The sequence below is a fragment of the Lutra lutra genome, chromosome 5 (assembly GCF_902655055.1).
Source record: "Lutra lutra chromosome 5, mLutLut1.2, whole genome shotgun sequence".
NCBI lineage: Eukaryota > Metazoa > Chordata > Mammalia > Carnivora > Mustelidae > Lutra > Lutra lutra.
Window position 1 is genome coordinate 118,626,707 of NC_062282.1, and position 144,179 is coordinate 118,770,885.

General features: G+C 36.0%; 1 long non-coding RNA gene and 2 pseudogenes across 1 annotated transcript; 1 reads left to right on the plus strand and 2 right to left on the minus strand.

Moving 5' to 3' along the window:
- Nucleotides 1-10,928: 10,928 nt before the first annotated feature.
- Nucleotides 10,929-86,407, minus strand: LOC125100870 (uncharacterized). Its single transcript, XR_007127683.1, has 3 exons — nucleotides 86,295-86,407; nucleotides 74,670-74,800; nucleotides 10,929-14,218 (listed from the first exon to the last, which is right to left on the minus strand). It is a non-coding gene; the product is annotated as an uncharacterized LOC125100870 (long non-coding RNA).
- Nucleotides 86,408-110,089: 23,682 nt separating this feature from the next.
- On the plus strand, nucleotides 110,090-110,379 carry LOC125101193 (40S ribosomal protein S21-like; annotated as a pseudogene).
- A 24,154-nt stretch (nucleotides 110,380-134,533) lies between these two features.
- On the minus strand, nucleotides 134,534-137,169 carry LOC125101194 (ATP synthase subunit d, mitochondrial-like; annotated as a pseudogene).
- Between the last annotated feature and the right edge of the window lie 7,010 nt (nucleotides 137,170-144,179).

The following is a 144,179-nucleotide window of genomic DNA, read 5'->3' on the forward strand; positions in this document are numbered from 1 at the left end:
TGAAAAACAATGAAACTAGACTCCTATCTTATACCATTCATAAAGAACTCAAAATGGATTAAAGACTTAAATACAAGACCCAAACCATAATACTCCTAAAAGAAAACAGGAAAAAAATCTTCTCAATGTTGGTCTTGGCAATAATTTTTTTGGATAGGACACCTACAACACAAGCAACAGAATCAAAAATAAGTAAGTCAGACTATATCAAACTAAATAGCTTCTGCAATGCAAAAAAAAAAAAAAAAGAAATCAACAAAATGAACTGGCAACCTAGAGAATGGAAGAAGGTACATGCAAACCACACATCTGATAAGGGGCTTGTATCTAAAATAATTAAGGAACTCATACAACTGAATAGCAAAAACAAAACAAATGATCCAATTTAAAAATGAGCAGAGGATTGTAACATTTTTCCAAAGAAGATATGCAGATGCCAGCATGTACATGAAAAGATGCTCATCACTCACTAAGCATTAGGAAAATGCAAATTAAAACCACAATGAGATATCACCTCACACCTCTGAGAATGACTTTCATCAAAAAGATAAGAGATAATGAGTATTAGCAAGGATGTGGAGAAAAGGGAACCCTTGTACACTGTTGGGGGGAACCTAAGTTGATGCAGCCACTATGAAATACAGTGTGGAGATTCCTCAAAAAATTAAAAGTAGAACTACCATAAGATCCAGCAATTCCACTTCTGGGTATGTATTCAAAGGAAATGAAATCACTATCCCAAAGAATTATCTGTACCCTAACATTCATTGCAGCTTTACTTACAGTAGCTAAGACATGGAAACAATCTAAGTGTGTATTAAGAGATAGATAAAGAAAATGTGTAATATATATATATATATTGGTATATATATATGTCAGAAAGAAAATGTGTAATATATATGATGATATTTCATCCATATATATATGATGAAATATCATTCAGCCATTTAAAAAAAGAAGAAGAAAATCTTGCCATTTTTAACCATTGGATGGACCTTGAGGGCATTATTCCAAGTGAATTAAGTCAAAGACAAATACTGTATGATCTTATTTATTTATGGAATCCAAAAAAAAAGACCAAACTCTTGGAAACCAAGAACAGACTGGAGGTTGCCAGGGGTAGGGAATGAAGGGTGAGGGATTTGAGTGTAGATGATCAAAAGGTACAAACTTCAAGTTATAATGTAAATAAAATCTGCGGATATAATGTATAGCATGGTGACACAGTTAACAATAATGTATTATATGTCTGAAAGTTGCTAGAAGTTCTATCTAAAAATTTCTATTACTATATGAACTGAAGGATATTAACTGAACTTGTTGGTAATGGAAACCATTTCACAATATACACATAAATTAAATCGTTATGTTGTACACCTTAAACTTATACAATTTAGATGTCAATTATATCTCAACATCTTAAACTATATGTTCGGAAGTTGCTAAAGATTCTTATCACAGGAAAGAATTTCTGCTACTTTATGAAGTGATGGATGTTAACTAGTTGGAAATGGTAACCATTTCACAATATACACATAAATTAAATTAAATCAGTATTGTTGTACACCTTAAACTTATACAATGTTATATGTTGATTATATCTCAATAAAATTGGGGGAAACACCAAAATTTAAAAGACGACTAACTTATATTTTTAATTCTTACAAAGGTAATAAAGATCATTGTACAGAATACATACAAATTAAGAAAAAGAAAATTAAAAACACCCATAATCACGCATACCCTTTGTAAATATTTTGGTATAGAGCTTTCCTGCCTTTATATGAGATGTTCTATCTGAAATCAGGCTTGAACCAGGTTATTTATTACTGGAAATCTTCTGAGGGAGTTGGAAGTCAAGAACTATCAGGGAGACAGGGCTCAGGACTCAGAGAATAAAGCTAGTAAATAGTTCCTGCAGACTCCTGAGACATACCAATCTTCAACATCTGTCTACCAGAAGTTAGCTCTCACTTCAGCAAAGCCAGAATCCGATTCCTTCCTGTGTTTGCTCCACCCGTGTATCTGACTGAGGTCCCCCCTTCCTCTGGTACCTGAAGTCAGAAAGCTGCCTCATCTATCATAGTTCTTTTTGTTTCCAAGCTCTCATACCTGTGCTCTTGCTCCTTGGCCATTCCTCCTTAACTCCCCCAGGTGACTGGTTGCTGGCAATTACCTAGTTTTGGACTACTTCCTCATTTGGACATCTGGAATTGGAGGCTCCCCTTGTCTCCTGGCTTCCAGCTCACTGCTTGCTCTTATCCTCTTCCTTTTGGCACTTCCACAGATAGTCCTAATACCTGGCTTTCAGAACTATGACATTCCCATTCCAGCCTGCTGATCTCTCAGAACCAGAGTTTACCCAAAGTTTAACCCATCCTTGCACCTACCATGAATCCAGACTTTTATCCAGATCTGGATTTCATGGTCCCGATGCTCATTCAACATCCACAATCAACAGTTATCAATGTCCACAGACAGACACCAGTCTTTTCCATTTCTACCAATAGCCTGATTTGAAACAAAGGACTGAAGGCATTTCCAAACCCATATACCTTGTACAGTAATTTGTTCTTATTGAGAAGTGGCCTCTGTTGCCTCTCACCAAAGGGGAGGCCAGCCCACTGCAGCCCACTGCATCTTAGTATTTGAGTTGCCAAGGAAAACAAAATGCAGTCAGGCACCAGATGGAGCAACATTTTAGTCACATGAAGAAGAGACAGAGCAAGTTCACCTTCATCGCTCCCTCATGGCCGTGGTTACTCCTGAGCCACAGGGCCATTAGCCTGCACACACCTGTCTTGTGCCATAGAATGAAGGACCCTGTCCCCCTCAGGGAAAAAGTACAGCCATAAGACACACATGCTAAGCAGAACAAAGGAATACATACTGAGTCTGAAACAGGGAAAGATTTGCCCACGCAAGGTGACCAGTTCAGTACAGGCTGTGAGGACTCTATCTCTTGGTAAGTAAGAGTTCCAGCCCACAGCCCATGCCCCTGAAGATGAGTGGGAGTCAGAAGACTACACACACAAAAAAAGGACTGTGTTTCCTCCCAGTTCCACTTTCAGATTTACTCCACTTAGAAATTGCTGTTGAGGGGCGCCTGGGTGGCTCAGTGGGTTAAGCCGCTGCCTTCGGCTCAGGTCATGATCCCAGGTCCTGGGTTCGAGCCCCACATTGGGCTTTCTGCTCAGCAGGGAGCCTGCTTCCTCCTCTCTCTCTGCCTGCCTCTCTGCTTACTTGTGATTTCTCTCTGTCAGATAAATGGATGAAGTCTTTAAAAAAAAAAAAAAAGAAAAGAAATTGCTGTTGATGTAATGAACACTGAGTGTTATATGCAACTGATAAATCACTAAATTCTACCTCTGAAACTAACCCAAAAAAAGTATGATTTGCATTGTCTATAAATATGTTGCCATTCCTCTTCAAATAGTAATATAACTGTATCTCATTAAGTGTAATTTTTTATAAGATACAGATTTAAAGAATACTTTTTTTTCTGAATTCGCTTTCAGCACCAACTCTGTGTGACATAGATTCTCTTAAAGTTACCTAAGGCCATACCTTTCCCCCTTCCTGAAAATAAACCACAAACTTGGCTTGAGACCATAACTCAAGTGTTTTAGGCTATCATTTACAAGACAATAAACACCAAATAATATAATTCTTAGTGAACAAATTAGAATGATTAGAAATAAAATAATTATATTAGAATCAAATCAATCAATTAAATTAGAATTACTGATTTGGAAAAGTAGCTATAAAAAAATGTTCAAACCAGTGCCTTCCTTTAGAACCTGACTAAAATGTCTACAACTTTTCCAGAGAGAACTTAAAGAACCAGTCCCTAAGCCCACACCATGATTATGTTCAGTATGATTGCTATAGCAATGAAGAACTCTTCTATCGGGCATTTCTAGCTAGAAGCAGCTAGGTGGCCAATGTGCATATAAATTGCCCTCCTCCATCTGAGACATGTTTCCATCCTGACAGCAAGAAAGCTAAGACTATGGGTTTCAATCCAAGTGGAGGAGGAGATGAGTCTTGAATTCCCTCACTGTCCAAATGTTCAGATTCATGTGTCTTCGGGATGTGTACCAAAGTTTTTAAGAAACTTGGAAAAGATCATCAAACTAGAATGTACTTCATTTAAATTCACCTTTTGAAATCACTTCTTGTAACCTCACTAAGTAGGAACATCTTCAAACCTGCTGAATACGAGCACATTTAATTAGGTAAGTACCAGATTTGTTCAGGCTGTAACAGAATAAATGAATAGTATGATTTTACCAAGTTAGCACATTGCTTGTTAAAGCCTTCGTCCCTGAAACATCACCAGCAGTGTAACCATCTCCAGCCTCAAAGTGTTAGCAAGAAGCTAAAAACACAACTTTCTGAAACCAGTGAAGAATCAAGGATTTTTGAAAACTAGCAGATTAATTTGTCCTCAGGCACTACTGAATCAGGCTGCAGAAGGACCTCAAGGAATATGTTTATCACTGCAGCAGTGTTCTTTTTAAGACACACACCCCTGACCCAAGAGACAGGCAAAGCAGGACTCTAGAAAATCATATGGTCTTCCAGGCCAGGAAAGTGGCCCTTGTCCCATTAACTAACACCAAAAGCACCATATTCACCCACATAGTAGGAACTGATATACAAAAGAGGCTCTTTATGGGGTAAAGAGAGAGAGAGAGAGAGCTTTGCTTTTTTTTTTTTTTTTTCCACTTCAAATGTGTGGGATTTTATAGCACGGTGCTAGACCAGCTCAATACCTGATTGAAATAACCCAAGAGAAGGATCCAGAGGGAAGGCTGAATTCAGAATGCTCTGTGAGAGTACATCTGTTTTATATGAGACACACAATCTGTCTCATTCCAACCTGCATTTCTGGGTCACTTGAGACATTTAAACTGCACTTATAATTAACAGCTATTTTTAAACAGTGAAAAAATAGAGCACTGGTAAGGTACAAAAGCATTAAAATTGCCCCAGTTTCGCTTTTCAATAGGACACACCACTACAATATGCTTCAAGATCAAAGAGAGCTCAGAAAAAGAGAGAGCAAGAGAGAGAAAGAGAAAGACAGCCCGATCAGTGGGGATAAATTGTTCCCATTATGATGGTGTAAGAATAGGGTTCTTTCAATTGAAACAATTTAATAACCACATTCATTACATTGGTGTCCACTTGGTTTTATCTGAGCAGTTTTTGCATAACTGGGGAGCAAGTTCAATTGAGCTTATTCTCTAGAAATTAAGATGTGCAGGGTTTGACATTCAGAAATTAAGCACTAATAGTCGACCAAGCAGTTGTCTTGAGATTCCCTCTGGATGTGGTGAGATCTGCCTACCACTAATTATATCAAATGCAAATGCATTCTCTAAAAGACCTGCCCCAAATTTTCATTAGCTCATTTTAAAGCATTTAAGGTTATATTAGGGTGATGATGGGAGAGCAGAGCCTCTTCTTTGGAATATGTTTACGGAATCACTTTGCAAAGCATCACTTGCCTAGTGTAAGTATAGCACTGCCATCTGTAAACTTGTTTTTCCCTCAGCTATCAACAGAGGAGATCTTTCAGAGCACTTTCCTAATATTCTGTGAGATCAAGACAACCAAACAGAATCATGACAAATACTGGAAGTGCTGGTTTGATGAACAAGGGGATCACTGATTTAGGAGGAGGAAAAATGACTAATTTTCCAGGCTCCGCTTCAACTATGGACAGCGATCTACTAGGAAAAGTGTTGGACTTTATGCCAACTAGCTTTCCCGAGAATGGTTACATTTGCCAGTTCTCAACCCCACTGTGGGGCATAATGTGTCATTTGAAGTGTCATTTATCCTAAAGAGCTGTTTAGAAAGATAGAAAGACTGGAACTGCAGAGAGGCGTACAGAGGAAAACCCAAGGCTTACAGATTATGTATGAGATATACATAATCCATTCCTGTCTGCTACCCTCACTAGGAGCTAAATCGTGCACAGAAACATTTAAAAGACATCTCCCAGTGTACAGTAAATCCTTCTTTGTTTTCCTCCGGCTGCCAAACAAGGGAGAGAAGAGAACTGTTGAAACATACATTGGGTGGCAACTTCATAATAGCCGCACTTCGTCTTTCCTTCTCTTTTCCAGAAGACAGAGCGTAAAAACTAAGACGTTACCCTTACCTCTACAAAAGCTTTTAAATAATGGCTTTTCCAGGAGCAACTGCACTTCTCTCACTAGACCATTTCCCCAGATGGGATGTGCAATATAAAACCACCATACATTGGCTTATTGAGGAAAGGAGATAGACTTGTACAAATCACTGGAAAGATAAATAAGCTATAGAGATCAATAAATAAAAGCCAGGCGGAAAAAAAAATCAAACTCCGGCATTCCAGACCAATTAAGATGTTATTTACTGCCCATGTGATTGTAACTTCGATGCTCTCCTTCCTTGTTTTTACACCATAGGCATTTGTTTTGCTGAGAGAAAGATATATAACTGATGTGTAAATAGAAAATGATATAGATAGATTTTATGTCCCATAAAACTGTTAATCTGTGCTCCACATTAAATATAAAGTACATTTTTTATTTAGACGCTGCACTGGTATAATTAAAATAAAGTATGCTAGCTTTATTTTTTCAGTAAGTCATTTCCAACCATAGAGATCAAATAACAGTGCAACAGCAGCATGAAATGTGGTTATAATAGCCTGAGACCACATTTCCTGAAACTAAAACATGGGAGATAATAGTGTGAAGGTACAAATTAAATGCAAATAAAACAGATTCCCTATTGTTGCTAATCCCTGTATTGGGTTTCAATGGGGAAATTTCACTCTAATGTTTAACTTCTTTGTACAGTAATCATTGACATGTTATCAGTTACATTTTGAGATGTCACTGATGGGAACTATCAGTGAAGGATTTAAGAAGACTAGCTGCCCACTTTCAGAAAGAAAATGGAAGTGCCTGGAAAAAATTAAACAAAAATCTACTGCCCAGACTGCTTCTGGGACACTTATGGCAGTTGGCAAACACTCACTGACTTGTTTCCTAATTGATGTACGTTTTTGCAGCAACCTACTTTCATTTGCCAGCAGAAGCTCTTTTTGATTTCAGAGGTGTGTCAGCATATCTTAGCAAGATCCCATTTTTTTGAGGGTGACTGCTCTAAAAACATCTCATATTTTAACACAAGGGGATTTAACAGAGTCAGCCTGTGTCACAATTTCTGGTTCTCCTATGTTGTTATAGGCCCATATGGCACGGAGATCAAGAGTGGCTGATAGGATATAGATGTTTTCAAAGTCGAAAACTATGATTTCAAATGAACTTAGCAGAATCACCCTTCCTCTCAGCTCAGTTTCACATGGACCTTGCCACTAGTGTTTAAAATATTCGTTGAGCAATTGGCTTCTTGGGATTTTCAATCACACTGACATGAGTAGCTATTTGACAAGTTATGGTCTTATTCTAGAGCTTTTGGTGAGCCATCTCTTTCTAGTCTTTCACAAAATGGCCCATGTCTAGTAATTCTATAATTGACAGGTCTCAACTTTCAGGAAAGCTTTAGGTACGTTACATTGTACACTGTTATACTCTGCAACTCCTCACTGTCAAAAATTAATAGAGACTACCAAAAAGTCTCTGCAGTCCCTTCCTTACTTTGAAGACTTACATTTCTGAAAGAATAAAGAGCCACATTGACACAAATTAATCCAAACTTCATCCTTTCTCCTCCTCCTCCAAAATTAGGGCCACACAGCCCTGCAGGGGGGCAGACAAGATGGTGCACTGAGGTGCAAAGAAATCTTTAGAAGGTCTGCTTTTATTTGTTTATATACTAAAAAGAAATGAAGCTTTACTAATAATATATATACTATTAATATAGATAATGTGGGATGGTTTAGAAGGAAATGTACATATACTGGAGTACCTAATCAAAATTTTGAAACCATTTTCATGCATGATTTTAAAAGTTTGGAAACTCCTAGGAACTGCAATTAACTCTCCAAATATTGGCATGAGAAAGAACTCTCAGAGACTCCATGTGATAGGCAGATTAATGCCATCAACCCCCACCCCCTACCAAAGATGTCCAAGTCCCATTCTCCAGACCCTATAAATATTATATCTTGCATGCCAAAAGAGATTTTGAAGCTGTGTTTCAGAATAGGGCCTGTGAGGTGGAGAGATTATCCTGGATTACCTGGGTGGGACCAATCTATTCGCATGATTCCTCAAAGCTACAGAATATTTTCCAGCTGCAGTCCATGAAAGAGAAAGGTGGCAATGGAAAAGAGGCAGGTTGATGCCATGTGAGAAGGATTTGACTCACCACTCCTAGTTTTGAAGATGGAGGAGTGGCCACGAGCCAAGGAAAGCAGGCGGTCTCTGGAAGCTAGAAAAGGTAAGGGAAAGGATGCTCCCCTAGAACCTCCAGAAGGAATGCAGCTTTGTCAACAAGTGATTTTAGCCCCGTGAGATCTCTGAACTACAGAACTGTATGCCAATAAACTTGCATTATTTCAAGCCACTAAAGTTGTGGTAATTTGTTATGGCTGCAAAAGGAAACTTCTGTACTCCATCTGCCCTAACTAATTTTGAATGCTGGAGTATCAGGACAGCTCTAAGTACTACATAGAACGGATTCAAGCTGCCATCATTTAAACATTTTGGGTCAACACCTCCTGAATTTGCATCACTAGAGGAATAAATAACAGTGAACTAAGTATGACAAAAGAAGTTGATGAAATATTACTTGCAAAAATGGGAATTAAGAGAAGAACAAGCTCTTTGGTCAAGAAGAGGTAAGAGTTTTCAGATATGATCTTTCCCATTATCTGAACATTATCTACAGGGCCATCAAATATCAAAAAAGAGTAGAAAAGCTGACCTTGGAATAAGTCACATTTTCCCCAAATCTAAGGCAGTTAGAGAATTTTAAAACTCATTCTTCAATATTTGAACTTCAAAAGGTAAAATTTCCAGGAATGACAGTATCGTGCTGGAAACATTAATGTGCCAGCATGAAATAATATCATTCTGTAGGAGGTAATAAAGGTATGAATTATGTCAAATTGTATTTGGCTCATGGATGTTACTGTGCTTCTCATGGGCAGATACGGCGAACAGGCACAGGAACACCTGCCTGTCTCCCTCAGAGAATTGAAGTCATGTGCACAAACATCAGTCTATGAAATTAGGGGACCATTTGTTGCAAAATGGAAATGTGTCCTGTTACAGATACACCTCTTAGGGATATGGAGTATCTCTTGTTACAGCAGAACATAATTTTTCTCCTGGCCTTGCTCACGGTAGAAAGAACCATTAAGCCATTAACATTACAAGTGGTAGCTTCTACTCCCGTTCGGTAATATAATACGCTAAATGAACTTTTTGCTGCTATATAGTGCTCTATTATGGACTCTTCGTCATTAATCGGTTTGGGGGTCACTGGCCATCTCAGCTAATGTGAGGAATCTACTATTCTTTAAGTAAAATGTCCAATGGCATCTCCTATAGAAATGGGCCGGGCTCAAATGATACGCATCAGTATGCATGTGCCAATGCACAAGTGTATGGCTTTCCCTGCGTTTGTAATTTAGGGTAAGAAAACAGAGTCCATTTTTTAAGGTTTAAAGGAAGTATTGACAGGGGCCATTTTGTACCCACGTTGTTGAGAGGTCTGAAGAAACATGGCACGAGGAAACTACAAAATCCGTAGGCCTCACGGTGATTTAACCCTTTTGGAGCTAAGGCATTAAGGGGGGAAAGCTGCCTTTCTCTTCTTTGCCCCCGGCTGCAGATGCATATGGATAATACTACAAACAGAACCATCGCTTCTGCTACAACCTGGGTAATAATGTGCTCAGTTAATCTACACAACATAGAGTCATCCTCTCAAAAAGTAATTCACTTCTTTAAAAACTGGAAGGAAAATAAATATGGTGCAGTAAAATTGTTGAGTAGAGGAATCTATCTGGACATTTCACAAAACATTTCATTATGCTGACAATTCCCAGAAGTACTCTCAAGAGTGCTTTAAGCTGAGGATTACTGCACTGGAGCTGATGGACTTTTTTTGTAGCCCCTTTAAAAGGCAGTGAACCGTTTTTCTATTTTATTTAAATAATGCCCCTTAAAATGGATTTTTAGAGGTATAATAACTCCTTAAGAGTCAGTTATGCTAAACAGTTTCTCTTGATAGAAATGTTGTAAAACTCGTTAACTGCACAATTTCAGACGCCAGCTTGGTGAACACTAACTGACATGTGAATGACCAGAGTTTGTAAAATAAATTGCAATAGTTGTTGTATCACACAGCCAGCATTGCCCAAGCTGGAGGCCGCAAGGGGCTCCAACCTGACAGAAAATTACTTCAAGATGAATGAAAAGTGCTTGTTTCTCTTTATTAGTTTTTAGAGAACAATGAAAATGTTGAATTGTTTACAGAGGGCTGATTAAATGTGGTCAGTGAGGCCATGTCCCTACTGCTAACTGTTGGCCTCCTTCTCCCGCTGGCCCCCGAACTACGCTCTCACACACCACCCACTCCAAGCACCCAACCCCCACCCTTAGCTCCCTGCCACATGCATCTTCTTAGAGGCTATTATGGCTGCACATCTGTGTGTGAAATGTGCTCATTCTGACATTCCACTGCTGCTCAGAGCTGCAGAGGCTTTTGTTAGGTAAAACAGTCTTGTCAAGTCTAACAAGCAGGTCATGCAATTTGCTGGACACTGCAGCCAAGAATAGCCCAGGATGAATTGCTCTGGCCTCAAACAAGGCTCAGTTCCATACTGGAATACATATGTATTCCTTTCATTGGGCAGTACTACAAAAAGTCATGACATTATGTTTTTTTAAAGCTTGGATTTAAAAAAAGAAAAAAAATATATATATATATATATATGTTGCTAGGTTAGACTACCTATTACCACAAAATAGCCTATTTGTTATATTTACTCAAGTTAACTACTGTCTTATGGCTAAAGGAAAAAGGCATGAAGTGCTTTAATTGGTCATTTGTGGTTTAAATCCCATTTATGTTTTACCAGAAAGCACAGTGAGAGGAAAGGCACTAGCTACCATTTTAGCTGACTATCTGGTGTACTTAAAGGGGTGGTCAAAACCAGGGCATTTAGGAGGATGTTGCGGAGAAAGATTCTCACTTTATATTTCCACAAGGTAAATAGTGCTTGATGGACAGAAATATAAGAACTCATTAATAAGCATATGCCAAGCAGGAAGAAAAAAGTCCTCTTACCAGCCCAAGCTAAATGAATCAGATCCAGAAGATGTTTTGGTAAGCTAAAAAATTAAGGAAAAGCAAATCACTGTCGCTCAGCTCAACAAACAGCTGTCCATGGCCCACCTCCTTCCTCACTCCCAACCTCACCCTTACACACGCACACATATGCACACACACACACGTTAGGGAAATAAGCAGTAAGAGGGAACAGTTCAAACGCTATTTGTGGCATTCTGACACAATACATAACACACACCCCTAATGTGGAAGCAGGATTCTCTTTCCCTCTGTGCAGAATATGCATTCTGAGCCTATTATGTGTATAAACAATGGCATATGTAATTACCTTTCTAGGGTGGCAATTATTCCTCAGAATCAACAACTAGAGTTAAAGCATGTTCCCCCAAAAGACATTTGGGGATCAATTCTGGGTCAATTACGTCAGGCTTTGATTTATCACATGGTGTCAGGCCATGTTAAAAAAAGAAAGTTTAAAAAAAAAAAAGCATTATGAGATAAAGGCTAAAGGTTTGACTCAAATTGGTTTGTCTCCAACTTTGCTTTCTCCCAATTGCTCTGCCCTCCCCCATTCTCAAAACAACTGTGATTTGCTGGGTTTTATCTGTTAGACAGTTTGTTGTTTGGGAATACTAAATGAAATGAATCTGGACTACATCCAGATTTGATCTGCCCCCACACCACCAGGCACTGGGAATTTCTCCTGGGATGCAGTGGAGGGGAGAGGTTAATAGTTCAGGCTTTAGAATCTAAGAGATCTGGATTTAGATCCCCATGACTTAAGCAAGATACATACATATCTCTGCAGTAGATAATACCTACTTCAAATGGTTGCTGTAAGGTTTAAATGAGATAATTAAGTGAGAGGATATGTGTAAAACACTTAGCTCAGTGCCTGGCATGTCGTGAATACCCAGTGAATGGAGTGATTACTCTTCTAGTGGTAGACAAGCCAGAGGAGAAGCAGAACAGCCCCTCCAAAGGCCTACCCCGATCGAGTTGGCCAAGGGCCAGGGAAAGCAGAGTGGATGTTAGTACAAATCACAGGGCCAAACTTATGAATCTAAGACACCCATTAAGAACCCCAGTGGACTAAACAAATATGAAGAAACTGGTTAACTTGGACTTATTCTAACTAGATTGACTGGAAACCAATGAAAGTGCTACTCTATTAGCAAGACCCCTCTGTCTTTTACAGAGCCTTAAGAAGCCCAGAAAAAAGCTACCTTACACATTTTTTTGATCGCCAAATGTTCACTCAACACATACCTACTATGCACCAGCCACTGTGCTAGTTTCCAGGAACATAGAGATGTTCCCTACAAAAAATTCCACAGAATAGGAAATAAAGGTCTACAGTTTAGTACAATATAGTTTCATAACTCAGATTAACAAATATCCAGTATCACCATCAGGATTTTGGGGGCAGGGAGATTCATCCTATTAAGGATGGATCATATCATTAAACTCACTGGTCAAATTAGAACAATTTCTTACTGGGGAGCAAAATACTTAATTTTTGGAAATTAAGTAAAAAGGGAATGTATGAGAATTCTCATCAAATTCTTTAGGGAGAAATATAATCTCCTATTCAAAAACAGTTTAAATCCATTTTATATGCAGCAATTGTTTATTCAATAAGAGGGAAAGAGCACTTCACAATTCATTTCTCAAATGATGCACAGTGCTATTAGCAGTATTATTGGCAGCTTAATTAAGAAGTCTGTTGATGATGTTTAAAAAAAAAAAGCTGGCACATTTTCCATTCAGATGGACACTACTCAAGACAAAGACGTGTCTATTGTTGCTTCATACATAATAAAATGTGTTACAAACACCATATAAAATGTCTAGTATCTACAGTCCTATTAGTGTTTTAACACTAAAAATCATGACTTATTCCCAGATCAGAAATAAGTTTTTGAAAAAACTGTACAGTAATTTTGGAACATAGAGGACAACACATGAATACTGAAATAGCCAAATTTTCTGACAGAGTCATTGCCTGGGTCTGTTTTGCTCCTATTCCTGCCCTGTCTTGGGTCCGTGAACAATATTCCCAAGTTTGATCCGAATGTTCCCCTTCCACATGCTAATAACTCACACAGGATGTCAGGCTCCTAGGGCACAGAAGGTAGAGGCCTACAGAGGCAACAAATGTAATTCACCTATCCACTCTTCAAGAAATGTACAAACACAATGTATCTTTTCAACAGACAATCTATACCTAGGAGGAAAAAAATTAATCCAATTAATTCCAACTCTAATGTGTTAATATCTCTAAAGTCTGCCAAATATTTATAGAATCAATAAAAAAACCCTACCTATCGAAAGTCCAAAAAAATGGAATTAAGATGTCCTTCACTTGCCCACATTAGATTGTTTTGTTTCATTTTTTATTAAAGGGATTTAAAATACTTGCAGAATATACTTTTCCATTCATTTGTTTTCTATCTTAGAAACACATTTAATTAAGAGCAGAAGAAAAAAAAAAGTGCCCTGAAAGTAATTGTAAATCCATTGAAAGCAGGAAACACATCTTACTTGTCTCCCTCATTTTCCCTCCCCTATTTTGTGCAGTGATTCACCCATAGTAAGTACTCAATTAAGTTAAAAAGGCAATGCGTGTTTCAATTCACATTAATTTGGAGGGGATGCATTGATTTAAGGAACAGCTGAGACAAAAAGGATAGGTTCAATCTTCCCTGATTTCTGGCTAGTGAGGCACACTGTCTTGAAAACTTTGCTGAAGCTTGTGTAACACTGGCATCATTAACTGCTGGCCACTGTGGCATTCTTAATGTCTTGATTTGTTTGCATTTTTGCTGATGGTAACAAGATGATTCTCCAACGGTTGTCTTTCCAACAAGAAAATGTGAAAGGAGCTGTGAAGCAGGTATTCAGTGAAGCAGGTATTCAGGCTACCCCTGTCCTACAGACAGTACATCTGCGAACAAAATGGAAACAAATTATTAATCCAAGCCTTTCTAAGAACAACTTTTCAGAAGTTCAACAGTTGGTCTTCCGCTGATCACTGAAATTTTATTTAGCTCATCCTTTCAAAAAATACAACCAGGATCTTTTATGGTAATAGTTCTGCTTCGAGTTTTCTTTCCTTACCTTCAATAATGACTTTGGAATCCATTGCTACCCCAGGTGCAGATCCAAGCCCAGTAAAATGAGAAACACCATGTAGCTGTACATTTTGAAAACGAAGTTTCCCTATCCAGGGAAGGAATCTGTATTTTCTTTCCTCACCTCCATAAACAGGTATAAAAGCCCTCCTGAAGTTCCAGGCCCTATCCCTTCATGAAGAGTCAAGTCCATGCCTCTATCCCATCATGGAGCAGCCAAGTGGCTGGCTGGGATCCAACAGCGGCAGACAGCACCCTTTAGTGAAGCAATCTGGCCAGGCAGGAGCACTCTTCAGTCAGCAAAGGCTCTGAACTAACCAGGTGAATAAAAGAGGTACGCACAAACACTTCAAACGTCACCTCCAGCAACCAAGGCCCCCCGTGAGAGCAACACAGACAGATACGTACAGGTAGGCCCACCTGAGGTTTTCAGTCATACTCATGCACATGTACGCTAATTATACTATCTTTGAACAGGAAAGAAAAGCATCTTTGCAAGGAACATTATTCATTCACATGATCAAGGGCTCTTTCCCTCTGAAATGTCTCACTGCAACCCATGGCATTTGATACTGAAAGCCAACAAACACACAAGTAAGCTTGGCCTTAACACACTTATTTACCAATTTACTTTATTTATTTGGGTTTTTAAAAAACAGGCCAAAAGTGATACGTGTTTGAAATGTCCTTCAGCTCTATCAGATTTCTCAGTCACTTGGCCTATCTATTGCTGTAGGAATGGGGACTGGTTATTTAAGGAGAGGGAACTTCGCTCTCAGTGAGTGGGCAAGTTTCCTAGGCTTTCCCTTTTGCCACCCCACTGGCCTCTTGCATGTCCGAGGGGATCAGGGATCCTCACCCTCCTGAGGCCCAGCTCAGAAAGAAAGAACAAAGCAGCTTCAACTCATCTTGAATCTTGAATCTCTTCCACTCCACCCATGTCTGTGAGCCCAGGTCTGGTGTGAGTGTCGGAAAATGCTCATAGCAAGGGACCCTGGAAGTATACTGAACTGGGGTAGGATTTTCCTTCCCATGGTGCAGTGAGCAGCTGAGGTGGTGAGGGAGCCATGCAGCTGGATTCTGGTTGGCATTCCCTCCTTGTGCAAGATGGGGAGGCTGCGGATGGGGCAGCCTCTGCTTGGTTTGGTTGTGAGATAAGAAGAAGCACAGTCATCCCCTTGAGTTATTTGAGCAAAACACTGCTGTAAATAACTTTTGTTTTTATCTTCTGTCAAATACAATTGGTTTCGGTTTAAAAAAAAAAAAAACCCTTCAGCTCATGAACAAAAATGTTGTCCTATGCAAGCATTTAAAATCAACCTAGAATCATTTTAGGTTCTTCCTTCTCTATCCATTATATCAAACTTGTCACTGAAACCTCTTCCTGATTTGAAATGTTTTTTGCAGCCCCTTTTTCTTCTGAATTTCTATTAAATCCTCCCCACCTCTTTGACAAGCACCATTCTCCTCAACCTGGAATATGACAGGCTCCTAGCTATGCCTACGTCTCCTGTGCTGTAGTCCCCACTCCTTCCGAGTGATGCAACCCCACAAGGCCTCCACTTCAGCCATCCATTCCGAGATCCAACTGAGGGCCCCTGAAGGATCTACTTAAGAGGCTCAGCACACCTGTGGCCTTCAGTGCATCTTCATCATGAGGCAAAAGAGAAGCAACGAGAAGCAACCTCAGCACACCAGATAGCAGGAATGGTATTCCTTTCTCCACTACAAACTGAGTTTACTCTGGACAGCTTCATCATCATTCCTCCATTTCCCTACTAACTCCACACAGGTTGGCCCAAACTCCAGCAACTGGATTTTGCCCTGACAAGCTTTCTTTTTTCCTTCAAGACCTTGCGCCTTGCCCTGAACTTCGATCTACTTGACTAGGGCCCTGACACTACCCTTTCCCAGATTCTATTCCAGAACTCCAGCTGTCAGCTGGAATCTAGCTATGATTAGATTGCCCAACTTCCATCATGACACCACCATTCTCGACTCAATCTCACCTGCTATCTACATTTTGGGTAACCAAATCTCCGGATAAATTGGATCTCCTCAGATCCAACACTTCCTCTTGTTCACTGAGGACTAGACTGTTGCCTAACTCTAGTGCAGCCAGGCTCCCAGTCCCTGATACACCTAGTCTTGACATCTCTTGTTCCCTGGCAAACTGTGTTGCTGAGATCCTGCCTAGGAGCCCCATATTCCCAACCTAGACAAATTCTACTTAAGAGGCTAGTTTTTATAATATCTACAATGTCTTTATAATACAATGTATTTACTCATTCATTCAATTAATCAGTAACTTATTAATTTATCCTCTCTTCATTCCATAAAAACTTAAAGAGGTTAACATTAACTTAGTTAAAAAAAAAAAAAAAAAAACTTACCTGACTGCCTACAACTTAACCCCTGCCTGATTTTTGAAGTACCCCATTTTCCTCTTCCGGTTCATTCCCTAGTCTCTAAAATGAAATCTCTGCTTCAGGCACATAGGTTCACTGACCTCTAAGCTCATTACGAATCTTTATTCACCTCCTCTTTTCTGCCTTCTTAATTAGTTCCTTTAATCCTTTGGCACCTCACTTGTGACATGATCTAGAAAGACTTCCCCAAGAAACAAATCCGCATTCACTTATCCTTTACCTGGATTCTTCTGGAGTAATCAAGAACACATAGTTCAAGTATTTCATTTGCTTTCACTAAATGTTTCCTATACATTAGTTCCCCAGACAATAAGTTATTTGAGAACTGGGATAAAGGCCATGTCCTATATTTGTTATAGTGCCTTCTAAAACAAAGTTCCACTTCTGCTTCTCCCCACCCTTACTCCACTCCACAAACCTATGCCAATGAAGAAAGAGCAAAGAAGACTGAATCAAGTTACTGGAATCAACGAAACCTCTTAATAGGGGCCGGAGCTTTGGGTGTATGGAGAAAAAATGTTAATTTTGACTTCTGTAGGCTGTGACTTCTTTGGAGTTCCTCTCTTGGGATTCTCACTCTCTCTAGATTGCTCCTCTCTACTTCCATGTAGCCAGTGAGGCAAAACAGGTCTATAACTGCCTTGCACTTGGGAGATGCTTCCCAATAACCTTTCCCCAAGATAAGGCTTAGGGCGAACTAATTAGACCAGCTCTAACTTCACCTTTTATCTTTCTTTTATTCTTTTTCTCCTGCCTCAATCAGCCACCGGTAAAGTAGGACCTAGAAAGCTGGACCCAGGAAAAAGGATGAAGTACATCGATCTGAGTTCAAAACACAATATTTCCAAAGCAGCTCCATGTGGACAGCTGAGTTCATCAGAGACTGCATTAGGTTTGGGATTGGAGCTTGGGGTTGGGCATCACCTGGGTAACAAAAGTATGTGTGTGTATATATATATATATATATATATATATATATATATACTTGACCTCTTCTACCTCAGCTGCAGCAACTTCTTCCTAGAAACATCACCAAAGGCAAGGGAAGCTAGGGCAAAAATGAACTATTGGGACTTCATTAAGATCAAAAGCTTTTGCACAGCAAAGGAAACAGTCAACAAAACCAAAAGATAACCAACAGAATGGGAGAAGATATTTGCAAACGACATATCAGATAAAGGGCTAGTATCCAAAATCTATAAAGAGCTTAGCAAACTCAACACCCAAAGAACAAATAATCCAATCAAGAAATGGGCAGAGGACAGGAACAGACATTTCTGCAAAGAAGACATCCAGATGGCCAACCGACACATGAAAAAATGCTCCACATCACTCGGCAGGGAAATACAAATCAAAACCACAATAAGATACCAGCTCACACCAGTCAGAATGGCTAAAATTAACAAGTCAGGAAATGACAGATGTTGGCAAGGACGCAGAGAAAGGGGAACCCTCCTACACTCTTGGTGGGAATGCAAGCTGGTGCAGCCACTCTAGAAAACAGTAAGGAGGTTCCTCAAAATGTTGAAAATAGAGCTAGCCTATGACCCAGCAATCATGCTACTGGGTATTTACCCTAAGGATACAAATGTAGTGATCCCAAGGGGTACGTGCACCTGAATGTTTATAGCAGTAATGTCCCCAATAGCCAAACTATGGAAAGAACCTAGATGTCCATCAACAGATGAATGGATGAAGAAGATGAGGTACACACACACACACATATATATACAATGGAATACTATGCAGCCATCAAAAAGGAAATCTTGCCATTTGCAATGACATGGATGGAACTAGAGGGTATTACACTAAGCAAAATTAGTCAATCAGAGGAAGACAATTATCATATGATCTCTCTGATATAAGGAATTTGAGAGGCAGGGTGGGGGGTCGTGGGGATCAGGGAGGGAAAAAATGAAACAAGATGGGACCGGGAAGGGAGACAAACCATAAGAGACTCTTAATCTCAGGAAACAAACTGAGGGTTGCTGCGGGGTGGGGGGAGGGATATGGTGGCAGGGTGATGGACATTGGGGAGAGTCTGTGCTATGGTGAGCACTGTGAATTGTGTAAGACTAATGATTCACAGACCTGTACCCCTGACGCAAATAACACATTATATGTTAATAAAATTTTAAAAAGAGTATATGTATATGTACTTTAGGTCTTTCCTGTGCTTATCTCCTCCTGCAGCCCCAGAAGATACCAAAGGATCTTCTGAGAGTGGGTCCATCTCAACATAACCGCTAAGTATATTCTCAATAAATATTCACCATAAGTGTTAATTAATTTTTCTATAGTAAATATCTAAACTTAATCAGTATAGATCAAGAAGGAGCACCTGACTGGCTCACTCAGTAGAGCATGTGTGATCTCAGGGTCATGAGCGTGAGTCCACCTGGAGCCTACCTGAAAAGAATAAATTTTTAAAAAATTAAAAATTTAAAAAAAAAAGAATTGACCAAGAATTCTAGGAAACTCTGAAGTTCAGGGTCAGGATTGTTTATGATTTATGTATTGAATACATGCTCCACTAACTTTAGAGTAATTTTATTTCTATAAATACATCTCTCTATGAAAGCAACTCTTACAACATAGATCTCTTGAGTTTGAGATCTTTTTGAGTGAGGATGTAAGCTAGACAAATCCCAAGGGTTTTGCAAGGCTTTCTTGCAACGATTAAAGCCAGCAGACCTCTTGTATTATGAAATTTTGAATTAGCATTTGTAGATGACCAGAGTCCACTGAAGAATTATGTAATATTCATGATATCTCACACATTATATTTAAATAATGTAATCATACACATACTATATTCATGTGTGTGTATACATATATAACCTTGATATACTACTTGGAAAGAAATGTATAATGGATTGAGGCATATCCCAAAGTCATGACATCATTCATCACTTGTCTAAATCTGTGGTCAAACCCATTTTGAAACCATGTTCTTAATTAGCATGTGATGCAGAGATTGCCAGCCATCCCTTAATGCCCCATTCTCCCCTTTTTCCTTTATTAATAGAACCCCTGAATTTTGAGAAGTACATGGCCACAAAAATATACTTTCAGAACTTCCTGGAAGATAGGTATAGCTGGTAGGATATGAGTAGAAGTTTGAAGTGCAACATCTAGGAAATGCCTTTACAAAGAATGGTTATGAGGGCAACTGGGTGGCTCAGCCTTTCGCTTAGGTCATGATCCCAGGGTCTTGGGGTCAAGCCCTTGTCAGGCTCCCCACTCAGTGGGGAGTCTGCCTTTTCCTCTGCCTCTCCCACCCACTCCAGCTTGTGCATGCATGCTCTCTCTCACTCTCAAATAAGTAAATGAAATCTTTAAAAAAAGATTATATATCTTTGGACATATCTATGATAGCAGAATAGTAAGACCAAAGTTTATTTTTCCCTTACTTAACAGTATAAGCGTCAGTAGTCCAGGGTTGATAATGGCATCTCCAGGATGTTAAGGAGCTCCTTCTAGCTTGTTTGAGCCACAATATTTTGTAATGTCTTAATGAAAACATAAGCTAGGCTGCTGTAGCAAATACAGCACTGTAATTCTAGCTCTGCCCTTATTTCCTATCAAAACTTGGACAAATTATTTAAACTCTATAAATTTCTTTCTGTCTATACCTACTTCATAAGTTATTAGCAACATGAGATAGTCTTTTTTTTTTTTTTTTTTTTTGCTTCCCATTATATTCCCAGCTTCTAGCTCAGTGTTTGCACATGGTAAGAATTCAATAAATATTATTATTGCTGTTCCTGTTGATATGCCAAATGTAGACACAAAATGCCATAACTTAACAACTAACCATTAGGTACTTTCAATAAAGATCTGAATAATGCAACTAATCAACATGGTGTCTATTAGAGTGATCACATTTTCTGACCCAAATCTTAGAAATCATGGTCTGGCAAAAGGTTTTTCTTACTTGTAGATTTATTTATATGAAAATTCTTACACATTAAACCACTGGTTGTCAACTTAATAAACTGATTTTACTTTTTTTTTTTTTTTTCTAAAAATTTTTAGTTATTTGACAGAGGAAGAGAGAGAGAGATCACAAGTAGGCAGAGAGGCAGACGGTGGCGGGGGGGGGAAGCAGGCTCCCTGCTGAGCAGAGAGGCCCATGCGGGGCTCGATCCCAAGACCCTGAAATCATGACCTGAGCCGAAAGCAGAGGCTTAACCCACTGAGCCACCCAGGTGCCCCTGATTTTACTTTTAAAAATTATCTCCTTAGGAAGGAATGTCCAGTGGAAAAAAGACAGCCTCTTCAACAAATGGTGCTGGGAAGATTGGACAGCCACATGCAGAAAAATGAAATTGGACTATTTCCTTACACCACACACGAAAATAGACTCAAAATGGATGAAGGACCTCAATGTGAGAAAGGAATCCATCAAAATCCTTGAGGAGAACACAGGCAGCAACCTCTTTGACCTCAACCACAGCAACTTCTTCCTAGGAACATCACCAAAGGCAACAGAAGCAAGGGCAAAAAGGAATTATTGGGATTTCATCAAGATCAAAAGCTTTTGCACAGCAAAGGAAACAGTTAACAAAACCAAAAGATAAGTGACAGAATGGGAGAAGATATTTGCAAACAACACATCAGATAAAGGGCTAGTATCCAAAATCTATAAAGAGCTTATCAAACTCAACATCCAAAGAACAAATAATCCAATCAAGAAATGGGCAGAGGACAGGAACAGACATTTCTGCAAAGAAGACATCCAGATGGCCAACAGACACATGAAAAAATGCTCCACATCACTCGGCATCAGGGAAATACAAATCAAAACCACAATGAGATACCAGCTCACACCAGTCAGAATGGCTAAAATTAACAAGTCAAGAAACGACAGATGCTGGCGAGGATGCGGAGAAAGGGGAACCCTCCTACACTCTTGGTGGGAATGCAAGCTGGTGCAACCACTCTGGAAAACAGTATGAAGTTTCCTCAAAAAGCTCAAAATAGAGATACCCTATGACCCAGAGATTGCACTACTGGGTATATATCCTAAAGATACAAACGTGGTGCCCCAAAGGGGCACGTGCACCGAATGTTTATAACAGTAATGTCCATAATAGCCAAACTATGGAAAGAACCTAGATGTCCATCAACAGATGAATGGATAAAGAAGATGTGGTATATATATACAATGGAATACTATGCAGCCATCAAAAGAAATGAAATCTTGCCATTTGTGATGACGTGGATGGAACTAGAGGGTATTATGCTTAGCGAAATAAGTCAATTGGAGAAAGACAACTATCATATGATCTCCCTGACATGAGGAAGTGGAGATGCAATGTGGGGGGTTTGGAGGGTAGGAAAAAAAAAATGAAAGAAGATGGGATTGGGAGGGAGACAAACCATAAAAGACCCAATCTCAAAAAACAGACTGAGGGTTGCTGGGGGGAGGGGGGATGGGAGAGGGTGGTGGAAATATGGACATTGGGGAGAGTATGTGCTATGATGAGTGCTGTGAAATGTATAAACCTGGCGATTCACAGACCTGTACTCCTGGGGATAAAAATACATTATATGTTTTTTTAAAAATTTAAAAATTAAAATCAGATAATGCAAAAAAAAAAAAAAAATTAGTTACCTGCTTAAATTGGGCATCCCCGGAAAGTCAAAGGCACTGTCCTTTCTAATTTTTATTACAAGGTTCCACTGCGCATGCATATGATGGGAGGCGGGGACAAAACTCTGATTTTTATAACAGGCTTAGTGTTGTGAATTTGAATGGCAATATTTCAGAATCTCAAGGAAAATCATTTTTATGTTTTCCCAAAGGAAGACGGGCACTCCTTGCTTCTGCAAAAATAGCATGGATGAGAGAGTTTTCAGTAAAATACATTTTTTCTATTGAAGAGCACTTAATAAACACACACACCTGGCTGCTTTCACTTCACCACAAGTGCCACCCATTTGCCAGTCATCAAAGTAATTTGGTCTGATCTGTTAAGGTGATGGATTCTGACAAACTGTGTAAGCCTGTCATTAAAGGGAGGATAGATTACAGTCTCTCTGCAGGACATTATAGTGCTTACATTTCTCATCCATACAGCCTATGAAACATACAGCGGAAAGCAAGATGAAAATAAAACTGAACATGGACTTAACTGCTACTCTCTCCAATGAGTGATAAGAGCTGGTGATCAATCCACATTTTCTACCATATATATTTTTTTAATTTTAAATATATATATATGTGAGTGTGTGTGTGTGTATACACATATATATGTGTGTATATATATATATATATGAAAAGAGAGAGAGGGAGAGAGTTCTATTTCTTTCTGACTGATACAAAGACATCTCATAAAGGACACAAAGATTATGCACAAAATTGACTATTCAGTGATTTAAGTCTAACTTAAGACCTTGGGCTTCCACTTTTAAAATATTATTCTTTCCTCTTTGACCCTATCTATATATCGCCATTTTGCTTCTCTATAATTTTTTACTTCTGTATTTAAAATCCTCATCTAGAATGGAGATTATATCAAGAGTGAAATTTGTTAGGTGAATTGAAGAAGACAAGCCTGAATTAATAAAAAGTGTAAAGTATGGACTGTTGTCCAAAAGATCATGATAATAGCAACAGCTAATGTTTTGAGAGTTGACTATATGAAAATCGGTAGGCTGAACACTTTACATGCATTATCTCATTGAGTCCTCATAAAAGTCCTGGAGCAGGTATTATCATTCCATTTTTACAAATTAGAAAATAAAACCTGAGAGATATTAAGTAATTTGCCTAAGTACATGTAGCTAATGAGTTACAGAAATACATTCAAACCTGAGTTTGTCACGACTCCAAAGCTCATGTTCTTTACCACTACATCAAAATTCTGGGTGTTTCCTTCAATCAATAATAATAATAATAGAGCAATATTTCAGATTAGGTTAACAAAACTCTAAAGTGTGGAAGAATGCTGCTTTAGTGAAAAAATGAGAAGTGTTTGAAATTAGCTCACCAATTATTTTAGGTAGATAGTTATTACCTGCCATTTATGAAATACATACTTCACACGAGACACTTTCTGTACATTCAATCTAACCCTCACAGCAGCCCCATAAATTAGGTAAACTATCTCCATTTTACACGTGAGGGAAAAGATACTCAGAAAAGCCAAGTAATTTGTCCAAGGTCACATAGATAGAAAGTGGCACCGTCCTTGCACTATGCCTTTTCTCACACGACCTCATTACCACACTTGCAAGGCCTTTCTCTAGCATGCTTGAAAATCTCGCTTTATAAAACAATAGTGCCATCCCCCTTTAATTGTATTTAATACTATTTATTAGCTCAACAAAGCTTTAATTCAGAGACAATGCAAAAGTAAACTTTAACCCAGCCCTGCTCTCATTATCATAAATTCCAAATTTTGTGAGGTCCACGTTAATGGGTTTTACGGTATATAGAAAAGAGTTTAATAGTCACTTAGCTCTCTTCTATCTCCATTAACAGAGGTAAAAAGCCACACAAAGGTGAAGGAAGGAAGAACAGTGACCTTACAAGTAAAACAGATAAGAAGTGTCTGTAATTTGTACTTCAGCAAAAAGTCATAGTACATATGCCAGCACAACAATACAGTACATACATATGCCGATATGTAACAACAAATTCAACTCTTCAATTTTAAGTGCCGTATTCATCAATTAAAGAAAATTAATCCTAATCAGATGTTCATATTAAGGAATATAGCCATAGCAAATCGGCAATAATAATTAAAAGTCCATTTCAAATCTCTTTGGTGAGCAGGGAAATGATCTAACATAGCCAGGCTGCCCTAGTCCTTTCTACAGTGTTGTATAAATGTGCACAATGAGTGAAAATTCCTGGATGTTTAATACGGTCATCTTTGCTACTCACACTGCACTTGTTTCTAATGAAGACCTGCTGCCGTGTGCACCATGAATAGGGAAAATGTACAAGTTGTGACAGTCAAGCACATGTCTGCTCTGAGAGCCAAGTCCTTAATACATGGAATTTTCCCACCTAGATCATTACAGTGTTGCAAAGATTCCAGACAAGTCCTACCTGCTTTGGAGGGAGCTACTTGAAGCCGGCAGTAACGCATAGCTCTCTCTGGTTGCATCATGTTTTGTTTTGTTTTTTCTTTTCTTTTCTTTAGGTCAGCTTGTAAATGAACTGTTACAAGCCTCTCCCAAGGCAAATGAAATAACCTTGGGATGGAAGCAAAATAATCCAGGTGAAAGCCAGACCACTTATTCTTCCGGGCCTGATGCACTGTGAGGTGGGTGGTGGAATCTGATTTAAGATCATTTGTAGTTTAGTTAGATTCAATAGGTCACATGCTTCCTGGTGACAGTCAAGGCTAAAGGGGGTCAGTGTGCTGAGAGCTATCTTGAAGGGTAGGTTTGCATTCTTGGACACCTAGAGTGAACTAATCTCCCATTGCTACACTACATGAAGTATATGAAAGTATAAACTTCCTACCACATGAATGGAAATTAATCCAAATATCTGAGACTGCCATAACTCTGATAATCCTCCATCTTGTATTGCTTGGTTGGTGTGCAAAACAAGCTCACCAAAGTATAACCTTGGGATTCAGTCTTTCACTTTCACTTTCAATTCTCTTGGCCAGAGCATTATAACTATGACTGTTTCTTTTACAGTCTATTTCAATTTCAAGTCACTGGAAGGCATTACTGGAGAGAATATGGAGTCTCATTCTCTGAAACTTTTCAAAGTCAGAGCAAGAAAACAACATCCTTCCTGGGAGTGTGGGATAAACTCTGAGCTCTCTTAGAATCCTTCCCATCCTGAGTCTCTGATCACTACTAATCAATTAAATCTTATGAGATAGCCAGCAATTCCAGTTCTAGGACTCTTTTCTACAGAAATACTACCACAAGTTCACAAAAATAAAAAGAGTACCATGTTCACTGCAAGACTGTGTATAATCTCAAAAGTGTGAAAGGACCTAAATGGCCAGCAGCTGAGGAATGGTTTATTATAGACCACTTAAACTACAGAACACTGTGCAGCCATTAAAAATAATACAGGTTTCCACTTACTGATATAAAAATGTGTTAGTGGGAAAAGGAAGGTGTAGAACAAAATGTATAGTCTGTTACTATTTTTGGAAAAAATACAACGGTGTATGTATACAAATAAATGTATATAGAGGGAGACTATATAAAACAAAATGATCTGTTTTAGAGAGATATAGGCATAAATGTATAGCTATGCATATTTCTGTTACATGATACTCAAGTAAAAGTATTTCTATCATATACTTAATGCATACATTTGCATATGCATAGAAAAATTGGGAAGAATTCATCAGCTTGGGCTGCTATAACAAATATTATAGACTGGGTGACTGGAACAACAGACATGTATTTCTCACAGTTGTGGAAGCTGGGAAGTCCAAGATCAAGGTACTGACAGATTTAGTTCTTAGTAAAGGCTGCTTCCTAGCTTACAGACAGCAACTTTTTTCTTGTCCTCAAAGGTACGGAAACAGAGAGAGAGACCAAGCCTCTGTCAAATGAGATTGGGAAAGACGACAAACTTTCTATTTGTACACACTATTTTTTATTTATTTAGGTTTCTAAGCAAGTCCCCCAATTCAAAACTCTCTTCTTCTCCTGGGTTGTAAACAAATTAAGATGTAGTACAAAAATAGATGAGAAACTAGAATATACCCACTATTACTGACTGAGACCAGAATAGAGGGGGTTAAAGCCAAACAAGCCCAGCTGTCTTCACTACAGAATTAGTCCGTCTCCACAGGCCTGGGCTGGGGTGGAATGTAAGCTCCTGGTAGGGAGGCCCTTCTCCGAACAGAAGGAGGGTGGCAGTCGGCAAGTTGGACCACTTCCTCACTCCAAATTTACCAATTAGGTAAGTCTCTCTCTCTCTCTCTCTCTCTCTCTCTCTCGGGCAGAGTGAAGAGTACAGTCTTTGAGAAAGTAGTATCTATGGTGGCTAAATCTAGACTACAACAGGTTAAAGAGTGAATGGTAAGGAAGCAAAGGGAAGAAAGAAATCAGGAAGAAAGAAAGAAAATAGAGTAGGGAATACAGGGAAGGATTTTTCTTACTTCTTTTTGAGGAAGAGGCCAACAAAATGTCAAATATATAAAGTAGAAGAGGCAAAATCATTTATAGCAAGAGTCTAAGCACAGTGACAGAATCATGGACACAAGTGAATTCTTACTGAGACATGAATAAAAGGAAAGGAACAGGAAAAGCCACAGTGATTTGAGGCAGAGATGAAGGAAGGGAAGTTGAGTGCACAGCATGGTACTGGTTTTGTAAAAGGATAAAAAGAATCTAGGGCTAACGCCAAGCAACAAAAATTAAACTTGCAAGGTGCCACAGGGCCTGGTTGTGTTAAAGTCCTGACAAAACTTAGCAGAACCAAGAGCCACTTGTAAATGTTTTATCATACTGTGAAACCTCTGAGAAATTGATTTTATTATTTATAAGACATTGCTATCTAAGCAATATATAAATATAGATAGATAGATACTCTCTATATCATTCAACAGTGTGCATCATAATATGAGTTGATTCACATGTTCCCTTGTCCCTGGGAACACTAAGGAATAAAGTTTTTCATAAAGAACAGTGGGTTTAAGCTTGACTGGCCCTGTGAAATTTTCCATCGCAATTCTGGCTACCATTACAACCTATTTCCCAAATCACAGTGCAGCATAAAGTAAAGTCAAACAGAAAGAAGACAAAATCAGTGGAAGGATTCATAGTCTAAAAGTCTGGCTCCATGCTTTTGACTGACAGAAACTAAAATCCCTGCACTGGAAATGTTTCTATACTCCCACTGATCCATTTGCATGCCATGGTGTCAATGGCCATAGAAATTCTGGTAAACGGATTTTGCTGGTAAACAGGCTTCTGGTAAACTGATTTCTGTGAGCTAATAAAAGAAGGAAAAGCTGTGTACCTTTCAATAGGCCCCAAAGTATTTTTTTTTTTTTAATCAGGGTTTAAAGCTATGTTCCAAGTCTCCATTCCTCTATGTGATTTGGCTTTACAACCAGCTTCCCCCTTGTCACAGTTTTTGAGGTCATTCAGGTTCTGCCAAGTGTGTGCTACAGCCCTCTCCTTGGGCATCTCTACTGCTATTAAAGTCATACTGCACTGGGTTAAGTGTGGAAGCTGTCACCAGAAAGGATCCATAATGGTGATTATCATGCAAATCAGCCTCCTCAAGTCTGGCTCCTCCACAGAGGGCTTCCAGTTCTGCTTCTGCAGTGTCGCTTCACTGTCCCCGGGATAACATGAACCATTTTCCTTACTGACACTAGATGCAACTGAGATTGGTTCTCCTGACAGAGATTAGTGGGCAGCAATGAATCTTTCACTTGGGGTAGAAATACGATTTTATTTAAGAAAATAACCATACATAATTGGGCTTCTGTCACCTTAAATTTTAATGGTGAAAGTAATATGGAGGCTTCTGGGACTTTAAATTATGGCTTGCAGAAGCTTCACACTGAATCTTTCAATTATTCTCTCTAAGTACTTTCTCAAAGCATGTGCTACCATGACATTGATATCACAATTCAAATCTAAATTCAAAACTGACGGCAAGGCTATAAGCTATGTGCTGGCATGCCGGCTGCCTTGTTTTATCTTTGAACATCTGACAAGGCGAATCAAGAGGCACTATCCCAGAGCCCAGCCAGCTGTTGGCCAAATATTCAAATACCCTGACATGCGAAAGAAGATGTCCCCATATCAAAATTAGTGAAGACCCCCTATTTTCCCATTAGTTTCTGGCTCACCTACATCCTTTCACACAGGCCCAACTCATTCACTCAGCAAAGTGTTCACTACTGCTCACTTGCTCACCTCTCGGGTTCCACTACTCCAGCAACTGGATCCAGTGAGTGCTGCAGAATGGCAGCCAGTTCAGACAAAACTACGGGGAAGAGTTTTCAAGTCTGTGCTTCCTGGAAGTGGACCTGAAAGGGGCTAAGCTGATGTTTGTGGTGGCAGGCAGATTAAAAAAAACAAAACGGTGCATGTATTTTTACTTAAAATGCATTCCATTAGGCTGGAGCAAAAATGGAACTGGGAAGACAGTAAGGTAAAAGTGAAAAAAGGATTCCTTCTTTTATCCTGATGTCTTAACTTCCTTGTTATATGCATATTTTGATCATTTTAATATTTTATCTTCATAGGAAAAGAACTGGAAATGAATATTTAATTATTTGTAAGTTTAGCTTTAGACTGCTTCAATTAGTTTGAAATGAGTCCCCTATCCAGGCAAATGCAATGCCAAATTTACAACTGTAAATAACTAAATCCAGCTGCACTAATGAATCCACAATGAAAGATGACCCCTATTTCATATTTTAAAGGTCCTGAAGCAATCTTCCTCAGCTGGAAGACTTAGAACAGAGGCTGTGGACAGCACATGGGGGTTTAGAAGCAGAAAGGGAGAAAGGTACCACAAGACAACAGCCTCTACCCAAATGGCTAGTCAAATTTCCTGAAGCTGGACACCAAACCCCAGAATTCCAGCTGGGTAAGGGGATCCTGATTCCTTCCAGAAAAGTTGGGTCTTTATTTGTTCATTTCCTGGATGTGTTTACACTTGGACAGAAGGGGCACAGCAGGGATGCTTTCAGGGCACGTTTGCAGGGAAGCCAATCTCACAGGAATCGTGACTGCCAGATGTCAAACCAGTGTGTGCCGCCGAGCATGCTCTAAGCAGGATGCACAGGCACTGAATCAAGGTCTGAGGAAACTGCTGCCCCCATCTAGGGCCTTTCCTGAGAGGCAGGGAAAGCCTGTATGTCATTTAAAAAATACTAACAATCATTTTAAAAGATGATATGACTGTAAAAATTACCTGAGTACAAGATAGGCTAATGACATTCCAGTTCTGCTAATCACAGATATTCATTCCATCACCCCAAATCATCATAATGGGAACCATGGGTGGCAAAGGTGAGGAGGCCCAAGTGTCAAGTGGTCATAACAAGGATGTTGACTCTCATCTCTTGAAAACAAGCTCGGGTGCCTGGGTGGCTCAGTGGGTTAAGCATCTGCCTTCAGCTCAGATCATCATCCCAGGGTCCTGGGATCAAGCCCCACAGCAGGCTCCCTGCTCACTGGGAAGCCTGCTTCTCCCTCTCTCTTTGCACCTCCCCCTACTTGCACTCTCTCTCTCTCCCAAATAAATAAATAAAATAAGGAAAGAAAAGAAAGGAAAATAAAAGAAAAGAGAAGAAAAGAAAAGAAAAGAAAAGAAAAAAAAGGAAGGAAACAAGCTCAAACATTGCTTTGCCCTACCATCAGGACTATGGTGCCCAAGTGAGAACTCTTCTCAGACAATGACCATAGACAGAGAAACAAAGTATTCTTAAATCTACATTGATTTTAAATTCCAAAACATTGCAATTACAAATTCTCTCTGACTTGAATGTTCAAGGCTCATGGAATGTTTTGAACATAAAAATCTTCTACATAAATCATTTACCCAAACATTTACTGTGCTCCTATTATATGCCAATACTACACTTTGATGAACCAGTTTTGATTAAAGAATAATCCTCATTACACTGGATTTCTCTGAAGACTTTAGTATCATGGCTCACCCCTTCATCTTAAAGTTCCTTCACTTCTATAAGAGTTCTCTCCCTCTTAAAGAGGCAGATCTCTCAGACCATTATCCCTTTTTACTAATTCCTCTTCCTCAGCCTTGTCCTCATGTCACTTTAAATCAAACAAGGGGTAAAAAAGGTAGTATATGAAAATCACCTGGGAAAAATACAGTAGAACACATCAATGAAACTAGAAGCTGGTTCTTTGAAAGAATTAATAATATTGATAAACCATTGGTCAAACTTATCCAAAAGAATGAGAAAGGACCCAAATTAATAAAATTATGAATGAAAGGGGAGAGGTCATGACTAACACCAAGGAAATAGAAACAATCATCAGAAATAATTAACAACTATATGCCAATAAGTTAAGCAACCTAGAAGAAATGGATGCATTCCTGGAAACCTAAAAACTACCAAGACTGAAACAGCAAGAAACTGACAACCTGAATAGACCAATAACCAGTAACGAGATTGAAGCAGTGACCAAAAACCACCCAAAAAACAAGAGTCCAGGACCTGACGGATTCCTTGGGGGAATTCTACCAAACATTCAAAGAAGAAATAATACCTATTCTCCTGAAGCAGTTTCAAAAAAAAAAAAAAGAAAGAAAGAAAGAAAGAAAAGAAACAGAAGGAAAACTTCCAGACTCTATGAGGCCAGCATTACCTTGATCCCAAATCTAGGCAAAAACCCCTTCAAAAAGGAGAATTTCAGACCAATATCCCTGATGAATATGGATGCCAAGATTCTCAACAAGATTCTAGCTAATAGGATTCAACAGTACATTAAAACATTAAAAAGATTATCCATCATGACCAGGTGGGATTTATCCCTGAGATGTAAAGTGGTTCAACACTCGCAAATCAGTCAATGTGATAGAACACATTGATAAGAGGAGAAAGAAGAACCACATGGTCCTCTCAACTGATGCAGAAAAAAGCATTTGACAAAATACAACATCTTGTCCTGATTAAAACTCTTCAGAGTATAGGGATAAAGGGAACATTCCTCAATTTCATAAAATCCATCTATGAAAAACCCACAGTGAATATCATTCTCAATGGGAAAAAACTGAGAGCCTTTCCCCTAAGGTCAGGAACATGACAAAAATGCCCACTCTCACCAATATTGTTCAACATAGTACTAGAAATCCTAGAAACAGCCATCAGACACAAAAAGAAATAAAATGTGTTCAAATTGGCAAAGAAGAATTCAAACCCTCTCTCTTCGCAGATGACATACTTTATGTAGAAAACCCAAAAGACTCCACCCCCAAATTACTAGAACTCATACAGCAATTCAGCAATATGGCAGGATGCAAAATCAATGCAAAGAAATCAGTTGCTTTCTTCTACACAAACAATGTAACTATAGAAAGAGAAATTAGAGAATCAATTCCATTTACAGTAGCACCAAACACCATAAGATACCTTGGAATAAACCTAACCTTTCAAGGAGGTAAAAGATCTATACTCTAGGAACTACAGAACTCATGAAATAAATTGAAGAAGACACAAAAAGATGGAAAAACATTCCATGCTCATGGATTGGAAGAATAAACATTGTTAAAATGTCTATGCTGCCCAGACATAGACATAGACACTTTCATTGCCATCTTGATCAAAATACCAATGGCATTTTTCAAATTGCAAGGAACAAACAATCCTAAAATTTGTATGGAACCAGAAAAGACCCTGAATTGCCATGAAAATTTGAAGAAAAAAAAAAAAAAAGCTGGGGCATCATGTTGCCTGACTTCAAGCTATATTATAAAGCTGTGATCACCAAGACAGCATGGTACTGGCACAAAAACAGACACATAGAACAATGGAACAGGATAGAGAGCCCATATATGGACCCTCAATTCAAATAATGTTCAACAAGGCAGGACAAAATATCCAGTGGAGAAAAGACAGTCTCTTCAATAAATGCTGCTGGGAAAATTGGACAGCTATATATAGAAGAATGAAACTCAATCATTCTCTTACACCATACGCAAAGATAAATTCAAAGTGGATGAAAGACTAGACAGTAATCCATCAAAATCCTAGAGGAGAACGCAGGCAGTAACCTCTTCGACAATGGCCACAGCAACTTCTTTCAAGACATGTCTCCAAAGGCAAGAGAAACAAAAGCGAAAACGAACTTTTGGGACTTCATCAAGATGAAAAGCTTCTGCACAATAAAGGAAATAGCAAAACAAAGAGGCAACCCACAGAATGGGAGAAGATATTCGCAAATGACACTACAGAGCATGGACTGATATCCAAGATCTATAAAGAACTTCTCAAACTCAACACCCAAAAAGCAGATAACCAACTCAAAAAATGGGCAGAAGACATGAACAGACATTTCTCCAATGAAGACATACAAATGGCTAGCAGACACATGAAAAAATATTCATCATCATTAGCCATCAGGGAGATTCAAATTGAAACCACACTGAGATACAGTTAGAATGGTAAAAATTGACAAGACAAGAAACAACAAATGTTGGAGAGGAACCCTCTTACACCATAGGAGGGAATGCAAGTTGGTACAGCCACTTTGGAAAACAGTGTGGAGGATCCTCAAAAAATTAAAAATAGCACTACCATATGACCCAGCAATTGCACTACTGGGTATTTACCCCAAAGATACAGATGTAGTGAAAAGAAGGGCCATATGCACCCCAATGTTCATAGCAGCAATATCCACAATAGCCAAAATGTGGAAAGAGCCAAGATACCCTTCAAGAGAAGAATAGATAAAGAAGATGTGGTCCATATACAATGGAATATTATTCGGCCATCAGAAAGGATGAATACCCAACTTTTGCATCAACGTGGATGGGACTGGAAGAGATTATCCCAAGTGAAATAAGTCAAGCAGAGAAATTATTATATGGTTTCACTTAATTGTGGAACATAGAGAATAGCATGGAGGACATTAGGAGAAGGAAGGGAAAAATGAAGGGGTGGGGGATCAGAGGGGGAGACAAACCATGAGAGATTATGAACCCCAGAAACAAACCAAGGGTTTAGAGGGGAGGGGGGTGGGGGGATGGGTCAGCCTGGTGATGGGTATTAAGGAGGGCATGGATTGTACGGAGCACTGGGTGTTATGCACAAACAACGAATCATGGAACACTACATCAGAAAATAATGGCATACTGTATGGTGACTAACTAAAATAATTGAAAAAAAAAATCACCTGGAAGACATTTTTCATTTTTTCAAATTTTATGATGCTTTCTACCCCCATTTGAGAATCTTCACCTATATGAACATATTTGCTATTTCTAGCTGGAATAAATCACATGTCTTAAGAATTTGGGGATGAAAAGAAAAGCTGAAGATCTCTGTACTAAACACTTCCTAAATACATCCTCTTGATCTTACCTACTTCTGTGACTTTAACTACTTATCAACTATATGCTGATGATTTCAAAAATAACATTTTAAGTTCAGACCCACATATACAAATACTTAATGGATTTGTTTTCAAATGATCTACTAACTCAAATTCAGCACAACATCATATTATCTTTTTTTCTCCTCCCATTCTTAATAGTACCCATTCAGTGGATACTTCACACTCCCTATTCCCACCCCACATACATCAAATCTGTCACCACGTCCTTTCTCTTCCAGAACACATCTTAAGTCTGTCTACCACATGCCATATCCTACCCAGCCTTCTGCAGTAGCCTTCTCACTCCTCCCAACTGCAGCTTCTCTACTTCAAACTATTTTCCACATGCTCCTGATTCATACTTACTAAAGTAGATAATCTGAATGCAGCACTCATGATATACAAGATGATTTTTGATAGCACACAATGTTTTAAATAATTATAAATTTTAAGTTTTAGAAAGGTAGAAGTAACATATCAAACTGGGATCTAAATATTAGGTTTGCTTTTAAGATAAATTTTGGTATAAAAATCAGACAATTTAAATAAAAATCTAGTTCAGGGAGCATGCAAATATTTTTAAAGAGATAAAAGTGGTACATTCATCAATGAAGTTTGGGAGATCTGATCCTACAAAATAGATCTAAACTTCTCAACATGATGTTGCAAACGCCATACATTCTCAGCTTCAGCCACTGCCTCTTCCCATATTCCCTGCACTATTCAGACTCTCTGTATATCAGCTTTGTTGCACAGCAAAACACTCCAAACCTAGTGGCTAAAATAACATTTTTAGTTCATAATTATGCATATAAGCTGGGTCATTCCGTCTGGGCTGACAACAGATTCCCTGTGGATTCTCCCATGTGTCTATTGTCAAATGATGGATCAGCTACATGGCCCAAGATGATCTCACTCACATCTCTAGTGGTTAGGAGATGTCAGCCAGAGCCTCCGTTTCCTGCAGGTGGCCACTTTATCCTACAGCAAGATAACCTGGGCTCAATCACAATACAGTCTCAGGCTTCCAAGCACAGAATCCCTAGTGCATAAGCACTTTTCAAGTCTCTATTGGCTGCACATTTGCTAATGTCCCTCAGCCAAAGTAAGTCACATGGTCAACCAAATGCAGTGATGGGAAAACAGACTCCAGTTCTTCATGGAAGAATCTTCAATACCACATTGCCAGGAGCTGGATGCAGAAAAGGTAAGAAGTCATGACCATTGTTACTATCTACCCCTCTTTCGATATCCCAGACATGCCAGGCATATTCACACATATGCTCATGCTGTTCCCATTACCTGAAATGAACTATCAACCTCCTTTTGTCTTTCTGGCAAATTTTTATTTCTTGTCCTTCAAGGTTCTCCCCAAATACAGCATTTACTAACATCTTTCCTCAAATTATTCTCTCCTATGCTCCCATGATCCCTAGCATATGCCTCTTTATAGCACCCAGTGAATTGTATTATAATGTTAAAATGTCTCCCTATATAGACAGTCTTTGTACCACTAGCACAGTGACTGGCAAAGAACATGCATTCAGTAAGTGCTCATTAAATTGAATTTTTTTTAAAGATTTTATTTATTTATTTGACAGACAGAGATCACAAGTAGACAGAGAGGCAGGCAGAGAGAGAGGAGAGATAAGGAAGCAGGCTCCCTCCTGAGCAGAGAGCCCGATATGGGGTTCAATCCCAGGACCCTGGGATCATGACCTGAGCCGAAGGCAGAGGCTTTAACCCACTGAGCCACCCAGGCGCCCCATTAAATTGCAACATCATGTTGAGAAGATACGAGGCGGGGGAGGGGGGAACAAAACTGGAGCAAGCATGCGTCTCTAATTTCCTTGTGCTTGGTCTCCTGTAGAATAACTCCAACTCTTGGTCCAATTCATAAAACTGTATCAGAATGTTAATTATGGTGAGTATGCTGCAGAATGTAGAAAGAGGAATCAAATGATAGCCAAAATTCATATGTATATTTGCTGTTTTCTTGTAAGTGCCCAAATTCTATTGCAGGTATGTGGCAAGATAGTTTAACATAACATGAATAGAAACAACCTGACATATTGCCTTGCCTGCTGTTCTGACTGTACTGTGGTTGTGTATAGAAAAGAAGGTATGATAAATGATTGTCAGCACAGCTCTCAGAAGCACAAGTTTTTGCATTTTATTTCATTAGACTTCAACATTTGATAAAAACAAGCACCAAATTATATTTGGATAAACCTTCCATAAATAATGTTTTCACAGTAGTCACAAAGTCTAGAATGCAGATGCTAATTACAGAGCCAAATCAAAACTACCATAGTTGCAATTAAAACTAAAATATTTTCACTTATGATTCTCATATTCATAGTAACAGATATTGGTTAATATTTCCATTAAATCTGAATACTCTATGCTTGGATATAATTATTTCAACTAATCTGTTTCCACTTTTACATTTTAATATCTTAGTGTACTCTGTAAGATTTGAATATGGAATTTGATTATTTTAATGTACCCAGGTAGACCTTTTGCCTTTTGATTAAAAATGTTTGAACACCTAAGAAAATGGCATAGAGAAATAAGGAAATTCTTGTAATTATAAAGGTCCTTACATACAGGTACTTTAGAACACTAAGTTTTGGGGTGCCTGGGTGGCTCGGTTGTTAAGTGTCTGCCTTCAGCTCAGGTCATGATCCCAGAGTCCTGGGATCAAGCCCCGCATTGGGCTCCATGCTCTGTGGGAAGCGTGCTTCTCCCTCTCCCACTCCCTGTGCTTGTGTTCCCTCTCTCGCTCGCTCTCTGTCAAATAAATAAAATCTTAAAAAAAAAAAAAAACAACACTAAGTTTTAAGACCTATGCTGATAGTGAAGTATAAGAATGCACATTTAGAATGCAAATGAATAATTCAATTAATTGTTATGTGATCAGATCTCATTGGTTCTAAGATATGTCCAATTAAAAAAAAAATGTCCCTTGGTAATTTTGATGTAGGAGTAGAAAGTGTATTACGTCCATTAAATAGGAAACCAAGGATTACTTGAATAGTATTACAGGTCTGTAGAATGACTGATGGTCTTTGCAAAGGCTCAGACTGGTTTCATCTTTCTTGAGATTTTATCACTGATTTGTTCTTAGTCATGTGCAGTTACTAAGGCTAGAAAAGGTAACAAGTGTTTGACATATGATAGTTGGGCCACTTTCGTCAGACTGCATTCATTTTAATCTATACTCATACTTGGTACTCTTAGGTTCATATGTTCTTGGGCTTTGGTTTTTCTTGTTTCCAGCAATGGGTCAAACAAATATTACAATAACACTACCCTCTAAAGCTCTACAAAGATAATGTATCTGTTTCCTTGCAAGGGATGCTTTTACATCTCAGATAAGTGACTGTAGAGCAAGCACCTAATGTAAAGACTTACTCTTTTTTTGCTGCCTTATTTGCACAGCTTACAACATATCCCTTACCTTTTAGCATATATTATCCAACTCAATTCAATCCATCCTTTACATTCTGCAGCAACCCACAGAAGTTCTCTGTTAGTTGAGAGGAAATTTCAAGGGAGGAGGGGTGTGGAAAAACACATTTAATTTATGCTACTGAAAAGGGACTGTTCTAAATGGTTTCTGCGTACTTTTGCATCTTCTTACACACTACAAATCAGCTCAGATATCTTAATCAGTGGCTAGAAACATATCCTTATCAGTAACATATTCATGAAAGATGGTATGTGTATGAGCTGCAAAATGTTTGGCAGAGAACGAGGAATAAAAACGAAAAAGAATATGGTAAAGAGTTGATGGAATAGCTTTGTGTTTCAAACCTATTCGTTTTGGAAATTTTCTATCATCTGTTTGTTCTATTTAGAAGGATAATAGACAAACCAAAAGAAAGTCAGCTTTCTATGGCTTTGATCTCACCTATACATCAATACACTTACTGTACGTGATCCGGATGGAAGCCTATCTATACACAGTGGTGAACAGAAGAACATATATACATTTTCGTGTCTCTTTCTAAATTTTCCTATTCATGATATTACCTAATGCAAAGTTCAGCACTGTTCTGTTTTGACAATCTAAGCACTGTCTAAACATTATTTCACAAAATCAAGAGTAGTTCTTGACAATTAATTTCTGTAGTCAATGGTCTTCACAAACTGGGCAACTCCCCTTGGAACTCAGGAGCCACAACAGCAGACTGTGTGCGTGAAAGAGCAAGACAATTCATTAGCCGATTCTGCAGCAGCTCAAAGTGGCGGGGGATGTCAGCCCCTGCTCTGGCGCTTCAATACTAATGAGAGTCATTGCATATTCATAACCCCAAATACAGTCAGCTTCTTGTAAAAACTTTTGTCACCCAGGCTTCATGGCAAGAGCAAAGCACTGCACAATTCGTGTCGTGGCACTTCCGCCAAGTGAGTGCAAGAGCAAGATGGATTGTTTTGCAACGTAGCCTGACGGGGAACTAAAAGATGCTGCCCCAAGGGTCCTAAAATTCTGCTTAGTTTGATTGCAAAGCCCCAAATAATCAAAGCAACAAAAAGGAAGCAGTGGTAGTGAATGTATATGTCTATATATACAAATACCCACATATAAACCATACACAAAGAATATATAAAAGAATACTTCAAACAAGGAATTTGGCTTATTGAGTGTTCAGAGTAATCATCTGTTAGGAATGTAAAACCGCTCCCATCAATGCTTACCATGTTGAAAGAAGAATGGTATGTCCCAGTAAACTTGTTCTTGAGTTGCAGAAACACCATGGCATACCTTAATAGAAACAGATTTCTAAAACTGTCTGAAGTTTCCCGTCATTATCAATACCAAAGCTTAGTGAACTGAACCTGTCAGCTCTGCCAAATGTAGAGCAACCTGGAATCCAGTTCCTCAGGCAGCTTTTTAAGTTGTTGTCAGTGTGCCTCCCTGCTTTATCACCATCATCGTTATGATTAGTTTCCAGGCGTGAGCCATTCAGTGTGCTTGCCAGGAAATCCTGAGGGGCCAGCACACCACCATTTGACCCCAGAACACCGGTGTGTTCAGGGTAGCTACCAGCAACCTCTGGAGTCAGAGAAAGGAAAGGTATGTTGCAGCACCTCTTTGTAAAAGCCTTGAGCATTTTTTTTTCCCCACTCGTAATGATGATGTCTTCAGCCGAATGCCAGCACACTTCCACATTTTTCTGACAGACATACAATCTATAAACTACACATAAAAATTAAATAAAACAGGACAGTGAAAGAAAAGTTTCTAAATTTGATCACACTTGAGTTGTTAAAAGTTATTTCCAGATGCGTACTGTGTATAAATATCTGCATAGCTAAAGACAAATCAGGAATATTGGGAAAATGGTGGGGGATAGATGATGAGGTGTTGTGGGGGAAGGGGCTCTCCAAACTGTTTTACATCTCAGGCACAGACACACAAGCTTCGAAAATAGAAGGATTTGTGTTTATGATTGATTGAGGTAACTGATTATCCACAGATATTTTAAGTGTTGAGACATTAAATTGTCAGCTCTATCAGTTTGATTGCAGTAAAACATGAAAACATTGACTTTTGTCTAGTTAGAGAAATTTATTTTTCCCAGAATGACAATCCTTTAAGTAGAAGCCAGGCAGCTTGCCAGCTTTCCATGTCATACACTGAAGTTTGCAAATGCAACCCATATTTTCAAGTGTTTTTCAAGGTTCGATGAATGGCGCACAGGTCTTTTGCAAATAGTCTTGTAATAAACAGATTCCTGCAGTATGCTTCATTCTTTAAGGCTGAGAAAAGTATTTATTCATTTTGAAGTTAAAAAAAATGCAGCTTTGCATTCATGTTACCAGTGCTCTTCATTTATTCAAAGTATCTCTCAAAAATAAAATAAACCTCTTTGGACCACCATGCTGTGAACAAGTTTGATTAATATGTTTTATAAGTCTGAAATAAATGCTCATAACTGTCAGTTAGCTGACAGCTTTCAAAAGTCTTTGTTCCCAGAATGAGTAATTTGTCTCTTTAAGATACCATATTTCAGCCAAAAAGGAAGATATAATGATCAAGTAAATTCTACTAAAATTTGGTTGTTGTTAATCAGCTTTATATTCTGGGTCTTTGCATGGGTACTATATGTGTGCATACTATTTTACAAAATAAAAATACATCTGATTTGTTATTATAACTTGTTAGAATACCTGTGCTTTTCACTGGGAAGAACTGTGTCCATTGTTTAAAATCCAGTCCATTACAAGAATAAAAAACATCAGATACAGTCGTTTTTTTTTTAATTTTTCATTTAAGTTCAATTTAGTTAACATATAGTGTATCATTAGTTTCAAGGATAGAATCTATTGATTCATCAGTTGCATATAACACCCAGTGCTCATTATATCAAATACCCTCCTTAATACCCATCACCCAATTACCCCATCCCCCCATCCACCTCCCCCCTCCAGCAATCCTCAGTTTGTTTCCTATAGTTAAGAGTCTCTTACGGTTTGCCTCCCTGTTTTTATCTTATTTTTCCTTTCCTTCCCCTATGTTCACCTGTTATATTTCTTAAATTCCGCAAATGAGTGGAATCATATGGTATTTGTCTTTCTCTGGCTTATTTCACTTAGCATAATACCCTCTAGTTCCAACCACGTCATTGCACATGGCAAGATTTCGTTCTTTTTGATGACTGGGTAATATTCCACTATATATGCATACCACATCTTCTTTATCCATTTGCCTGTTGATGGGTATCTGGGCTTTTTACACATTTTGGTTATTGTGGACATTGCTGCTATAAACATTGGAGTGCATGTGTGCCTTCAAATCACGATTTTTGTGTCCTTCGGATAAATACCTACTAGTGCAGTTGCTGAATTGTAGGGTAGTTCTATTTTTAACTTTTTGAGTACCCTCCATACTGTTTTCCAGAGTGGCTGTACCAACCAATTTGAATTCCCACCAACAGTGCAAATGGATTTCCCTTTCTCTGCATCCTTGCCAACACCTGTTTTTTCGAGTTGTTCATGTTAGCCATTCTGACAGGTGTGAAGTGGTATTTCATTGTGGTTTGACTTGTATTTCCCTGATGCCAAGTGATATTGAGCATTTTTTCATGTGTCTGTTAGCCATGTGTAGGTCTTCTTTGGAGAAATGTCTGTTCAAGCCTTCTGCTCATTTCTTGACAGTCAATCCTTTTAATAAAATATGTGACTGAGAAATCATCACTAGACCTGATGATTTAAATGAAAACACCAATCAAAAGACAGATGTGGTCATTAATTCTATGGAAATACCAACATTTCTATATTTGTTGCATATTGTCAAAGGATTACAATGATTATTAAAATACAGAATGTCGTAAAGCCCAGCAGACCATAGGCCCCTCCACGTCTGAATTCTGTAGATAGCAACAGATAAGACCTGGGAGAGAGGGTACCTGTGCAGCTATCCAAGGCTACCCCAATTAGATTAACACTTCTTCCTGACTTTTAGCCAACCACCTCCTGTTCTTGAGCACTAGATTTGGCTGTTCTTATTATAATGTCTTAGAGAGTTATAACTATTTAAGTTGTCATTAAATTATCTCTTCTCTTCCTTTACTCCAACCATGGCTGATGTTTCACTCCTTTTCTGTGACAACTTTAGGAAGCACCCTGTTTATACACTATGTACATAGTTCCTTTTGTCAACATGCTTTCCTTCTTTAGTTGTACCTACTTTCATACCATGCCCACAAAGATTAAAATTACAGACCATATTCCATTGAATGTCTTTTTTTAATTTTTCCTGATCTCTAAGAAAGGATCATTTTTATAACAATTGTGCTTTTTACTCCCATTATATTATCTTTCTTCATAAAAAGTCATTTTTCATTTTATCATTTTCCAAATTGCCCAAAAGCCACAGGTTCTGTACATAAAATCATTTGTATAAGCATTAATGCTCTTCATTTTGATATATCCATTATTAAACTTTTAATGAAGTTTATTTTCATTCTTTATGTGCTCTCTATGCCATAGCTCTCCCTTATAATTTCTAATATACTATGGAAGTTTTGAAACAATGATCTTTCTGGCTTATATACAAATTTCCTCACCTTTGTTATGTCTTATAATTATTTTTAGTATTTATTGGTTGCCAGGAACATTTATTCTGATGAAGAGGATGTTCAGGCTATAAGCAAATATTGGCTTCCTGTGACTAAGCTTGGGATAGGTAACTGGTTTCACATTTATCTTTTCTTTTTGATTCATGGCACTCAATAAAGAGACCTCTTTTTTGAAATGCCTGATGTTCACACTTGATTCAGGTAAATTATGTTGATTGGGCTGGGGGAAATTCAGATGAGCTTCATCCTGGCTTTTTGCCTGGCTTAATCCTCTTCTTTATGACTTAGTTTAGATTTTATCTCTTCCAGGCAGCATTCTTTAACTCTCAAAGTAGGATTAGATGTCTTCCCTGTGTGCCTACTCATGTTTTAGCATTTAATACACAGTACTTAAATTATCTATATATTTATTTATCTCTCCAACTAGATGGTACTCTCCTTGAAGATGGTGTTTCAGACTCATTATTGTATCCTCAATGGTGGCCTCATGCCTGGCACATAGAAGTAGTAAAAAATTTGTTTAGCATAAATTAATAAATAATTGGATCAGGCTTTTTAAAATCAGAAAGAGAACTGTAGTTGTTAAAAAAAAAAAAGAGGAGAAGAATTTAGATTGTAGAGCTTTTCTTATCTCCTACCACATACTCATATACACTGACATGCCGTATCATTGATATTTTGCATAATTTCAACTGCTCTCCCACTCTTAGGCTTACATTTTCAGGGCTCTCAGAAGTTTTGGTGAGAAAAGAGAAAATGCATTTTTCCCCAAAGACCTGTTCATGTAAGGCAGAGTTTAGTATAGTCTCTTACAAAAATCAAGTTTGTTTCCAGACCATGGAGCACTAAGACAATGAAGGTAAGATGACAGCTCAAAATGGACAATTTCTTCATCAACTTTTTAGGATCAAATATCCTCATCCTTGCGCCCTATCCTCTCCAAAGAGCTGAGGTATTTCTGGCCTCTGGTTTTGAAGTTTAAGAAGAGAAATTTAGAATGCTGTTACGCTTTCTTCTAAGACCTTGTCCAGAACAACCAATGTGGCCTCCAACAAAGTAAAAAAGGAGAGACCGTTAAGGCAATTGGTACACCATGGCAGATTTCAAGAATGCCTACGATCCCAGCAATATGAATAGCTGAGAGAGAAACCGGGGACGTGGAAACTGGTTATACCAATTAAATTTTCAGCGTTTTCTTGGCCAATATCTGAACCATCAGCAATAAAATGATTTCCAGTAAGATCACTGCTGCTGAACTTTATATTTTTTTTTTAAGATTTTTATTTATTTGACAGAAGTAGGCAGAAAGGCAGGCAGAGAGAGAGAGAGAGAGAGGAAGAAGCAGGCTCCCCACTGAGCAGAGAGCCCGATGCGGGGCTCGATCCCAGGACCCTGGGATCATGACCTGAGCCGAAGGCAGAGGCTTCAACCCACTGAGCCACCCAGGTGCCCCTGAACTTTATATTTTAACCAACCTGGTTCTTGTAGAGTATAGAAAGCAAAATTCTTAAATTCACAAAGCGTTTTCCTTTATATTAAGAATAGCATCACATTTAGAGATAAATCTGTGTTCCAGTAATGACTAAGCAACTTGCTATGTGATCTTGGAGTAGTAATTTAAAAATTTTCTGAGCCTCAGCTTCCTCTTTGTTGTGAGGATTAAATAACAATGCAGTATGCCTTTAATTTTACCCACTATGCTGTTAGTGCTCAATAAATAGTACTGATAATTTTTGTAAGGTTCTTTATAACAGGGGTTAGCAAACTAAAGGCTGCAGGACAAATCTGCTCACCATCTATTTTTTTTTAAGATTGTATTGATTTATTCAACAGAGAGAGAGAGAGAGATCACAAGTAGGCAGAGAAGCAGGCAGAGAGAGAGGGGGAAGCAGGCTCCGTGCTGTGCAGAGAGCCCGATGTGGGGCTCAATCCCAGGACCCTGAGACCACGACCTGAGCTGAAGGTAGAGGCTTAACCCACTGAGCCACCCAGGCTCCCCTCACCATCTATTTTTTTAAATTTTTTTTTTAAGATTTTATTTATTTGACAGAGAGAGAGAGAGAGATCACAAGTAGGCGGAGAGGCAGGCAGAGAGAGAGAGAGAGAGGAGGAAGCAGGCTCCCCACTGAGCAGAGAGCCCGATACGGGGCTTGATCCCAGGACCCTGGGATCATGACCTGAGCTGAAGGCAGAGGCTTTAACCCAATGAGCAACCCAGGTGCCCCACCATCTATTTTTATAAATAAAGTTTTATTGGAACACAGCCACAATCCTATGCTTATATGTTGCCTATGACTACTTCTGTGCTATAATGACAGAGTTAAATACCAGAAAGATTAATGACAGAGTTAAAACAGAGACCATATATCCCATAAAACCTAAAACATTTACTATCTGGCCCTTTACAGAAAAAGTTTGCTGACCCCCACCTACTACAGAGATTTCACTACAACCTCTAAGATAAAACACCACCTCCTTTTAGAACATTAATAAACCAAATAAGCCTCCTTGGTTCTCTGTTCATAGAGTTCCAAAATCACCCGACAAGACAGACCAAAATTGTTTTCATAAGGTGAAAAAAAATTTAAGAGTATTTTAATGGTTTTCAGTATACCTAAAACTGTTATTAAATGCAGTATATTCAGTTTCACAAAGAAAATGACTAATCTCATGGCCCTTTCTCTTCATCTATCCTCAATAGTGATGGGACATGACTAAAAGTAATGATAGGGATGGTTAAGCAAAATAATATGCACTTGGGTGGCTCAGTTGGTTAAACATCCAACTCTTGATTTTGATTCAGGTCATGATCTCAGGGTCATGAGATTAAGCCCCATGTCAGGCTCCGTGCTGGCAGTGGAGCCTGCTTAAGGGGCTCTCTCTCTCTCTCCTACTACCCCTTCCTCCAGCTCTCACAAAACTCAACTCTAATAACAACCTGATGGCATAAATATACTACTTGCATAGCTCTATTCTAGGCTTAATCAAATAGACAGGAAAGCAGATACATTTGTCCAGTTTCTCCAAAAAACAGAACCACTAAATGAGAAATTTAAAAAAAAAAAAAAAAAAAACTTAAAATAGTGAATTGGTTCATGTGATTATAGAAGCTGAAAGGTCCCAAGATCTGGACCCAGGAGAGCCAATAGTATAGTTACAATCCAAGTCCAAAGTCCTAAGAACCAGAAAGGCCAATGGTTATAAGTTCTAGTCTGAAAGCCAGCAGGTTTGAGACCCAAAAGATCTATGTGCCAGCTTAAGTATTCAAGCAGAAGAACTCCTTCTTATACACTTTTTTGTTCTACTCATACCTTCAGCTGATTAGATGAGGCCCACCTAAATTGGGGAGAGCAATCTTTTTCTTATTCAAGTCTAATTACCATACAGTATTATACTAATTTCAGGTGTACAATATAGTGATTCAACAATTCTATACATTACTCAGTGCTCATCAAGATAAGTGTACTCTTAATCCCCTTTCTCTATTTCACCCATACCTCCACCCACCTACCCTCTGACAACCATATTTGTTCCCTGTATTTAGGAGTTTGTTTTCTCTTTTTTTTTTTCTTTGTTTATTCCTGGTTTTTGTTTCTTAAATTCCACATGAAGGAATTCATGTGGTTTTTGTCTCTCTCTGACTTATTTTACTTAGCATTATATCTTCTAGATCCATTCATGTTACTACAAATGGCAAAATTTAACTTTATGGCTAATATTCCATCATTATATATACATATATATGTATATACATATGTACACACATCTTTATACATTCATACACTATTTCTATACACTAGAAAACTAGGATTCAACATAAGAATTAGTACCTCCTGAAACTATAATATGTAAACAAGTATATTCATAACAGGTAGTAAAATTTACCCAGGGCTTCTTGAAAATAATGAATTATCATAAAGCTAGATCACCCTCATTTCGTGTAAGCATAATAAAGTAGGCCATGCCAAAAGCTTTTATTAAATCTGAATTTATAGTCTATATTTACCAAAATATTCTCTTCCTTTCAACTAACCCTCCATATATTTGGTATTATTGTTAAGACCTGGATACAGCCACAATGTAGATCACTTTACTTTTCTCCTTTGTTACTATAATAACTCGGTAGGAAATGTGTTTTAACCTTGTAAAATAGTTAATGAATGGTTTGGTGTTACTATCTTTTCTTAATGGTCACCTCCTAATGTGTTTATTTTTTTTTAAGATTTTATTTATTTGACAGACAGAGATCACAAGTAGGCAGAGAGGCAGGCAGAGAAAGAGAGAGAGGAAGGGAAGCAGGTTCCCTGCCGACCAGAGAGCCCAATGTGGGGCTCAATCCCAGGACCCCAGGATCATGACTGAGCTGAAGGCAGAGGCTTTAACCCACTGAGCCACCCAGGCGCCCCTCCTAATGTGTTTATTAAGCCTAACATTTCTTCACCTTTACTTGAGAGATAATAGCAAGGTACTATGATTATTGAAACCAATCAATTGCTCTATATTGGTTATTGTAAATAATGCTGCAATGAACATAGAGGTGCATGTATCTTTTCAAATTAGTGTTTTTATATTCTTTGTGTAAACACCCATTAGTGAGATTACTGGATCATATGGTAATCTTATTTTCAATTTTTTGAGGAACCTCTGTACTGTTTTCCACAATATTTGTTCCAGTTTGCATTCCCACCAACAGTACATGAGGGTTCCTTTTTTTCCACAACCTCACCAACACTTGTTCTTTCTTGTGTTTCTGATTTTAGCCTTTTGTTTTAAGATCAGTTGTATTATTTATTTATTTATTTATTTATTGGCGGGGGGAGAATGCAAGTAAGGGGAGCAACAGAAGGACAGGGCTAGATCCCAGGACTCTGGGATCATGACCTGAGCCAAAGATAGATGTTTAACCAACTGAGCCACCCAGTCGCCCCTAATTTTAGCCTTTCTGACAGGTGTGAGGTGATATCTCATTTTTGACTTGCGTTAGTCAATGATGATTAGTGATGTTGAATGTCTTTTCACACATCTGCTGGCCATCTGTATGTCTTCTTTGGAGAAACATTTGTTCATGCGTTCTGTCCATTTTTTTTTAACCATTTATTTATTTGAGAGAGACAGTGCACATGAGTAGGGAGAGAAGCTAAAGGAGAGAGAGAGGGTCTCAGACTCCCCACTGAGAGTGCAAAGCCCAGCTCAAGGCTCAATCCCACGCCCCTGAGATCATGACCTGAGCCAAATCAAGAGTCAGTTGCTTAACTGACTGAGACACCCAGGCACCTTCTGACCATTTTTAGTTGGATTATCTCGTTTCTTTGGGTGTTGAATTGTATAACTTCTTTAAATATTTTGGATACTAACCCTTTATTGAATATGACATTTACAAATATCTTCTCCCATTCAGTACATCCTCTTTTGTTGATTGTTTCCTTTGTTCTGAAGCTTATTATTTTGATGTAGTCTGAACAGTTTATTTTTGCTTTTTATTCTTTTGCCTGAGGAGACATAACTAGAAAAATGTTGCTACAGCCAATGTCAGAGAAATTACTGCCTGTGCTCTCTTCTACGAATTTACAGTTTCAGGTCTTATATTTAAGTATTTAATTAATTTTGAGGGTTGTGTGTGTGTGTGTGTGTGGTGTAAGTAAGTGGTCAACTTTCACTCTTTTGTGTATAGCTGTCCAGTTTTTTCAATACCATTTGTTGAAGAGACTATTTGATTTCCACTGCATATTCTTACTTACTTTGTCATAGATTGATTATATAATCTTGGGTTTGTTTCTGGACTCTCTATTCTGTTCCATTGATCTAGGTGTCTATTTTCATGCCAGTACCATACTGGGTTGTTTTTTTTAATATTTTATATTTATTTTATATTTATTTGAGAGAGAAAGAGAGAGCACGCGTGCGCACAAAGGCAGTGGGGAGAAGCAGACTCCCCACTGAGTACAGACCCTGACACAGTGCTTGAACCCAGGACCCTAAGATCATGACCTGAGCCAAAGGCAGATGCTTAATGGATGGAGCCACCAGGTGCACCACCATATTGTTTCAGTTACTATAGCTGTCTAGTGTATCTTGAAATCTGGAACTGTGGTCCCTCTGACTTTGTTCCTCTTTCTCAAGATTACCTTGGCTATTCAGGGTCTTTTGTGGTTCCATTCAAATTTTAGGATAATTTGTTCTAGTTCTGTGAAAAATGTTGATTTTTGATAGGGATTGCATTAGCTCTATAGATTGCTTTTGGTAGCATGGACATTGTCACAATATTGGTTCTTCCAATCCCTGAGAATGGAGTATCTTTCCATTTATTTGTGCCATCTTCAATTTCTTTCATCAATATTTTAGTTTTCAGAGTACAGATGTTTCACCTCCTTGGTTAAATTTATTCCTAGATATTTTATTATTTTTGCTACAAATGTAACTGGGATTGTTTTCTTAATTTCTCTTTCTGTTAATTCATTATGAGTTTATAGAAATGCAAAAGATTTACAGCTACTAATTTGTATTCTACTGCTCGACTGAATTCATTTAACATTTCTAGGAGATTTTTGGTGGTGTCTTTAAGGTTTTCTATCATAGTATAATGTCATCTACAAATAGTGACAGTTTTACTTCTTCCTTACCAATCTTCATGCCTTTTATTACTTTTTTCTTATCTGATTGCTATGGCTAGGACTTCTAGGACTATGTTGAATAAAAGTGGTGTGAGTAGACATCTTTGTCTTGTTACTCACCTTAGAAGAAAAGCTCTTTGTTTTTCACCACTGAGTATAATATTAGTTGTTGAGTTTTTCAAATATGGCCTTTATTATGTTGATATACATTCCTTCCAAACTTACTTTGTTGAGAGTTTTTATCATTAACTGATGTCGTACTTTATGAAGTGCTTTTTCTGCTTCTACTGATATGATCATATGGTTTCTATCCTTTTTCTTATTGATGTAATAATATCACACTCACTTGTGAATATTGAATATGCCTTTATTTCTGGAAAAAATCCCACGTGATTGTGGTGAATACTTTTTTAATGGATTGTTGCATTTGGTTTGCTCATATTTTGATTTTTGCATCTATGTTCATCAGTATTAGCCTGAGTTTTGTTTTGTATTTTTGTAGTGTCTTTATTTGGTTTAGGGTAACACGGTCCTCACAGAAGAAATTTGGAAGCTTTGCTTCATCTTTAACTGTTGGTAATAGTTTGAGAAGGACAAACTATCAAACTATCTCCTTTAAATGTTTGAATAAATTCACCTATGTAGCATTCTAATCCTGGAATTTGTTTGCTGGGAGTTTTTTGATTACTGATTCAATTCCATTGCTAATAATCAGTGATTATTAGCAATGGAATGATAAAAATTATCATTTTTCCTGATTCAGTTTTGGAAGGTAATGTTTCTAGGAATTCATCCATTTCTTCTACGTTGTCCAATTTGTTGGCATATAATTTTTCTTAACATTCTCTTGTAATCCTTTTTATTTTTCTGTGGGGTCAGTTGTTATTCATCTTCCTTCATTTCTGAGTCCTCTCTTCTTTTTTTTGTTGAGTCTGGCTAACAGTTTATTGATTTTATTATTCTTCAGTTGAGTCCTCTCGTCTTTTTTTGATGAGCCTGGCTTGAGTACTCTTTTTTTTTTTTTTGATGAGTCTGGCTAACAGTTTATCAATATTGTTATTCTTTAAAACACACACACACACACACACACACACACTAATCTTCTTTACCCCGTCTAACAATTGAAATGTTAATCTCATCCAAAGAAACCTTCACAGACACATCCAGAATAATGTTTGACCACATATCTGGGCACCTTGTGACCCAGTCAAGTTGACACATAATATTAACCAACAGAGCAGGCAGGCAGCTGACCACAAACAGTTCTATCAAGTAGAAAAGTATAGGAAGGACTCTCATATATACAAATATATTCTGTAAAAACTTTTTTATTGGGACGCCTGGGTGGCTCAGTTGGTTAAGCAGCTGCCTTCGGCTCAGGTCATGATCCCAGAGTCCTGGGATCGAGTCCCACATCGGGCTCCTTGCTCGGCAGGGAGCCTGCTTCTCCCTCTGCCTCTGCCTGCCACTCTGTATGCCTGTGCTCGCTCTCTCTTCCTCTCTCTCTCTGATAAATAAATAAAATCTTTAAAAAAAAAAACAAAAAAAAAACTTTTTTATTGCTGCTACAAAGATGAATTTAAAAAATTAGGATTTTAAGAACTACTTATACAAAATATTTAAGTGAACAATTCTATACACTAGAAAACTAGGATTCAACATAAGAATTAGTACCTCCTGAAACTATAATATGTAAACAAGTATATTCATAACAGGTAGTAAAATTTACCCAGGGCTTCTTGAAAATAATGAATTATCATAAAGCTAGATCACCCTCATTTCGTGTAAGCATAATAAAGTAGGCCATGCCAAAAGCTTTTATTAAATCTGAATTTATAGTCTATATTTACCAAAATATTCTCTTCCTTTCAACTAACCCTCCATATATTTGGTATTATTGTTAAGACCTGGATACAGCCACAATGTAGATCACTTTACTTTTCTCCTTTGTTACTATAATAACTCGGTAGGAAATGTGTTTTAACCTTGTAAAATAGTTAATGAATGGTTTGGTGTTACTATCTTTTCTTAATGGTCACCTCCTAATGTGTTTATTTTTTTTTAAGATTTTATTTATTTGACAGACAGAGATCACAAGTAGGCAGAGAGGCAGGCAGAGAAAGAGATAGAGGAAGGGAAGCAGGTTCCCTGCCGACCAGAGAGCCCAATGTGGGGCTCAATCCCAGGACCCCAGGATCATGACTGAGCTGAAGGCAGAGGCTTTAACCCACTGAGCCACCCAGGCGCCCCTCCTAATGTGTTTATTAAGCCTAACATTTCTTCACCTTTACTTGAGAGATAATAGCAAGGTACTATGATTATTGAAACCAATCAATTACAATTTATTATAAATCTAAACACATTACAACAATTTTATTATAAATCTTACACTTCATAAAAAGCAAGAGCAAGTGTTTCTAGAGAATTAGAGTATTTTCTGCTCTATTGCTTTGAATACAGCAAAGTAAACACAACCTAAGAAATTCTACTTCCGGAGGCCTGCTGGCATTACTGGTTATTGTTGTGCATAAACAAAGAAATAAAGAAACAACAAAATAAAGAAACAAAGAAATACCTATTGGAGTGTACTAAGACCAAATATGAAATTGCTGGAGTGGGAGGTACCTAATGGAAACAACTTTTTCAAGACCCTTCTCTGTTCATCAACAAAAATAAAAGACAAAATATCATGTCTATTTTTTGGGGAGATTAGTGGTCCAACCTGGAATTTCAGCAGATAATTTTGATAGACCATTAAAAGTGTTGTGAGTAGACTAGTAATCTCAAAAAACTTGCTTTGTATCATATCAAGATCTGTGAAGCTGGGGCACCTGGGTGGCTCAGTCAGTTGAGTATCTGACTCTTGGTTTCAGGTCAGGTCATGATCTCAGGGTCATGAGATCAAGGCACATATCAGGCTCCATGCTCATTGGGGAGTCTGCTTGAGTTTCTCTCTCTCTCTCCCTGTGTCCCTCCCCTGCCTCTCTCTAAAATAAATGAATAAATCTTTTTTTAAATTTTTAAAAAGATCTGTGAAGCAAATTCTAAATACAAATGTTCATTTTACATAACTCTTTTCTGGAATTTTAAGTTAGGAATGGATGACTTTTTGTGAAGAACATATATATCCTAAACTTTTTAATGTCTGAATTTAGCAAAACCCAAAACACGTTTGGTCAAAGTTTATCTTAATCCATTTCTCAAAATTTATATGCTGTAGGTATACTTCAAAAGCAATTTATTTTATGTGTTTCTCATTCATACTTTGCTCATTAAAAGTTTATAAGAGATGGTTTTTCTCTAAGCTGCCTTATGAGGTTTGGTTTTATAAATTTGAAACATTCTTATTTTGAAGAGAGAAAGTTGCTCAGAAAACCTGTACTTCAAAATTACTAATTTGGCTCAAAGCCTTCAGCTAGCAAAATATTTCCAAACTCTCAACCAACTTTCTTTAATATTTTTTATAACTCCACAGGTCCAGATACATCTACAATGTAACTGAACAAGATATAGCACCACCATCTAGGCAGCATTCCCAAAATTGTGTTCTCAAGAGATGTAGCATCTCAAGAGGTGTAAAGAGGTGTTCATGGATAGAAAGTGATTAGGAACGGTAGTCAAATAACTGTGGGAAATGCTGAATCAAACAAAATCAAACGGGTTTCACTATAAGATTTCCTAGAACCTAGAGAGAAATCTAGGAAGCAATGTTTCCCAAACTTACTTAACAATGGAACTCTTTTAACAAACCTCTTAACATACTGTCAGATATTATGTTTTGTAAAACAATTTGTAAAGCTGATCTTTGTGGTTTCTAACACTAAGGAAGTGACTGCATTTATGATCTTCTATCTGTCTGTATCTGTCACTAGTGACTATAATAATCTACCAAATATTTTCAGAAGATGATAGTCCAGTTATTTAAAACAAAATACTCCTAGCTAGCCAAAAACACAAGAAAATATGTTTGCCATCGCTTATCAGGGAAATAAATGTACATCAAAACCACAATGAGATATCACCTCCTACTTCTCAGAATGGCTAAACCCAACAACGTAAGAAACAACAGGTGTGAGCAAGGATGTGGACAAAGAGGTATTATGCCGAGCATACACTGTTGGTAGGAATGCAAACTGGGGTAGCCATTGTGGGAAACAGTATGGAAGCTCCCCAAAAAGTTAAAAACATAACTACCTTATGATCCAGCAATGGCACTACTGGGTATTTACCCAAAGATGCAAGAACACTAACTCAAAGGGACACATGCACCCTTATATTTATAGAAGCATTATTTACAATATGAAAGAAGCCCAACTATCTACCAATTGATGAACGGATAAAGAAGATACAGTGTGTGTACACACATATACACAATGGAATATTTCTCAGCCATACAGAAGAATGCAATCTTGACATGTGCAATGACATGGATAGAGCTAGAGAGTATAATGCTAAGCAAAAAAGTTCAGTCAGAGAAAGATAAATATCATATGATTTCACTCATATGTGGAATTTAAGAAACAAAACAAATAAGCAAAGGGAAAAAATAAGAGAGAAAAATGAAGAAAGAGACTCTTAATTATAAAGAGCCGATGGTTCTTTGATAACCGATGGTTATCAGAGGGGAGTTGGGTGGGAGGATGGGTAGTTGATGTACCTGTCCTGATAAGCACAGGATGATGTCTGAAAGTATTGAATCACTATGTTATATACACCTGAAACTAATATAAAACTGTTTATTAAGTACCTGTAATTAAAATAGTAACTTAAAATAAAATAATTAAAATAAAAACTTAAAATATAAAAAAATACAAACAAGAAAAAGAATACTCCTAGTTAAGACAAAATCACCAATTATTCCATTTTAACAAAACAGGAACAAATCTGAGTTAACATAATGTTGACAACCTGGCAACCATATTAAGAAGACTATAAATTTAATTTACAAAAGTTTTTTAGAAGGTTTTTGAAGAAAGCTGACAGCACAGAATTCTTGGTGAATTAAAAGTATAAAACATAATCATTTCTTGATTCTGATTACAACAAATTTTACTTCTAAATTGGCTTCTCCCTACCATTGAACACATTTCAGAATCATACTTCCCTTTTACCTACCAAACACATGGGGTGTGCTCAGCCAATACAAAGTAATTTAAATATTAACTTAATCAATATATAATTTTAACATGATTGAGCACACTTGAGGGCAGTGAGTCCTCTACTTATGGCTGAAGTTTCTGAAGGGACTTTACTGACATGTATTTACACAATTGAAAGGTAATTTTACTGACTGCATGGAGCACTGGGTATTATACATAAACAATAAATCTTGGAACACTACATCAAAAACTAATGATGTACTGTACAGTAACTAACATAACATAATTATATATATACATATATGTATATGTATATATATATTAAAAAATAAAGATTGGTTCTGAATTTCAAAAAAATCATATAATGCATTCCAAAGATTCCTGGAAATTAATTTAAAATTACCTAGTGTTTTATATAATCCATACCATGTCTTATGTTCAATTATAAAGATAACTAAAAACTGTTCTTATTAAAAAATATACTGTTTTAAAGCAATTAATTATACTATAGTATGGAATACATTAAAACTTTATAAAATTCATAGATATTTTTATAAAAAGTATAAAAAATGATAACATAGTTACTTTTGAAGAAAATTATCAAAACTCCTAGAACAATGTGACAAGGACTTTCACTTCCACCCATGAAGGATTAACTGCTATGGAAATTACCCTTTAATCATAAATATTAGAAAACTGAATAAAATATATAAAACAAGTTTTCAGAAAGTGGGTAACACACAGCATAGAGCCACAGTCACCGAAAGAAGGAAAACAAACTTGTTGAGCCCTCGAGTTGCCCTTACTGCCTGGAAGCATGTTCCAGGTATAAGAGCAGAGACAGGGAATACAAACAGGGCCTTCAGCAGTTAGTTTAAGAGATAGACAGAAAGGCATCTGGGTAATCGACACAGCTAGAATCTGTGGGGCAGGAGGCAGCTAAAAGGAAAGAGAGCTCTGGGAGAAGATATTTGCAAACGACATATCACATAAAGGGCTAATATCCAAAATCTATAAAGAACTTATCAAACTCAAACCCCAAAGAACAAATAACCCAATCAAGAAATGGGCAGAGGACATAAACAGACATTTCTGCAAAGAAGACATCCAGATGGCCAACAGACATGAAAAAGTGCTCCACATCATTAGGCATCAGGGAAATACAAATCAAAACCACAATGAGATACCACCTCACACCAGTCAGAATGGCTAAAATTAACAAGTCAGGTAACGACAGATGCTGGTGAGAATACGGAGAAAGGGGAACCCTCCTACACTGTTGGTGGGAATGCAAGCTGGTGCAGCCACTCTGGAAAACAGCATGGAGGTTCCTCAAAAAGTTGAAAATAGAACTACCCTATGACCCAGCAATTGCACTCCTGGGTATTTACCATAAAGTTACAAATGTAGTGATCCAAAGGGGCACGTGCACCCAAATGTTTATAGCAGCAATGTCCATAATAGCCAAACTACAGAAAGAACCTAGGCGTCTATCAACAGATGAATGGATAAAGAAGATGTGATATACACATACGTACATACACACACACACACACACACACACACACACACATACACACAATGGAATACTATGCAACCATCAAAAGAAATGAAATCTTGCCATTTGCAACAACATGGATGGAACTAGAGGGTATTATGCCAAGCAAAATAAGTCAATCAGAGAAAGACAATTATAATATGATCTCCCTGATATGAGGAATTTGAGAGGCAACGTGGGGGGGTTTGGGGAGTAGGGAAAGAAAAAATGAAACAAGATGGGATCAGGAGGGAGACAAACCATAAGAGACTCTTAATCTCACAAACAAACTAAGGGTTGCCAGGGAGATGGGGGGGGTATGGAGAGGGTGGTTGGGTTATGGACTTTGGGGAGGGTATGTACTATGTTGAGTGCTGTGAAGTGTGCAAGCCTGAAGATTCAAACCTATACCCCTGGAGCAAATAATACATTATATATTATTTTTAAAAAAATATTTTTTAAAAGAAAGAAAGAAGGAGAGCTCTGAAGATACACAGAGGATCTCCTCGAATCTTTGGCTGAATACTGATCTGCATACGGATAAAGTCAAATTCCCCAAGGCAAAGGGAAGAAACACCAAAAATAACACATCAAATAATTCCCACAGTCACATTAAGCTAAGAATAGTTCATAAAGGCCAGAGTCGAGAGACAACTTAACACATGAAGTTATCAGTAGCTTTTGCACTGAGAGTAACTTAGCAAATTTAAGTTAGTGAGACTAACAGCTAGACTAAAGGCTTCTCTGGAAACTGTAATAAAGTTCAAAAGCGAACCACAGAAGTATGAAACTGATCTTGAGTAATTTAACTGCATGCCAGCACAAAATCCAACATTCTTTAAAGAATATAACAAAATCCAGCACCCAGGAACATAAGATACATTATGTCTAGCATCTGATCAATAAGATTAAAGAAGTAGGAAAATATGGCCCATAACCAGATAAAAAGCAATCCATAGAAACCTAGAGGAAAAAAAAAATCAACAGAATAACAGTGATGGAGAAAGGTAGATTAAAACAACTATCATATATTCGTTATGTTCAAGAATGTAGTGGAAAACATGAACATATAGAAGAAAGATATAAGATTTTTTTAAAAAACTCAAATGCTAGAAATGAAAGTTATAAAGTCTGAAATGAAAAGTATGCTGGGTGGGATAGATCAGTGACAGATCACTGAATAAATATCACCAAAAAAACAAAAACAAAAACAAAACAACAAAAAAAACTCCAGGAAAATTGAAGACAGCAAAACTATCCTAAGTGAAGCACAAACAGAAAAAGACCTCAAGAAAATGAATGGAGATTCAGTTACCTATAGGAAAATATGCAGACTAATATACGTGTAATTTAATCCCAGAGGAAAAATGAAAGAGAAAAATATTTTTTAAATAATCATCACAAATTTTCTAAATTTGGTGAAAAATATAAATCCACAGATAAAACTCAAGAAATCCTGAGCAGAATAAACCTAAAAAACAAACAAATAAACAAACAAACAAAAAAAACCCCACAAGTGATCATTATAAACCACAACATAAACAAGATGTCAGAAACAAGAAATAAAGAGGAAATAAAGAGGAAGTCTGAAAAGCAGCCAGAGAAAGAGAGAGAAAAGACATTTTGTGCAGAAGAATAAAGATAAGAATGATGAAGAACTTCTCATCGAAAACAAGACAAACCACAAGACAATGGATTGCCAACTTCAAAATACTGAAAATAAAAACAAACCCAAAAATAAATTCTGTACCCAGAAGAAATATCTTCAAAAAAATAAGAACAAAATAAAGATCCTTGATAGACAGGTAAATAATCAATGCTAGAAAACTGGCAGTATAAGAAATGCTAAAGTAAGCCCTTCATCCTAAAGAAATGATACCAGAGGAAAATGTAATTTTACAAAAAGGAATGGGAAGTATCAGAAACGTAAATACGTAAGTAAAAATAGTTGACACTTTTTCATATTTTTTAATCTCCTTCGAAATGATTAAGTCAAAGCAATTACATGTATTATAGGATATATAAAATACTAGTAAGTTAAATATATGACAATAGCATTGTTGTGAAGTTCTAACCATAAATGTGAAATGGTATAATATTATTTACAGGTGAACTCTGATAACTTAAAGAAATATATTTTAAACTCACAGTAATCACTAGAACTATAAACCAAAAAGGTAGGTAACTAATAAATCAACAAAAGAGAGGATGAGACAAATAGAAAAAAATAGATGATATATTTACAACTATATCAATAATTAAATTAGAGGTTGCCAGACTGGGTTTGAATTAAGGAAGGAAAAATATTAAAAATCTACTTGAAATATAAAGACACATGAGTTCAAAAGTAAAAAGTGGAATAGATATACCATATAAACACTATTCAAAAGAAAGCTGACAAATCTGTATTGATATCAGATACGGCAGACTTCAGATCAAGGCTTATAACCAAGGATAAAAATAAACATTTCATGATGATAAAGGATTACTGCAAGAACACAGAACAATATTAAAGGTGTATGCACCTAATAACTGAGCATTTAAAAACATGAAGCAAAATTAATAAACTTGAAAAAATTAGACAACTTTGCAATTATAGCTAGAGATTTCAATGCCCCTCTCAGAGTAACTGGATAGAATACACAGAAAATCACTAAGGCTATCAAAACTATCAGCGAACTTGACTAACATAGAACCAACAATACTACAACTAACAATAGCAAAATACATTCTTTTGAAGTACATATGAAATACTCACCAAAACGTCCCATAAACTGGACCATAAAAAAGGTTTCAATGAATTTAAAAGAATTAATATGCAAAGTTAAGTTCTCTACCTGCAACAGAATTAAAACTATAAATCAAATACAATAAAATATTTGGAACACCTTCCACTTTAAGAGAAAGAAAAGTAAAGAGCAAATTAAATAAAAAACAAATTAAATAAAAAAAAGCAGAAGGAAGAAAACAATAAAGAGTAGAAAGCTGTAAAATAGAAGAAGTTCTAACAATAAAGAAAACCCAATAAAATAAAAAGCTGGGTCTTCAAAAGATTGATAAACATGATAAACTAGCTAGACTAGTCAAGGAAAAAAGAGAAGATACAAATTACCAAAAACAGAAATAGAAAAGGGTAAATCACCATAGATATTACAGACATTAAAACAATACTAAGAAAAAAATCATAGATTACTCTATGCCAGTAAGTTTGAGAACTCAAATGAAATGGACAGATTCCATGGGAGATACAAAATATCAAAACTTAGTACTCCTACATCTTTTAAAAACTTGCCACAAAGTGGGGTGCCTGGGTGGCTCAGTTGGTTGAGTGACAGCCTTGGGCTCAGGTCATGATCCTGGACTTCCAGGATCGAGTCCTGCATTGGGCTCCCAGCTCCCTGGGGAGTTTGCTTCTCACTCTGACCTTCTCCTTTCTCATGCTCTCTCTCACTCATTCTCTCTCAAATAAATAAATACAATCTTAAAAAAAAAAAATTATTTTTCTAAAAAAAAAAACTTGCCACAAAGAATATCCTGGGTCCATATGGCCTCAATGAGGAGTTCTATCAAACATTTAAGGTAGAAATGTTATTAACTCTCCACAAACTCTTACAGAAAATGAAAGCAAAGGAAATACTTCCCAACTCATTCTAAGAATCCAAGCAACGATATTGCAAGAAAACCAAAAACCAGTATTCATCATGAATAAGAAACGCAAAACTCCCTGACAGAATTTTAGCAAAGTGAATCCCACAATATAAAAAAGGATAATACATAATGATCAAATGGAATTTATCCCACAAAAGGTTGGTTTAAATTCAAAATCAGTCAATGTAATTCATCAATCATATTAACTGAAAAAAAAACACACAGAGATGAAATAAGAGAATCTCAAAAAATATGGAAAAAGCATCTGTTTCAGAAATGTAAAATTTAACTTTTGAAAAATCAACGTAACTCACTAAACTGACAATATACATGTGGTCATCTCAAAAGATGAAAAAGAAAATTGACAAAATACAACACCCATTTACAATAAATTCTCAGGAAACCAGAAATAAAAAGGAACTTCCTCAACCTGATAACACAACCAAAAAACAAACAAAAAACAAACAAACAAACCAAAAAAAAAAAACCAGAAAAAAAGAAAACCTACTACTAAAGTCATACATATGAAAAAAAGACTGGGATTCAAAGTCAATATGCAAAATCAACTTTATTTCTACATACCTCAAACAACTGGAAACTGAAATTCAAAAAGCAGTACCATTTAACAATAGCAGCAAAACAGGTGCTTGGGTGGCTCAGTCGGTTAAGGTTAAGCGTTGGCCTTGGGCTCAGGTCATAAGCCCACAGTCCTGAGTTGGGGGGAGGGTAGTCCCTGCTCAGAGGGGAGTCTGCTTCTCCACCTCTCTCTGCCCCTCCCCCCCAATATGGGCGTATGCACTCCCTCTTTCTCGCTGACTCTCTCTCTCTCTCTCTCTCTCAAATAAATAAAATCTCTTAAAAAATAGCAACCAAAAAACTGGAAGTAATTGGGAATAAGTATTAAAAAATGGGTGCAAGATCTGTACAATGAAAACTATAAAACACTGCTGATCAAGATTAAAGATCTGCACATCTGAAGAGATATACCATGTTCATGGAGACGATCCAATTCTCCCCAAACTAATCTATAGATTTGATACAATTCTACTCAAACCCTAGGTAAGACTTTTTATAATTGGCATGCTTATTTTAAAATTTTATATGAAAGAGACACCTGGCTGACTCAGTCAGTAGAACGTGAGACTCGATCTTGGGGTTGTGGGTTGGGGGGATGGAGATTACTTTGGTTTTTTTCTTTGTTGTTGTTGTTGGAAATTACTTTTTAAAAATTTTTTTGATTGCAATTTATATGAAAATACAAAAAGAATCTTGAAAAAAGGGGAAAAGAAGGCCCACAAAGTCAGAGGACTTAGACTATCTTATTTCAAGACTTACATTTGAGCTATCATAACAAAGATGGTCTGATACTAAAAGAAAGACATATAGATCAATAGTACGGAATATAAATTAATATATATCTGTGATTCGCCAATTTTCAACAAATTAACACAATGAGGAAAGAGTGGTCTCTTTAACGAAGTGCTGGAACAACTACATATTCAGGTGTAAAAAAATGAAACTCTACCCTTACACCTCACACTTTATATAAAAATTAACCCAAAATGGATTGCAGACATAAATATAAGAGCAAAAATTATAAAATTTCTTGTAGAAAATATATGAGAAAATCTTTGTGACCCTCAATCAAATTCTTGTGATAGGACACAAAAGACATGAACTATAAAAAAAGAAAATCAGCAAACTGGCTTTTAACAGAAGTAAAAATTAAAGAAGTAAATTTTACGTTTCAAAAGACTGTTAAGAAAATGGGAGAAAATATTTGCAAAAGATTAATCTGATAAAGGATTTTAATCCATAATAGTTAAGAGTCTTATAATTCAAAAATAAGGTTAAGAACTCAATTCTCTAAAATAGACCAAAGATTTTAACAGACACTTCTCAAAAAAATACTACAAATGGAATATAAGCACATGAAAAGAAGCTCAACAACCTTAATCATTAGGAAAATGCAAATTAAAACCACAATGAGACATAACTAGATACCACATACCCACTACATGTGGCTAAAATTAAAACACTGATAACATTAAATAATAAAAAGACTGTAGAGCAGGTGAACTTTCATACATCACTAGTGGGAATGTAAAATGATACAATCACTTTGGAAAACAGTTTGGATTACATCTTTAAAATTGGTGAACTTTATATAATTTATACCTCAATAAAGCTCATTTTTAAAAATCAACTTGACATTTTTCAATAAGTAAAATAAAATTCTGATAATACCTTGTAGTGGGGTTTAACAGTTTTTAAATACTAGCTAATTTTTTCCTCCACTCAAGCAGTGGCTAGGCTCACCTTGCCTCAGGAAAAGCAGTGGCAGCGGAAAGGAGAAATAAGGAGTCTTTTTCCTAACCTATGAATTTCAAAATCCTGGGCCTTGAGAAAAATAGGAAGGACTCAGAACATATGCTTCCCAAACAAAAAAGGGAATGTGGGGATTGGAATGAGCAAACCCTGTTAAGGAGCCACTATATAGCTCCAACTGATTTTTAGCATATAGAAATGTGGATCCAGTGTTGCCAGATAATTCTTTCTACCCCACACCCAAAAATCTGGAAATTCAGATTTTTATGTGAATTTTCCCAATTTTTTAAATACTTCCCAAGTAATATGCACTCCTCTGGGTCAAAGTCAGCCTATGTTTTTGCAGTATTTGGCACAGAAAAAAAAATTCAGAGCACTCTAAAAACAAAACAAAGAAAAACAAGACTTCCTCACTCTCTAAACTTGATGAAGATTCCCTGAAGGGGGAAAAGAGGAGTCAAAGGAATGATGGCTTTAGACAACTGTTCTTATAAGAGAACAGAGGCAATCTGTGGCCTGCTTCCTAGGTACAGATTCAGGAAGGTAGGAAGATCCCACAGAACTGAAAGGGATATTGTAACAGGCAAACAAGGTATTATCCTCAGAATTTCACGGGCCCCACTCCAGCCCAGCAAAGCTTAGACAAGGGGCAGTCTCACAGAATTCTCCATATCTTAGTGGAGTTTGGGGACCACAGAAAGATTACAATGTTATCAATAGCATGGGAATTCTAAGAAGAGTTGCTTTACCAGCTAATACCTTGTGGATGAGAATGAGGAAAGAGCAGCAACCTATGATGATGACCCATAACTTCAGAAATAAAATGAAAGGGTGAGCATTTCTACAATTGCCACCACTGTGAAAAGATGAAGATGTCTAGTTTGGCCCACCACTCCCATTCAAAAATTAACAGAGGTAAGAAAAATGGAAAAAGTAAGAGACCTTGAGTTAAGATTAAAATTTCAGTCACCTAGGAAGAACAGAAGTTCAAAATAGAAACTTGAGTTTCAAAAAAATAACAGAAAGTATATCCCTTGAACATCTGACATTGTAGACAGATGTACTTCTACCATCTGTTGTAAGCAGGGAGGTTATCAAGGGACAGGGGAAACGTTTTATTTTCTTTCTTTGGATAAATTGTGCCAAATACTGTATTTGGTAATATGCCCTAAAGACAGACTATCAGAGTATAAAACTTCAAATTACTTGAAAGACTAGAGAACTAAACTGTTCAGATGACCTCTGTTAACAATTTCACTAGATTGACTGAATTATCAAACACATTTATTGACTTTCCCAAATTCATTTTGCAAGTAATAAATTATCTTAGGGCAAGTGTAAATGATTGGTAACACTAAACAAAATGAGCAAAACTTACTCACTCTGGACCTATTTAAATAAATACAATAATAGTACCACCAGAATCCATTTTTAACATTAGGGAATGTGTGTATCTGAGACATTAACAAGGTGGAAGCAGAGAGGTTGTCACAGTGTGTGAGTGTTTGGGTTTTTTAAAATTGCATTTCTGGGGCACCTGTGTGGCTCAGTGGGTTAAGCCTCTGCCTTGGCTCAGGTCATGGTCTCAGGGTCCTGGGATCAAGCCCTGTATTGGGCTCTCTGCTCAGCAAGGAGCCTGCTTCCCCCTCTTTCTCTGCTTGCCTCTCTGCCTATTTGTGATCTCTCTCTGTCAAATATATAAAATCTTTTTTAAAAATTGCATTTCTAATTTTTCTAAAATGACCACACACATAGTCCCTTAATTTCCAGAAAATAATTAGAAAGTATGCATTTTAAAATAAAAGACACGGCTTTTAATTATCCCTTCAATATATTCTTAGAAATTTAAGCACACATTGTCTGATTAAACATGATTAATACTGAGATCTACCCTGTTGCAATTAATCCTAGCAATTCAGACAAGTGATGACTTGCCATCACTCTTAAAATAAAATCCACAAACTTTTCTTTGGCCTATCAGCCTTTTCATTATTTGTCTCTGCCTAACTCTTAACCCCATTTCCTACCCCTCCCCATTCATCCACTGCACTCCTTGCTGACCTTTGAAGACCTCAAACCTACGACTATGCACTTGTCTTATCCTGCTGCCAGGTGCATATTGCTGTAAAACTCATATAGCTTGTTCCCTCACATCATTCAGACTTCTGTTTAAATATCACCTCCAGAGAGAAAACTTCTTTAACAATGCTTTCTGAAGTAGTAGAGTCCATTACTCTCTATCCCCTTTACTTGCTTTTTTGTTCTCCCCACAGCAAATCAAATATATACTTACCTGTTTTAATGTAAGCTTGATAAGAACTGAGACTTCATCTCATTAACTGTTACACATCTAGAGCCTAGAATGTGCCTGGCATAAACAATGACTGGCATAACAATGAATTATCATGGAAGTGAATCTGTTTAGTTAACTAAGTGGGAATATTTGAATATTCAAGAAAGGTTTCAAATAATGACAATGGAATGAGGAACACAAAGAACAGTAATAGTTCTGGTAGCCATATGAACCTGGAATACCTGTGGCTAGAAAAGGTTAAAGGCTGGAGGAACTGGATTAGCACCAGAATTAGAGATTTTTAGTAGCTTGAGGATGATTGGCAGGATGGATGCAAAAGGAAGCCAGGCTGCAGCTGGTTGAGGCCTAAACAGAAAGGAAAAAAACCTTTTTTTTTAATCCCATCTATTCTCCCTCATCTTCCTTTCTCTAAAGTTTACTCTCAGTGTCTACTCTCTTTTCCCTCCTCCTCTTTTGCTTCCTCTGTCATAGTGTTTTTCACTTGTAGATTACACTCTGAGTTTTTCTTCCTATGAATCAGCCTCAGCAGAATAAATGCTCTCTAATGAGAAACTATTAAGAATATATTTGATATTCCTTTAAATGTCAAGAAGAACACCAACATCATTATCAGCAGTATCACACCCATCATGAAGGCAATAGACTGAAACAGAATCATAAAGCCATTCGCTTTCACAAACTCTTACATCAAGAACAGAATGCTTTATGACTTCATCTGTTTAATTTTCTTCTCTACCTTCTCCAGAATATATCTTTAAAATACAATCAACATGCATTGCTTATCTTTATTGAGGTATAATTGATATATTAAAATTGCACATATTTAATGTATGCATTGTGATGGGTTTGGACATATACATGCACCCTTACCATCACCACTGTCAAGTTACTATAAACATATGTATTATCTCCAAAACTTTCCTAGAAATACTATTTCTCTTGTGTCTTTGTTTTTCTTCTGTCTTAAGAACACTTAACATGAGATCTATCCTCTTAACATATTTTAAAGTTCAACTATCATATTGTTAACTATAGGCACCGTGTTTTACAAAAAACAATCAACATCTTTGACTTTTTTTTTTTTAAGATTTTATTTATTTATTTGACAGACAGAGATCACAAGCAGGCAGAGAAGCAGGCAGAGAGAGAGAGGGAAGCAGGCTCCGCGCTGAGCAGAGAGCCCGATGTGGGGCTCGATCCCAGGACCCTGGGATCATGACCTGAGCCGAAGGCAGAGGCTTTAACCCACTGAGCCACCCAGGCACCCCAACATCTTTGACTTTTATCCTTACACTCCATTAAAAAACTCATGACATATTCACTAAAGTATATTTGCTAAAATCCTAAGCCTGACATTACCTTTTTTTAAGTTGATCTTGGTGCCTATTAATGTTGAAGAGGAAGAAGAAGAAGGAGGAAGGGGGGGGAGAGGAAGGAAGAGGAGGAGAAAAGAAAGAAAAGAGAAGAGAAGAGAAAACTGACAAAAGAGTACCATCAGGCTTATAAATAACTGTATATTCCCACACCTCACTAAATGACACTGGCATTCAACTGAACTTTTTGAGGAGTAAACTATAATAATACAGCTTATTCTTCATATTCTTCATATAATAAACTATAATAAAATAAATAATTTTATTTATATTATAAATTTATAATATAAATAATTTTATTTTAAAATTTTATTAATTTTTAATTTTATTAAATTTTATTAATTGAATAATTTTATTCATTAAAATTGTATTAAAATAAATAAAACTATAATAAAAATACATAAAGGAGAAGGAGGGGGAGGAGGAGGACAGGGAGGAGGGAGTGGGGAGGAAGATGAGGGGGAGAAGGAAGAAGAGAAAAGAAAGAAGAAAAGAGAAGAGAAAACTGACAAAACAGTATCATCAAGCTTATAAATGATTGTATATTCCCACACCTCACCAAATGACACTGGCATTCAACTGGACTTTTTAAAGAATAAACTCTAATACATTGGCAACAGGCAACATAATAGCATCTATTAATTTCAAATACCTCCCAAAATTTCTTATCCCAGAAGGTCAACTTACTCATTTGGAAACCTCTCATAAGAGGTTACAGCTAGAACATGATCCCTATAATTCAAACTGAGTCTTGAGAAAGTAAACTGTAAATCAAAATTTTAGGAGAAATTCATAATGAAGATCATGTTTTGCCCATTAATCCTCCAAAGCAAAGAAAAACCCAAGCAGGGAGAATGGGTTTATTTTTTTTAATATCAGATATATTCACAAATGACAAAGCATTAAGATTTATAAACTACATGATGTCCTACTTACAGCTAATCAATATATTCAATAACAAACAAGATATCAAGTCATAAATGATTTATTTCACTATTTTGGTAACTATGCTTAAATTAACTTCAATTAAAACCATAAGTTCAAGGCTTAAGAGGAAAAAAAAAAAGTTAATTCTACAAATTAAAAATCAAATACCTAGAGCATTATTCTCCTCTACATCTTTCCCTATGTCATCTAAATCCCCAAACCCACATTCCCTTTCTCTCTCATTGCACATTCAAGTCTAAAATATTAGCAAATCTGACAGAGTAAGTATAAAGTATGTGTAGCTAGCAGTGTGACTTTATTACTTGCTTTTGTGAGTTCCAATACTGAATGCTATTACAAAGGGGTGATCATTTCTGTATATGTCTCTCCCCAGTCCTTACAAAAGCTGTGCCTTCACTGACATGTGTTCAATAGAGAAAATGAAAAGTGCAGAATATAACAACTGTATTTGTCTGTATTACCACAACATATTTACCAACTGTGACAGGAAAGGTCCAAATTTACTTTATTTAGCAGCCTAATCTAGCTTAAAACAAAATACATGTCCTAAAAGCATTTCTATTCTGAAATAACTCATAACTATAAAAGGTTAAGTATTTACAGAACAGAAATCTAGAACAATAGTAAGAACAGCAAAATATTCTTTCTTTCATTTTCACTAAGCTGGTGTTAATGAAATGCAACAATGCTATCAGTGTAGTACAATGAACACAAAAAGGTGCCCAATGTACAAAGAAAACATGAAAATTCCTACTGACAACAGTGAAAACAAAAACTGTATTTTCTCTTTCCTTCCACATGCCCTTTTTGTTAGCTTGAGAGCTTATGACTTTATCTGTATACTATCCAAAAAAATAATAATATTGGTTGCAGGATGCCTAGATAGAGGCTTAAAAAATAACTAAGTAAAATTATATTTCTCTGTGTCCCATAGAAGATCCATCATACAGGACCCAGTTCTCACTTCCCTATGTTCAACAAGCTGTGGTAAATGCAGCTAAACAAGAGAAAAATACCTAAGTAACTCTCAGAAGTAGCATACACAGACACTATATCTTTGTTGAAATCTCAAATCTTACATTATCTAAGATTTAAATCACCTTTAAGGCAGAATTTAGTAAAATTTTAAACTCATATTGTGCTTATCTTTTTTTGTAAGTGGCTATATAGTCTTAGTAACATGCTTGTGTCTGATATTACCCATATAAATAAAAGCACAGAGTCATTTTAGGGATTAATAGAAAAACAGACATCTGCATGGAACATTTCCCTCATTAGATATTATCATGTTAGCATATTTTTCCTATTTCTGATTTTACTACAAAACAAAATGAGCTGATTTTTATCCTTAAGTTTCTCTCTATATATCTCCAATAATGCAAATACTTTAATTGCACATAGAAAAATCTCATTTCCTCTAAAAATTGCTATAGAAATTAGCCCCAAAGAGACTTCATAACACATAAAAATCAAAATATGACTAAGTCAAATTGGCATACCAGCTACCACTTACACCAAATGTTACTTTAAATATTACTTTTAAATTAAATGCTATCTTCAGTAAATTTCTGGTGAGATCACATGGGTCATTAAAATGTTATCTGGCCTCTTCCTAAATTAGTGCCAAACTGAATCAATTAGGCAATAATCAATTAACCAAAAACCATACATTAATCAACTGACATAACATCTAGCCAAACTGTATATTCAAAAAGCAATTCACTCTTTTGTCAGAAAGTCATATTTGGGGGTAGTGGGAGTAAAATTGACACTTCTCTAGAAAGCAACTTGGGTTAATATATATCAAATACTAGTGTTAATTTTCTTTGACCAATAATCCTACTCCTAAGAATTGTCCTAAAGAAAAAATAAGAAATGCATATAAAGTTCATATAGATATAGATATATATAGAGAGAGATTGATGTACATCTTAAATTTACTTACTGGGGCAGGAAAAAATGCAAACGTCAAAAAGAACTTAGTTTAAAAAATGAATACTGTGCAGCCATTTAAATCATAATTATGAATAAAATGTAATGACCTAATAAAATTCTCAGCACATACACAGAAAGTGCACCAAAATATTTACAGTGATTTCCTCTAGCTGGTATAATTATGGGCTATTTTATTTATTTTTTTTACATTTTTAGAAGCTAATATTGCTATTCAGGAATATTTGGGAGTGCCGAGCTGGCTCAGTCAGTACAGCATGCAACTCTTGATTTTGGGGTCATGACTTCAAGTCCCACATTGGGCACACAGCTTACTGAAGAAAAAAAAAGAATATCTGAATATTCTATATTGAGCTATTATAAACAAATTGCTTTTGTTAAAAGGGATTTCATTGATAGTCATAAAATATTTCACATAAATGGTGAAGAAAGGACTCCTTGTCCTAACTAAATGACTGTCATCATCAGTTGGCTTCACTAGAAGCACCAAGGACAGAGATAACCCTTCCCCTGTTAATACCTATTAACTATCAAAATAATAGAGCATTCATGTTAACAATTTGTTTTTCCATCTAGGGGTAAATTTATTTAACAAATTTCTTTTAGTAGAGGCAATTAGTACAATAAAACACTGCATTTCTCAGTAGAGGCAATAAGTACAACAAAACTGAGAAAGAGATAGGAACCAGTATTTATTGAGTATGTAAAAAACAAGACACTAAACCCCTTATAGACTCCATTTAATCCACACAACCTTACAAAGTACGTATTATTATCCCTGTTTTTTAGAGGAGGTAACTGAACCTCAGAAGTTAGGCTATTTATCTAAGTTTACGAAGGTACTAAATGCTGATACTGGAATTTGAACCCAGCTTTTCCATATGCCAGAACCCCTAATGATATCAGTGAAAGAAAAGAAGTAACTGTAATGGTGGGATTGTTCATCCTGCATAAGTCTTGAAAATATTTTAGCTATAAAACACTAAATAATTTTGAAAGAGGTAACTGCTAGTTTACTGAAAATTACTAGTTTTTACCACATTCTACATAGTCAAGAGAAAGGCAAATAAACATTTTAACTAACATTCAACAAGATAATGCCTAATATTAACTGTTTCTGAAAATAAGAGGTGTTTAATAAATATTTGGCGGTACTGAACCAAATGGAGAATAGGTGACTCTCCTCTCTCTCTCTCTCTATATATATATATACATATGTAAATATTTTCCTGTCACTTTGCAAAAGATACATGAATATGCTTTCACTCAAGATATAAAAAATTAAATTTACTAAATTATAATATAATATATAATTAATATGTTAGACAACTATGATCATTAGATAGAAAAGATGTGTGTATGCCAGAGGTGGGAATAGTTACATATATATGGAGAAAGAAATACCACATACAGGGTGGTGCATTTAGTCAATGCCATATTGATTAAGGATCTATAAGTAGATAAAATAATTAAGAAAATTTCCATTTAACTCTTAAAATCCAACAATTAAAAATTTTTTTTAAATATTTTATTTATTTATTAGTCAGACAGAGCTCACAAGTAGGCAGAGAGGCAGGCAGAGAGAGAGGGGGAAGCAGGCTCCCTGCTGAGCAGAGAGCCCAATGTGGGGCTCGATCCCAGGACCCTGAGATCATGACCTGAGCCGAAAGCAGAGGCTTTAACCCACTGAGCCACCCAGGTGCCCCAAAATCCAACAATTAAAAATTTTAATCTGTAAACTACTTTCCTTTACATAAAGCATTCCAGCGATTTCTATAATTTTCCTATTTGCATAAAACTATTTGAAATAATAGCTCCTAATAATTTAAATAATCTGTTAAAAAGCTGCTAACAAAGTCAGAGTTAAATTGTTATTTTTTTGATTCACAAACATATGCTCTGAATAATTTTTGCCTATTTTTACCAATATATGAAATCTACACCATCTATACCATTTAAATCATTAAACCAAGTTAAGGTTCATGTCTCCTGTAAATTTCCAAAGTCAAAATTTTTGTCACTGATGAATGCACCGAAGGTCAACTTCACATATGCTGAAATAGACAAAGCAATTTAAACTGCTATAGACAATCAAGGAGCAGAGTGGGACTAAAGCACACCAAGTAAGTATACTTTATACATATATATTCAGCAGCACTACAGTAGACCCTTAAATAAGATTAAATGTGTGCATGCTCACATACCCCAAAAATTACCCCTCTGAAGATACAAAGAATTAAGAGTATCTAGTGAAATAACAGATTCTGGATGTGTTGATAATTCTCAAAAGTGTGTTCAAATTTAAACTCTGGCACAGAATGGATAATCAAGAAATTAATTACCAGCACACCCAAGATTATTTGTACAGTTTAAAGTTTAAATAAGACCATCTCATAAAAATTTTATCAGTATGCCTTATGTCTTCTTCATAAATAATAATAAATTATATAATTTAAGTGAATAAACAGAAAAATATGGACCAATATTGTAGTATTATTCAATATCACCTAAGATTATTAACCAAGATAGAATTATAATTAAGATGGAAATAATTAATAAAATCTGTTGAATTAAACTTATAAAATTAGTCTCATCTATTGTTTTAATAACTATATTTTCCAGACAATTTTTATATAAAATTGTCAATCTTGTCACATTTAAAACTTGTGTAAGATTTGTAAATATAGGTCAATTTTTAACCGGTTCAGAAAGTAAAAAAGCTTAAAAAAAAAAAAAAAAGAACCACATAGTAATTTCTGAAAATGCTTAAATAACTCGTCACAGTTACTCAGATGTTAAGGTAGCTCATCTTATTCATTGTTACATTCCCAGACCAAGCACAGTGCCTGTGACACTACAAGTAGTCAATTACAACTGAGGTTTCATCCTTCACAGACTGTACCAATTTATTTTTTATTAAGATTTCCCACCCCAGGGGCACCTGGGTGGCTCGGTCATTAGGCATCTGCCTTCGATTCGGGTCATGATCCCAGGGTCCTAGGATTGAGACCTGCATGGGGCTCCCAGCTCAGTGGGTCACCTGCTTCTCCCTCTCCCACTCCCCCTGCTTGTGTTTCCTCTGCCACCGTTTCTCTGTCAAATTAACAAATAAAATCTTTTTTTTTTTAATTTCCCACCCTGAACATTGAGTGCATGGATGCCTATGCCCATTTTTCTGGTAAGAGGACTATCTTTAATCACAGACTCAAGTGACTATATGGCACCAAAAAAAGTTAAAAGCTACAGACTGAAACAAAATATGGAATTGCTAAATGTAAGCTGTGTCACTCAAACACACAGCAGAGAGCTGAGGTACCTCTAAGAACGGTTCAGAAGAAAGACATCAACTCTGGAAGAAAAGGGGTTTTTTGGCTGCATTTTTTTCACCTTTTGGTTTACTGCTCTTGTTGTCTGGCCTGTTAACCAAAAGCAGATTACTACAGTTCTCCATTTAATTCACTGCCACAAATGCACCTACTGATAGTTAAACTATAGCACACTTTAGATATGGTTATCATTAAGTTAAATGCACCTACCACAAATGAACAAATATGAGTGTACATACTAAATAATTCTCTTTGGAATCCAAACATTAGCTTATTAAATACTCTGCTTTATTAATTCCTGTAGTCCTTGCTTACTCTCAGAAAAATAGTGGTTAAATCTCACATGATAAAGTAAGCTGGATTTCACATTAATTTTCCTTTATACACCACTTAAAATCTTCTTTTGGGGAGCTTAGGTGGCTCAGTCGGTTAAGCATCAACTCTTGGTTTTGGCTCAAGTCACAATCTCATGGGTGGTGAGATCAAGCCCTGTGTTGGGCTCTATACTCAGCAAGGAATCTGCTTGAAGATTCTCTCCCTCTGCCCCTGCCCCACACTGCACTCTCTCTCTCTAAAATAAATGAATCTTTTTAAAAAAAATCTTCTAATATTGAGTATACCTATTTTGTAGGTTAACACCATACAGCCTGGCTCCACCAAGCTCATTGTACATGCTCATCATCATGCCAAATGTAACTAAGATGTTCCAATTCCATAACAGCACATTAAGAAACAGCCAAGTTTCAGATTTTACACTGCCTGATTACTAAGATCATATTAGCTCACCACTAGTGGTTTAGTCACCATATCAACTATTCATATTAAATCTTTGGATGCAATGAAAGTTAACAATGCTATTTTTATGTTGTGCAAAAAAAAATCATTCAGTCTGTTTTCCCTTTTTGATTACAGTTCATTTAAGGAAAAAATGTTGCTGTATGGCTTGACAATGTTTTATGTGTCTTTGGCTGATAGAACACACAAAACGTTTGAATAGGCCCATTTATTTGAGCAGACATATTAAATAATACTTTAAATGTGAACATGCATGTCATAAATTTTGTAGTCTCTTTAAAGTAGGATAAATCTGGTATTTAAAATAGTCTTTGTTCAAAGTCATTTTTTTTCTAACAGTCATAAAGGGACTCTGATTTGTGCTGCATGAACAATGCCAGCATCATCATTTTAATGTTATCCATATGGGCTTCTAATAATAGATAAGAGTCTACATTTGTATTATATGTCTTAGAGACATTTAAAATCTAGATAAGGAAAGGCTGATTTCATTGGCCCCATAGTTAAAGGAAAGCAGACCCTAATTAAAAGAATTCTGTTCTGAATTAACTAGTTTGACATGTGCTAATTGACAGTTCCTGTGAAATGGTTCTAATTAAAGTCAATATGTCTTTTTCAATTAAAAGGAAATTAAGAATATACTAATATACATTAACAACTTAATCTGCCTTCAATATCCCATACATCAGCTGCTTTTTCCCCCCTAACATTATTGAAGAACCATCTGACATGAATCATCTACTGTTTGCTTATGGTGTCTCATTATTACTTCACACGAGCACAGCAGTAGTATATGTCCCCTTGAGAAAGAGAGTAACCTGCATATGCTTTAATTTTTAGGGCTCCCAACTTTTAATTCATTAAAAAAAAAACCCACCTTTTTGAATTTAGAAAATGGACATTCTTATTAAGAATTTTTGCTAACTGAAAACAAAGACAAGTGTTCTCAATTAGTTGGTCTTTTTACTATAGGCCTTAGAGGTAATTGCATTTTGCTAGAAAGAAGGTTGGACTATGTTTTCATCATTTGGCTTGATTCAAAGCAAAGCTTGATTTGAGCAACATACAGAAAATATCCTTCAAATTTGTTCTATTTCCCAAGTGAAATTTTGGGGAAATTTCAGGTGGGAATATTTTGCATTGTATATGTAACAAGAAAATAGAAAGCAAGATTGTTTAAATGCCAGCACTAACAGAAGGCCCATCATATTCACTGAAAATATAACATTAGCAAAGCTGTTTATAGAAACATAATTAAAATATTCAAATATGCATTACAAAGCTACGATGTTAACAATTTTAATGCTAGCAAAAGTAATATTAAACTCAAGTACCAATACTAATATACACAACACTGAAATCACATGGAAAACTATGGAAAAGATTAAAACTATTTTGTTTTGTAGATGACTAAAACTTAGACATTTTAATTATAATTAAAAATATATTTTTTTAAAGATTTTATTTATTTGACAGGCAGAGATCTCAAGTAGACAGAGAGAAAGAGGAGGAAGCAGGCTCCCCGCTGAGCAGAGAGCCCGATGCGGGGCTCAATCCAAGGACCCCAAGATCATGACCTGAGCCGAAGGCAGAGGCTTTAACCCACTGAGCCACCCAGGCGCCCCTAATTAAAAATATTTTAAAGAAGTTTTAATACTATCAAGATACTATATGCAGTCCTTTCATAAGATACAGCTGATACTCTAATAATAGTTCCATCAACTCCCTTTCTACAGTTTAAATTCAACCACAAAATGTGGCTACTTAGAGAAATAGGAAATTATTTTACTTAAGTTCACTAACATTAATTTATGCATGTTAAAATACAAAACAAAAAAAGGTAAACAAGTCATTTTCACTTTTCCATTTTTATTCACTATTTTAAAAGCATTAAATTTTTTATCACTTGTAGCATTCTGAATATATGCATGATAGAGAAACAGTCAGCCAGCCAGACAATGTAAGATCTCTCATGGGAAGCATTTTTTCCAAAGGTACTCTATTATTCTTTTCCAAGTAGTTACCAAAACTTTAATGGGGACTCTAAAAATCAGGTGAAGTCTATTAAATTTCCAGAATGAGTAAATACATATTAATCCATGTTCAAAAAAGCACCTCCATAAGATTATAAATATGTTCAAACTCAATAATCAAAATGCAGTGGTCTTTCTCACCATTTGGAGACCCTAGTTTGATTTTCAATCCCAGGATCTTGCTCCTTGAGCTGGCATTGACAAAATGCTGCAGTAACATGTATTCAGCTTTCTGAAATGGGAGGGAAGCCAGTGTGGCAACTTTTCTGCCCAATTAAAGAGCACTGTCTATAGCAGGCCTATATAACATATAGCCTATAGACTGCACACAGCCATAAAGCAATTGCTCATAACCCACCTACAGATTTGAGAAGAGGATCAAGTAAAAAGACAGACAATATGGCACCCATGTCAGGAACAAGAGATACAGCTGTTCCAAAGATTCCACCTCTTAATTTACATGTTATAATACTCGGTATCCAAACTCATGATAAAAATCAATGTGATTGGTCAATCCTAACAAAGGCATTCACTGTACTAGACTTGTATAAAAACTGTGCTAGACTTGTATAAAAACTTCCTAATAGGCAAAAACTATATAGAACTAAAACTAAGAAAAACCTGGAGCATTCATCTGACAGTTTATCCTCTTTGAGCAGTCAATAAATATTTACTGATGAGCTTCATGGCTTATACTTTCTATAAGAACTTCTTTTCATCTCTTTTTCTTGCTCTTGTCATTTACTTACCAATGGGTGACCATAAAACTTTTTGTCCAAACAGGAACACTTTTAAAAATGAACACAGCAGGGAGTGGTATCATGGACGATGACTGAGTACGAAGCTCTAGAATCAGTCCCTCCACCAAAACAACTACAAGCTGGTAAAAACAAAAACAAAAATTTGTTAGAAACAACTATTTCAGAACTCTGGAGTCTAGTTGAACACTTGTAGCATCCAGGGGAGTACTTGATGAAGAAAAGACTAAGTTTTAGTAAATTTCAGCATTACACATAGCAGCTACAATACATAAGCCCTGCCAAAAGTAACCATGGGGACAACAGCCTAAATTCCTGATGCAGCTTTCTGGCATCAGGGCAGACACTAAAGACCTTCTTCTCTAAAAACTAAAAGTCTGTGTTTTGATCTACATGGCAGTTCACTGTAGGGCCAACACAGAGCCCTGGCCATTGAGTCAACCCATCAGATTGCTTTGTTTGCATCACTGAAGGAAGTCACAGAGACATAATAACCTTTCAAATTTTTTTCCCCTCACTGTATCAAGGTATTTAAGGAAATATCTGTCAGGTCAGTGGCTGACCACGAGGTAACAGAATACAGATTTCAGTGACCACACATGACAAGAAATACAGTCTGCAAAAACAATGTGGAAAATCAATAAACAAATGAACGAACGACTGCAGCCTTCATCAAGTAACAATAGCAATCCTTGGCATATAAGGAAGAATTTTATTTCAAGAATTACACTACAATATTCAAAATGTCCAAATATCAACAAGAAAATTATAAAGCACACAAATGGAAAAATACTACTCATTCATAGAAAAAAAAGAAATTAACAGAAATCATCCTAAAAAAGCCCAACACTGAACTTAGTATGCAAATACTTGAATTTACTACTTTAAATATGCTTAATGAGCTGAAGAAAGCCATGGACAATGAACCAAAGTAAATTAGGAAAAGTATGTATGAACAAATAAGGAATATTAACAAAGAGAAATTATTAAAAAGATCAAAGTAGAAATTATGGAGCTAAAAAGTACAAAAGTTAAAACAAAAATTTCATGAGAGGCACTCAACAGCAAATATAAGCAAGCAAAAAAAAAAGAATCATCACATCTTAAAACAGAGCAATTACAATTGCCTAGTCTGGGGAGAAAAATAAAAACAAAGCAAAATGAACAGGGCCTAAGAGACCTATGGGACACCATCAACATATCAATATATACATTATGGGAGTCCCAGGAGAAGAGAAAGGAAAAGGAGCAGAAAAAAAATTTTTGAAGAAATATTGTCCAAAAGCTTCCTAAGTTTGATAAAAGATATGACTATACACATCCAAGAATCTCAACAAACTCTAAGGAGACAAAGAAATCCACACCACATTATTATCAACTTGTGGAAGGACAAAGAATCTCGAAAGCAACAAGAGATAAGCAATTCATCATATACAAGGCATTCTCAAGAAAAATTAATGGGCTTTTTCTTATCAGAAAAGATGAAGGCCAAATGACAAGAGGATATATATTTAAAGAATTGAAAGGGGGAAAAAAATGTCAACCAGGAATTCTGTATTCAGCAAAACAATGCTTCAAAAATGAAAAAGAGATTACAACATTCCCAGATAAACAAAAGCTAAAGGAATTCACTAGTAGTAGATGTTCTCTGTAAGTAATGCTAATGGAAGTACTTTAGGCTGAAATTAAAGGATAACAGACAGCAAGTTAAAGCCATACAAAGAAATAAAGATCACTGATAAAGGTAACTATCTGGATAATATAAAACCTAATATTATTGCTTTTTTTATATACAACTCTTTTTATTTCCTATATCATTTAAAAGACATGCACTAAATAATAATTATAAATCTATGTTAATGGGTACACAATGCATAAAGATGTAATTTGTGACAATAACAACATAAAGGAGAGGATAAAGCTAGAAAGGAATAGAGTTAATACATGCAACTGAAGCTAGCTGGTATCAATTCAAATAAAACTTTTATAAATTTATGATGTTAACTGTAATTCCCATAGTAGCCACTAAAAAAATAACTAAAACCATACATAAAAAGAAATAAATATACTTGAACCAATTTAACACTGTGTGTCAACTATACTCAAAAAAATTTTTAATGAAGAGGGACTCAAAATGGTATACTAGAAAAAATCAATCAAACACAAAAGAAGGCAGCACTTGAGGAATTTGAGGAACAAAAAAAGACATGACACATAGAAAAATAGCACAATGGCAGAAATAAGTCCTTTATAACAAATAATGACTATAAAAGTTAAGAGTTAAACTCATCAATTAAAAGACAGCTATTCAGCATTATCAACAATAGCCAAACTATGTAAAGAGCCCAAATGTCCATCAACTGGTGAATGGATAAAAGTATGGTATATATATGATGGAATATTATTCAACCATCAAAAAGAGTGAGATCTTGCCATTCACAACATGGATAGAACTAGAATGTGTTATGCTAAATGAAATAAGTCAGAGAAAGACAAATACCATATGATTTCACTCATATGTGGAATTTAAGAAACAAAACAGATGAACATATGGTGGGGGGAAGAGAGGAGACAAACTATAAGAGAGTCTTAGAAATAGAAAACAAACAGGTAAGAGAGGGAGGTGGGGGGAAGGGCTAGATGTGTGATGGGTATTAAGAAGGACACTTGAGGGGCGCCTGGGTGGCTCAGTGGGTTAAGCCGCTGCCTTCGGCTCGGGTCATGATCTCAGGGTCCTGGGATCGAGTCCCGCATCGGGCTCTCTGCTCGGCGGGGAGCCTGCTTCCCTCTCTCTCTCTCTGCCTGCCTCTCTGTCTACTTGTGATCTCTCTCTGTCAAATAAATAAATAAAATCTTTAAAAAAAAAAAAAAAAAAAGAAGGACACTTGATATGATGAGCACTTATACAACTGGGTGTTGTATATAAGTGATGAATAACTGAATTCTACTCCATAATAATAATAAATAATAAAAGAATTCTACTCCAACACTGCACTGTATATTAACTAGAAGTTAAATAAAAAATTGAAAAAATAATAGACAACTATTAGTAGAATGAATTTTTTTTAAATATGACACAACTATAAACCGTATATAAGAGACTCATTTCATACCCAAAAAACACAGGTTGAAACTGAAAGGAAGGAAAAAGGTATTACATGCCAATAGTAACAAAAAGGGAGCCCAGTTTACAATATTAACATGAGACAAATGGATTTTACATCAAAAACTGTTGGAAGAGACAGAGAAAGACATTTTATAGTGACAAAGGGTGAACTCATCACAAAGGTATGACAATTATAAATATCTGTGGTGAGGATATGGAGAAAAAGAAATCCTGATGCACTGTTCATGGGAATGCAACTGGTACGGCAACTATGGAAAACAGTATAGAGGTTTCTCAACAAAATAAAAATAAAATTACCATATGATCCAGTAATTCCACTACTTGGTATTTACCCAAAGAATACAAAACCATTAATTCAAAAAGATATATGCACCCCTATGTTTACTACAGTATTGTTTACAATAGACAAGATATGGAAGCAACCCAAGTGTGCATAGATAGTTGAATGGATAAAGAAGATGTGATGTATACATACAATGGAATATTATTCAGCCATGAAAAAGAATGAGATTTTTGCCATTTGCAAAAATGGATGGACTTAGGGGATACAATGCTAAGTGAAATAACTCAGACGGACAAAAACAAATACTATATAACTTCACCCATATGTGGAATTTCAATAACAAAACAAAGAAAAAAGAGATGAAAAAAGATTCTTAAATACAGAGCATAAACTGTGGTTGCCAGGGGGAAGGTGGTTGGGGGGACTAGTGAAAGGGATAAAGGGTATTAAGAGTACATTTATTAGGGCACTTGAGTGGCTCAGTAGGTTAAAGCCTCTGCCTTCAACTCGGGTCACGATCCCAGGGTACTGGGATCAAGCCCCACATTGGGCTCTCTGCTTAGCAGGGAGCCTGCTTCCCTTCCTCTCTCTCTGCCTGCCTCTCTGCCTACTTGTGATCTTTGTCTGTCAAATAAATAAATAAAATCCTTAAAAAAAAACCATATTTATCATGATGAACACTGAGTAATGTATAGAATTGTTGAATCATTGTACTATACACCTGAAACTAATATAATACTATGTTAATTATACTTTAATAAAAATTTTTTTAATTATAAACATATACACATGAATCAACAAAGTCTCAAAATATATGAGGCAAACACAGTGACATAATTGAAAGGAGAAATACAGTATATAGTAATAGGTGGAAACTTCAACAGCCTGCTTCAATAATGGATAGAATACATAGACAGAAAATTAGTAAGGAAAGAAAGGACTTGAATAATACTATAAACCCAACTAGACCTAAAAGACAGTACAAAACACTCTATCCACCAATGGCAGAGTATCTGTTCTTCTCATTCTCTAGAATAAACCATATGTCACATAATAAAACAATTTTAAAATTTTAAAAATAATCAAAATCATTCAAAGTATCTTCTCTGACCAAAATGGGATGAAGCTAGAAATCAATACCAGAAGGAAAACTGGAAAACTCAAACACCTGGACATTAAACAACATACTTTTAAGCAGCCAGTAGATCAAATAAGGAATCACTAGGAGACACAAAAAAATACTTTGAGATAAATGAAAATAAAAATGCAACATACTGGACCACTGGGTGGCTCAGTTGGTTAAGCCACTGCCTTCAGCTCAGGTCATGATCCCAGGATCCTGGGACTGAGCCCCACATCAGGCTTCTTGCTGAGAGGAGAGCCTGCTTCTCCCCCGCCTGCCATTCCCCCTGCCTGTGCTTGTTTTCTCCCTCTCTCTCCATCTCTCCCCCATCTCTCTCCCCCTCTCTCTGTGTCAATAAATAAATAAAAATATTTAAAAAAATAAAAATAAAAAATAAAAAAAACACAACATACCAAAACCTATAGGGGGGCAGCAAAAGAAATGTTCTGTGGGAAATTTATGGTGTAAACACCTCCATTTAAAAAAGACATCATGTCAACAATCCAATTTCACACCTTAAGGAACTAGAAAAAGAACAAACAAAACCCAAAGCTGAGAGAGGGAAATAAATAATAAAGATTATATTCAAGAGAAACAAAATAGAGAAGAGAAAAGCAATAGAAGGAATCAATAAAACCAAAGGTCAGTTTTCGAAAACAAAAATCAACAAAAATGAGAAACCTTTAGCTAAACTAAGAAAAAAAACTGCAAATAACTGAAATAAGAGATGAAAGCAGGGACATACATTTACTTTTTCAATATTGTTTTGGCTACTGGAAGTCTCCTGCAATTTCATATACATTTGAGGAACTGTAGTTCAACTTCATAGAAATTAAAAGGACTATAAGAAAATACTATGAACAATTTTATACCAAGAAATTAGACAATCTAGATGAAATGTATGACTTCCTAGGAAATTCCAAGACTAACTCAAAAAGTAAAAAATCTTAACAGACCAGTAACAATAGATTGAGTCAATTAATAAAAATAGCCTAACAAAAGACAAGTCAGGACCATATGGCTTTAGTAGTGAATTCTATCAATCCCTAAAAGAAGAATTAACAACATTCCTTCTTCTTCTTTTTCTTCTACTTCTTCTTCTTCTTCTTTTTTTTCCTGCAGGGAGACCAATGTGGGGCTCGATCCCAGGACCCAGAGATCATGACCTATGCCAAAGACAGACACCTAACTGACTGAGCCTCCCAGGTGCCCCAACAACAGTCTTTCTTCAACTCTTCCAAAAAAACAGAGAGGGACCTCTTTCTAACACATTTCATAAAGTCTGCATTAACCTGATACCAAAGTCAGACAAAGATACCATAAGAAAACTATAGACCAATATCTCTTAAGAATATATACAAAATTCCTCAACAAAATACTACCACAGAAGTTCCAAGAGCACATTTTTCTTTAAAAATTTTATTTATTTATTTGAAAGAGACAGAGACAGTGAGAGAGAGAATACAAGTGGGGGGAGTGGAAAAGGAAAAGCAGGCTTCCTGCTGAGCAGGGAGCTCAATGCAGGGCTCCATCCCAGGACCCTGGGATCATGACCTGAGCCAAAAGCAGACACTTAACAACTAAGCCACCCAGGTGTCCCCCAAGAGCACATTTTTAAAATTATACACCATCAGAGCACCTGGGTGGCTCAGTCAGTTAAGCATCCAACTCTTGATCTCACCTCAGGTCTTGATCACAGGGTCACGAGTTTAAGCCCCATGCTGGGCTCCATGCTGGGCATGCAGCCCACATAAATTTTAAAAATTTAAAAAATAAATATACACCATCACCAAGCAGGATATAAATCAGGAATGCAATGGCAGTTCAATATATGGAAATCAATGTAATGCATACCACACTAACAGAATTAAAAAACAACAACAACAACAAAAAAAAAACTATATGATCACCTTAATACAGGCCCAAAAAAGCATCTGACAAATTTCTAACGATTCTCATGATAAAAAATTCCCAAAAACTAGGATAAAGGGGGAATTTCCTCAACACAGTAAGGGGAATTTATTAAAAAAAAAAAAAAAACCATAGTTAATATCATACTTAACTAGTGAAAGAATGAAAGCTTTCCCCCGAAGATCAAGAACAGAACAAAAATGCATGCTTTCACCACTGCTATTCAACATTGTATTGGATATTCTAGCAAGAGCAATTAGTCAAGGAAAAAAAATAAGATGCATCCAATTTCTCCTTGTAAATGGTATGATTCTATATACACAAAATCCCACAGAATCTACACACACACATACACACACAAAAAAACCTACTAGAGCTAATAGATGAATTCAGTAAAGTTGCAGGGTACAAGATAACACAATTAGTTGTGTTTCTACATGGCAGCAATGAACAATCTGGAAATTAAGAAAACAATTTTATTTCCTATAGCATTCAAAAGAATAAAATACTGGGGAATAAATTTAACCAAGAAAGTGAAATACTTATACATCAAAAACTATAAAGCATTGCTGAAAGAAATTAAAGCTGCCCCAAATAAATGAAAATACATCCCATGTTCACAAACTAGAAAACTGAATATGGTTAAGATAACAATAATCCAGAAAGAGAACTAAATTCCTCAAATTTATATGGAGCTACAAGTAGTAGCCAAACAATATTCAGAAAGTAAAATGCAGCTGAAAAACTCACATTTCCCAATTTCAAAATGTACCACAAACCTACCCTAACAAAAAGAGTGCGGTATTGACCTAAGGACAGAAATAGAGACAAACAGAACAGAATTGAGAGCTAGAAATAAACTCAATCATCCATAACCCATTGATTTTTGACAAGACCATTCAATAGGGAAAGAACAATTTCCAACAAATGGTAAATAAATAACCACACACAAATAATGAAGTTGGACCCATACCTCACTTCTTATACAAATATTAACTCAAATAAATGGCCTAAATATAAGAGCTTAAACTGTAAAATTACAAGAAAAAAAAAAACCAGAGGTAATCTTCATAACCTCAAATTTGGCAACTGATTCACAGATTTCACACCAAAACACGAGCAGTAAAAATGAAAGACAAATTGGACTTCATAAAAATTATAATCTTTTTTGTTCATTAGAGAACATTATCAAGAATGTCAAGGGAAAACCTAAAGAATGGAGAAAAATTCTGCAAATCATATATCTGATAAAGGATTAATAATGAAAATATATAAAGAACCCTTATAATTCAACACATAGACAAACCCAAATAAAAAGTGGACAAGGGACCTCACAGTTTCTCCAAAGAAGATATAAAAATAGCCAATAAGCACATAAAAAGATTTTCAATATCTCTAGTCACTAAAGAAATACATGATGAAAAAACATTTCACATCCACTTAAGATAGCTCTAATCAAAGAATAAATTAATAAAAATGACAAGTGTTGGCAAGGATGTAGAGAAATATGACCCCTTGTATGTTACTGGTGGGAATGCAAAATGGTTCAACTGCTATGGAAAACAATTTGGCTATTCCTCAAAAAATTAAACACACAATAGTCACATGGCTTAGAAATTCTGCTTCTAAATATATACCTAAAAGACATGAAAACAGAAACTTGTACATGAATGTTTATAGTAGCATTATTCACAACAGTCAAAAGATAAAAAGAATCCACATGCCAATCAGCACATAAATGGATAAACAAATTGGGGTATGTTATGCATTGTGTGTATGTATACTCAGCCATAAAAAGGAATAAAGAACTGACACATTCTACAACTTGGATGAACCTCAAAAACATTACACTAAGTGAAAGAAACCAGACACAAAAGGCCACATATTATATGGTCTACTTAAATAACTGCTTATAAGTTTCAGTATGGTTTTCTTTGATACTTTAAAACACCACGCATTTCTCAAGTAGTGATATTGTATTTACATGGATTTAATCTACAGTTACCACGGGGTTTCATATAGGAGGCTTTTCTCAGTACTTAAGTTTCTTCTATTTTAATCTCTTCTCTAATGCTTCGTTTTTGTCTTTTCTTATTAAGAAAAGGAAAAACAGGGCGCCTGGGTGGCTCAGTGGGTTAAGCCGCTGCCTTCGGCTCAGGTCATGATCTCAGGGTCCTGGGATCGAGTCCCGCATCGGGCTCTCTGCTCAGCAGGGAGCCTGCTTCCTCCTCTCTCTCTCTGCCTGCCTCTCTGTCTACTTGTGATCTCTGTCTGTCAAATAAATAAATAAAATCTTTAAAAAAAAAAAAAAAGAAAAGGAAAAACACAATTATACATCCAAACCTAGAATTAAACTACAGTTATTTTAAAGTGAGAAAATAAAGTCAAGTACATAAGGAAAATGCAAACAGGATGAGGACCTCTCCAAAATTCTAAGATGTGATCCTTTAAAGTATACAGTTTCTGTAATGAAATGTAAATGTTTACAGACTTTTCACCAAGGGACAGAACTTAGGCTTGATCAAGACCACATAAGGTAAGAGATGTTAAGAATCCTAATGCTTACCTTTTCATTCTATTTGGGGGAAAAATGTATTCCTAAAGTTTTTAATCTTTAATATATAAATATTTGTACCATATAAAATTTTATAATAAGGTATAATTGTATATATAAATATGGCTATTACTGGACATGTAATTTTTAAGAGAAAATAAATTTATTTCAAAACACTACTTACTCAACTAGTTATGAATTATTTTAGAAATGCTCCTCTCAAACAAATTTTCTGAATTTTACAACTTTTTTTTAAGATTTTATTTATTTATTCTACAGTGAGAGACACACAATGAGAGAGGGAACACAAGCAGGGGGAGTGGCAGGCAGAGGGAGAAGCAGGTTTCCCACTTGAGCAGAGAGACCAATGTTGGGCTCAGTCCCAGGACCCTGGGATCATGACCTGAGCTGAAGGCAGATGCTTAACAACTGATCCACCCAGGTGCCCCTATTTTACTTTAAAACCAAGTAAAAAATTACAATAATATATCACCTCACACCTGTCAGAATGGCTAAAATCAACAACACAAGCAACAACATGTGTTGGCAAGGATGTGGAGAAAGGGGAACCCTCTTGCACTGTTGGTGGGAATGCAGACTAGTGCAGCCACTCTGGAAAACAGTATGAAGGTTCCCCAGAAAATTAAAAACAGAACTACCCTATGATCCAGCAATACACTAGGTATTTACCCAAAGGATACAAACATACTAATTCAAAGGGATACATGCACCCTGATGTTTATAACAGCATTATCTACAATAGCCAAATTATGGAAACAGTCCTGTGTCCATCAATCGATGAATGGATAAAGAAGATATGGTGTATACACACACACACACACACACACACACACACACACACACACACTGGAATATTACTCAGCCATAATAAAGAATGAAATCTTGCCATTTGCAATGACATGGATGAAGCTAGTAAGTGAAATAAGTCAGTTAGAGAAAGACAAATACCATGTGATTTCATTCTTATGTGGAATTTAAGAAACAAAATGAACAAGCAAAAGGGGAAAAAAGAGAGAGAAAGAAAGGCAAACCAAGAAACGGACTTATAACTATAGAGAACTAATGGTTACCAAAAGGGAGGTGGCTGGAGGAATTGGTTAAATTGGTAATGGGAATTAAAGAATACACTTGTTGTGATGAGCAACAGGTGATACATAGAAGTATTGAATCACTTCATCATAAACCTGAAACTATAGTACACTGTATGTTAACTAAAAGTTAAATTAAAATTTAAAAAAAAAAAAGAATGTTTTGGGACACTATAAACCAAATACAGCATACATTTCTCAAAATTGTTATAGAAGATAAACTGTATTATTGCTAACAACATGACTATGATCTGAACATAAAAATATTCAATATCCTCATGCTGAAAAAAATGAATTATTTCTCCAAGATTAAGTATCTCTTTTCTAAATATCATTATTAGGTATCCTAAAAGTTAATAAAATCAAAGTGAGGGCGCCTGGGTGGCTCAGTGGGTTAAGCCGCTGCCTTCGGCTCAGGTCATGATCTCAGGGTCCTGGGATCGAGTCCCGCATCGGGCTCTCTGCTCAGCGGGGAGCCTGCTTCCTCCTCTCTCTCTCTCTGCCTGCCTCTCCATCTACTTGTGATCTCTCTCTGTCAAATAAATAAATAAAATCTTAATAAATAAATAAATAAATAAATAAAATCAAAGTGAAACACACAAAAAGAAACTTTGAATTCCTTTATTCATTTATAGACAGTAATATGAAATAAACACAAAACTCACATTTCATTTTGTATTTATATAAAAAATTAGCAAAGCATTCTGTTTATGTCTTGCTTTGATCAAGCAGGCTTGTCTGTGAAAAAAAGAAATTGCTGTGTTGTCAATGCTAGCTAAGCCCACCCTTTAAATTTTAGAGTCCAGGAAAATATATTTTTCCGAAAAGTCTATTCAACCAGAAAAGCATAAATGGGAACAAGGAATGTCTTGGTCTTTATAGGAAAAAGCCCCATTGTTGTCAAAATTGTTCTTATTCAAGCACTTCTGCTGCTTTCCCTTCTTTCTCTACTATGTCTCTCTACCTTGACTATATAAAAATAGTACAGCATCCTCTTAATATATGCATTATATTTAAAAGAAACATGTTGGAGCACCCGGGTGGCTCAGTGGGTTAAGCCTTTGCCTTCAGCTTAGGTCATGATCCCAGAGTCCTGGAATCAAGCCCCAGCAACAGGCTCTCTGATCAGTGGGGAGTCTGCTTTTCTCTCGGCCTCTGCCCTTCTCCCCTCCCCCTAAATAAAATCTTTAAATAAAATAAAGATAAACATATTTGTTACATTCATTTGTTCATGAGTTGAAAATGGAAATATAAGGTTTTTTGTTTTTTAAAGATTTTATTTATTTGAGAGAAAGAGAGAGTGCAGGCATAAGGAGGGGGAGTGGCAAAGAGAGAAGGAGGAGCAGGCTCTACACTGAGCAGGGAGCCCAGTACCTGGGGATCATGACCTCAGCTGAAGGCAGATGCTTAACCCACTGAGCCACCCAGGCACCCCTATAAGGTTTTTTTTAATGTCTTTCTGGCTTTGTCATATAAATAATTGCTCCCAGGCACTCTTAAGTTACATACCGTGATTTTCGTGATACTCTTCTTTTTGTATTAAGTGAGTATTCATCTTAGGTATCTCAAAGCACAACAACTTTTCTCCTAATTTTGATCCCTTTTTTATAAGGATTCAAGATCCCTAAATGCATGACAGAGACAGTCACTTCCTCGCCAGAAGAAGAAGGATATGCAGTATGCATGTACATAGGTCACTTTCTAAGTGTTTGCTTTAGTTAGCTTCCTCTTTACTGTGAATACACATAGCTTCATTAAATGGTGCCAATTTTTAGTAAGGCAGCTTACATACAGAAAAAATTACATGAGAAGAAACCCAATGACTCTGAAATATTCTGTGCAAATTAGTGTACTTCTAAAATGTAGCTCTTTCCTAAATTTTTGTAATATATTCAGTACTTTTTGAAACATACAATTCTTCCACATGTTTTAGTGATTCATAGTAGTCATTACCACAGACTGATAGATATCAGGTAACTCAGTTTTTGGTTGAGTTTCTATTAATCCAATGTGTAGGACATATATGAAAAATGCTGAAGCAGGAAGCAACATGGATAGCAATGGAGTTATGACGCTATCTGTTTAGGTTGCTGTGTAAAACCCCATTCTCATCACCAGAGCTGTAATTAAAACTCTGGCTGCCTGAAACCAAATACAAGGTTGTATCCTCTTCACAGAGCTGTCAATCTTTCAACTAGCTGGTTTAGAGGTTCTGAGAAAAGACATACTCCTGTTTTAAACATGTGACTGAAAGATACTGCTTTGGTAAATTTAATTAGATGGAAAATGGAAATTTTTTCTTCATTCCACATCACTGTGGAACAGTGACAACTACAAGACTTTGGATTGTTATCTTGTTGAATCATTTTTATTTATTATTTGGTGTGTGTTTTATTGTCCCCACATATGAATATTCAAATGTAAATACTAAAGTACATTTAATGTAATACATATTTATAAATCTAAGTTGATAAAACCTTGATACAAATGACATAATGATTATATGAAGAAAATGAAAACAAATGCCAAGCCTGAAATACCAAAAAAAAAGTTAAGATTCTTATTAGCTCTCTCATATTCCTCATGTTTTCACTAAACATGTCAGCAAATGTATACACTGCATGATTTCGTATAATTTGAATCAAGGGTCAGTTAGAAAACACTGCACTTTTATATTTGCTGATCAATGCACAGGTTTAAATACCATATGCCATTTTTCCACTGGATTTTCTAAGCATTCTTTTCAAAAAGAATTGAGGAAGTATTATGATTTAAAGTTTCTTTATGAATAAGCCTTACAACAACAACAACAACAAAAAACCCATAAGGATAATATCTTTTAAGATACCCTGAAAGTTGGGGCACCTGGGTGGCTCAGTGGATTAAGCCGCTGCCTTCGGCTCAGGTCGTGATCTCAGGGTCCTGGGATCGAGTCCCGCATCGGGCTCTTTGCTCAGCGGGGAGCCTGCTTCCCTCTCTCCCTCTCCGCCTGCCTCTTTGTCTACTTGTGATCTCTCTCTGTCAGGTAAATAAATAAAATATTAAAAAAAAAAAAAAAAGACACCCTGAAAGTTAACTTTCCTTAGAGCCACTTAAAGTAGTTTAAAGAAAGATTTAAGTCTTTCTTGCATTATTTTTCACTCTGGTTAAAACATTATACATAATAGGAATTAAAAGCTAACAAAAACAAGTAGGAATGAAATTACTATTATTTTTATCACAAGAAATTCAAAAATGGTAGAAACAATTTTTCCAATACTTTTGCAAAATTCCTACGTCTAGTCAAAGTTCTAAGTAAATATGTCATCTCCAAAGGAGAATTTCTCTGAAAGCTACAAACCTCTTTAAGCGATCTGAATGACTTGTACATTTCTAAGCTATTTACTGCATATTAATATTGCCTCTATATTTTAATTTGCAAAAATGTATAGCAAAATATCTAGGTGAATGTATGAAATAGAAAAGTTCCTCTGTGGCATTCCATTATCTGACACAGTTTTAATGAAACACCTGCACTGCAAATAAAGGAATATAAAAGAAAGCAACAGGGAGGACACAAGTTAGAGCACAAGTGAAACAAAGATATAAAACCAAACAGGAATGAATGTCATTGGATAAAGCCTCTTCAATGACTTAAAAAATACCCTGAAACAAGAATCTGCACTTGAGCACAAATTATACTTAGATAATTTTTTTCTATTATACTAAAAAGAATTTATATTCACCATAATGTTTCATAAAAGCTTATGACTTAACTTATTGCCCTTTTGAAAAAAGCACTAAGATTAGTTGACCTGGATTCTCAACAAAGATTTTTCTTTAATTTAGAGGGAGATGAAGAAAGAGGAAAACAAGTAAGAGAGAGAAGAGAAAAAGGAAGAGAATGTACTAAAAAGCACCTATAATAAAGATCAATAATCTTTTTAGGCAAGAAAAAGGGGGGACGGTTTGGTAGGAAATGCCATAATGTTAGTCATAAGATACGTTGTAAAAACTTGTTTCATATTTGTGAATTGTGCTTGTTATTCCTTCAGCCAGTTACAAAAAAGGGATGACAGATATGAGTGACAGAAATGCTGTCCATCTACTTATGGGAACATGACAAAGTGAATTTCTCCTGCTCCAAACACACACACACACACACACACACACAGACACACACACACACACACCCAATGGTGGAAAAAATAGAACCAAAAAAATTAATATATAGCTCAGAAATGTCCAGGCTCCAAAAACAGAGAGAACTCAAAGCCAGAGTAAACAAGAGTCCAAGCTGAGAGCACGATAACTTAGAGAAGTACAGAGTAGAAACAGTGTAAGAGCCAGTAGCTGAGGTTTTAAGGTCCATATGTAGTGACAGAATACATGGTATAGGGCCCACCCAAGTAGGGGTTAGAATGAAATAACTGGGATACCCAAGTAAAAAGTTCAAATAATCAAAAGACTGCTTACTCAATAAAAAAGGGTATTAAAAACAAAAACAAAATCTCTGCTCACAAGCCCAGAAGAGAAGCAAGGAAGCTGGCTCTCTGCCAAAAGCTCTATGTAGGAAGAAAGTTTCCCATGAAAGAGCAAAACCTGAAGATGGGTTTGAGGTCTGAATTTACATTACACACATGGTACGGTAATCCCATGCCAGATAAAAACAGATCCTAATAAGGAATTTTTACATACTATTATGGTATGATATCCAGGAAATATTAAATGAAAAAAGCTGGGTGCTGAACAGTGTGAATAGTATGCATGTATTTATCTAACAAAGGAAACAAAAACATAGACACATACATTTAGTTCCGTTTAAAAAAGAAAAAGATATCAATCAAAAGCTAACTGAATTATTCATCTGTGGGAAAGAAAAAAAGAGGGCAGAAGGAAGGATAGAAGCCACATTTTCCAAATTTATCTTATTTTCCAGATTTTTAATATGAAATTGTAAATATCTGATTAATTATAAAAAATTGAACCAAGAATTTTAAAAGTGCTCCCCCAAATTTGAAAGTAAAATCAAACAAACTAATCCATGTATCAAGTCAAACAAACTAATCCATGTATCAAGTCAATGGTTTTAATAAACACATAGGGGGCGCCTGGATGGCTCAGTGGGTTAGGCCATTCTGTCTTCAGCTCAGGTTATGATCTCAGGGTCCTGGGATGGAGCCCCACATCAGGATCTCTGCTCAGCAGGGAGCCTGCTTCCCCCTCTCTCTCTGTCTGCTTCTCTGCCTACTTGTGCTCTCTTTGTCAAATAAATTAAAAAATTTTTAAAAAAAAATAAACACATAAAAACAATTTTTTTAAAGATTTTATTTATTTACCTGACAGACAGAAACCACAAGTAGGCAGAGAGGCAGGCAGAGAGAGAGAGAGAGAGGAGGAAGCAGGCTCCCCACCAAGCAGAAGGCCCGATGCGGGGCTCGATCCCAAGACACCAGGATCATGACCTGAGCCGAAGGCAGAGGCTCTAACCCACTGAGCTACCCAGGTGCCCCGAAAACAATTATTTTGAGTGATTTAAAAACAGAGTAATCTGATTACGAATCATCAGTGGGATATACAACAAAAACCAAAAGAACTACAATGAAGTCATAAACTATTTCAGTAACCATATTATTGGTAATGGCGTTGGTGTTGGTATACTGATAATAATATACCGAGAGCAATTAATTATATTAAGGCCACCAGGAACCAACATTTTCAACATAAAAGAAAAAACTACAAGTACAAAATGAAGAAAAGTTAAAAACCCTTCTATTCCCAAATTTGAAATGGAAATATGAGGCTATACCTACGAAGCAATTTTCTTTAAAAAAAGTTGTATTTCCTAGCTGCTCATATTTCCACTAAAAAGGCCTAGAAACGGTACAAGTCCAGACCACTCAGCACCCCATCATCTAAACTGTGGTCTCTAAAAATAATTTTTGCACTAAAAGGAACTAGAGTAGAGACTGATCCCAGTTCTAAGGTAGAAAACAGACAATATGAGTCTGAAATATCTTGCTGTACCAGAAAATAAAAAAGTTATCAAAAGCTGATAGTGTTGTATCAAAAGGGCTCAGTAGGTAACTTAAAGAGATGGGAAAAGATGGGACAATCTTGGGAAAAAGATAATACCAGTGGGTTAAAATAGTAAATGTGTTAAAAATCCATATGTTCATGGCAATAATAAAAAATGAATGTTCATAATTGCTTTTGCAGGATGCCAGAGAACCAACTTAGTATTCTTTTTTTTTTTTTTAAGATTTTATTTATTTATTTGACAAAGAAAGTGAGAGAGCGCACAAGCAGGGGGAGTGGCAGGGAGAGGCAGAGGGAGAAGCAGGCTCCCTAAAGAGCAGGCGAAGCCCGATATGGGACTGGATCCCAGGACTCTGGGACCATGACCTGAACCAAAAGCAGTGGCCCAACCAACTGAGCCACCCAGGTGCCCCCAACTTCATATTCTGAAAACTAGTAAATAAAAGGAAAAAAAAAATCATGCATTTTTTCCTCTCTTTTCTTCATTAACTGTACCTCAGAAAAACTAAACAGCTAATGAGGGCAATTATATATAAAAAAGAAAGTTAAATTTTACAACTCTGAATGGCAGGATGAATCTGGGCAGTGATCACCAACAAATGCTAAAATCATTAGGCAAAGAGGAACTAAAATTAGCAGAGAGGAACTTAATGTACAGAGCAGGCTGACAATACCTGAAACTACTGATCACAAAAAGAGCAACCACATGTTATATGCCTCCTGGTGTGATACAAAAGAATATATGAAATATTCTTGCCAAAAAAAAAAAAAATCAAACCTGAGTAAGCCTCTAGATCTAAGTACACCTGGTTTACAGGGAAATGACACAGAGTAATACTTTAATGACATCTCAGAAACAATTAACAAAATCCTGAATGTAGATGTACAAAAAGGAGTTAACATAGCAAGACTAAAACTGTTATCCTTAGAAAAGTCTGTTTGCAAGACTGGCCTTTGGCTGGTGTTCGGGAATTTGTATTTCACCAGAGTTCCCACCAATCCCAGAACTGGTAAGACTGCTCAATGTGCCTACCCTGTTTGTACAGCGGACACTGTGGTTTATGCTTGACATGTGCTCTCCTTCTACAAGTCTAGAATTTTGGTACATGCCAGGCAAAAGATGACTACACAACGAGCCTCCAATAAAAACCCTGGGCACTGAATCTCTAATGAGCTTTTCTTTTAAATACTTCATGTAGTTGTCACAACTCATTCCTGAGGGAATTAAGTATAAACTGTATAACTGCACAAGGAAAAGACTCTTAGAGACTCATGCCTGGATTCCTCCAGACTTTGCCACTTCCCCTTTCCCCTCTCTTGATACTACCTTGTATCCTTTTGCTATAATAAACCACAGCCTAGAGTATAACTAACTATATGCTGAATCCTATGAGTCCTCCTAGTGAATCAATGAGCCTGGGGGTGGTCTTCACAATCCCCAACACAAAGGGAAAATTTACAGATTAATAAACTGATTTGTTCAATAAATTGCACAAGAAAAAAAAGGTCTAAAAATCTATAAAGAAATTTAACAGTAAATGTTTAATTACAGCATTTTGTTTCAGTTCCTGGGACTAAAGATGGAAAACACTAACTAAAAATTTTTAATTTATGATTCAAAAACCATAAAACTTTAAAAAAGAAATTTAAATAAACTTCAAATAATTACACAAGTCTGTGGCATTTATACCCTTTAGTCATTCAAACTGAAAACTGCACTAAGACTTTTGGGACATTCTGTATAAATAACTGAAATCTGACTCAAGAAGAATATTGAAAACCTAAATATATTCATAAGCATCAAAAAATTAAATCAGCAGCCAAATATCTATCTACAAGAAAGCATCCGGCCAAGTCTGTTGTTTATAGACAAGTATTACCAAATCTTAAAAAAAAAAAAAGATAACCCTTATTTTAAATAAGATATTCCAAAGAATAGAAAAAATAGAGAAAGCTATTCAACCCATTTTATACAGCCAGTATAATCTTAATGCTCAAAATGACAAAAACTGTGTCAGAAAACAAAATAGGACATTCAAATTTACTAACATCAATAAAAGAAATTCTACACAAAACATAAGCAAATTTAGGGGCACCTGGGTGGCTCAGTGGGTTAAAGCCTCTGCCTTCAGCTCAGGTCATGATCCCAGGGTCCTGGGATTGAGCCCCGCATCGGGCTCTCTGCTTAGTGGGGAGCCTGCTTCCCCCCCTCTCTCTCTGCCTGCCTCTCTGCCTACTTGTGATCTCTGTTTGTCAAATAAATAAATAAAATATTTAAATATATATATATATATATATACCAAATTTAATCAATTTAATAAACCAATTTGTCTATATACCTCATTTACATATCTATATATGTATACACACATAATACATAAATGTATCTATACAAACTACAACATGATCAAGTAAGGCTTATCCCAAGAACTCAATGATTAATTAATGTAATTTGCCACAACATATAAAAGAAAACTCATATTATCTTTTAAAAAGATGCAGGAAAAAAATTCAATATCTATTTGTCACCTTTTATTAAGAATCTCTTAGCAAGTTAAGAATACAAGGAAATTCCCCTAACCTGATATTTAATGGGAAAATTTTTAAAGCATTTAAAGTTAGAAACAAGGTGAAAATGTTTATTACTACATACTGCTTGTATTCAACCCTTCTTAAGTACAGGAAATGCTAACCAACTTTAAAAGTTTCAAAAGCATAAGGACTGAAAAAAAAAAATAGTCATTATTTTCAGATAACATTATTACATAAAAGATCCCAGAGATTCTACAAATTGCCAAAACTAATAAGAGAGTTCAAAAGGGTTATTGGATACAAGATCAATATAAAAATAATTAATAGAATTCCTATATATAAATAATAACCAAGTAGAAAAGTAATAGAAGATCTCATTAGCAATAGAAACAAAATCATAATGTACCTAAAAGTATGTCTAATAAAATCAGATTAAGACCCCTGTAAAGGAAATTATAAAACTTTATTGTGAGGCATAAATGGGAACACAAATGAATGGGAAGATGTACTATGTTGGTAGACAGGAATACTAAGTTTCATGAAAATGTCTATTCGTACTAAATTAACTCTATTAATTCAATTCCAAAAACCCCATGAGGGTTGTTAACAGTACCTGACAATAGGACCTTATAATTCATTTGTGAGAGAAGATACTAAAAATAGAAAATCTTCAAGAACATGGACAGGGTGGCGAGACTTACCTTAAACAGCCTTCATTACATTATAAAGCACTTATAATTCAGATATAAGATAAACAAAGATAAACAAATCAACCACACAGAATGGAGAACCCAGAAACAAATGCATCTATATACGACTCTTTGATGAATGAAAAAGCTGTTAATACAAATCATTGGGAAAAGGAAAAATTATTTTAAAAAATGATCCTGAGAAAATTACTTACACATATGGGAAAAAATTTAGATCACTGGCTCACAAAATAAATCCCAGGTGATTTTAAAACCGAAATCTAGAAAGCAAAATTATAACACTTTTAGGGAAAAAAGCAGTAAATTAGCCATATGGGATCAACTAAGGAAAAGCTTGTTTAAACAAGATACAAAAAAAGTATAAGCATCAACATAAAAGGCTAAAACTTTTTACAGTTTTAAAACTTCTATCTATCAAGACACCATAAACAAAGGAAAAAGACAAGATACAAAATGGGACAAATTTATAATGCATACAAACAAAAATGAATTTTTATAAAGAACTTCTAAATCAAAAGGAAAACAACAATAACAAAAAGGAAACAGAAATAGGCAATTCACAGAAAAGAAATCCTAAATGGACAATAAATATATGAAAGGTTGCTCATCCTCACTAAATGTTAGGTAAATGCAAATTAAAACAAAATAACATTTTACATTATATATAGTTTATAGTCTAAGTATCACCAAGTATGTAAAGAAAAGGAAATCTTACATACTGCTGGTTGAGGCATAAAATGATATAGCTACTTTAGCGAATGATTTGGCCATATCATGTAAAGTTGATAATGATTACAACCAAGAAATGCATACCCTAAAAAAACTTTCACACATATGTGTAAAGAAACGTGCATAAAAGTGCTCACTGCAGCATTATTTTAACAATTAAAAACTGGAAATGATCTAAATGTCCATAAATCCCTGTGTCACTATAGACAAATGTGAAAAACACAATACTAAGTGAAAAAATGTGCTCCAGAATATGAATATGAATAGTGTATCATTCATATGAAATTTAAAACATGCAAACAATGGTTTATAGGTGAACTTTTCCGCAGTGATGATGTTCTATATCTGCACCATCCAATACTAGGCTAAGCCACACATGGATATTAAACAGTTGTAATGCGGCTAGTATTCCAAGAAACTAAATGTATTTTATTTTAATTGATTTAAATTTAAAGAATCAAATGTGGCTGGTAGCTACCATATTGGCAGAACAGGTCTATTTGATTTATGGGTACATACATGCATGGAAATATAAAACTTTGAGGAAGAATACACACCAACTTCAGGATAGTGGTTACTCCTAGAGAAGTGAGGTGGGTGGGAATGGAATGTGACAGTCTCTGGGATCTTTCATTTCTTTAAAACACTAAAATATATAAAACAAATATGTCAAAATACTATTTGTTAAAACTGACTAATCTGTTTATTCAGTATGTTTGAAATATTTTCCAATTTACTTTTTCTAATATTTCCTATTTCAAATGTTTCATTTTCATTTCTTTGAAGTATTTATTAATTTAAATTTTTAAATAACTTTTTGAAAGTAAACTGTGTTTAAATCTTTATCATACCTATAGATCTAAACGCAGGTGATCAACTCTCATACATACAGTCTCAATGAATATATATATATAATATTGAGAAAAACACACAACACAGCAAAAACGGTGACACAACATACTTGCCTAGTTTCTAACTTGATTTTTACAAGTAATTTTCAAAGGTCCAAAATGAAATTTCAAAAATGTGTTATTTAGATTCTAAATATACCAAATGGAAATGACCATGTGTTTATCTTACAGATTAATTAGAAGTATTAAAAGTATATTAAATAAAATAGCGAAAATATCACTGGACCAGGGGTTGAGGCAGTTCATATTAACTTTCTAATACCAGTTTGTATTAACTTTCTGCATTCTTTCACCAAATTTCTCATTTGTACATGATGACCCAGAAAATCTCTTCATTCACTATCAATTTTTTTAAGATGGGAACTTTTCATTGAACATTTCATTTCTCCTTTTATATACATACTTAATAAGTTGTTTAGAATATACATACTTAATAAGTTGTTTAGAATAATTACTCCTTTGTATCAAACCTGCACACCTGAAATCCAAATTCCTTTACTGCTGTCTCATTGTGCACCAAATAGATGGAAAAACAGAGGATTAAATATATGATCAGCTGGACAGTGATGCATGGCTCTCAAAGAACCTCATTTTTGAGAGCTGGAAGCTCCTCTAATAGGTTCTTAATTTTCTTGTGGATAACACAAGATCCTCAACAGAATGTGATTCTCTATATGAACTGCATCTTTGCTCACATAAATGTTTTTATTCATAAAAATGTAAAATTTATACCTAGTTCTAATGAATATTTATGCCTCATTTTACAAAAATATTCAAGATCCTATTTTGAAAGGCAAATACAACTACTCACATGTGTAACATTAACCTGAGATCTCAATTTGTTCAATAATCTACCCACGTCGTCATGCATCCAAGGAATGTGGAAGAATTGGGTCTCCTTTGCTATTCATGCACACAACTTATAGTTACATCATAAAGTGTGTTACAGAAACATCCAGAGCAAAGAAGAGAAGTTTAACTGTTTATGATCTGTTCTGAGTAAGCAGCATGACTATGATTAAATAGTGAGACTTTGAAGTTAAGTTATTTTGGACGGTTGTACAAAAGGCAGGAAATGGTGATAATCATCTCTTACTTTCTAATTCATTTTGTGGCAAAATTATTAAGACATTTCTGATTTCTATTGCCTTTCATAAAATATGTATAGAGCTTAACAAGTACTCCTGAAATTAACTTCCCAACCTGGATGCGGGGCAGGCAGTATTCTTACTAAATATTAAGGGAATGATCTGGCCTCATCATGTAAAGTTGATAATGATTACAACCAAGAAATGCATACTCTAAAAATAGCGTAGGGGAAAATTCAAGCTTGGAGTACAACAACTGAAAATTAGGGAACAGAATACCCACTACTCAAAGGGCGGGGGGGAAGCACTTTATGGTTCATTAATCCTAATTATAATAGTTAACCGTCATGGAGACCACCATAAACCAGGAGTTAACAGATAAGATTACCGTGTGTTTGAATATAAAATTACAATGTAGTTTGAAACATTCAACTTCCTTTCATATTCTATTATATAGTCAAAGCCAGGATAACATTGCTGGTTGTTAAATACAGGGCTACTTAAAGGAACACTTTTTTTAAGGCCAAGGATTGAAAGAGAAGAGAGGAAAAAGTATTTCAACTTGGTATTTCTAATAACATCTAATATTAAGTATTCTATACCAAATAGCAAACATGCAAAAATTTGTTACTTTTTGAAAAATCTAAATTAAAAATTGCCAAACAAGACAGGAGAAAAATGAACATAAGGGCACTACCCTCATAATTAAAATATAAAACTCAAAGACACACATTTTTCTTCTTCCAGTTTCCAACCTACCAAGTAATTTTTACCTCCCGGTACCCATTAAAAAATGAAATTTATTTGGGAGTTCTATGAGTAATGAAGTGAGAGGTAGTGTCATAAAATATGGCCAATTTCCCTGCAAACTCAGGAAACACTGAGAGCATATAAACTTGAGATTATGTGTAAATTACCTGCCATTCACTAATCAGTAAGAATTTAAATGTTACTAAAATATCTCTTTTATTTCATTTAAGCACAGGAAATATTTTAGCTGGGGCTTCTTGCGCCTGATATCTTGAATTAAACATGGAAACAGATCAACTAACATTACATAACAGTATAAATAGCAATCAAAAATGCTAAGTAATTAACTTTAAGGAATTTTAAGCTTAGATTTAAGCTGTGATCAAAAAAAATAAAAAGAAATATTTTATAAAATATTTTTAGTTTTTCAAATTTCTTTTAAGTTCTGAATTCAAACAATATGATTAGCCCATGTAACAAAGCAAAACTGAAAATTTAAAGTAAAACTAATGAGTTCTCTTTATAAAGTTAAATTTCAAAAAGTAAAAACATCAATGAAAAAATAATATAAATTCTTAATGCCTACATTAATATCTTAGGAAAAGAATTTTTGGCTACCTTTCTGAAGCTGTATTTTCCCACATTTCAAGGCAAAGAAACAGCATGCACAGAAAGTGACACATGTAAAGAGATAATAATTTAGTATACAGATTTACTCCACCAACTGCAAGCATATAAAATAAAACCATGAGGTTTTACTTTGATGGTCCAGTTTTTATATTTAACATAACTTTTATAAACTATTTTATATAATTCCTTATTACTTCAAGTTGTTTAAGTATACCTTACCAGTGGAAAATTACTTCCATCTATAATTTTATAAAAACTCTCACCACTAGAAGTCTGTAATATATAAGATAAACACAATAATATTATTGATTATATAGGGTAATTTCCCACTTCTTTTTATCATTCAAATATATACTTATTACTTTTTCTATTTCTCTCAACTGTTGTCTCTTCTCACAAAACCACATACCTCTCCTTAGTATGGATAAGTGTTTTAATTCTGAAATTATTTAATGTTCATGTTCTCCCCTAGATTATAATTTACTCCTGATTTATTCTCAGAATCTGCCACACTGTCTTAGTGCAAGTGATCAATAAGTATGTGTTAATGAATGAACAATAGTAAGAACAAAAGACTGATTGTTTCTTTCACTTTCAGAAAATCTCTTCTGTTTGCTATTGGGCCTCAAAACTTGGTGACTGACTGTGAACATAACACCAGAAGACATTCCTCAAATTGCAGCTGTACATCTAAGAAATACACTGTTTTTATCCCTTTTGTATACCAATTTTGTCTCTTCAATGTATAAATTTAAGGTAATAAGCTGAAAATGGAATGCATCCTTTTTTTTAAAAAAGATTTTACTTATTTATTTGACAGACAGAGATCACAAGTAGGCAGAAAGGCAGGCAGAGAGAGAGAGGAGGAAGCAGGCTCCCTGCTGAGCAGAGAGCCCGATGCAGGGCTCGATCCCAGGACCCTGGGATCATGACCTGAGCCAAAGGCAGAAGCTTTAACCCACTGAGCCACCCAGGTACCCCTGGAATGCACCACTAATAATACCTACATCCAGTATAGATTTTGAGGATCTGTTGAAATGGCTCAAAATATGAACAGAGACCAATAATCATGCGATCAACAAAGTGACAGCCAACTTTTCAAAATTAATGTAGTCAAATATTGCAGCCAGGACAATTAATTTGTACCTGACACAAAAAAAAACAACACAAAAATGAATGAATAAGTGAAGTTTTCTCCTCAAAAGGAATTATCTCTTCACATGCCTGTTGCAGTACTTTGGTACAACCAGACACAATATATATATATGCATTACATGTAAATACACTGCAACAACTACATAGACACTCAAATTACTCTCAAACGTGGTATGGGGGTAAACAAAAAATCAAAAAGACTACAAGATTCTAGAGCTGAAATCAATTTCAAATATAAGAATATACATGACCTAAAACCTGTATCTTATATTAAACTTCTCTCTAATCCTCTATTGACAATAGACAAAGTAGTATGCCTTTCTGGAGTATTCTCACCCTACCTAATAAAGATTATAATTATTATCTCTCAAATAAATATTAGTAAACAGAAATAATAACAACTTGATTTTTCCTTTTTCCTTTATACCCCTTCTCATTCTAAAGAAAGTATTTTAAGTGGCATATCTAACAGCACTTTACAACTTAAAGGCATTTTCACATAAATTCTCACTTAAGCTAGACAGTAACCCTATAAGTTATATGGGTTAGTATTATTAGCCCTAGTTTACAAATGAGGACACCAAGGGCAAAAGAAGTTAAAATGAGTTGTCACAGACACAACTAGTAAGTAGAAAAGCCAGGACTGTAACCCAGATGTTCTGACTCTAATCTTTCACTGGACTACAAACAGTAATAAAAAGTTAGAGATACTTGAAATGCTAGATATTAAACCAGCAGTATACCTCTGTGAAGTTTGGAAACTAGAAAAGAATAATCTGATCCCTTCATATCATCAAAGAGATCTCACCATTTTATTCAGAATTATTTCACTATACAATGTACTAATTAACAAAAGACTCGCTAGAATAGCATCTATCTACCAAACTTGAAAAAGAAACCATCAGGTCATTTGTTTATAAAAACAACAGAAGTATTTTTCTGAATCTTTCACTGATCGAATGTAATCTTTTCAATTAATTTACATTATCATTTTATATTTTTCCATGATGTTTATTTAGACTGTCTTATTTTTCTTCCCCCTCAAACTCTAGAATTTTTTTAAAAACTTCTAAAGGTCTAAGACAGAATAAGTAATTGCTTGATACCTTCTTGCTAACTCTTTAAAGTGTTGTACAGCTGTTAATGCATGTTTGCGCTGGCACTGCAGAGTGGAGCCTGGGGAATACAAAATCTGATTTCAGAGAAACCAGAGCTTACTTCAAAGAAAAGAGCAACTCTCCAGCTGATAAGATTTTTCCTGAAAGAAAACAACCACCAAGTAAGAAACACACTAGTGATATCTCCTGTTAGTCTTCTACAATCCTTCTCAAACCTTTTTCCCATTTATTTGATTACATACTTCCATTTCACATTTTCTCCTGTGGTGGTTTAATTTTTGTTAGCTGACTTGTTTACTGCAGGGTTCAGAGTGTAATCCCCACTGTTTCAAAGTACACTGAATTAGATATTTAAGACCAAAAAAAAGAGGTAAGTAACTCCAGAATATCCTCAAAAATCGCATCAGGAAGGGAAACAAACTTAAGAAATATGAAGTGGGGGGGCGCCTGGGTGGCTCAGTGGGTTAAGCCGCTGCCTTCGGCTCAGGTCATGATCTCGGAGTCCTGGGATGGAGTCCCGCATCGGGCTCTCTGCTCAGCAGGGAGCCTGCTTCCTCCTGTCTCTCTGCCTGCCTCTCTGCCTGCTTGTGATCTCTGTCAAATAAATAAATAAAATCTTAAAAAAAAAAAAAAGAAATATGAAGTGGGTGTTTTTCTTACAGATTTAGAATGTTACTGGGCAACAATAATTAGGTAATTTCATATACTCATGCCATAAAACTTACATGTCATAACTAATTGAGTTTATATTCTTCTTCTCAGAAGAGATGAATGAAATAAACTGGTAACCAAGACTATTCCATATTCTGGGAAACACCAGATTAAAGCAGGAAGAATAAAACCATATGGATAACCTATTACATAACTGTTTTTATAGTTTACATACCTGAATAAATTTGAATTGGGAGAAAAAAAGAAAAGAAACATTCATTCAAAGGACTTCTACAATATATTACAAGCATAAAGTGACCTCTAAAATTTGAGCTCATGGTAATAAGAGTTCTGCAAAACTGCATTTATGATAAATATTAGTAATGTGATGCCAAGCTAGTAATAAATAGACTTAATGTCTCCAGACCTGAGGTTGTGTGGAAACAGAAGAAAGAGCACTGAGCTGTTCTCTTCCAGTATATTACTAAAGTAATGGCTTTACAATTAGTAATATAGTAGAATACTATAATACTGGCTTTGTATTTGTATGAAAATTTACAGTTCAAAACATTTTCACCTAGATGATTTCATTCAACCCTCCCAATAACCCTCAAATCCCCATTTTACAGCTGAGAAAAAAGAGACTAAAAAGACAATGATTTTCCAAAGATCGCGTAATCTCAGAAATGGAATATGAACCTAGGACTTGTCAACTAAGAAAATACATTTGCCTTCATCTGTACTTCAGTTTCTTCATCATTAAAATGGGAACCATTATATCTATAACATGGTTTTTCATACACTCTTCAAATATTTAGTATCAATTACATGACAGGAAAAGTTAAAATGATATGTGCGTTGTAAGTATTTGGGACACTATATAAAAAAGAAAACAAAACATCCACACAAAAATATAGGGTACTACTAGCAATAAATACACTGGTCTGGGCCTAAAGAGGATCAACATCAAAGCTGACAATTTAACCCACAATATTATGCTTCTTCGGGTCTCCTACAAGATATATCTGAGAAATCAGGATACAGACTGGTGCAGGAATCTATTAAAGTAGAGTTAAAGTAGGTTAAAACAGTTTACCAGGCTATTCAAAACTATAAATTAAACCAAAAAAAAAAAAAAAAACACTAATTAAATTACCTTTTTCTCAGGGATAAAGATCTAAAGTCAACACATAAGAAAAATCTGCATAAAGTCAAAATCCTTTTGCACAACACACACTGAAGACCAACATACTTCCTCGCACAGCCAGTTATCATTTTTTCTTTAGTTGAATACCAGATGAATTAGTTGGCTTGCATTCATATTGTATTATAATACATATATATGTTATATATACCTGTATACATATATATGCATGTGTATATATAAAGATAGATAGATACATAGATAGATATACACACACACACTCAGCCTAGCATATGTAAAAGAGCTGAAACCAACAGGAACAGAATATTTACATTTCGCATTCACTCCCAGCACAGATTGATTGAATAGAATATTTTAATTTTTTTCTTTGGCCAAATCTCGAGGTAAATGTATAATGTGAGTTCACTATGTAAGTCACTAAAACGTAAAACCTGAAGATATATATCTACACTAACAGTCAAATGTGAAAATAAAGATATACTCAAAAAACTGCCCACACTTGAATGCAAGCTGGTGCAACCACACTGGAAAACAGCATGGAGATTCCTCAAAAAGCTGAAAATAGGGGCGCCTGAGTGGCTCAGTGGGTTAAAGCCTCTGCCTTCAGCTCAGGTCATGATCTCAGGGTCCTGGGATCAAGCCCTGCATCAGGCTCTCTGCTCAGTTGGGAGCCTGCTTCCTCCTCTCCCTCTCTGTCTCTCTCTGCCTGCCTCTCTGTCTACTTGTGATCTGTAAAATAAATAAATAAAAATCTTTAAAAAAAAAAAAAAAAAGCTGAAAATAGAGCTACCCTATGACCCAGCAATCACACTACAGGGTATTTAGCCTAAAGATACAAATGTAGTGATCCAAAGGGGCATGTGCACCTGAATGTTTATAGCAGCAATATCCACAATAGCCAAACCTATTTGGAAAGAACCTAGATGTCCATCAACAGATGAATGGATAAAGATGATGTGCTATATATATACAATGGAATACTATGCAGCCATCAAAAGAAATGAAATCTTGCCATTTGTGACAACATAGATGGAACTGGAGGGTATTATGCTGAGCAAAATAAGTCAATCAGAGAAAGACATTCATCATATGATCTCCCTGATATGAGGAAGTTGAGAGGCAACGTGGTGGGGTTGGGAGGTAGGAAAGGAATAAATGAAACAAGATGGGATCAGGAAGGAGACAAACCATAAGAGACTCTTAATCTCACAAAACAAACTGAGGGTTGCTGGGGGGAGGGGGTATGGATAGGGTGGCTGGGTTATGGACATTGGGGAACATATGTGCTACGGTGAGTGCTGTGAAGTGTGTAAACCTGGTGATTCAGAGACCTGTCTGTACCCTGGGGCTAATAATACATTATATGTTAATAAAAAAATAAAAAATTATTTTTAAAAAACTGCCCACACTTGATGATGCTGAGAGGACCCTTAACTTCTATTTTGAGACTGTATATTTTGGTAATAAATTACTTGTTAGTCTATTTATCATACCCACTAAAGAATATGAAAGTAGGGGCACCTGAATGGCTCAGTCAGTTAAGCATCTGCCTTTGGCTCAGGTCATGATCCCTGGGTCCTGGGATCAGGCCCCACATTGGGCTCCCTGCTGAGTGGGGAGTCTGTTCCTCCCTCCTGCCCTCCTCCTACTCATGCTTGTGTGCTCTCTCTCTGAAATAGATAAAATCTTTTTTTTTTAAAGAATATGAAAGTATACATAAATGTATATTAAAATTTTCAAAGGAAGACCCTCTGAAACAATGCTTTCTGTTTAGACATGCAACTTAGAACTCCATTTCTGTTGCTATTGCCCAATAATTCTTAATGACAGACATAAAGGAAAATATCCAACTTGACTACAAGAAATGTGTGATCTTTTTTACAAAAAAGGATTCTACAACTGCTACTACATAGTTTGTTCAACAGAAAACTTAAAATACAATATACTATTTGAAAAATTAGACTAAAATAACATTTAAGAAGTCAGGATGCCTGAATGGCTTAGTCAGTTAAGCGTCTGTCTTTAGCTCAGGTCATGATTCCAGGGTCCTGGGATAGAGACCCTCATCAGGCTCCCTGCTCAGCAGGAAGTTTTCTTCTCCCTCTCCCTATACCCCTCCCCGCCCCCCGCACTTGTGCTCTCTCAATCACTCACTCTCTTTTAAATAAATATAATCTTTAAAATAACATTTAAGAAGTCTAAACTAACAATTTCTAGAATATTACTCATGAGTGATGACTATGTACAAGTTGACATTTCTCCCAGATGAGGTTTTAAAAACTCTTATTTATAGAAAGACAAATTGAGCATTACTGTACCTAAAGCCTCAAGGTTAAGAATCATAAAGTTTTCAAGAGACAAATTCACATTTATTATTTATAGTCCTATACAGATCCTACTAAATTCATGTGAAACACATAGAAAAGATGTGGTCTCCCTATTTAAAAACTTAACCATATATATACATATTATTATAACAGTTTATACAAGCTCAAAAAAATAGATTATTTAAAATTTTAGTTATTAGTTGTTTCTTCTGCATAGTTTAAGATTGGATATAGATTTGTTTTGGTTAGTCTCCACTTTTTTGTTAATGAACACGTACATATTTTCCTTTTTCTAAAGAAAGAATGCCAAATACACTTGAAAAAGTTGTCAAATTGACAGTCTCATTTTCACATACTTACCATGCTCAGTTATCCAAAGGAAAGTTCCCAACAAGTAGACTAATAAGTGAAATCTTAATAAGATCAAACAAAAAATAATTTAATTGTATTAATATTCTACTTTTTCACCCAACAAGAAGAAAGGCAGGTTAATTCTACTAAATAAAGAATACCTTCATCTAAATTAGAAACTGTTTAATCTAGGACCTATTCTTAACCCATGAACTTCAAGAAAATTTTCAAGGGTAACACAGCCCATTCTTAAGTGGATTTGCACCAGATGTTATGGAGACTCTGATGAGCACAAATAAGTTCTCATATTCCATCAAAAACAAAGGAAATTGTTTAAATGAGCAAAATGTAAATGGTGGTCATAACCAAAACACCAGATTAATATAGTACTCTACCTTTGTGGTAAAATAAAGCTCCTACAGGGGAACCTGGGTGGCTCAGTGGGTTAAGCCTCTGCCTTTGGCTCAGGTCGTGGTCTCAGGGTCCTGGGATTGAGCACCACATTGGGCTCTCTGCTCAGTGGGGAGCCTGCTTCCCTCTCTCTCTCTCTCTCTCTCTGCCAGCCTCTCTGCCTACTTGTGATCTCTGTCAAATAAATAAATAAAATCTTAAAAAAAAGCTCCTAGATTTTCCCAGTCCAAAGGGGAAAAAAATTTATGACTTTTATAATTCTTTGACCAAAATAAGAATATAAATTACAAAATCAAGCATCTGGAAATGTCACAATACTTCATCATAAACAGATGAGATGTTATATACTTATAAATGTTTTACATTTGTATCCTCTAAATACCCCAGAGGAACAATCCAAAAGTATGAATTTCCAATGTTCTATACTTTATTTATGAGTTTACATAGTGAAGATATAACTAATTCTATTTTTTTTTAAAGATTTTATTTATTTATTTGTCAGAGAGAGAGAGCACGAGCACAGGCAGACAGAGTGGCAGGCAGAGTCAGAGGGAGAAGCGGGCTCCTTGCCAAGCAAGGAGCCCGATATGGGACTCGATCCCAGGACGCTGGGATCATGACCTGAGCCAAAGGCATCTGCCCAACCAACTGAGCCACCCAGGCATCCCTAATTCTATCTCTTTAAAAGAATGAAGAGTATGAAGGACAATTCTTATTTTTGGCTTAGTACAATTCAACGTGGAATATGAATGATAAAGAAAAAGAAAATTATATGTATGTATTCATGTGTATGGGCATATGTATATATACTGCATGGTCTTCAGCATAGTCTGGCTAGCCTGTATTATTAATGCTAAAAATTATTTCTCACATAATACAAATAACAGTTGATAAATGTGCTGCTATTATTGCTGGAGAAATAAGAAAGAAATAAAATTTCCTAAAGCAATCCTATATTAAAGGGAGGAGGCTCACCAAAGTTACTGGTAACTACACTGATGCTGAAAGGGACCAAATGCCAACATATATATGCTAGAAGAAAGATGAAGACATCGAGAAGTTTAAAAAAAGATTAACACAACTGATTCAGTAACACTTAGATTATAGAAAAAGTGAAGAATTTGGCAATTATCTTAACTGACAGAGACTGTACCAGAAAAACAGAGACTGTACCAGAAAAATCCTCTTTTTCCCCCTTCATAATTTATTCACTTCAAAGAACCTACAACTGTCTAATTCTCTTTTCCTGGTAGGTCAAGGCCAAAGTGATCATAGGTGAATTATTTAATCAAATGATGAGTCATTATCAACAAGAAATTAACTCATGTTATAGAGATTTTGAGGATACAGGAATCCTAGCTCTGAATTTAGAAATACTTTGTTAAAACTTCTACCTTCATTTTTATTTATGCAGATCTGTTAATATAAAATGTAAAAAATAGGAGCACCTGGGTGGTTCAGTCGGTTAAGTGTCTGCCTTCTGCTCAGGTCATGATCCCAGGGTTCTGGAATGTACCAGGCTCCTTGCTCAGTGGGGAGTCTGTTTCTCCCTCTCCCTCTGCCCCCTCTGCTTGTGTGCTCTCTCACTCAAATAAATAAAATCATATATATACATACACACACATATATATATGTATGTGTATGTATATATATACACATACATATATATATATATATATAAAATAGTGATTTTGTAGAAAGAGGGAAAAATTATTTTCCTTGATTTTGTACCAATATTCACAACTTTCATACTTAGCAAAACCAGTAGGTAAGCTTTATAGTGGGCTTTAAAGTTTACAAAGTTCTTTTACATAAACTGGCTCAGTATGTCCCTTATATTCACTTCACAAATTAAAAACTGTAACACAAATCATTAAATAGTTCGGCCAAAAATAAATCAAAGAACTCATAACTGACAGAATGGAATCAAGATTCCAATATCTTTACTTTTTTTTTTTTTAAGATTTTATTTATTTATTTGACAGAGAACGCAAGTAGGCAGAGAGGCAGGCAGAGAGAGAGAGAGAGAGAGAGAGAGAAGCAGGCTCTGCACTGAGCAGAGAGCCCGATGCGGGGCTCGATCCCAGGACCCTGGGATCATGACCCGAGCTGAAGGCAGAGGCTTTAACCCACTGAGCCACCCAGGCGCCCCTCTTTACCTTTTTTTAAGTGTTACCAATTATGCTCACTGTTTTCCATTAGATCTTAGGCATTATACATCTTATAGCTGAAAATTTGGGCCTTTTTACCAACTTCTATTTCCCCCACCTCCAAGCCTCTGCTACCCTCGGTTTCTAGGAGTTTAAAGTTTGGGTTTGTTCTTTTTTAATTTTTAATTCCACATGTAAGTGATACCATGTACTATTTGTCTTTCTTTGTCAGGTTTATTTCATAAAACATAATGTCTTGAAGGTCTATGTTGTCACAAATCAAAGGATTTCCTTATTTCTCATGATTGAATAATATTCCATTGTGTGTATGTCCACTGATGAACACCAAAAAATAATAATAAAAAAATTAAAAAGCTTTGCTACAGAAGAAATGGCCTGGACAGAGCTAAAAGCAAGGTAGGATACCAGCTGTGTATCATATAGATGATGTCCTTACTCTAAATTCTGTATCAAACTTGCTTCCGGTCTAAAATGGCAACATAGGTGGCCCTGAACTCATCAACTCCAGTGGACTCAGCTAATCTCCAACTATACATAAGGCAATTTACTCTGAAAGATATCCAGAAACTAGCTGAAAAGTACACAGCAATACCACATGGAAACAGGTCTTGGCACTCCCTCTACTATTTGGAACAACAAAGAACAAATAAGGTAGATTAGACAATCAGGAAGATTTGAGAGACAACCAAGAGCTTGATCCAGGCTGAATAGTAAGGTTCCTTTCTTACACAAGACCACTCTGTCAAGACCGGAGAGGGGGCTGTTTTATTAAGTGTTGCAATCCAATAAAGAAAACCAAGGAAACTGAAGAAAAAATAATGTGCTCAAAAAAAAAAAAAAAAAAAAAAAAAAAAAACACCTCACAAAAAAGAGGATCACGAAACAGAGATGAGTTATCTACTCAAGAAAGAGTTAAAAATAACAGTCATAAAGATCCTCACCAAGTTCCCAAGAATAATGCTTAAACAAAATGAGAATTTCAACAAAGAGAAAATATAAGAAAGTATTCAATAAACGTAATACACCACATTAACAAAAGAAAGGGCAAGAACCATATGAACCTCTCAATAGATGCAGAAATCCTTTATTGATAAAAACCTTCAAGAAAGTAGGGATTGAATGTCACAATACTTCATATATAGGCCATATACAAAAGACACACAGTTAACATCATTCACAAGCTTTTCCCATAAGGTCAGGAACACAATAGGGATGTCCACTCTTACCACTCTTGTTCAACATAGTACTGGAAGTCTTAGCCTCAGCAGTCAGAAAACAAAAAGAAAAAAAAAAGGCATCCAAACTAGCAAGGAAGAAGTCAAACTTTAACTCTTTGCAGATGATATGATACTTTATATGGAAAACTTGAGAGATGGGACACGTGGGTGGCTCAGTCAGTTTACCATCCAACTCTGGATTTCAGTCCAGGTCATTATCTCAGGATCATGAGATTGAACCCTGCATCAGGCTCCATGCTGGGTGTGAAGCCTGCTTGGGATTCTCTCTCTCCCTCCCCCTCTACCCTTCCCCCATTCTCTCTCTCCTGAAAGAAAGAAAGAAAGAAAGAAAGAAGAAAACCTTAAAGACTTCACCAAAAAACTACTAGAACTGATATATGAATTTAGCATATAGGATATAAAATCAACATATACAAACCTGTTGCATTCCTATACACCAATAATGAAGCAGCCAAAAAAGAAATCAAGGAATCAATCCCATTTGCAACTGCACCAAAACTAAAAGGCAGCCTATGGAACGGGAAAAGATATTTGCAAATGACATATCTGATAAAGAGTTAGTATCCGAGATCTATAAATAACTTAGCAAACTCAAGACCCAAAAAAAACAAACAATCCAGTTGAGAAATGGGCAAAGACATGAACAGACATTTTTCCAAAGATCCAGATGGCCAATAGACAGATGAAAAGATGCTCAACATCACTCATCATCAGGGAAATAAAAATCAAAACCATGATGAGATACCACCTCACACCAGTCAGAATGGCTAAAATGAACAACACAAAAAACAACAGGTGCTGGTGAGGATGCTAAGAAAGGGGAAACATCCAGCACTGTTGGTGGGAATGCAAACTGGTGCAGATACTACAGAAAACAGTATGGAGTTTCTTCAAAAAGTTAAAAATAGAACCCTTTGACCCAACAATTCACTACTGGTATTGACCCAAAGGATACAAAGGATATAAACAATACAGATTCGAAGGGGTACATGCACCCCAATGTTTACAGCAGCATTATCAACAACAGTCAAACTATGGAAAGAGTCCAAGTGTCCCTCAACTGATGAATGGATAAAAAAGGTGTGGCATATATATACAATGCAGTATTACTCAGGCATCAAAAAGAATGAAATCTTGCCATTTGCAAGAGCATGAATGGAACTAGACAGTATTATGCTAGGCAAAATAAGTCAGAGAAAGACAAATACCATATGATTCCACTCACATGTGGAATTTAAGGAAAAAAAACAGATGAACACAGGGGGAAAAAAGAAAAATAAAATAAGATAAAAACAGAGAGAGACTTTCTGTGCTTGCACTAGCAGTAGTGACAGTAGGTCACCCTTGACATGCAGAATAATGCCAGTGAGTTCATGGACCTCCCTGTGCAGTAGAAATGCTCCACCAGCAAAAGCATCATTGGCACCAAGGACCACATGTCCATCCAGATGAAAGTGCCCAAGGATGACAAGGTGATAGACAGGCTCGACAGCCAGTTCAAAACCTACGCTACTGTGGGGTCATTCGCAGGATGGGTGTGTCTGATGACTCCATCCTCTGACTGGCCGAGGCTGATGGCATAATTTTAAGAACTTCCAACAGGAGGAGATCACAGATGTGGGATATTTGTCATAAATAATAGTAAAACCAAAAAAAGAGAGAGAGAGAGCACCAAACCATAAAAGACTCTCAAACTGAGAGTTGCTGGAGGGGAGGTGGGGGGGGGGTGGGCAAAATAGGTGATGGGCATAAAGGAGGACACTTGTGATGAGCAGTGGATGTTATATGTAAGTGATGAATCACTAAATTCTACTCCTGAAACCATTACTACACTATATATTAACTAATGTGATTTTAAATAAAAACTTGGGGGATAAAAATAAAACAGTATTTAAACAGATTATCACAAAGCTGAAAAATATAATAACTAAGCCAAAAAATTCAATACAGGGGTTCAACATCAAACTATATAGAGAAGAAAGAATCAGTGAACTCAAGGGTGGGTTATTCACATTCATCCAGTTGGAGGACAAAAAGGGGAAAAGAATGAAAAAGAGTAAGAGAGCTTAAGGGACATGACACCATGAAGTAGACCAAATATACAAACTAACTTTACAACTCAAGAAACAAGAAAAGAACAATAAACTAAGTCCAAAGTTGGTAGGAGAAAGGAAATAACAAAGATCAGAGAGGAAATAGATGAAAGAGGGGCTAAAAAGAAAATCGAAAAGATCAGTGAAACCATTAGCTAATTTCTTGAAAAGATATACAAAACTGACAGACCTTTAGCTAGATTCACCGAGAAAAAAGAGGGCTCCAAACAAATAAAATTAGAATGAAAGAGGAGACATTGCAACTCATACCACACAAATACAAAAGATCCTAAGAGACTATTATATATAATTATATGCCAAAAACCCGAAAAACTTAGAAGAGATGAATAAACCCCTAGAAATGCACAGCTGACCAAGAATGAATCACAAAGGAACAGAAAATCTGAAGAGACAAATTGCTAGTAAATGGATTGATTCAGTCATCAAAACAACAACAAAAAAAAGTCCAGAAGCAGACACCTTCACTGGTAAATTCTACCACCAAAAAAAAAAAAAAAGCAGTCCTAGTCGAAAACTTCTACAAACTCTACCACTTACAGATTCATTTTATGAGGCCACTACTACCCTGACACCAAAACTTAGACAAAGACATTATGAGAAAATAAAATTATAGCCAACATCTTTGATGAGCGCAAATGCAAAAATCCTCAACAAAATACTAGTAAATCAAATTTAACAATACATTCAAAGTATCATACACCATGATCAACTAGAATTTATTCCAGGGATTCAAGAATGATTCAGTATGTGCAAATCAATCTGTGTGATACACAACATTAACAAAATGAAGGATAAAAATCATATGATCGCCTCAATATATGCAAAAAAAAAAAAACACTGAAAAATTCAATATCCATTCATAACAAAAATTTTCACAAACTGCATATAGAGAGGACATACCTCAACATAATAAAGGTCATATATGACAAGACACAGCTACTATCATGTTCAATGGTGAAAAACTAAAATCTTTTCCTCTAAGATCAAGAAAAAGATAAGGACTCCCACTCCTGCCACTTTTATTCACATTGTACTAGAAGTTCTAGCCAAAGAAATTAGGCAAGATCAAGTGGGGGCAAAGGCATTCATATTGGAAAGGAAGAAGTAAAACTGTTTCTATTTGTAGATGACATGAAATTACATATAGAAAGCCCTAAAAACTCTACCAAAAATCTGTTAGAATTAATCAACAAATTCCATAAAGTCACAGGACACAAAATCAATTTACAAAAATCAGTTGAGTTTCTATGCACTAAATTTAAAGAAAATAGTCACTTTTACAACTGCATAAAAAAAATAAAATACTTAGGAATAAATTTAACCAAGGAAGTGAAAGAATTATACCCTGTAAGCCATAAGACACTAGTGATAAAAACTAAGAAGACACAAATAAATGGGAAAATATTCTGTGTTCATGGATTGGAAGAATTACAATTGTTAAAATGTCCATACTACTTATGAAAGCAATCAACAGATCCAGTTCAATCACTATCAAAATTCCAAAGCCATTTTTCAAAGATAGAATGAAAAATCCTAAAATTTGTGTAGAACCACAAAAAAACCTGAATAGCCATAACAAAACCTGAGAACAAACAAAGCTGGACTCATAACATTTCCTGATTTCAAACTCTAGTCCTGAATACAAAGCTACAGTAATAAAAACAGTATGGTTCTGACACAAAAACAGAAATATGAATCAGTGGAACAAAATAGAGAACACAGAAATAAGCCCACTCACATATAGTCAACTAATTTACAAGAAATAAACCAAAAATATACAATGGGAAAGGAGAGTCTCTTCAAAAAATGGTATTGGCAAAAGTGGACAGTCACTTACAAAGAATGAAACTAGACCCCTATCTTACACCATACACAAAAATCAACTTAGAATAGATTAAGGACTTCAGTGTAAGACTTGAAACAATGGAAGTTCTAGAAAATAACATAGGGAGCAAACTCCTTGACAGTGGTCTTGGTAATAATTTCTTTGGTTTTGATACCAAGATCAAAGGCAAGAAAAGCAACAAGTGGAACTACATCAAACTAAAAACCTTCTGCACAAAAAGGAAACCATCAACAAAATGAAAAGGAAGCCCATAGAATGGGAAATAATATTTGCAAATTATACATTTTATAAGGGATTAATGTTAAAAATATATTTAAAAATCATACAACTCAATAGCAAACAAAAATAGAAACAATCTGATTAAAAATTGGCAGAGGAACTGAACAGACCTTTTTCCAGAGTCAGATAAATGACCAGCAGGTACATGAAAAGATGCTCAATATCTCTAGTCATCAAGATAATGCAAATCAAAACCACAAAGAGATATCACCCCATAACCTGTTAAAGTGGCTACCATCAAAAAGAAAAGAGATAACAAAAATATTGGCAAGGAGTAAAGGAAACCCCGGTGCACTGTTGGTGGAAAAGTAAGCTGGTGCAGCCACTATGGAGAACAATATGAAGGTTCCTCAAAAAATTAAAAATAGAACTACACATGATCCAGCAATCACACTTCTGGGTACACAGCCAAAGGAAATGAAAACAGGATTTCAAAGTATCTAAACTCCCATGTTCTTTACAACATTACTCATCATAGCCAAGGTATGAAAACAAACTAATACCTACACTTTTAATTTAGATCAGAGGATCTGATTTGGAGAATTTTAAATTTTATTTTTTTAATACTTTGTTTGTTTGTTTATGTGAGAAAGAGTGTGTGCACGATCAGGGGAAGACCAGAGGCAAAGGGATAAGCAAACTCTATGCTGAGCACAAGCCTGATATGGGGCTCAACCCTGAGACTCTGAGACCCTGATCTGAGCAGCAATCAAGAGTCAAGCACTCGGGGCGCCTGGGTGGCTCAGTGGGTTAAAGCCTCTGCCTTCGGCTCAGGTCATGATTCCAGGGTCCTGGGATCGAGCCCCGCATCGAGCCCCACATCGGGCTCTCTGCTCAGCAAGGAGCCTGCTTCCTCCTCTCTCTCTCTCTCTGCTTCTCTGCCTACTTGTGATCTCTGTCTGTCAAAATAAACAAATAAAATCTTTAAAAAAAAAAAAAAAGAGTCAAGCACTCAATCAACTGAGCCACCCAGGTGCCCCTGATTTGGAGGATTTTAAATGGTCCTTTTATTCATGTCTCTTAAGTAGAGATTTTTGTGCCAGGAATATAAATCTCTGGTTTTGCCAGGGATCAGATGACTCTTTTCCTTTAGGCTCTAATAAGGTCCTATTGGTGGTCTCATCAGAAAGTCAGTCCTAGAAACAATATTTGGTCAGATATAATTTTAGTTTGAAGCGGGGGGGAAACCTTAAAGATCAAGTTCTAGTCTTCACTTTATTCATAAGAAAACAGATTCAGACAAGCTCAGTGACTTGTCCAGGGTTACTTTTCTTAAGTTTAATTTTTTTAAATGGAGTAAATTTTTCAAACTTTTTTTTTGACAGCTTTTGCATGGGAAAAAGAAGTAAAAATTTGTACAAACTTTTAAATACATTCTTTTAAAAGTTGCCATTTTCAAATTTGTCCAATGTACTGCTTGAAAGACAATAAATAAAGGAAAATGAACTTGTCATTCTGTTTAATAAAAAAAAAAAGAGAGGAGAAACCTGTATATCAACATATATAATATTTCATACTGCAGCAGTGCTCCTAATATCAAGAAATTCAAGGAAAATAAAATAATGCCAAATGCATTTCAAACGTCGCAGAATTTTTTAAAGAGTTTTCTGGAGAAAGTAAATAAAGACAAGTCCATCTCTGAATTAAGATATTCTCAGAAAATTGCTTAAAAGATAAATGACTCTGCAACAATGTCCACAATAGACAAAATATGGAAAGAGCCCAGATTTGCAACAAGAGATGAATAGATAAAAACAATGTGGTGGGTATGTATGTGTGTGTGTGTGCGTGTGTGTATAATAGTTATATAGCATATAACTATTATATACATAAAATGGAATATTACTCAATCATCAAAAGAATGAATTCTTGACATCTGCAACTATGTGGATGGAACTAGAGGGCATTATGCTAAGTAAAATAAATCAGTCAGAAAAAGACAAATATTACATGATTTCATTCATATGTGGAATTTAAGAAACAGAACTGGGGAAAAGAAGGAAAAATAAAATAAGATAGAAACAGACAGGGAGACAAACCATAAGAGACTCTTAACTACAGAGAACAAACTGAGGGTTGCTGGAGGGAAGGCAGGTGGGAGGATGGGCTTAATAAGTGATGGACATTAAGAAGGGCACTGGATGTAATGAGCACTGGATTTCATATACAACTGATGAATCACTAAATTCTACCTCTGAAATTAATAATATACTATGTCAATTAAATTGAATTTAAATAACTTTTTTTTAAAAGATAAATGGCTTTGTTTCATGTTCTACAAGGAAAAACGAAATCAGACTTTATGAAACACACTGGAAAGTCCAATCCTTCCCATGCCTGTGCTCAGTAGTACAATAAAATAACGAAAGCCTGTGTATCCAGGCTTTCATGATCTAAACTGCATGCATTAATCCAGCATCTTTAGTTTCCACTAGGAGTTACTCTAAATTTCCTAATAAAATGTTTTTACTTTTCCATTTATCTGACTGATTTCTTTTTAACTACTACTATCACACAAAAGTTCACTCATAGTTAAAATCGTCTATGGCTTATACTTGTGTTCGAGATGGTTATTTTGCCATCTTCTCATTGTCCCTTGCCCCACTTCTTTTCTACCTTAAGAAAATCCAGCGGTGAAGCACACCTGGCTAGCTCAGTCAGAAGAGCATGTGACTCTTGATGTCTGGTTCATGAGTTCAAACCCCATAGTGGGTGTAGAGGTTACTTAGAACAAATAAATAAAATTTTAAAAATAATATATCCAGTGCCTACATCTTTATTAACAAACCCAAGAATGAAAATACACCAATATTGACCAAGACAGAACTTGTAGCCCTGAAGTAGTATATAAACATGAAAAAACAAATTAGTAATGCAGATAAGTATTATAGCCAAAAAACTGAAGAATGCTCTTTAAGCTGAGCTTTAATGCCAAAGTAAATCTAACATTCACTTTGTTTTTTGTATTTCTGCAATCCATTCCTACTCTGAGGAAGAATAGAAACAGTAATAAACCTAAAGCAAAGCAAAAAGTTTTGAAGAAGACTAATTATATCTTTGTTTCTTCAAAATACAGAGCAAATACTACTCAACAACATAACATATAACAGAAAAAGATCTCGTTAATTAAAATACCTCACTAATATTTAAAGACTGCTTTGGTGGCCTAGGTGAAACAGATATACAGTGCCTTTTTAACAAACGTACAACTGCCCCCAAGTTTTTCTGCCAGTGTTTTTCATCTTCTTTGTTAGTCTGATATACTTACTCTTTTTCTAAAATGTAATTTTCAATTAATTTTGCAAGTACCTATCATAATACACTCAATTTGTGGACCTCTGTCTCTAAAAAGAAAATTGTAAATTTATTTTATATATGAATTTATTTGGTTGTTTCATTTACATACTTAGCTTTTATAAAATTCCTTGCATTTTCATAAACTTCAGACAGCAGGACACACACAGAAGAGAGAGAAAAAGAGAACAGGATTTTGTAATAGAATCCTGCCTGCGCCAACTCTCAGTAGTATTTTGACAAAAGGCCTTGTGGAACTATTTCCAAGACCTCAGACTAAGGCAGCCAAAGTTTCCACAATAGAATAGGCCAAAAATGGCTTATAACCTTTCACATTTGACCTTTTATCCAGGTGCCTCGTACTTTGTGAATTTAAAATCTAATGAGAGAATGCTTAGTCATCCTGTTTACAAACAGCCTATTTATTCCACAGGAACAGTTTGGCAGGACATATCCGGGTCAACTGACATTGAGTTGTCACAGAAACCGTGGGTCTCATACTCCTTAATTAAGCCAAACTGCAACATTTTGACTGGCTGAAATCAGTGGTGGGCTGTGTAGCAATCATCAATTATTTAATTTACTTTTATGTTGTACACTTCAAAGTAGTAACATGCAAAATGTGAAAGCAATCATCATAAACTACAAGTGGTATAAATCATGCCTACATAGAAGAAAGAAAAAGCATAAATTTTTGCCCTGAATATTATAAGTTATTCTCAACTATCACACTGCAAAATGTGTAAGTACACAACAAGAATCACTCAATCTTTTACTTATTTATGTATTTTCAAAACTCCAGTCCTAGTCAGGCTTTACCTTCATATTAGGCATTTACCTAAAGAAATTACTTGATTAGGGGCACCTGGGTGCCTCTATCGGTTAAGCGTCTGACTCGGTTTCAGCTCAGGTAATGATCTCAGGGTCATGAGATCAAGACTCACAGTGGGCTCCATGCTCAGCGAGTCTGGTTGAGATCCTCTCCCTCTCCCCCGCACCCCGCCCCTGCACCAGCTACAGCTCGTGCGTTCTCTCTTTAAATAAATAAATAAAATTTTTAATAAAAAGAAATCACTCAATTAATTTTCTCCACAGGCAGTACAAGATAGATTTATAGCTACATTTGGAATAATTCCCTCTGAAAAAGAACTGAAAAGCAGTTTAACAGCTCCTTCACAACAAATGGTAAAAGGGCCACATCAAGATGGCTAAAAAGGTAAAGATACAATCTCACCAAACCACCCCCCAATCAAGTTGGTGACCCACAATCAGGAGAGATCTCACAAATCCTGAGCTTCTCCCTAAGGAGTCAGGGGATCATCTCTCTCCATATAAGGCACCCCAACCTTGAGACCTACAAGAGAGATAAGCTTCCATAAGGTCTGGCTTTTGTAAACCAACAGGGTTCACAACCAGGCGACCCAAAGAGACGTAGGGAACTGAGATTCTGCTCTATAAGAGCTTATGGACAGACTTACTCCCCAGGGGGACCAATACAAAAGCAGCAATTTGAAAAGTATCTAGACTTTAGGTGAAAGAAATTCATTTGCCTATCTTAAAATATCTGTCAGAGGAGGAGAGGCCTGTTGAGGCTATCTCCAGGGACAAAGGTGCTGCAAGTTAGAAGAAGAGCACAAAAATGGTAATTCTAACTTGCTAAAGTCAGTGAGCACATCCCAGTCCAGTGCTTCCTGCTGCCCTACAAAAGCCAGGGGGTACATGCTGACCCTACGTTCTCCCAATGCTTATTAAAGGCAACTGGCCTATATAGTACACACAGGGGACACTCCATGATCACCTGGCTCAGGTGGCCAGGATGGGTTTCGTCTCGGGGCTCCATGGAACTGAAATGGTCAGAGACAGTTATTGGCAGGCTACCACCCCCCAGGGCACTACACAGACACACACCCCAGTCCTCCTGTGAAAAAGGCCTATTTACCTTTCCTGGAGCTTCAGCCTGAGGGGCAGACTTCAGGTTTGCCACAAATTTGGAGGCTACAGAGCAGTTTAGGGAACATAAGCAGGGGAATGCCATCCACATAGTCTCCTTCAGCCTTGATACAGCTCTAAAGTACCTCCCAAAAAGGAGCTTACAGATTCATCTGAAGTCCCAATTTTTGCAACTGCCACCCAGAGGTTCCCTCTACATCACTTTATCTGGAAGCCAGCAAGGTTTAAATTCCACAGGACAGTATATATTTGCATACTTTAAAAAGCTGCTGCCTGAGGGTCTGGTTTCCAATTAGCCTGAATATAGATGCTGACTGAGATCCCTCCCTTTGGAACACTGACCCATCCGGGCACACCCTGACCTATCAGGTATAAATCAAGTTGCTTAGATAATCACAAAGGTCTGAAAGACAACCAGAGCTATAGCAAGGTTAAAAGGTAAGGTTTATCTCCAACACAAGGCCCATCCTTCCAGACTAAAAGAGGTAGCTGTTTTGCCTAATACACAGAAATGAATCCAGAGTGTTTCCCAGAGGAAACAGAGGATTATCTAGCAAATGAAAGAACAAGATAAAACCTTGAAAAAAAAAAAAACCTTAATGAAACAGAGATAATATATATGATAAAGAATTCAAAGTAATAGTCACAAAGATGCTCAACTAAAGGGAGAATGGATGAACATGGTAAGAACATCAACAAAAAAATACAAAATATAAGAAAATACCAAAAAGAAGTCATAGAGCTGCAGAATATAATAACTGAACCAAAATTTACAACAGTAGACTAGATCAGAGCAGAAATGATCACTGAGCTCAAAGACAGGCAGTGAAACTCAGCCACAGAAAGCAACAGAAAGATAAAAAAATTTTTAAAAGTAAAGGTAGTTTAAGGGACCAATAGGACAATATCACATGAAATAACATTCATTTTATACGAGTCCCAGAAAGAAAGGAGAGAGAGAAAAGAGCAAAAACTTACTTGAAGAAATAATGGCTGAAAATTTCCCAAAGCCAGGGGAAGGAAACCAATATTCAGATACAGGAAGTGCAGAAATTCCAAATGACAGGAACCAAAAATATCCACAGCAAGATATCATAATTAAACTGTCAATAATTAAAGACAGAGAATCTTAAAAGCAGCAAAAGAAAACAACCTGTCACATATAAGGGAATCCTCATAAGACTATCAGCAGATTTTTTAAAGAAATTTTGCAGGCCAGAAGGGAGTGACATGATATATTCAAAGTGGCAAAAGGAAAAAAAAAAAAAAAAAAAAAAAAAAAAACCATTACCCAACAAGGCTTTCATTCAGAATTGAAAAAAGAGATAAAGAGTATTCTAGATGAAAAAAACCTAAAAATGTCATCACTACTAAACCAGCCTTACAAGAAAGGGTATTAACCCAGTATTAAAAATATGAAAATATAGGGATTCCTGGGTGGCTCAGTGGGTTAAAGCTTCTGCCTTCGGCTAGGGTCATGGTCCTGGGGTCCTGGGATCGAGCCCCACATTGGGCTCTCTGCTCAGCAGGGAGCCTGCTTCCCCCTTTCTCTCTGCATACTTGTAATCTCTGTCTGTCAAGTAAATAAATGAAATCTTTTAAAAAAAAAAAAAGACAAAAGACAAAGAGTGGGGGAAAGAAGCAAGATGGCGGAGGAGTAGGAGACTGAAATATCATCAGGTCCCAGGAGTTTAGCTAGATAGTTATCAACCATTCTGAACACCTACATACTTCACAGGAGATAGAAGAGAAGAGTAACAATTCTAGGAACAGAAAATTGACTACTTTCCGGAAGGTAAGATGTGTGGAGAAGTGAATACAAAGAAGGAAGGTAGACTGCAGTGGGAAGGGCTGGCTACCAGCAAGTAAGAAAGCAGTGGAGCACAAAATCTGAACTTTTAGAAGTCTGCTCCACTAAGGGATGTTGCTCCAGAGGCTATGGGGGATGAAGCCATTGTGGGGACAGTGTGGTCTCAAGACCTGCTGTGTCACAGAAAGACTGGGGTGTCTGAGTATGGCAAAGCTCCCAGGCATTGGAGCAGGGAAGCCGGTTACAGAGACAGAGTCGAAGAGTGCGCTCTCAGCTCAGGGTTACCTTAAACTGTTATCCAAGGCACACTTGGGCAACTGCTCTCTGAGCAGGGAACCCATAAGTGGCACATGCGGAGAGATCCCCTCCTTCCTACTCTGGGAGGAGCAGAACAGGAGCACGTGGCAGGAATCTACTGGGTTTGGAAACCCCAAATGGGGCTGTGTAGCAGAAATAAAAACATTCAGTCATAGGCTGGGTGAGCTCAGTGCGGTCCAAGACCAGGGAAATGGGAGGGATTGACTGCTGTTCTCTGAGGGCTCACTGAGAAGTGGGGCCCCGAGCACTCAGTTCCTCCGGGCCAGAGATTTGAAAGCTGCCATCCTCATTTCTATCCTCCTAAGTGGTACCAAAAGTGTTCAGGGAACAAAAGATATCAAGAGCAAACCCAAGCGGATTACTTAGCCTGGCCCCGGCAATAGCAGTGCAATTCCACCTTGGGCAAAGACATTTGAGAATCACCACAAGAGGCCCCTCCCCAAGAAGATCAGCAAGAACATCTAGCCAAGACCAGTTCACTGATAATAACAACTGCAGAACTCGAGATACAGACAGCAACACATAAAATTCATGGCTTTTTCCCCATGATCCTTTAGTCTTTCAAAGTTAAATTTTTTTAATTTCATTTTTTTCTTATTCTATTTTTTTAACTTTTCATCTTTCTTATTTTAACATTTTTAACTATTTTATCTTATCAATACCTTTTTTAAAAAACCTTTTAAATTTTCATGGTTATAGTCATATTTTATAGCTTCATTTTACTTAACCTTATTTTTGGTATACATGTAAGGTTTTTTTCTTTAAAAATTTGGGATACAATTTCTTCTAAAAGATCAAAATATACCCTAAATCTAGCACATGGCTTTGTTCTAGTCTCCATCCTGATCATATTCTCTCCTCTTTTTTTTTTCTCTCTTCCCAAACAACTTATCTTATCAATTCCTTTTTTAGAACCTTTTTTACTTTTCATCTTTACAGTCATATTCCATTCTTTTATCATGTTTACCCTTATTTTTGTGTATATATATAGTTTTTTCTTTCCTTAGAATTTTGGGAGGTAGTTTCTTCTAAGAGACCAGAATACAACCAAAATCAAGTGGGTGGCTCTGTTCTATTCACCAGTCTAAAAAAAAAAAAAAAAATTATATATATAATTTTTTTCCCCACTTTCTTCTCCCCCCAGTTTCAGGTCTCTTCTAATTTCATTAGAGTATATTTTTCTGGGGTCTTTGTCACCCTTCTAATATTTTGTTCTCTCATTCATCTATTCTTATCTGGATAAAATGACAAGGAGGATAAAAAAAACAAGAGGCAGTACCGACAGCTAGGGACCTAATCAATACGGACATTAGTAATATGTCAGAACTAGAGTTCAGAATGATGATTATCAAGGTGCTACCTGAGCTCAAAGAAAGCATGGAAGATATCAGAGAATCCTTTTTTGGGGAAACAAAATCCCTTAATGGTGAAATAAAAGAACTAAAATCTAACCAAGCTGAAATTTAAAAAGCTATTAATGAGGTGCAATAAAAAATGGAGGCTCTTACTGTTAGGAAAATGAGGTAGAAGAGAGAATTAGTGATGAACAAGACTAAATGATGGAGAAAAAAGAAGCTGAGCAAAAGAGAGACAAACAACTACTGGACCATGAATGGAGAATTTGAGAGATAAGTGATACCATAAGATGAAACAATATTAGAATAATTGGGATCCCAGAAGAAGAAGAAAGAGGGAGAGGAACAAATTATAGTAAAGAATTTCCCTAATATGGCAAAGGGAACGAGCATCAAAATCCAGGAGGCACAGAAAACCCCCTCAAATCAATAAAAATAGGTTTATACCACATTATCTAATAGTAAAACTTACAAGTCTTAGTGACAAAGAGAAAATCTTGAAAGCAGCTCAGGATAAGAGGTCTGTAACATAGAATGGCAGAAATATTAGATTGGCAGCAGACCTATCCACAGAGACATGACAGGTCAGAAAAGACTGGCATGATATATTCAGAGCACTAAATGAGAAAAAATATGTAGCCAAGAATACTATATCCAGCAAGGCTGTCATTGAAATAGAAGGAGAGATAAAAAGCTTGCAGGACAAACAAAAATTAAAAGAATTTGCAAACACCAAACCAGCCCTATAAGAAATATGGAAAGGGGTATCTAAGCAAAGAGAGAGCCTAAAAGTAGTGGACCAGAAAGGAACAGAGACAATATAGAGTAAAAGTCACCTTATAGGCAATACAATGGCACTAACTTCATATCTTTCAATAGTTACCCTGAATGTAAATGGGCTAAATGCCCCAATCAAAAGACACAGGGTATCAGAATGGATAAAAAAACAAAACCCACCAATATGCTATCTATAAGAAACTCATTTTAGACACAAAGACACCTCCAGATTTAAAGTGAGGGGGTGGAAAATAATTTACCATGCTAATGGACATCAAAAGAAACCTGGGGTGGCAATCCTTATATCAGATAAATTAGATTTTAAGCCAAAGACTGTAATAAGAGATGAGGAAGGACACTATATCATACTCAAAGGGTCTGTCCAATAAGAAGATCTAAGAATCTAACATGCCCCTAACATGGGAGCAGCCAACTATATAAACCCCTTAATAGCAAAATCAAAGAAACACATCCACAATGATACAATAATAGTAAGGGACTTTAACACCCCCCTCACTGAAATGGACAGATCATCCAAGCAAAAGATCAACAGGAAATAAAGGCCTTAAATGACACACTGGACCAGATGGACATCACAGATATATTCAGAACATTTCATCCCAAAGCAACAGAATACATATTCTTCTCTAGAGCACGTGGAACATTCTCCAGAATAGATCACATCCTGCGTCACAAATCCGGTCTCAACTGGTACCAAAAGATTGGGATAATTCCCTGCATATTTTCAGACCACAATGCTCTGAAGCTAGAACTCAATCACAAAAGAAAAGTTGGAAAGAACTCAAATACATGGAGGCTAAAGAGCATCCTGCTAAAGAATGAATGGGTCAACCAGGAAATTAAAGAATAATTGAAAAAAATCCATGGAAACAAATGAAAATGAAAACACAACTGTTCAAAATCTTTGTGACACAGCAAAGGTGGACCAGAGAGGAAAGTAACAATATAAGCCTTTCTCAAGAAACAAGAAAGGCCTTTAGTACACAAACTAACCCTACACCTAAAGGAGCTGGAGAAAGAACAGCAAAGAAAGCCTAAACCCAGCAGAAGAGAAATCATAACGATCAGAGCAGAAAGCAATGAAATAGAAACCAAAATAACAGTAGAACAAATCAACGAAACAAGGAGCTGGTTCTCTGAAAGAATTAATAAGATTGATAAACCCCTGGCCAGACTTATCAAAAAGAAAAGAGAAAGGACCCAAATCAATAAAATCATGAATGAAAGAGGAGAGATCACAACCAACAGCAAAGAAATACAAACAATTACAAGAATATATTATGAGCAACTATATGCCAGCAAGTTTCACAATCTGGAAGAAATGGATGCATTCCTAGAGACATATAAACTACCAAAACTGAACCAGGAAAAAACAGAAAACCTGAACAGACCCATAACCAGTAAGGAGATTGAAGCAGTCATCAAAAACCTCCCAACAAACAAGAGCCCAAGGCCAGACCGCTCCCCAGGGGAATTTTTCCAAACATTTAAAGAATAATTAATACCTATTTTCCAGAAAGTGTTCCAAAAAGTAGAAATGGAAGGAAAACTTTCAAATTCATTTTATGAGGCCAGCATTACCTTAATCCCAAAACCAGATAAGACCCCATCAAAAAGGAGAATTACAAACCAATATCCTTGATGAACATGGATGTGAAAATTCTCACCAAAATATTAGCCAATAGGACCCAACAGTACATTAAAAAGATTTTTCACCACAACCAAGTGGGATTAATTCCTGGGCTGCAAGGTTGGTTCAACATACACAAATCAATCAATGTGATACAACACATTAATAAAAGAAAGAACAAGAACCATATGATATTCTCAATAGATGCTGTAAAAGCATTTGACAAAGTACAACATCCTTTCTTGATCAAAATTTTTCAAAGTGTAGGGATAGAGGATACATACCTCAATACCATCAAAGCAACAATTAAAAACCCACAGCGAATATCATTCTTTTTTTTTTTAAGATTTTATTTATTTATTTGACAGAGAGATCATAAGCAGGCAGAGAGGCAGGCAGAGAGAGGAGGAAGCAGGCTCCCTGCTGAGCAGAGAGCCCGATGTGGGGCTCGATCCCAGGACTCTGAGATCATGACCTGAGCCGAAGGCAGTGGCTTAACCCACTAAGCCACCCAGGCGCCCCGCGAATATCATTCTTAATGGGGAAAAACTGATTACCTTTACCCCTAAGGTCAGGAACATGGCAGGGATGTCCACTATGCTATTCAACATAGTACTAGCAGTCCTAGCCTCAGCAATCAAACCGCAAAAAGAAATTAAAGGCATCCAAATCAGCAAAAAAGAAGTCAAACTCTCACTCTTTGCAGAGGAAATGATACTTTATGTGGAAAACCCCAAAGACTCCACACCAGAACCACTAAAACTCATACAGGAATTCAGTAAAGTGTCAGGATATAAAATCAATGCATAGAAATCAGTTGCATTTCTATACACCACCAGCCAGAAAGAAGAAAGAGAAATTAAGGAGTTGATCCCATTTACAACTGCACCCAAAACCATAAGATACCTAGAAATAAACCTAACCAAAGAGGCAAAGAATCTGTACTCATAAAACTATAAGGTACTCATGAAAGAAATAGAAGAAGACGCAAAGAAATGGAAAAACATTCCATGCTCATGGACTGGAAGAACAAATATTGTGAAAATGTCTATGCTACCTAAAGCAATCTACACGTTTAATGCAATCCCTTAAAATACCATCAACTTTTTTCAAAGAAATGGGACAAATAATCCTAAAATTTATATGGAACCAGAAAAGACCCTGAATAGCCAGAGGAAAGCCAAAGTTGGTGGCATCACAATTCCAGACTTCAAGCTCTATTTCAAAGTTGTAATCAAGACAGCATGGTACTGGCACAAAAACAAACACACAGATTAATGGAACAGAATAGAGAGTCCAGAAATAGACCCTCAACTCTATGGTCAACTAATATTCTACAAAGCAGGAAAGAATGTCCAATGGAAAAAAGACAGTCTCTTCAACAAATGGTGTTGGGAAAATTGGACAGTCACATGCAGAAAAATGAAACTGGATCATTTTCTTACACCATACACAAAAACAGACTCAAAATGGATGAAAGACCTCAAAGTGAGACAGGAATCCATCAAAATCCTTGAGGAGAACACAGGCAGCAACCTCTTCTACCTTAGCCACAGAATCACAGAACCATTGCCTAGATGTGGAGAAAGGAAACCCTCCTACACTGTTGATGGAATGCAAGCTGGTGCAACCACTGCGGAAAACAGCATGGAGGATCCTCAAAAAGCTGAAAATAGAGCTACATTATGACCCAGCAATTGCACTACTGGTATTTACCCTAAAGATACAAATGTAGTGATCCAAAGGGGCACATGCACCCCAATATCCACAATGGCCAAACTATGGAAAGAACCTAGATGTCCATCAACAGATGAATGGATAAAGAATGTGATATATATATATATATATATATACACACACACACACACATATATATATATATATATATATATATATATATATATATATATATAATGGAATACTATGCAGCCATCAAAAGAAATGAAATCTTGCCATTTGCAATGACGTGGATGGAACTAGAGGGTATTGTGCTTAGCGAAATAAGTTAATCAGGAAAGACAATTATCATATGATCTCTCTGATATGAAGAATTTGGGAGGCAGGGCGAGGTTTCATGGGGGGTAAGGAAGGAAAAAATGAAACAAGATGGGATTGGGAAAAGGCAAACCATAAGAGACTCTTAATCTCACAAAACAAACTGAGGGTTGCTGGGGGTGGGAGGGTAGGGATAGGGTGGCTGGGTTATGGACATTGGGGAGGATATGTGCTATGGTGAATGCTGTGAAATGTGTAAGCCTGATGATTCACAGATCTGTACCCCTGCGGTAAATAATACATTATATGTTACCTTAAATATTAAATAAATAAATAAATAAAATTTTAAAAGACACAGAATGGTTGAATGAATAAAAAAGACCAAACTGTACACTGCCTACAAGAGACTCACTTCCAATATAAGGACACACACAGAGTGAAAGTGAGGGATGAAAAAAGTTCCACACAAACAGAAATCAAAAAAAAAAAAAAAAAAAAAAGCTGGAGTAGTTATATCAGATAAAATAGTCTTTAAAACAAAGACTATATAAAAGGAAAAAGAAGAGCATTATATAATGATAAAGGGGTTAATCACGCAAGAGGATATAATATTTGTAAATATGCACCTATAAAAGCAGTACCTAAATATATAAAGCAAAATTTAACACACCCAAAGGGACATAATGACAGCAATACCATAATAGCAAGGGACTTTAATACCTCACTTACATCAATAGATTGCTCAGTGAAACAGAAAATTTGTAAGGAAACATCAACACATCAGATCAGATGGACTTAATATATATATTATATGCCATCTAAAAACCGCAGAAAACACATTCTTCTCAAATGCACATAAATATTCTCCAGGCTAGATCACATGATCTCATACAAACAATCTAACTTTACACCTAAAGGATGATGTCCAAAGTTGGAAGAAAATAAATAACAAGCATCAGAAATGAAACAAATGCAATAGAGACTGAAAAGACAATAGAAGAGATCAGTGAAATTGAGTTGTTTCTTCAAAATGATAAAGAAAATGACAAATCTTTAGCAGATTCACCAAGAAAAAAAGAGAAATGGCTCAAATAAATAAAATCAGACATGAAAGAGAAATTACAATGATACCACAGAAATACAAAAGATCAGAAGAAACCTACTATAAATAGTTACATGCCAACAAACTGTACAACTGAAATGCATAAATTTCAAGAAACAATCTTCCAAGATTTAATGATTTAGAAATAAAAATGTAAATAGACCAATCACTACTACTAAGCATAATGAATAATCATAACTTACCAAAAAACAAAAGTCCGGGACCAGAGAGCTTCACTGGTGAATTCTAGGAAACACTTAAAGATTTAATACCTACACTTTTCAAACTCTTCCAAAAAACTAAAGAGGAGGGAACATTTCCAAACTCATTTCTTAAGGCTAGCATTACCCTGGTAACAAAACCTGACAAGGACACCCAAAAAAATTGCAGGCTAATATCCCTGATCAAGACAGATGCAAAAATTTTGAATGAAATATTAACAAACCAAGTTGAACAATACATTAAAAGAATAATACACCATGATCAACTAGAATTTATTCCAGGGATGCAAGGATATATCAACATCTGCAAATCAATCAGCACGATACACCACATAACAAATTGAAAAACAAAAATCACATGATCAACTCAAGAGGTGCAGAAAAAAAAATTTAACAAAATTCAACATCCATTTATGATTTTAAAAAATTCTCAACAAAGTGAGTATAGAGTAAATATACCTCAACATAATAAAGGTCATACATTTAAAGTCCACAGCTAACATTATATACTTTATCCTGAGATCAAGAACAAGACAAGGAAACCCACTCTCCCCACTTTTAATCAAGATAATATTGGAAAACCTAGCCACAGCAATAAGGCAAGAAAAACAAATAAGAAGCATCCAAATTGAAAAGGAAGAAGTAAAACTGTCACTATTCATAGAAAACATTATTTTTTTTTAAGATTTTATTTCTTTTTCAACATTTCCTCAGCGATTTGGTGTCTCTTCTGATTCCATACAAATTTCTGGATTATTTGCTCCAGCTCTTTGAAAAATACCGGTGGAATTTTGATCGGAATGGCATTAAAAGTATAGATTGCTCTAGGCAGTATAGACATTTTAACAATGTTTATTCTTCCAATCCAAGAGCATGGAATGGTCTTCCATCTTTTTGTGTCTTCTTCAATTTCTTTCATGAGTGTTCTGTAGTTCCTTGAGTACAGATCCTTTACCTCTTTGGTTAGGTTTATTCCCAGATATCTTATGGTTCTTGGTGTGAAAAAATGTTCATCATCACTAGCCATCAGGGAGATTCAAATTAAAACCACATTGAGATACCACCTTACACCAGTTAGAATGGTCAAAATTAGCAAGACAGGAAACAACATGTGTTGGAGGGGATGTGGAGAAAGGGGAACACTCTTAAACTGTTGGTGGGAATGCAAGTTGGTGCAGCCCCTTTGGAGAACACTGTGAAGATTCCTCAAGAAATTAAAAATAGAGCTTCCCTATGACCCTGCAATTGCACTACTGGGTACATTTACCCCAAGATACAGATGTAGTGAAAAGAAGGGCCATCTGTACCTCAATGTTCATAAAAGCAATGCCCACAATCACCAAACTGTGGAAAGAGCCAAGATGCCCTTCAGCAGACAAATGGATTTTTGTAAGATTTTATTTATTTGGCAGAGAGACAGAGAGCACACAAGCAGGAGGAGGTACAGGCAGAGGGATGAGCAGGCTCCCCACTGAACAAGTCTGATGCGGGACTCAGTCCCAGAACCTTGGGATTATGACCCGAGCTCAGTGGGTTAAAGCCTCTGCCTTCGGTTCAGGTCGTGATCTCAGGGTCCTGGAATCAAGCACCGCATCAGGTTCTCTACTCAGCAGGGAGCCTGCTTCCCCACCCCACCCCCCTCTCTCTCTCTGCCTGCCTCTCTGCCTACTTGTGATCTCTATCAAATAAATAAATAAATATTTTTTAAAAATTATTGCGATGTATAATATACTTCAGGAAAATTATTTAGATGCTAATGTGTATACACAGACATACAACCTGACCTTAGTGAAGCAAATATTTGTAACTCAAACAATGGCCATAAATGAATAATCATTATATTCTTGTACTATGGGCTAAATACTTGTGTCCCTTCAAAGTTCATATGTTTAAATCCTAATCCCAGTTTGAAGGTACTTAGAGGTAGAGCCTTTGGGAGGTAATTAGGTCTTGGGAGTGAAACTGAAGAATGGGATTAGTGCCCTTTCAAGAAAAGACCTGAGAGAGATGATCTCTCTCCCCACCATGTGAGAATATAGCAAGAAGGTAACCATCTGCAAATCAGGAACAAGATCCTCACCAGACACTGAATCTGTCAGCACCTTCATCTAGGTCTTCCCAGACTTCAGAACTATGAAATAAATGTTGGTAATTTAAGTCACCCAGTTTATGGGATTCTGTTACAGAAGTCAGAACTGACCTGAACATCTTGAAAAAGCAGTAACTAATTACTTACAGGAAGTAAGATACAAATATATGAAACTGCTATGCTTTCTAACAAAGATACAGTTTAAAAAAAAAAAAAAGCTAGGCACAAATTAATGCAAATGAAAAAATGTTTGCCAGTCCTTTGGGAAAAAGACAAATTTCTAAGCAATGAGGGTCAGTATGACCAATTCATACATCATATATTTTTTTAAGATTTATTTATTTAAGAGAGAGAAAGGGGTGCATGGGTGGCTCAGGTTCGAGCCCCACATTGGGCTCCTTGCTCAGCAGGGAACCTGCTTCTCTCTCTCCCTTGTCACTCCCTTTGCTTGGGTGCTCACTCGCTCTCTCTCTCTATCAAATAAAAAAGTAAAATCCTTAAAAAAAGAGAGAGAGAGAGAGAGCGCAAGAGAGAGAGCATGCAAGCAAGAGAGCGAGAGATCAGGGGGAGGGGCAGAGGGAGAGGATCTCAAACACACTCCCTGCTGAGCACACAGCCTGACATGGGACTCCATCTTACCACCCCCAAAACCAAGAGTCAGATGCTGAAACAACTGAGCCACCCAGGTGTTCCCACTTAATACTACTATTAAGGCATTAGTAACATTTTTTTCTCTTTTGGTGGTGCATAAATGGTGCATGTTTGAATTGACGCTATTTCAGATTTATAAAAACGATACTTGAAGAGATCAACAAAATTTCCAGAACTGATCAAAGACACCAATTCACATAATCAAGAAGCCAAAACTTCCCAAGCAGTATAAATAAAAAGAAATCCACACTTAAAGACATCACATGAAATTACTTAAATCTAAAAGGAAGGAGCGAGACCATAAAAGCAACCACAGTGGAAGGAAGAAAAACGAAGGTTACCATCAAAAGAAGGTCACGTGTCAAGTTTGTGAAATAGAAAGTTCAAGAGTGTTACAATAGCAATACGCCCCAGACTGATTCATATATTCAACACAATCCCTACCAAAACTTCAGCAGCCTTTTGGCAGAAATTGGTAAAATAATCCTAAAATTTATATAGAATTGCAAATTATATAAAATTGCAAAATTTGTATAGAATTCATAGAGAGAGAGACACCGGGTGGCTCACTCGGTTAATGCCTGCCTTCGGCTCAGGTCATGATCCCAGGGTCCCAGGATCGAGTTCCGCATCAGATCCCTTGCTCAGCAAGGACCCTGCTTCTCCCTCTGCCTGCTGTTCCCCCTGCTTGTGTGCTCTCTCTCTGACAAATAAATCAATAAAACCTTAAAAAAAAAAAAAAAGAATTCACAGACAACTTATACTTTCTAATTTCAAAATTTAATATAAAACTACTTTAGTTGCTATCAATACTATATGGTACTAGCAACAGACAGACATGGAAATCACTAGAATAGAAGTGAGTACAGAAATAAATTATACTTATGGTGAAATGATTTTCAACAAAGGTGTAAAAGAAATTCAGAGGGAAGGGACAGTCTTTTTAATGAATGGTACTGGGAAAACTAGTTATCCATAAGCCAAAAGATGAAGTTAGACCTTTATCTCATACGATGTATATAAAAATTAACAGAAAATAGATCAGAGCACAGAGCACCTGGGTGGCTCAGATGACTGGGTGTCTGCCTTCAGCTCGTCATGATCTCCACATCCTGGAATTGAGCCCCATTTCGGGTTCCCAGCTCAGCGGGAGTCTGCTTCTCCCTCTCCTTCTGCCTCTCCCCCTACTTGTGGTCTGTCTCCATATCTCTCTCGAATGAATAAATATTTAGAAAAATAGATCAGAGCTAAATATTAGACCTAAACCTTTTGTTTTTTTTTCTGAGATTTTATTTATTTACTTGACAGAGAGAAAGCACAAGCAGGCAGAGCAGCAGGCAAAGGGAGAAGAAGCAGCAGGCTCCCTGCTGAGCAGGGAGTCCAACATGGGGCTCAATCCCAGGACCCTGGGATCATGACCTGAGCCAAAGACAGCATTCTTTCACTTAGCATAATATTTTTGAGGTTCATGTATGTTAAAGCATGTATTAGTAATTTGTTCTTTCTATTGATGAGTAGTATTCTACTATATGGATATACCACATTTTGTCTCTCCATTCATCAGCTGTTGGACATTTAGATTTTTTCAAGTTTTGACTATGAATATGAATAACGCTGCTAAAAGAAATCATGTGTAAATCTTTGCATATGTTTTCATTTCTTTTGTGTAGATACCTAAGAAAAGAATTGCCAGTCACCTGACAAACTTGTTTTTTACTTTTTACAAGAGACTTCTAGATTGTTGTCCAAAGTTTTTGCATCATTTTATATTCCTACTAGTAGTAAAATCACGCATTCTATGACTTGATTTATATGAAATTTCCAGAAGAGGAAAATCTAAAGAAAAAAAATAGATTAGTGCTATCTGGGATAAGGGGGGGGATGGGGATTAACAGTTACTGGACATGAGGTTTCTTTTTTTTTTTTTAAGATTTTATTTATTTATTTGACAGACAGAGATCACAAGTAGGCAGAGAGGCAGGCAGAGAGAGAGGGAGGAAGCAGGCTCACTGCTGAGCGGAGAGCCCAATGCGGGGTTCAATCACAGGACCCTGGGATCATAACCTGAGCTGAAGGCAGAGGCCTTAACCCACTGAGCCACCCAGGTGCCCCTGACATGAGGTTTCTTATCAGAGTGACAGAAATGTTCTAAAATTAATCAATGGTGATGGCTACACAAAACTGCTAAATTTACTAAAAAAAAAAAAAAAATCACTGAATTATATAATTGAAATGGATGAATTACATGATATACAAAATATGCCCCAAAGCTAATATATACATATATACATATATTCATGTGTGTACATATGAGGGTCAGATCAATAAATAACATCACTAAAACAGTGAAACCCAGAAAACAGCAGAATGAGACCTTAAACATAATGACAAAAATTATTCCTAATCCTGAATTTTATACCCAGCAAAATATGGTTAAAGAATTAACAAAACAACTTTCTCAAAACAATAAAACAGAGTGGGTCATCAGCAGAAAGTCTCTAGAGGAAATGCTCAAGAATATACTAGTAGGAGCAGGAATGTATTCCAGATACAAGATTCAACATGCAAGAAACAACAGCAAATACAGTGCCAAATATGTATTTGTATATAAATATAAAATATAAAAATAGTAACAATAAAATCTCAGGGGCTAAAAACTATACAAAGCACAATAACAATGTGTCAGGAGCAGAAGAAATGGGATTAAAATACTATCCAAAAGGAGGTTAAATGTAGTGATTAACTTTAGGCTATGATCATTATGTTTATTATTATTTCTAGAATTAATAAATGAACTGTAGAACTCCTAAATTAGGGGGAAAATGGAAAACTGTTAAATTATCAATCGTATTACTCAGGGATATCCAGAGAAACAGAACTAAAACCAATAGGATGGATGTATATGTTGATTCATGAAATTATGGAGGCTGAAAGTCCCAAGAGCTGCAGTCAGTTAACTGGAGACTCAGGAGAGAACTGATGGTATAGTTCCAATCCAAACCCAAAGACATGAGAACCAGGAGAGCCAAGTCTATTTCTTATTTGAAAGCCAACTGGCATGAGACCCAGGAAAAGTTAAATGTTTCAGTTTTATGCAGATCTTCAACAGATTAGATGAGGCTCACCCATATTGGGAGGGCAATCTGCTTTACTCAGTCTACTGATTCAAATGGTAATCTCACATCCAGAAACACCCTTACGGACACACTTGAAATGTCTGACCAAAGAATGTTTGACCAAGTATCTGGGTACCCTTCCAGCCCAGTGAAGTAGACACATAAAATTAATCATGATATTAATCCAAAGAAAGAAAGAAAGGAGAGTAAAATGGAAAAACATGTCAAATAGAAGATGTAAAGTAAAACAGCAAAGTCTACCATGTCAGTAAATACATTAAGTATGAATAAATTTAAATTCTACTTGGAATCAGCTAGATGTCTAAGAGAAAGAGATTAATTCAATCCACTCATTCACTAATATTTACTCTGTGTTATCTGCTGTTTTAGGTACTATGACACATCAATGAACAAAACAAAGCAATCAGATTATAAAATAATAAATATTTTACATTCATTTTTGTTTATCTAGAATCTTTAAAAGACTGTGGTGATTTATAATTTAAAATATTGTTATAAGGCAGGTTAATTTAAAACTAAGGGAAGAGCTTAGCAACTATATGAAGAAACACAGGATATAATTACATGAGAAACCACAAATGAGAAAACTACTACAAGTGAGTATTAATATTAACTGTGAATTTATGGGCAACCGAGACAAAAGAGGAAATGACATATTTTAATCATTTGGCAAAAGTTATACATGCTATGGAAGACAGAAACCTTTATTAATTAAGCCCTAAATTACAATGAAAACTAACATGGATCCTTATATATTAAGGAATACATAATTATACAGGTTGTCCCAAAAGATCCAGTAACTTTACTAAGTTTCATACAAAGACAAGCTGAGTAAGGTAGTAAAATACTACAGGCTACAGATTCAAAAAGCATCTGAATAAAGTTTGAATCCTGTTCCATCACTTATTGCTTGTAATACCATGGGCAAGTCACTTAACCTCTCTGCACATCGGTTTCCTGATCTCTAAAACACAACTATGACTGAAGGAATTAGACATTTCATAAATTAGTTAACTTTAAAAGAATTTTTATTATTATTATGGCACATAATCAATAAACATAAGGTCAGTGAAAACTGATACAGACTAGAGTTTCTACTTTTAGATCAAAGGACATGGTGCTTTATTTTTTTTTATTACCATATAATTATTTTTAATGTCCAGTGTCTGTAATACAAGGCCACAGCTTTCTCACCAACTCAAGTTTATAAATTTTGAATTGGCTTGTAAGGCCAATAGAGATATTTCTTCTTGTCTAATTTGGTTTCTGGAAAGACTTCATTCAGGTCCTCAACGATCATCTGATCAAATGGAACTAGATGATCAAATGGAACTATGTTCTTCATCTTCTCCAGCTCTTTTTTCATATACCTCAGTCCTAGCCTTTGAGAGAGACAAAAACTCAACACAACTTTTCACATCTTCTTTTTGTTCAGCATCCACCTGAACAGTCTATTTGTCCTCTGGCACAGGAACCTTCCAGGCATTAAACCTTTTTCTCAAAGTCATCTACCAAGGCAGCCTTTACCAAACTGGCTTTGTAGTAAGTCCAGTCAGTAGCAGGTGGATTCTCAGGGACATCAGCCAACATGGAGGTAAAGGTCTCATTATGGGATTTTGGGGAGTTAACAAGGACCTTTAGGTTGTGGGGTATGATCTCCCCAAAAGCTACCCAATCAATGGCCTTTAAAGAAGTTTTCGCCCAGCCATCTTGAGATCCTTCACCAACCCTGGTAGCCCAGCAGGACACAATGCCTTAAAAATAGACAATTTCACAGTACCAATGAACTAAAATAAGAAAAATTTCCAAAACTGTTCTTGTAAATCTCTAAAGAACAGTTTCAAAGTAATATAAATTATTTAATTAAAGAGAAAGTTGACAATTTTAGACCTTGAAATAGAAGGTTTATGTTAAAAAAAAAAAAGTTTACATAAGGCAAGCCAGTAAAATGGGCTTTTAATAAATGGGTTTGTCTTTGGGTTAATAACTATTTTTTTTCTCTTTCTTAAGCATTGACAATAATCAGTATTCATGAAAGCAGAGTCCATTTGTAGTTTTGCATACTGTTCTTTTCCAATACTAGCACTTAAAGAACACTCAATTAATAATTCTTAATAAGCAAATGGCTATCAGCTACTATCTCTGGAATTGAAAATTTTTCACTTCAGGGATGTTGCCTAATGTGTTCTGTGGTAATAGTTTGATAGTATGACCCCAGGCATTTTTGTGACTTATGACATAAATATTTTTTTAAAAGGCCAATTGTGATGTTTAATTTTATATGTCAACTTGTTTATACTTTTATGGTACCCAGTTATTTAATGAAACACTAATCCATGTGCAGTTATGAAAGTATTCTGTGGATGTTGCTACCATCTACCATCAGTTGACTTTAAAGAACAGACATTATCCTCAAAAATATGGGTGGGTCTCATCTCTTAAGTTGAAAGCTTTTTTTTTTTTAAAGATTTTATTTATTTGACAGAGAGAGAGATCACAAGTAGAGAGAGAGAGAGAGGAGGAGGCAGGCTCCCTGCCTAGCAGAGAGCCTGATGTGGGACTTGATCCCAGAACCGAGATCAGGACCTGAACTGAAGGCAGAGGCTTAACCCACTGAGCCACCCAGGCAGCTTAAGTTGAAGGCTTTAAGAGCAAAACCAGATGGCCATGGACAAGAAGATATTTGGCCTCCAGCCTGCAGCATTTCCTCCTAGGTTTCCAGCCTACCCTGCAGAATTTAGACATGCCTGTCTGCACAAGTGGGTGGCCACTTTCTTAAATCATGAATATACCTGTGTATATGTATATGGTACATGTATCTTATTGGTTCTGTTTATCTGGTGAACCCTGACTGATATGCCAACAAAAGTGAATGATGTTTTTTGAGTCTTTAAAGTACTAAAAAGACATCAAAAGTAGAACACACCAAGTGATACTATAGCTTTCAACCTTTAGTTTTAACTAAAACAAAATGCCTTTTCTTTGATTTCACTCCCAGATTACAGATCCCAACCAACAAATATCACATTTAATATTCATGTCCTTTGAGCCTTGTGATTAAGAATATAAAGATTTCTCAGAATCAAAACTATGTATCATTAAATTCAATTAAAAAGACTCTAAAACAGAATTCTTTAAAGATTATCCATAATATCAATAACATAGACAACTGAAATCATATAGAATGTACTTATATCACACTAGTAGTGAAAACTAAGATATCATAATTGTGTTCATGCAATAAAAACTAAGATATGATAATTGTGTACTCCATACCTATAAATCTATAGTTCTACCCTTTAGCATATGCCTAAGAGAAATAGCTTATCTATTCCAGGCAAATGAAGGATTTAGCCAAAAATACCCAATAGTAGTTATTTCTTTACCTTTAAAGATTTTATTTTTAAGTAATATCTACACCCAACATGGGTCTCAAACTCACAGTACTGAGATCAAGAGTTGCAGGCTCTATCAACTGAGCCACCCAGGTGCCCCTCCAATCCTATTTAAAAACTCACTTTATATCACCAAAATAGAAAATGTCATTATTAGCATAAAAACTAGCATAGGTACAACAATGTAATGTTGACATTGAGAAATGCAATATATTTATGTAACCTGAGACACATGAACCATGCTACAAAAGTGCTCATTTTATTGTCATGTACATTTTGTGGGGTAAGGGAGGGAGAATAAATATCAAGGGTTAAAATATAAATCGTGGAACACAATCTTCTGGCTGATTTTATTTATACTGGACATCTTAACCCCTTTATACACTTTCTGAGAAAGACATATACCAGAAATTCCTTCTTGAATATTTTCCTTCAGTTTTTCCATAACCTCCAGACATTCCCATTCCCTCTCACAATGACTGTCCTAAAGTTAAATTGTTCAAAGGAAGCAATTAAGGAACGCAATCAGGTTGTACATCACAAAATGGAGACAACCTAGCAATTTCTTCTATTTAAACATAAAAAATGATTTTTAAAATTCAGTACATTTCTGAAAACCTATTTTTGTCTCCTCCTTTCTACCCTCATCTTCTATTCCCAAGTCCTATTGCCCAGTCACAGCAACAAAAGCCCATTTTATCATACACTGCCACCTCAAACCGTGTGAAGAAATAATGCTGCTAGATTCCAAATGTATAGCTATGTCAAAGAAGTAAAAAGCATAGAGCTGGCCTGGAAAATGGCAGCATTTTATGACCACAGTTTAGTTTATGTTCATTTCACAAAATCTACTGAAGTTACAAAAGACTTAAAGTTTTTTCTGAAATTAATAAATTGATCCTCTGTCTCTCCATTTCTTATTCCTTAATTCCAATTCTACCAGCATAGTTAATATTGCTAAAAACATCTATGGAGGATTAATCTTTTGGTCATAATTTTTAAATGGATATAATAATTGATTATATATATAATTCACTGCCTAATCAGAAATAAAATTTTAATTCCATAAAAGATGTTTAATAGCAATTTTAACTACTAAGCACATAACTAATGGTTAGGGGATTAAAAATTAAATTTCAAGGTAGCTAAAGCATAAATTCAAAAACTTTAGACAATTTTAAAGAGAACAAAACATTAAAATAAAAGCTTATAATTGTGTTTCTAGAATTATGTGTGATTATATATTGCTATTCTACATTTTTCATATAAATTAATATAGTAGATGGGTATCATTCAAAAAAACTTTTGTAAAATATTTTTAAAGACAATGGAAGGACAATAAAACTATTTTTACAACTGAAGAGCCACAAAACAATTTTTAGTTATAATATAAACAAATTTTATTCATAAAAGAAAACAAAGAAAGTAAGTTAAAGGTACTGGAATGCTGACATAGGGAAAAAGTATGGCAGTAGAATTCTGTGAATGTTACATATGCAAAGCTTCCACTAACTTTGATGACTTTGCCTTCACAACAAAATTATTTTTTACCTATGTAAAAAATTACATATATAATCTTTTTATTAGTAAGAGGACCTCATAACAACACTGTTAAACAAATGGGGCTCTACATTCCCATGCCTAACAATTTTCAGTGAAGGAACCTCACTTTTGCTAAGGAAATGACTGAATTTTGTGCAAGATTCTCAAATTTTGAATATATCACATTAAAGAACACACTTGATTTTCAGTTGCTTGAGCAGATAGAATTGGAACAAATGCAGTTGTACTACAGGAATTTTCTGCCACTCAAATGCCAGTGAAGTAATGCATAAAGAATTTTTATTAAGTCAAAAGAGAAGAGAATGCATTTGAAAGCAGAATTTACCTCCCTGATTAAGTTTAACGAATGGAAAGATCAAGATTCAGTTCACTATGGACCATTTTCCCAACTCAAAAAGAAACCCTTTCTATTACTAACCATTAAAATGTTCCACATTTTAGGGACACCTGGGTGGCTCAGTGGGTTAAGCCTCTGCCTTCGGCTCAGGTCATGACCCCAGGGTCCTGGGATCAAGTCCTGCATTGGACTCCTTGCTCAGCAGGGGAGTCTGATTCTCTGCCTCTGCCTGCTTGTGCTCTTGCTCTCTCTCTCTCTCTCTCTCTCTGACAAATAAATAAATAAATAAAATCTTTTTAAAAAAATGTTCCACATTTTAAAGTATGCAATCATGGCCTCATTACAAATTAGGTATTTAGGAAAAACTGTATTTCCTTCAAAGAAAAATGTTAAAAGTGTACAATGCCTTCATCATACATTTTTAAATATTAAGGAAAAAATATGCAACCATTTTTGTAACCTAGGCACAGGCAACTGCTCAAGAAGCCTATAGAACTGATATCAATGGGAGTTTTATGCCAGATGGAAAATCAGTCTACAGATTTATCTTAATCTGAAAAATAATGTCATCACTGTGAGTTATACCTTGAGATACAAAAGTAGGGATTACATTGTGTTGTTAAAATGTTAGCAACTGCATTTCATTTTTTGAAAAGGCAATATAGTTTTCCCAAAATAAAGAATTGATTAGATCTCTTATAACTGTTATAAGAATTTGATATATCACAAAGCGTAAGAGTTACAGCATGTGCCAACTATCAAACAGAAAAAATGAACCTGATTCATAATTCACTTTGAGAACATCTAGTTAGTCAATCAAGTGATTTGTAATCATGAAGACTGCCAGAAAGGTAGTGAATAATGAGCTACAGTAAAAATCCCTGGATTTTTTTTAGTATTCTTATTTCATTATGTGACTTTTATTGCCATTTTTGATCATTGCTTCTCAGCAGCACACATATTTACTTACAAGTTTTTGACTATTAAATAGGCTAAAGGATATACAAGTTGAATGACCAGAGTATTAAATGTCTTCCCACAAAATTGAAAGTCTTACTATTTAGAGCTTGAGCAAAGAAATTTTCATTCTGTTCAAACCCCTTGGAATTCCCCTCATTTTATTTCAATTATTTAGTGAATATGCTATTTCAATATAGCAAATTTTAATTCAGTATATTTCCTTAAGTTGTTTTATATAGACTAAAACAAAGAAACTCACTTAACAGAATATAGTTAATAACAGAAGCCTTAAGCTTCCGTTTAATATCTTCATAGTACAGTATTTCCTTAGTTAAAACTAATGTAAGCTGATGACCAAAAAACATTCAACCTCTAACTAATCTTATTAAATTATAAATAAACAAAATATAAACCAACTTAAAGTTTGGCATATTACTAAAGGACTAATATGATACACTTCAGTGTTTTTCTTTTTTTTTTTTTTTTAAGATTTTATTTATTTAATTGTCAGACAGCGAGTACAGGCAGGGGTAGTGGCAGGCAGAGTAAGCAGAGGGAGAAGCTGGCTCCCCGATGACCAGGGAGCCCAACGCAGGACATGATCCCTGGACCCTGGGATCATGACCCAACCCAAAGGCAGATGCTTGACAGACTGAGCCACCCAGGCATCCCCATTAGTGTTTTCCTAAATGCAAAACTACTAACCTATGTTAGAATTTGTCATTCTGATAATACTGGCCATTATAACCTTTTAAATCAGGATTCCATAACATAAGAGTTACAGTTGCAAAGCAAATGGAACTTCATTTTTTTTTAAAAGATTTTATTCATTTATTTGACAGAGAGATAGACCACAAGTATGCAGAGCGGCAGGCAGAGGGAGAGGGAGAAGCAGGCCTCCCGCCATGCAGGGAGCCCAATGCAGGGCTCAATGCCAGGACCCTGGGATCATGATCTGAGCTAAAGGCAGCTGTTTAACCAACTGAGCCATCCAGGCACACTGCAAATATAACTTTAGATGTGATAACAAGTAGGGTCATTCCGTGACATATTTTTCATCATTTTCAAGTAGAAGGGTCCTTTTCAAACTTTAGACTGATTATAATAGCAAAACACATGTGGATCTCCTTAAAGGAAGTGATAGAATCCTTAAGTCAAGACCTAAAATACTTATTATTAAAATATATTATTCAGGGGCGCCTGGGTGGCTCAGTGGGTTAAAGCCTCTGCCTTCAGCTCAGGTCATGATCTCAGGGTCCTGGGATCAAGCCCCATATGGGGCTCTCTGCTCAGCAGGGAGCCTGCTTCCTCCTCTCTCTCTGCCTGCCTCTCTGCCTACTTGTGATCTCTGCCTGTCAAATAAATAAATCTTTAAAAATATATATATAGATATAGATATAGATATATAATTCATGGGGGAGCTGGGTGGCTCAGTTGGTTAAGCAACTGCCTTCAGCTCAGTTCATGATCCTGGAGTCCTGGGATCAAGTCCCACATCAGGCTCCCTACTGGGCAAGGTGTTGCTTCTCCCTCTGAACTCTCCCCCCTCATGCTCTCTCTCTCTCTCTCTCATTCTCTCTCTCAAATAAATCAATAAAATCTTTAAAAATAGATACATATAATTCATGAAGAAATTCAACTATTGAAATTTTGTGGGTAAATTTTCAATAATGAATGGTTAGTTGTTCAAGATAACCAAACTCCAGATGTACACAAAACTGAGGCCTCAGGAAAGATACTGTTTTTAACACTGAATATTCCCTGATAAGTGTAGTAGCACTCCACCTTGGAATGCACTTTATTACCATTATCACACCAACTGTGAGGATAATCTTTTCTTTCCTTTATAGTTTAACCATTTCTTTATTCATCCCTTTAACAAATACTTATAAGCATCTATATGTACCAGGTATTGTGCTAGAAACTGAGGACATAAAAATGAATTAGACACATAGCCTTTATACTTGCCATTAAGAAATCTACAGCCTAGGGGTGCCTGGGTGGCTCAGTCATTAAGCATCTGCCTTCCACTCAGGTCATGAATCCAGGATTCTAGGAGCAGGCCCCACATCGGGCTCCCTGCTCAGGGGAAAGCCTGCTTCTCCCTCTCCCATCCCCCTGCTTGTGTTCCCTCTCTCACTGTCTCTCTCTCTCTCTGTCAAACAAATAAATAAAATCTTAAAAAAAAAAAAAAGAAAAGAAACCTCAGTCTAGTTAGAAAGAGGCATGTAAGTACATAAGTACAATAAAATATAAAGGTATATAAATACAAAATATAAGCTTCTAGAATAGAAGTACATACAAGAAAAGCTCAAAGAAGATAAGGTTCAATGATAGAGGTCAGTAGTTAGGAAAGCCTTCAAACAGTAATGAACCTGAATGCTGAATGAAAAGTTGGTACTAAATAGGAACAAAGAGAAAAAAAATCATAATGGTAAGAAGGAAAATATTAATGCAGGCAAAGTGCTGAATACCTAATCATGGTAATATTAACTACAAGCTCTTCAGGGTTTTTTTTTTTTGGTGGGGGAGGGGGGTAAGATTTATTTATTTATTTTAGAGAGAAAAAGAGAGAGCATGAGAGCACAGGAGTAGGAGGGGGGAGCCTCAAGCAGACTCAAGCCAATATGCAATGGCCCACTAACAAAAGACCTCGCATGTATGCTAAAGACAACACAATCTGCATCCTAAAGTCCTTCAATGGTTTCTGTTTGTAACAACAACAACAAAAATCCATAATGTCTACACAAGTTATGGATCTGGCTTTCCTCAATGATGATTAAAGTAACATTTCACACTTTATTACACATCTGTTAGAGAGCTAATACCAGCATTTTAGCCTACCTGTTTTATAAGCATATGTAAATAATCCCCCAGAACAAGGGTCTCAGCCTCTAGCAAACTTATATATTAATTAAACAGCAATGCTTGTCACAGGTTTGCTGTCCCAGAAATATAGTGGATGGCTACACATGTTTAATATTATTACAAGAAGTAGTAGGGTATCTAATAGCAATCTGTAGTTTAGTTCAGGAAATTTCATATAATTGCAGTGTCAATGTAAAGATACTTTCTGTTTTCAGATACATTATTTGGTCTTTGAATTTCCTGAAGTTCATAATATATTTTAAAATAAATGTATTCATAAGTGATTCTGCTGTAATCAATATTCAAATAAAAGTCATGAATTATAACTTGATAGCAATGTATTATTTTTTTTTAATTTACTTATTTATTTATTTGACAGAGAGATCACAAGTAGACAGAGAGGCAGGCAGAGAAAGGGGGAAGCAGGCTCCCTGCTGAGCAGAGAGCCCGATGTGGGGCTACACCCAGGACCCTGAGATCATGACCTGAGCTGAAGGCAGAGGCTTAACCCACTGAGCCACCCAGGTGCCAGCTAGCAATGTATTATATGTAAATAAGAACAGAGGTGAGAAAGAATCCCCAAATTGGGGTGCATGGCTGGCTCACTTGGAAGAGCATAAGACTTTTGATCTCAGGATCATGAGTTCAAACCCCATACTGGGTGTAGTGATCACTTAAAATTTTTTAAAAATTATTTTTTAAAAGATTTTATTTATTTATTTATTTGTCAGAGAGCCAGCAAGAGAAGGAACATAATAAGCAGGGGGAGTGGGAGAGGGAGAAGTAGGCCACCCACTGAGCAGGCAGCCTGATGCAGGACTAGATCCCAGGACCGTGGGGTCATGACCTGAGCTGAAGGCAGACACTTAACTACTGAGCTACCCAGGTGCCCCATAAATAAACATTTAAAAGAAAGGAAGGGAACAAGGGAGGGAGGAAGGGTACCCAAACTACTTTCAGGTATATTCATAAACACCAAATTATTACTCCCATCCCTTTTCACTGTCAGGTTGATTTCTGTGTGAATCTTTACACTCAAGTAATAAAGCATGATGGCTCAACATCCCATAAAACAAAGTTCAAACCAAACCATTGTTTGATAACCCTGAAAACGTCAAAGAACTCTAGCATGATCCTTCCTGTGTGAAGATGACACTAACTCACCTTCAAAAGAGATGAGATTCAAGTTGTTTTTCCACAATGGAGATGAACTTGCTCATCTGGCCAATTCTCTTGCCAAACCTCCCTGGTGAACAACAGCTTACATCTGCAAGATGAGTGATACCAGTGGTCACAGAAAATAACAAAATAAAATTGTTAATGTATAAATGAAACCTACGCCTTGGTCCCAAATCACTATGTTTTAGTCAACTAAAAATAAGGTCAAAGAAACATAAAAATGCTATAATACTTACATACAAAACTGTACATGTATTTACTCTAATACATTCACTAATTCTATATATCACTGACCTAAAAAAATACAAATAGAGCCTGACCTCTATCCCGAAGTAAAAATGTTCTCAGCTATCTTACCTAAAACAAAGGTAAAATCAAAAGTGTATAGTGAAAATGCTCAGAACACGAAAGCATGCCAACTTTACATCCCTCATCACAAGCAGCAATAACTGAGGAAATTACAGAATATTTTTTTTTTTAAAGGATGACTATTTTTTTTTTAAGATTTTATTTATTTATTTGACAGAGAGAGATCACAAGTAGGCAGA